This window comes from Pseudophryne corroboree, chromosome 4, assembly GCF_028390025.1.
Source record: "Pseudophryne corroboree isolate aPseCor3 chromosome 4, aPseCor3.hap2, whole genome shotgun sequence".
Lineage (NCBI taxonomy): Eukaryota > Metazoa > Chordata > Amphibia > Anura > Myobatrachidae > Pseudophryne > Pseudophryne corroboree.
In genome coordinates, this window is record NC_086447.1 from 717,490,392 (window position 1) to 717,634,570 (window position 144,179).

At 45.8% G+C, this 144,179-nt stretch overlaps 1 long non-coding RNA gene across 1 annotated transcript; it reads right to left on the reverse strand.

Moving 5' to 3' along the window:
• Nucleotides 1–10,434: 10,434 nt before the first annotated feature.
• LOC134910226 (uncharacterized) lies at nucleotides 10,435–114,697 on the reverse strand. The gene is made up of 5 exons (XR_010176149.1): nucleotides 114,462–114,697; nucleotides 104,261–104,328; nucleotides 96,847–96,986; nucleotides 78,549–78,659; nucleotides 10,435–10,737 (listed from the first exon to the last, which is right to left on the reverse strand). It is a non-coding gene; the product is annotated as an uncharacterized LOC134910226 (long non-coding RNA).
• Nucleotides 114,698–144,179: the final 29,482 nt, after the last annotated feature.

The following is a 144,179-nucleotide window of genomic DNA, read 5'->3' on the forward strand; positions in this document are numbered from 1 at the left end:
TCCCTCTAGTAGGTGAGAACTGTGTAGCCACCACAGGAGCGAAATCCTGGCTTCGGAGGACAGGATTATCTTCCGGTGCATGTGTAGGTGGGCTCCACTTGTCCAACAGGTCCCACTGGAATACTCTGGCATGGAATCTGACAAACTGTATGGCCTCGTAGGCCGCCATCATCTTCCCCAACAACCAAATGCATTGATGAATCGACACTCTTGTTGGTTTCAAAATCTGTTTGACCATTCTCTGGATTTCCAGAGCCTTTTTTACTGGAAGAAATACTTTCTGTACTTCTGTGTCCAGTATCATCCCCAGAAAGGACAACCTTGACGTCATTTCCAGTTGTGACTTCGGAAAATTCGTTATCCAACCGTATATCCAACCAGTTGGAGTACTGACAGGGAGAGTGCAATGTTCTGCACCAACCGTTCCCTGGATCTAGCTTTTATCAGGAGATCGTCTAGGTAAGGAATTATATTGACTCCTTGTTGTCGAAGTAGGACCATCATCTCCGCCATCACCTTGGTAAATACCCTCAGTGCCGTGGAGAGCCCGAACGTCTGGAACTGGTAATGGCAATCTTGTATTGCGAATCTCAGATAAGCTTGGTGAGGAGGATAAATGGGAACATGCAAGTAAGCATCTTTTATGTCTACTGACACCATAAAGTCCCCTTCCACCAAAATGGAAATCACTGCCCTCAGAGACTCCATCTTGAATGTGAACCGTTTGAGGTAGAGATTCAGATTTTTCAGGTTTAAAATTGGTCTGACCGAGCCTTCCAGCTTCGGAACTACGAAAAAGGCTTGAATAAAAACCTTCTCCTTGCTGTGACAAGGGTACCAGGACAATGACTCGATCTTGACATCATTTTTGAATTGCAGCTGTTACAACTTCTCTGTCTGGAAGAGAAGCTGGCAAGGTTGATTTGAAAAATCGGCATGGGGGACGTCTTGAAACTACAGTTTGTATTCATGGGACACCATTTGTAAGACCCATGGATCCAGGCCAGATTGAAACTAGATCTGACTGAAAAGTTTCAGACGTGCTCCCACCCGAGCAGACTCCCGCAAGGGAGCCCCAGCGTCATGCTGCAGATTTGACAGAAGCAGGGGTTGATTTCTGCTACTGCGATCCTGGAGACGCTGCAGATTTCTTTCCTCTTCCCCTTCCTTTACCTGCAAAGAAGGGGGAACCTTTGGCCTTTTTGTATTTGTTGGGCTAAAAGGACTGCATGTGAGAGTGATGCGTCTTTTTCGCAGGTGCAGGAGCATAAGGCAAGAATGTCGACTTACCTGCGGTAGCCGCAGAGACTAACGCATCCAGCCCATCTCCAAACAAGGCCTCACCTTTATACGGGAGAGCCTCCATATTTCTTTTGGAGTCTGCATCAGCATTCCACTGGCGAATCCACAACGCCCTCCGAGCTGATACTGCCATGGTAGCGGCTTTTGGACCCAAGAGTCCAATATCTTTCATGGCTTCTAGCATGTATGCAGCAGCGTCTTTTTTATGACCTAACGTTTGGAGTATCTCGTCTCTATCATGTCAATTTCCGATGACAAGTTATCTGACCATTTTTCGATAGCCCTACTCACTCACGCGCAAGAAATGGTGGGCCTGAGCAACGTACCATTGGCCACATAAATAGATTTTAACGTAGTCTCCAACTTGCGGTCTGCCGGCTCCTTTAGTGAAGCCATCCCAGGTGCAGGGAGAATCACCTTTTTAGTTAACCTTGACAGGGCACTGTCTAATACAGGGGGTTACTCCCATCTTTTCCTGTCCTCTGCCGGGAAAGGATAAGCGACCTGAATCCTTTTGGGAATCTGGAATTTCTTTTCAGAGTTTACCCAAACTCCCTCAAATAGAGTATTTAATTCATTAGAAGGAGGGAAAGTTACATTAATTTTCCTTTCTTTATAAAAATAAGCCTTCTCCTGAGGTACAGGAGGGCTTTCCGTAACTTCCAAAACTTCCTTTATAGCAACAATCATGTACTGAATGCTTTTTGACAATTTAGGATCTATCCCCCTGGAATCACTATCGTCGACACAGGGATCAGAGTCCGTGTCGGTATCAGTATGTACTATTTGTGCAAATGGTCTCTTATGTGACCCAGCGGGGTCGCCTGTGGATGAAGAGGCAGAACTATGAAAAATCACATCTTCTACTGATTTTCTCCAGCTCTCTGCATGAGACTCAGACTTATCTAATCTCTTACTGATATGATTCACACTATCACATAATTCTTTCACCCATTCAGGCTCGTGGTGTGCCGCCAGCGCCACCATATTACAACTCTGTGTCCCTAAAATGGCTCCCTCAGGGGAAGAGCTCCCTGCCTCAGACATGTCACACACGTGCACAACCACACCACAGACACTCCGGGACTTATAGGGGACAGACCCATAGTAAAATCTGTCAGAAGGACACAGATAGGATTTGCCAGTTCACAACCCAGCACCAGTAATAAAATGTCTGTGTAACACACAATGCCCACAGACCTATAACGCTTTTATAGTGATATTCACAATAATATATAGCACCAAATTCACTGTGGTCCCCCTGTTTTGCACCCTGATACTTGGTTCAGCAGTGGAGGAAGACCAGCGTTCTTCTCTGCAGCCTGGAGGGAGAGAAAATGGTGCTGAGCAGTGTGCTGAGGAGGAAGCCCCGCCCCCGCAATGCCGCATTTCTCCTCAGAGTTTTTGATACCAATATTTATACTGACGGGGTTAGGGCTGTGCCTCGGCATCTTATGCCCTCTATTTTTGCCAGTTTCTAGGTTTCATGCTGCCCAGGGCGCCCCCTCCCCCCCGCGCCCTGCACCCTGCAGTGCCTGAGTATGTGTGGGTAGCATGGCGCGCAGTGTTCCCACCCGCTGCGCGGTACCTTTTAGCTGTCACGATGTCTGAAGATTTCTTCTTACACTCGCCTGTCTTCTGACTTCTGGCTCTGTAAGGGGGGTGACGGCGGGCTGTGGGAGTGAGCACATTGCCACAGCTAGCGTTCAGTTCCCTTCAGGAGCTAATGGTGTCCTGTCAGCCAGAAGCAGAGCCATGAAACTATTCAGGAAGTTGGTTCCTACTTCTGCCCCCTAAGTCCCACGAAGCAGGGAGACTGTTGCCAGCAGTTCTCCCTGAAAATAAAAAACCTAACATAAGTCTTTTCAGAGAAACTCAGTAGATCTCCCCTGGAGTGCATCCAGTCTGCCTGGGCACATTTTCTAAACTGAGGTATAGAAAGAGGAGCCAGTTCACACCCTTGAAAAGTCTTAAAGTGCCCATGGTACTGAACTGGACCCCAGCATCATCTAGGACGTATGCGAAAGATAAATTTGGGCTGTCGGGGGGGGTTCTGGGTACTCAGACCCCCCCCCCCCCCCGCGTGCGCTACTGGATTGATACACACATGGAAAAGCAAGGGCATATCTACCATAGGTGCAGGGAGTGCAGCTGCTATGGGGCCCAGAGCTAAGTGGGGCCCGCCTCCCCAGTCAAAGTTACATGTGTTATGTAACTTTTTCACCATTGGGTGACTTTTCACACCCTTGAAAAGTCTTAAAGTGCCCATGGTACTGAACTGGACCCCAGCATCATCTAGGACGTATGCGAAAGATAAATTTGGGCTGTCAGGGGGGGGGGGGGGGGGGGGTTCTGGGTACTCAGACCCCCCCCCCCCCCCGCGTGCGCTACTGGATTGATACACACATGGAAAAGCAAGGGCATATCTACCATAGGTGCAGGGAGTGCAGCTGCTATGGGGCCCAGAGCTAAGTGGGGCCCGCCTCCCCAGTCAAAGTTACATGTGTTATGTAACTTTTTCACCATTGGGTGGCACATAGGGTCCTTACAAACTTTTGCCTTGAAGCCTACAATATATCTAGTTATGGCCCTGCCTGGAGCTGCTCATTGCAATGTGGTATACAATGAACTGGAGGGCATTGTAATATTACATAATATGAACTGGGGGCACAGTAATGTGGCATAATATGAACTGGGGCCACTGTTTGCCATAATGTGAATTGCGGGTACTGTGTTGCATAATGTATAATGGCAGCCTTACAATGTGACGTGACGTGAACTAGGGCATTACTATGGTTCATAAAATAAACTAGGGCACTGCTAAGGCACATAACATTAACCAAGGCACTACTATGGTTCAGAAAATGAACTAGAGCACTATTATGGGACATAAGATTAATAACCCCTGTGGAGATGTGTCTCTCTAGAAGCATTGGGATAGGGGCCCCTTCAAAATATTTCTATAGGGCCCACAAGGTTCTGACTATGCCCCTGAGTATAAGTGCTACATATTGCAAATGGTCCAGCCAAATTGTGATGGTAAAAGGTTCTTGGTGGGCTATATGATCCAGTCCCGCAGCAATGTTGGCCTGGACTCTGAGGGTTGTTTGAACGTAGAAAGAGAACATATGTAAGTTGTGTGAACCGTTTAGAGGAGGTAATTGGGCAAAATCACATTGCACAGTTCGCATTCTTACCATGTAAAATAATTTGTGATGTGTAATGTGGCAATTTTAAAAACAGCGCTTTGTCCTTAAGTAAATGTGTCAGTATGAAAACTGCCTATAAAATTAAAAAAAAAACAAATAAAAATTGTACGTTAGTCTATTTCTCCCATGCTATCAACTAGGCCTCTCTATGAAACAAGGTTCAATCATCCAACTTGTACCCTTTAAAGTGAACCTGTAACAAACTCAATTAACAGAAATAGGAAAGTCAATTATGTAATGAAATCATTTATTTTAATGTATTGCTTGTTGCAAAACTATAATTTTTCATGCTCGCTTCTTTACAGAACCCTCGGGAGATGGAGTGTCAAGTGCTTTACTTGACCGGGTAGAAAGTATTAAATAGGCTGATCCAACTGCTGTCAAAGTCTGTGCTAATGAAGTTTCAATGCATACAAAGAAGTGTTAAAAAACATTCTAGCACCAATATTTTTTCAGGCTGCTGAAAAATTTCCTGCCAGCTTCATGTGTGTAATGTAATTGAAGGAACTAAAGAGAGTTGCTCAAATATTTTATCATGTTGAAAATAAAGTCTTTCATTCATAAATATGCATTTAAATTTTTTTTTTTTTTTTAGAAATAAAACATTTTATATTTCATACATCCCCAGGGTTTTTCGTCTCTCTGGGAACATTTCTTTCCATTTAATATGCACCTTACCTATATCATACCTCCCAACTTTCTAAATACTGAAAGCGGGACACACGCGCGGCAAAGCTCCCGAAAAGGGGTGTGGCTTGCTGAAAAGGGACATGGCTTTGCGGGAGGACGCGCGATCGCGAGTCACTCCCCCATTTTCGTCACTGAGGGGGCATGCCCAGCGCTCTGCTAAGCAGGGCAGCGATGACAGGAGCCTCCTGACTGCTCCCTCCCCCCCCACTGCTCCCCCCCCCCCACCTCGGGACACTGCGGCCCGCGGGTGGGACAGCGGGCCAGTCCCAAAAACCGGGACTGTCCCACGAAAATCGGGACAGTTGGGAGGTATGCCTATATGATGGTTTTTCACAATAGAGAACCTTTGAAGAAATGTACTGTATGCATTGCTACCTGGGAGGACAGTTTCTTCAATTGGTATTCACTATTAATGTAGAATATCACATGGGCTTGAAGATGCCTGTTTGTGTTGGAATATTACCAAGGTCATCATATAACAGCGGTTCAATCAAACTTGTGCCCCTTGTGTCACTTCCTGGCCCCTTCATTTCTCAGCCACACCATCTCCCCCTTGTGTCTCTCAGCCACACCATCTCCCCCTTGTGTCTCTCAGCCACACCATCTCCCCTTTGCATCTCTCAGCCACACCATCTCTCCCTTGCGTCTCTCAGCCACACCATCAGCTACCCCTGCATCTCTTAGCCATACCATCATCTGCCCCTGCATCTCTTAGCCACACCATCATCTATCCCATGTCTCTTAGCCACACCATCACCACCTTGCATCTCTCAGCCATACCATCTCCCCCCTGCATATCTTAGTCACACCATTTTCCCCTGCGTCTCTCAGCCTTACCATCATCTGTCCCCTGCGTCTCTTAGCCATATCATCTCCCCCTGCATCTCTCAGCCACACCATCTCCCCCCTCTGCATCTCTCAGACACACCATCTCCCCCTGCACCTTTCAGCCACACCATCATCTGCCCCCTGCATCTCTTAGCCCCATCATCTCCCCTGCGTCATCTCAGCCACACCATCATCTACCTCCTTGCGTCATCTCTCAACCACACCATCATCTCCCCCCTGTGTCATCTCAGCACACCGTCATTTCCTCCTGCATCATCTCTCAGCACACCATCATCTCCCTGCGTCACCTCTCAGCCACACCATCATCTCCCCCTGCATTGTCTCTCAGTCACACCATCTCCCCCCTGCATCTCTCTCAACCACATCATCATCTCCCTTTGTTCCTGTAGCCTCTAACCACATATAGCAGCAGAACACTATGTAATTACCCCTTGGGGCTTCCAGAGGCAGGCAGGCAGACACACACACACACACTGAGACACACACACGTTCAGTCCCCCAACTCACATGCTGTACTGCTCCAGTGGTGGCCATCTTTAGAGGGTGCAATGCATCATGGGATTTGTAATTTTTTTTTTTTTTTTTACTGCTCAGATTCCCCTCCTTCTTCCTTCTCTGGATAGCCAGGTGCATGGACTGACAGCTGTCTGTCTCACTCAGCTGCATGACCATCTCACTCAGCTGAACGTGGCCAGCACAGTCAGGTCCTAGCCGCTGCCTGGAGCTAACCTGGGACAGCAAGTGGGCAGGGCTGGGGCTGTGTTACAGGGGTCAATCGGTGGCAGACGGTGGTGATCGGTGGTGTTTGGACAGTGTGGGTATGAAACCCCGGGTGGTGGCGTCCCTATACTGGGCCTGCCACAGTGCCCAGAGCATGTGCCCTGCTCGCCCTTCCCTAGTTACTCCACTGCTCACACCTAAGAATGCTCAGTGTAATATACGGGCTTTCAGTTGTCTCTGGGAAATTACATGATATTCCCAACACTAGTCATACCTTTTGTGCAATACAGGCAATGCTGTCAGCAGAGCCGGCGGAACCCGCTTAGCGAAGGGATGCAGTGCAGGTAGGCGCCAGGTAGGAGAGGCGCTCTTCCTGCTCTGCATCCCTTCACTGTGCACTGTTGTTGCCGGCTGCCGCTGCGCCTATCACTGTACAAGCAGCGGCAGCCAGCAGCCTGGATCGCGGATATTCTAGTCCCCCCACTCCAGCCCCGCCGCTGATGTCACCTCCTCCTGTCCTGTGTCAGCGCAGTGACGCTAGCAGGAGGAGGTGTGGGGACGGGACCAACAAAGGACAGCTTCGGGAGTAGAGAGCTGCAGTTACTGCTGACTGCAGTACTGCCAGGAGCCACTAGATGCCCCCATCTCCATGGACGGAGCCATCTCATCACCTGACAGGACTCAGGAACAAAAGTGAGACTGCCTGGGACCAGTACAGAGGAACTAAAGTGAGTTTTCTTTTTATGTGTGATTGTCTATCTATCTATGTGTCTGTCTATTATCTATCTATCTATCTCATATCTATCTCATCTAGCTATCTATGCGTCGGTCTATTATCTATCTATCTATTTATGGGTCTGTCTAGGATCCATCTATCTATCTGTGTATGTATCTATCTATCTATCTATCTATCTATCTGTTCGTCTATCATCTATCTATCTATCTATCTATCTATCATCCATCTATCTGTATCTGTTTGTTTGTTTGTTTGTGTGTATATATATATATATATATATATATATATACACACACACATACATACACATGGCTCAAAAAAATAAAGGGAACACTTAAACAACACAATGTAACTCCAAGTCAATCACACTTCTGTGAAATCAAACTGTCCACTTAGGAAGCAACACTGATTGGCAATCAATTTCACATGCTGTTGTGCAAATGGAAAAGAAAACAGGTGGGAATTATAGGCAATTAGCAAAATACCCCAAATAAAGGAGTTGTTCTGCAGGTGGTGACCACAGACCACTTCTCAGCTCCTATGCTTTCTGGCTAATGTTTTGGTCACTTTTGAAAGCTGGCGGTGCTTTCACTCTAGTGGTAGCATGAGACGGAGTCTACAACCCACACAAGTGGCTCAGGTAGTGCAGCTCATCCAGGATGGCACATCAATGCGAGCTGTGGCAAGAAGGTTTGCTGTGTCTGTCAGCGTAGTGTCCAGAGCATGGAGGCGCTACCAGGAGACAGGCCAGTACATCAGGAGACGTGGAGGAGGCCGTAGGAGGGCAACAACCCAGCAGCAGGACCGCTACCTCCACCTTTGTGCAAGGAGGAGCACTGCCAGAGCCCTGCAAAATGACCTCCAGCAAGCCACAAATGTGCATTTGTCTACTCAAACGATCAGAAACAGACTCCATGAGGGGGGTATGAGGGCCCAACGTCCACAGGTGGGGGTTGTGCTTACAGCCCAACACCGTGCAGGACGTTTGGCATTTGCCAGAGAACACCAAGATTGGCAAATTCGCCACTGGCGCCCTGTGCTCTTCACAGATGAAAGCAGGTTCTCACTGAGCACATGTGACAGACGTGACAGAGTCTGGAGACGCCAAGGAGAACGTTATGCTGCCTGTAACATCCTCCAGCATGACCGGTTTGTCAGTGGGTCAGTAATCGTGTGGGGTGGCATTTCTTTGGGGGGCCACACAGCCCTCCATGTGCTCGCCAGAGGTAGCCTGACTGCCATTAGGTACCGAGATGAGATCCTCAGACCCCTTGTGAGACCATATGCTGGTGCGGTTGGCCCTGGGTTCCTCCTAATGCAAGGCAATGCTAGACCTCATGTGGCTGGAGTGTGCCAGCAGTTCCTGCAAGACGAAGGCATTGATGCTATGGACTGGCCCGCCCGTTCCCCAGACCTGAATCCAATTGAGCACATCTGGGACATCATGTCTCGCTCCATCCACCAACGCCACGTTGCACCACAGACTGTCCAGAAGTTGGCGGATGCTTTAGTCCAGGTCTGGGAGGAGATCCCTCAGGAGACCATCCGCCACCTCATCAGGATCATGCCCAGGCATTGTAGGGAGGTCATACAGGCACGTGGAGGCCACACACACTACTGAGCCTCATTTTGACTTGTTTTAAGGACGTTACATCAAAGTTGGATCAGCCTGTAGTGTTTTTCCACTTTAATTTTGAGTGTGACTCCAAATCCAGACCTCCATGGGTTAATAAATTTGATTTCCATTGACAATTTTTGTGTGATTGTGTTGTCAGCACATTCAACTATGTAAAGAACAAAGTATTTAATAAGAATATTTCATTCATTCAGATCTAGGATGTGTTATTTTAGTGTTCCCTTTATTTTTTTGAGCGGTATATATATATATATATATATATATATAGGGGTGGATTTTCTATCTATCTATCTATCTATCTATATATACTGTAGCTGGATAGGTGTACAATGCTCAAAGTGGGGCGGTATACAGTGGTATGGCATACCACCACTTCGAGCACTGGCAGGTCACCTATAGTGGGAAGATTCTCTGTGGGGACACTTGTCACCTGTGGCCCCATCCCCCTAAGTGCGTTACCATCACAGCCTTCTTGCATTAGAGAAAGCCCGCTGGCACAGCTGTTAGAGCGAGAAGAGGCTCCAAGCCCCCACCCAGCAGAAAGGGCACTCAACCACACACACCAGTGATGCCGTGCACGTCGGAGGATAGCAGGTCTATGTCCGGCAGTACAGTAAGTTAAGCACTGCACTCTCAGCTGACAGCCTGCCACATTTGTTGACAAGACATATTTGGTATGATTTACCGATGTTCTGGATTCCAGCAGTCAGAAGGCCAATGCGGGAATCCTGACAGTCGGAATACCGACAGAAGCGCATCGAGTCCCCTCTGTGCACTATGGGGGTCATTCCAGGCAATGACGCACGTGTGCAATGCGTCCGGCGAGCATGCGCAGTTCCGCTGCGTGTGAATGGGTCGGAATGACCCTCAATGTGCGGTGTAATGTGAACAAGATTGTGCTACTTCGTGGAGTAATTTGAATTGGTACTATTGTGTGGCCACACCCCACCCGTTTCTTGCGGCATGCGACTTTGGTGTGCACTGTCCCTTTATTAAGTATGGGAGGGAGGGCGCAAATTTATAGTTTGCAGGGAGGCGCCGAACACCCTTGCACCGGCCCTGGCTGTCAGGATGGCGTTCCATGCAGCTTAAAATCATGAGATAAGCAGAGGGGATAGAGGCACTTCACGGAAAGTGTCAAACTGTCTGTTGGTGATTGTGTTCCCGGAGGGGGCACTTGTAGGTCAGTATTGGCTGAAGGATGGAGGAAATGAAGAGGCTGTAGTAAGTTCCTGCGCATGTGTGCACTGGTCTTTATTAATAGTACACACATAGGAATGGTAACAACAGGAACAGATATAATAAGTACTGGATGATCGGTGTGGGAACCAATATAGTCTCAGATATAGCTGAAAGTCACTGGATTTAGAATTAATCTACGTGGAACCCGAAGGAAACTTGAACTGCAGATATCGGCCTGGAAACCGGTTGCGGACTGGAACTTGTGGATATTAGCCTGGGAACCGATGATGAACAGGAACTGTGGATATCGGCCTGGGAACCGATGATGAATTGCAACTGTGGATATCGGCCTGGGAACCGATGATGAACTGGAACTTGTGGATATTAGCCTGTGAACTGATGATGAACAGGAACTGTGGATATCGACATGGAAAACGATGGTTAACTTGTTTGCGTGTGGAACTACACAGCAGATGTTACAGCAAGGGTCTGACACAGAGTAATAGCACTTAGTACAGCATGGCAGGAGAAAGCAGAAGAGCAAGGATTTCCCAGTCAGGGCGATTAGCCGCTGACACTGCAGTTAGCAGCTAACGAGCAGGTGAGGAGAAGTAATGCAGCAACTGGTGCACGTCTCTGACTGCCAGATAATGCTGAAGCACAGGAAGGTGAAGCTGCAAACCATACTTGCCTACCTGACCCTCTCCATGAGGGTGAAAATACTCTGTTCCTGGACTTTCCTGGTAATGTATGATTGCCATCACCTGTGGTGAAACACCTTTCTTATCAATTAACTAGCTCACCACAGGTGATGGCAATCATACATTACCAGGAAAGTCCCGGAACAGAGCATTTTCTCCCTCATGGAGAGGGTCAGGTAGGCAAGTATGCTGCAAACACTCAGGATGGCTGGTGCCTGTAGTTCCACGGAAGAGCTGGCACAGGGAAGTCTCAGGAGACTGGAGATTGGAGCCAGGAGACGTTGTGCATAGGATGCGACGTGTTGTTCAAGGTACTGGAAAGTAGTTTGAGCTTCCCTTATATTCCCCTTAGTCAGCAGGGTTTAGAGAATCAAGTCATGCGAGTGCTCCAGTGAGTGGATAGCACCAAGTCAGCTGACTGCAGGTGTCATGGCGGCGCTCCGGGGTACATGCTGTATGGCAAGCGGGATACACACTGAAGTGAGTCTCTGCACATTGCAGGCAATCATGAAACATGCTGCCAGCCTGAGGATGTGACCACCGGAGGCCAGCGCATCAGAGCACCAGTCAGGGCCGGCGCTACCACTAGGCAGCTTTAGGCAGTCAGGGCGGCACCGCACACTGAATGAACCAGAGAACGCTTTCTTAATCACCTTGCCTCACCTCGCCTCAGCTTAGCCAAGCTCCTGCTCTTCTTCAAGAGACGAGGAGCAGCCAGGGATGTCGTGGGCGCCCAAATGTCAGCACCAGAACCCTCCCCCCCCCCCCCCCTCCCCGGCGATTGTGCTCCTGAATGTTACCGCCCCCCGCACGATTATGCTCTCGAATGTCACTTGCTCCCCTCTGCATCGTTACCAGCCCCCCCCCCCCCCCCCCACCCTGCGATTGTGCTCCCAAACCCCCCCTCCCGCAATTGTGCTCCTAAATATTACCCGCTGCCTCCCCACCTCTTGCATCTTGTTACCATCCAGGGCCAGGCTGAGGAGGGTCAAGACCAGAGCCGGCGCAACACGCTCAGCCAGGTCAGCAATGCAGGGAGGCGCCGAACTACAGAGGCGCGGCACTCTCCCTGCTCTGCTGCTACAGTGTCCACTGCTGCTGCGCATGTCAAAACTGACAGGCAGCAGCAGAGCAGCAGCGTCAAGGCGCCTTAGCGCCGTTCCCCTCGAGTTGCTGCTGCTGTAGCTAGGACGTTTTAAACTTTCTACAGTACTGCAGCCGTCTAGTAAGCTCCGCCCCTTCTGCAGGCCCCGCCCCCTACTCGGCCCGTGGTTCTCCATGATTTTGGTAAGGAAAGCTTCTTCTCTTATCTCCCCCTTCTCTGATCTCTGCACTTACTGTCCTTTTCATCACCCATTCATGATCTCCTGTTCCATCTCACTGCCTCCCTCTATGCACCGTTTCTTCCACTCCTTTCTCCACTGTCAGCTTCATGCTACAACTTTCTGTGCCTGTCTTTTTAATTCTTCTATTGAGGGCATTATGTGTGTAAGCGGCACTAATATTGTCTATGGTCGTTATGTGTGTAAGCGGCGGTACTATTGTCTGTGGGCATTATGTGTGTAAGCGGCACTACTATTGTCTGTGGGCATTATGTGTGTAAGCGGCACTACTATTGTCTGCGAGCATTATGTGTGTAAGCAGCGGTACTATTGTCTGCAGGCATTATGTGTGTAAGCGGCACTACTATTGTCTGCAAGCATTATGTGTGTAAGCGGCACTACTATTGTCTGCGAGCATTATGTGTGTAAGCGGCACTACTATTGTCTGCAGGCATTATGTGTGTAAGTGGCGGTACTATTGTCTGTGGGCATTATGTGTGTAAGCGGCACTACTATTGTCTGTGGGCATTATGTGTGTAAGCGGCACTACTATTGTCTGCGGGCATTGTGTGTAAGCAGCACTACTATTGTCTGCGAGCATTATGTGTGTAAGCGGCACTACTATTGTCTGCGAGCATTATGTGTGTAAGCGGCGGTACTATTGTCTGCAGGCATTATGTGTGTAAGCGGCGGTACTATTGTCTGCAGGCATTATATGTGTAAGCGGCACTACTATTTTCTGCGACCATTATGTGTGTAAGCGGCGGTACTATTGCATGCGTACATTATGTGTGTAAGCAGCGGTACTATTGTCTGCGGCATTTTATGTGTATGGGTGTGGTACTATTGTCTGCGGACATTATGTGTGTAAGCGGTGCTACTGTTGTCTGCAGTCATTATGTGTGTAAGTGGCGTTACTATTGTTGCGGGCATTATGTGTATAAGCGGTGCAACTGTTGTCTGCAGGCATTATGTGTGCAAATGGCGGTACTATTGTCTGCGGGCATTATGTGTGTAAGCGGTGCTACTGTTGTCTGCAGGCATTATGTGTGTAAGTGGCGGTACTATTGTCTGCAGGCATTATGTGTGTAAGCGGCACTACTATTGTCTGCAGCCATTATGTGTGTAAGGGCGGTACTATTGTCTGAGAGCATTATGTGTGTAAGTGGCGCTACTATTGTCTGTGGGCATTGTGTGTGTAAGCAGTGCTACTATTGTCTGCAGGAATTAGGTCTGTAAGCAGCGGTACTATTGCCTGCAGGCATTATGTGTGTAAGCGGCGGTACTATTATCGGCAAGCATTATGTGTGTAAGCGGAACTACTATTGTCTGCGGGCATTATGTGTGTAAGCGGTGCTACTATTGTCTGCAGGCATTATGTGTGTAAGCTGCAGTACTATTGTCTGCAGGCATTATGTGCGTAAGCGGCACTACTATTGTCTGTGGGCGTTATGTGTGTAAGGGGGCGGTACTATTGTCTGCAGGCATTATGTGTGTGAGCGGCGCTGCTATTGTCTGCAGGCATTATGTGTGTAAGTGGCGGTACTATTGTCTGTGGGCATTATGTGTGTAAGCGGCACTACTATTGTCTGTGGGCATTATGTGTGTAAGCGGCACTACTATTGTCTGCGGGCATTGTGTGTAAGCAGCACTACTATTGTCTGCGAGCATTATGTGTGTAAGCGGCACTACTATTGTCTGCGAGCATTATGTGTGTAAGCGGCGGTACTATTGTCTGCAGGCATTATGTGTGTAAGCGGCGGTACTATTGTCTGCAGGCATTATATGTGTAAGCGGCACTACTATTTTCTGCGACCATTATGTGTGTAAGCGGCGGTACTATTGTCTGCAGGCATTTTGTGTGTAAGCGGCACTACTACTGTGTGCGAGCATTATGTGTGTAAGCGGCGGTACTATTGTCTGCAGGCATTATGTGTGTAAGCGGCACTAATATTGTCTATGGTCGTTATGTGGGTAAGCGGCGGTACTATTGTCTGCAGGCATTATGTGTGTAAGCGGCGGTACTATTGTTTGCGGGCATTATGTGTGTAAGCAACGGTACTATTGTCTGCAGACATTATGGGTGTAAGCGGCGCTACTATTGTTTGCAGGCATTATATGTGTAAGCGGCGGTACTATTGTATTCCGCATACAATAGTACCGCCGCTTACACATATAATGCCTGCAAACAATAGTAGCATTATGTGTGTAAGCAGCGGTACTATTGTCTGCAGACATTATGTGTGTAAGCGGCGCTACTATTGTTTGCAGGCATTATATGTGTAAGCGGCGGTACTATTGTATGCGGACATTATGTGTGTAAGCGGCGGTACTATTGCATGCGTACATTATGTGTGTAAGCGGCGGTACTATTGTCTGCGGCATTTTATGTGTATGGGTGTGGTGCTATTGTCTGCGGACATTATGTGTGTAAGCGGTGCTACTGTTGTCTGCAGTCATTATGTGTGTAAGTGGCGTTACTATTGTTGCGGGCATTATGTGTATAAGCGGTGCAACTGTTGTCTGCAGGCATTATGTGTGCAAATGGCGGTACTATTGTCTGCGGGCATTATGTGTGTAAGCGGTGCTACTGTTGTCTGCAGGCATTATGTGTGTAAGTGGCGGTACTATTGTCTGCAGGCATTATGTGTGTAAGCGGCACTACTATTGTCTGCAGCCATTATGTGTGTAAGGGCGGTACTATTGTCTGAGAGCATTATGTGTGTAAGTGGCGCTACTATTGTCTGTGGGCATTGTGTGTGTAAGCAGTGCTACTATTGTCTGCAGGAATTAGGTCTGTAAGCAGCGGTACTATTGCCTGCAGGCATTATGTGTGTAAGCGGCAGTACTATTATCGGCAAGCATTATGTGTGTAAGCGGAACTACTATTGTCTGCGGGCATTATGTGTGTAAGCGGTGCTACTATTGTCTGCAGGCATTATGTGTGTAAGCTGCAGTACTATTGTCTGCAGGCATTATGTGCGTAAGCGGCGCTACTATTGTCTGTGGGCGTTATGTGTGTAAGGGGGCGGTACTATTGTCTGCAGGCATTATGTGTGTGAGCGGCGCTGCTATTGTCTGCAGGTGTTATGTGTGTAAGCGGCACTACTATTGTCTGCGGGAATTATGTGTGTAAGTGGCGCTACTATTGTCTGCGGGCATTTTGTGTGTAAGCAGCGCTACTATTGTCTGCGGGCATTATGTGCATAAGGGGCGCTACTATTGTCTGTGGGCATTATGTGTGTAAGGGGCACTACTGTTGTGGGTAGTATGTGTGTAAGGGGTGCTACTACTGTGGGCATAGTGTGTAAGCAACGCTACTACTGTAGGCATTGTGTAAGGGGCACTATTAACGTGGGTATTATGTGTGACTACTGTGTGCCGTAACGTGAAAATGGGGCACTACTATGTGGTGTAATGTGAATCAGGAGCACAATGTGCCATGTAACGTGTGGTTTAATTTGAAGTGGGGTACTATTGTGTGGCCACGCCCCTTCCTTGTGATGCCACACCCCTTTTGTGCAGCAGGGGGAGGGCGCAAATATATAGTTTGCACCGGCCCTGGGTGAATGCTGTGTATGGGTGCCAGTGAATGACTGCTGTGTGTGGGTGACATTGGGTGAATGACTGCTGTGTTTGGGTGACATTGGGTGAATGCTGTGTGTGGGTGTCAGTGAATGACTGCTGTGTGTGGGTGACATTGGGTGAATGACTGCTGTGTTTGGGTGACATTGGGTGAATGCTGTGTGTGGGTGCCAGTGAGTGACTGCTGTATGTGGGTGACATTGGGTGAATGCTGTGTGTGGGTGACTGCTGTGTGTGAATGTGTGCGACAGGGGGTGACTCCTGTGTGAGTGACTGTGCTAAGTTTAAATTGCCACCATATCTGCCGTGGTGCTCCTGATTTGAGATGTCTATGTCCCTGCTTGGGGAAGGAGCTGCATTGGATGAGAAATCGCATTGGGGAGAGTGGCTAGGGGTTAAAGAAAAGAAAGCTAGTGAGAGGTGTGGGGATGAGAGAAGGAATCAGGTAGGCAGTGGGGCAAGGAAGCAGGAAGGGAGTGAAACAAGCAATGAGAGGTGCGGGGAATGAGGGGGGGCAGGGGTAGAGAAGGAAGAAGGAGCCGAATGGGTAGCAGGTAAAATGCGAGGAGTAAGTAAAGGTGAGAGACACAGGCATTCAGACACCAAGGAGAGCAAGTTTTTTTTTGTTTTTGTTTTTTTTGGGGGGGGGGGGGATGGAGGGGGGGTTGTTAGGCTGAAGTTTTGCCTAGGGTGCCGAAATACCTTGCACCGGCCCTGGTACCAGTAAGTGACGTGATGCAAAATGCAGATTCCTTACAGAAAGGAAGCTATTACAATAGACTATACCAGTCCAGATATTCATGTTTGAGTACAAATGCTTATATCAAAATGACTGAGGTACTAGTTAATTCATCTGTGCTCATTCATGGATATCCTTAAAATGTGGGGTGCCTTGAGCACTGTGGGGCAGATGTATTAAGCCTGGAGAAGTGATAAAGCAGTGATAAGTGGAAAGTGATAACTCACCAGCTAATCAGCTCCAACATGTAAATGACATGACAATTAGGATCTGATTGGCTGCTGCGTTATCACCTTCCACTTATCACTGCTTTATCACTTTTCCAGGCTTAATACATCTGCCCCTGTGTTTGGGAACCACTGCACTATACTATAAATCTACATTTTGAGCCATTGGTTTATATTTCATTTAACCATATTTCGCTTTCAACACATTGAGTGGTTTGTCTATAATTGCCTAACATCCTTCCTCCTTCACCCCTTCCAATCCTCACTACTACTGTACCACTACTCTGTTCTCATCTACCTTGACCTCATGGCTGACTTTGACACTGTCAAATCCCCCTGCCCCCGCCCCCGGACATCCTGCACTCCATTGACTTTAGTGACACCACAGCGTCCCCAATACTACCTGCATGTAGATGTCACCCAATTATATTAATAGATTGCCCCCCCTGAATTCTTACCTTTCATTCTCTCCTATATCTCCAGGTGTCAGCCATATCCTGACGCAAGGCCAATTAATCTTTTACTTTGTACACACTGTGAGATCATCTGTACAGTGTCAGACTGGAGCATGTAGAGCCTATTGTGGGAATGTAGTGGTGGGGGCCATGTTTAAGGGGTTGGGTCAGCCAACAGATGGGGTGCAGCCAGCCACCACACACACTTAGCTAACCATTAGGTGAATTTTGCTGTAGTTTCTATGGAAGTCAAACAAACACCCTTGTTTAACACTGGTCTTGCTCCACCAGGTAACTGACCCTTTAATAGAGTAACCATATATAATATGAGTGCACAGTCTGAAACATGACCTAGAAGAAAGGGTGGGCTCTTAGGCAGTGGGACCCACTGGTGATTTCCCCTGTACCCCTGTGAGCCATTCTAGCCCTGGCTGCACACAAACCATTATATCTATCTGCTAGAAATCAGTGGTTCTCAAACTCGGTCCTCAGGACCTCACATTGTTCACATTTTACATGTCACCCAGCAGCTGCACTGTGTATCACCAACTGTCTCATTTTAAAAATCTACAGGTGACCTGCAAAACATGGACCGTGTGGGGTCCTGAGGACCGAATTTGAGAACCTGTGTGCTAGATATATCGATCTGCTAGATATATGTGCAGCAGGGCCGACCTAATATATCTGTAAACAACATCATTCACAGACATTTGGGGAGGTTGGTTTTCTTCTAGCGCAAAACCAGTGATACATACAAAGGTATACACATTTTACTTCTAATTGTGTATTTATTTTTCATAAAAAGAGAATACAATTCAATAAACACTGGTAAAATTCAAACATAATTCATAGGATTTTTTCACAATTAATCAATTGTCCTAATACCGGTATACATACATTTAGACAACACACAACATTAAAAAGAGAATAAAAAAATATGAAAAAGAGGTCCAATAGAATTTGTGTTAATTAATACACAAAGGCACAATAGTAGTTACCATATGGGTCAGAATATGCTTTAAAAGCATTTTACTTCGTTCCACTTATATTGGTATATTTCCTTTAATTTTCGGGGTGATTAATCCATAACCATCCTTTTGAATAAGGGAAATCTTCCCAAATATATCTATTTCCGCTCTTGGGAGTTGGGTATATAGAGTTACCTATAGTCCTTGCTTGGTACTTTAAACAATTCAGATTGGTGGTACCTTCGCTTCCGGATTGCACGATTCTTTCATCCAAAGTTGAGGTGTCTGCCAGCAGACAGGATGTCTACTCATCAACGCATATCACCCCTGGTGTGGGGCTTCTTCAGTATCAGTGGAGTATTCCTTCCTCATGTCTGCATGGCTTTAAATACGTGATCACCAGATCGCCTCCCCTGGACCTCACTTCCAGTTCTGAAAAATTGGGGGGGGGAAGAAATGGCAAAGGGCCCATGGAGTACCAAAGAAGTTATCAAAATGAAGGTAGGGTATCGTCAAGGAGACCATACCAAGAATGGAGACCCACTAGAGAAGAAAGGAGCTACAGCAATGGACCGGACTAGAAGCAGAAAAAACAATGATAGCTATGGGAAAGATGTATCAAGGATTCCACCTAAAAAATATACTCACAAAGATCAGCAGAAGTAATGGAACACACGAAATAGAGGTAGACATGAGACAGGTACTAAACAGCAATATCCAAATGAAGAAGAACTAGTCAATAGCTTCAACTGTGGAAGGAATGACTATCAAGCTACGCTAGATACATCAGCACACACTTTGATGAATCGTCTTAACAACAAAATGACATTAAATAATCAAGAAGAAGATTCTTTATCAGAAGATAATGCAGAGAAATGTATGGATGCTTTTTTAGATATAGTGAACCAAGATCAACTAGAAAGAAATTTAGGAGCTACAGTATACAGAAAAGAACACAGACGACACAGAACAGAACCAGAAGAAAAAAAGGAGTTCAAGTACAAGCATGGGAAGCGAGGAGGAACCAAAACAAAACTATCAACAACAAAAGAAGAAAAAGAAAGGTCAAAGAAGACAACAGAAGAAGGCATCTTCAACCTAAGCAAATATTGCTTAACTGACCAAAAAAGAAGTATCCTAAGTAAAGGGTTAAAATTTGCCCCAACGAATAAATTGAATAGTTTCGACACATATATCAATCTAGGAAATTGACCCTAAAAAATACTTTAAAAGGGGAGAGAATACTACTATAAGTAATAGGAAAAAGGAAGAAGAGGAGGACTCGATGGTTAATTTTATACACACAGTTGAAAGAAAAAATTTACTTTTTATCCCCAACACCTAAAAGGGCATATGATCAAGAGTTTCCAAAAGCTGGTAGAGGAAGACTTAAAAAATATTCCCAATCAGGTGAAAAGCTGGAATATCACCAAAAAAATAAAAAGAGGCCCTTTTAACACTGAAGAAAAAGAAGAGGATGGTAACCAAACCAGCAGATAAAGGAGGAGGTATTGTGGTGATGGATCGGGAAACATATGAAGAGGAATCTCTGAATCTCCTAAAGGATGAAGTGACCTACAGAAAATCCGACACAATAATAAACAAAAGAACTAAAAACCATACTGGATAAAGGATGAAATTTAGGCATCCTTACAAAAAAGTAATATGAATACTTCATAATAGATAATCCACTAATACCGGTCTTCCATTACCTGCCTAAACTCCACAAAAATCCACCAGGAAGACCAATAGTGACCGGAGTTGGATCTATAACAGCTAACCTATCGGGATATGTGGACACATTTCTCCAACCTCAAGTGACAAAGCAAAAATGACATCTAAAGGACACAACACAAGTGTTAAATATCTTGGATAAGATTGAATGGCAAGAACAGTATCTATTGGCCACATGTGATATTAATTCACTTTATACGTGTATTGATCATGAAATAGGATACAGGAATGTGAGAAAAATCATGGAAGACGATTCGTAACTGAATGAAGCACAAGTGGATTTCATTCTAGAAAGTATAATGTTAATTCTAGGACATAATTACTTTTGGTATGGGGACAACTTTTATCTACAAATGAAAGGTACGGTGATGGGAACTGCATTTGTGCCGTCTTACGCCAATCTATTCCTGTCACAATGGGAGAAGGAGAATATATGGACCAATAACCCATACAAAGGATCTAGCCCTTTGGGCAAGATATATTGATGATGTCGTTATAATACGGAAAGGGGGAAAGGAGTCCTTAGAACATTTCATCGAACACATAAATAAGAACGAGATCAACCTGGAGTTCAGTAAAGATATAAGCGACAAGGAAATAAATTTTCTAGATCTGACGATCTATATAGAAGAATGAACATTAGAAACTAAAACATTTATGAAACTGGTGGACTGTAACAGCTACTTGAATGCAACAAGTAACCACCACAAAAAATTGATCGCGAATATACCCGGAGGTCAATTCAGAAGAATGAGGAGGAATTGCTCCAAGAAAGAGGTGTTTGAGAAACAATCCACTAAACTTCGAACAAAATTCCTTGAGAAAGACTATGAGGAAAAATTCTTAGAAAAGGAATGGAAAAAGTCAGCTCATTTAGAGCAAAAGAACCTACTGAAATATAAGAATAAGAAGAAAGATGTGGAAACAAGAAACGAGAAACTTCTTTTCATCACAGACTACTCAAGCCAAAGTAAAGATCTGGAGAAAAAAAAAAATATATATATATATATATATATATATATATATATATATATAAAACACTGGCATGTGCTTACAGCAGATGAGGATCTGAAAGGAATAATCCAAGAAAGACCACAGATATATAGAAGAGTTCCCACAATTAAAACTGCCTTAGTGAAAAGTCATCTGAAAGAAGAAATTAAGGAGAAAGATAAAGCTACATGGATGAACTCCAATTCTGCAGTAAGGAATACTCCACTGATCCTGAAGAAGCCCCACACCAGGGGTGAAACACGTTGTCGAGGAGACATCCAGTCTGCTGGCAGACACCTCATCTTTGGATGAAAGAATTGTGCAATCCGGAAGCAAAGGTACCCCCAATCTAAATTGTTTAAAGTACCGAGCAAGGGCTATAGGTTACTCTATATACCCAACTCCCAAGAGCGGAAATAGATATATTTGGGAAGATTCCCCTTATTCAAAAGGACGGTTATTGATTAAGCAACCTGAAAATTATTAAAGCACATGTACCAATATAAGGGGAAAGAAGTAAAATGTTATTAAAGCATATTCTGACCCATATAGTAACTACTATTGTACCTTTGTGTATTAATTAACAAAAATTCTATTGGACCTCTTTTTCTTATTTTTTCATATTTTGTTTAATTCTCTTTTTAATGTTGTGTGTTGTCTAAATGTATGTATACCGGTATTAGGACAATTGATTAATTGTAAAAAAAATCTTATGAATTATGGGCCTAATTCAGCAAGGATCGCAAAGCAGCAAAAATCGCAGAAAATGTGGAAAATCGCAAAATCTGCACCATATACCACAAAAACTGAGAAAAAAAATGCAACTTCTGAGACGAAGCAAAAACTGCGTATGCACTACGAAAAGTAGGCGTGTAGGGGGCGTACTAAAGGGCTGGGGTTGCAAAAACTACGATCAGGGGTGTATTGTGGGCGTATGCTGATGTTTGGTGGGCGGTGCATAAGCAATTTTTACAACTGATCACACATTTATGGTTTGCAGTTTCTGAGTGACTACAGGTCTACCTTAAAAACTGCACAAGCTGACCTCAGTTGTAGAATGTTCGATGTATACTGCAATCATTGCTTCATTACACACAGCTGAAGAAGCTCACGCTGCTGACCACAAATCACTTCATTCAGGTGTATTGAAACCTCTAAACATGTAAGGGTGCTTTAATCTCTGTAACACATGTTTCTTTATAAAATATAGGTTAGGAACCTAATTGTTTTTACACTTACTAACAATCGAGGATTGACAACCACACTATTTTTTAAAAGCAAACGTTAATTAACAACATTTCCAAGCATTTTGTTTTGTAGGATCTGCTTAATGTCTTTTAGCTTCCTAACCATTTTTTTATGCTTTTTTTTTATTTTTTAAATACTTTATTGGACAACTGCATAATACACATAAATCAACATACATTGAAGGATCACAATGACAAGGTGGCCGTCAACAGGCCTAAACAATCGACATGGCATAGAAAGAAGTAAACAACTCTGGTTAGGCAAGGATTAGTAAGCATCTCTCAACAGCTTTTAAAAGGGTGGTCGTCCTAGAGTAAGTACTTCAAGATTATACCACGTAGTATGAGATATAGCTTGTCGAAGGGGGGCTCTGATGGGGTTGGCTAGCATCTGGGGTTGGCTAGCATATTTCGAAGAACCTCTCTATTTTACTCTCCTTGTCAATTAGCATTTCAAGCCACTCCATATGAAATAGATGTGATAGTCTTGGTAGTAGTAAAGCTAGAGACAAAGAATCAGTAGCTATCCATTGTGACAGAATAGTTTTCTTACCAGCAGCCGCTATTTTAGTTAACAGCTTGCGCTGGCCAGTTGATAGCTTGGCGGGAATGAGATGTGCAGCGTATCTCCCAGATAGCCCATTCTGGGGAGACTGCCATGGTAATGTGTAATTTTTCATCGATAAAGGTTTGTATTAAGCCCCAGAATTTACTGACTTCTGGACAGCTCCATAAGCAGTGGTAAATATCTGCATCAATCGCGCAGCACTTAAAACATTTGGAATCGGCAGATGCACCCATTTGGAACCGCAATTTCGGTGTAATGTAGGAACGATGTAGGATTTGATAATTCATCTCAGTGTATAATGCCGATATAAGAGTTTTATTAATTCTATTAAATGCAGTAAGCATGGTGGAAGTAGTGATAGATGGGAAGTCCGATAACCATTTTCCCAATCCTGTTTGAGTGGTCTCCCAATCAATGGTGTTTTTAATAAATGTGTAAAGTAATGCTGTGGAGTGGTGCACTCTAGGCATTAGTTGTAAAATGTTATCTAGGCCATAAGACCTGTCTTCTGCAGTCATTGTGGTCAGTGATTTATTGAGGCAGCTGCGGATTTGAAAATATACAAATAGTGGGATTCTAAATTGTGGTAATCCCTCACAAAGGCTTGTATACATGCGAACCTGGCAGGTGTCTCGACATATCAACTGATACAACAATCTGATACCCTGGACCAATAGGGTAGTCAACGTGGATCGCACAGCAGTCTCCCGAAAGTATGGGTTGTGGGCTAGGGGGAGGAAAGTTGTATTATAGCTAGAGATACCCATCCTAGAACGTGCCTGTCTCCATGCCATGCAAGTGGAAGTCAGTAATATGTTGCTTTTAACCTGGTGAGGAAAGGAAGACGGACGCATATGTAGTAAACTAACCAGTGGAGTCTCCGGACAGAAGGCCTGCTCCAAGCCGGTATTAGCGAAGGTCTCCGTCTCATGTATCCAATCAACAGCGTAACGATAGTTCGCAGCCAACATGTAGCTTCTAAGGCAAGGTAAATTAACACCACCTGTTTGCAATTGGCACAATTTAAATAATGAGATTCTGGTTTTTTTGTGTGCCCAAATGAATTCACTAAAGGCCCTGTTTAGAGTCTTCAAGTCTGCGTCAGATAGCAGTAAAGGTAGCATTTGAATAGGATATAATAATCTCGGGAAGGTGATCATTTTGATTAATTGGCAACTTCCCAGGTAAGAGAGGGGCAGGTGTTTCCATGCCTGGAAGTCAGCTGACTCGTGGAAAGTTACATCTGTATAAATTGGATGGATTAATGGGTATTTGGAGTCCTAAGTATGTGATTGTCTCATTTGCCCAACGAAAGGGGAATTGAATACTCCAATTGTAAGTCGCATGTGGGTGTAGGGCCAAAGCCTCAGTTTTTGATTTATTGACCTTGAACCCAGAGATTGATTGAAAGTTTGTTAGTAGTGATAACAAGCTGGGGAACGCGTACTGAGGGTTCGAAAAGTACAATAATAAATCATTAGCGTAAGCCGTGACCTTGAGCTCATGGTTACCAATTTTAATCCCACGCCAGTTGGAATTTAAGTAACAATGTCTGATGAGCGGGTCTAAGGCGAGATCAAAGAGAAGTGGGGAGAGGGGGCACCCCTGTCTCGTGCCTCTATATAGCGTGAAGGAGTCTGTGTTCATTCCATTCACTGTGAGGAATGCAACAGGTGAGGCATATATAGTGCGGAAGAATCTGACAAAACCGGCTCCAAATCTTTGCCAATGAAGCACTCTCAGCAGGTGAGACCACGACACACGGTCAAATGCTTTAACAGCGTCGCAGCTCACCAGCAAAGACGTCCCACCCGGCATTTGGGCCGATATGGTCAGAGCAGCTATCAATTGTCTAATGTTATGTACCGATGTTCTTCTCTTTACGAAGCCAGTTTGGGATGGGTGTAGCCAGGGCCGTCTTAACAGCAGTGTAGGCCCCTGGGCACAGCAATGCGCTGGGCCCCCTAACCATCCTCCAGCGGTAGGGGTGGGGGGTGCTATCAGCAGCAGCTTTGATGTCCAGCAGGTGGTAGGGGGTGTTCTATCTTCCGCTCAGTATGTAGGACCTGGAGCAGTAATTTCTGCTAATTACTCCTTTACTGCACATATGGTGGGAGATGGGGCAGGAGGGAGAACACTAAACTGTACATAACTTCCAGGGTGGTAGGGGGTGTGTAATACGCAGGGGAGGGGTGGATAGGTTCCGGTATGAATGGTCGACCATGTTATGGTCGACAGTCATTAGGTCGACCACTATTGGTCGACATTGATATGGTCGACATGGACACATGGTCAACACATGAAAATGGTCGACACATGAAAGGGTCGACATGAGTCTTTTAACTTTTTTGGGTGTCGTTTTTTGCGTAAAGTGACTGGGAACCCCAATTAGTGCACCGCGTCCCCTCGCATGGCTCGCTTCGCTCGCCATGCTTCGGGCATGGTGCCTTCGCTCCGCTACCGCTTCGCTCGGCACAGATTACCGTTCCAATCGTAGTCCACGTGGATCGTAAAGTATGGAAAAGTTCCCCAAAAGAAAAAAAAAGGTTTAAAAAATCATGTCGACCTTTTCATGTGTCGACCATTTTCATGTGTCGACCATGTGTCCATGTCGACCATGTCAATGTCGACCAATAGTGGTCGACCTAATGACTGTCGACCATAACATGGTCGACCATGTGAACGGATACCGGGTGGATAGTGGAGTCGACTTAATATTCATCATTTTCTGGTGGGAGGGCAGCTTGCTTGACTGCAGATATCTCCAGCTCCTGGAAATAGATTTCTTAGCTTTGAAAGCGATAAAAAAACTAGAGAGTCCCACCTTTAAGAAGGTTCTGCGGACTTGGGGATCAGAGTTCAGGAGCCAGAGCAATCCACCAGCAAAAATATAAAACTGCAAACCAGATGTGTGGAGCTGGAGCAGGGACCAGCTGCTTGAATGCTTATATCTCCGGTTCTGTGAATAGTAGAAACAAGTTGCCAGTGTCCACTGAAAGGGGGGAGTCCCATCTTTTGGAGAATACCCTCAGAAAAACTCTACGTCAGACAGAACCCGAGATATCTGGCTCGGAAGAGCAATTAACAGTCTTGGATGGGGACCACTGCTTCGATGTCCGATATCTCTGGTTCCCCAGGGCCGATTTTGAAAAATCTGGTACCCCATGAAAGAGGGGACCCTCAGCTATCAGCCTAGGGCCCTTAGACTCTGGGGGCCCTTGGGCAAGAGCCCATTGAGCCATACGAAAAGACGGCCCTGGGTGTAGCAGTGTAGGTAACACTGCCTGTAGCCTATCTGCCATAAGAGCAGTTAAGATTTTGAAATCTTGATTTAAGAGGGAGATCGGGCGGTACGATTGGACTAGGGTGGGGTCCTTCCCTGGTTTCGGCAGTACTATCACACGGGTCTGATTAAAAATTAGGAGGTGCGGCATTCCCAGATAAACCAGAATTAAGTAGGGTCAGGAGGTGGGGCACGACATGGGGCAACAGCAATTTAAGCCATCACTTAAGCCATCCGGGCCTGGAGATTTCTCTATCGTCCTAAGTGGATGCTGGGGTTCCTGAAAGGACCATGGGGAATAGCGGCTCCGCAGGAGACAGGGCACAAAAGTAAAGCTTTTACAGGTCAGGTGGTGTGTACTGGCCCCTCCCCCTATGACCCTCCTCCAGACTCCAGTTAGATTTTTGTGCCCGGCCGAGAAGGGTGCAATTCTAGGTGGCTCTCATAAAGAGCTGCTTAGAGAGTTTAGCTTAGGTTTTTTTATTTTACAGTGATTCCTGCTGGCAACAGGATCACTGCAACGAGGGACAGAGGGGAGAAGAAGTGAACTCACCTGCGTGCAGGATGGATTGGCTTCTTGGCTACTGGACATGAAGCTCCAGAGGGACGATCACAGGTACAGCCTGGATGGTCACCGGAGCCACGCCGCCGGCCCCCTCACAGATGCTGAAGCAAGAAGAGGTCCAGAATCGGCGGCTGAAGACTCCTGCAGTCTTCTTAAGGTAGCGCACAGCACTGCAGCTGTGCGCCATTTTCCTCTCAGCACACTTCACACGGCAGTCACTGAGGGTGCAGGGCGCTGGGAGGGGGGCGCCCTGGGAGGCAAATGAAAACCTTTAAAAAGGCTAAAAATACCTCACATATAGCCCCAGAGGCTATATGGAGATATTTACCCCTGCCTAAATGTACTAAATAGCGGGAGACGAGCCCGCCGGAAAAGGGGCGGGGCCTATCTCCTCAGCACACGGCGCCATTTTCTGTCACAGCTCCGCTGGTCAGGAAGGCTCCCAGGTCTCTCCCCTGCACTGCACTACAGAAACAGGGTATAACAGAGAGGGGGGGCAAAATAAATGGCAATATATCAATATAAAAGCAGCTATAAGGGAGCACTTAATCATAAGGCTATCCCTGTCATATATAGCGCTTTTTGGTGTGTGCTGGCAGACTCTCCCTCTGTCTCCCCAAAGGGCTAGTGGGTCCTGTCTTCGTATAGAGCATTCCCTGTGTGTCTGCTGTGTGTCGGTACGTGTGTGTCGACATGTATGAGGACGTTATTGGTGTGGAGGCGGAGCAATTGCCAAATATGAGGATGTCACCTCCTAGGGGGTCGACACCAGAATGGATGCCTTTATTTGTGGAATTACGGGATAGCGTCAACTCGCTTAAGCAGTCGTTTGCCGACATGAGGCGGCCGGACACTCAATTAGTGCCTGTCCAGGCGCCTCAAACACCGTCAGGGGCTGTAAAACGCCCCTTGCCTCAGTCGGTCGACACAGACCCAGACACAGGCACTGATTCCGGTGGTGAAGGTGACGAATCAACCGTATTTTCCAGTAGGGCCACACGTTATATGATTTTGGCAATAAAGGAGATGTTACATTTAGCTGATACTACAGGTACCACTAAACAGGGTATTATGTGGGGTGTGAAAAAACTACCAGTAGTTTTTACCGAATCAGAAGAATTAAATGACGTGTGTGATGAAGCGTGGGGTGCCCCGATAAAAAACTGCTAATTTCAAAGAAGTTATTGGCTTTATACCCTTTCCCGCCAGAGGTTAGGGAGCGCTGGGAAACACCTCCTAGGGTGGACAAAGCGCTAACACGCTTATCAAAACAAGTGGCGTTACCCTCTCCTGAGACGGCCGCACTTAAAGATCCATCAGATAGGAGGATGGAAAATATCCAAAAAGGTATATACACACATGCAGGTGTTATACTACGACCAGCTATTGCGATTGCCTGGATGTGCAGTGCTGGGGTAGTTTGGTCAGAGTCCCTGATCGAAAATATTGATACCCTGGACGGGGACAATATTTTACTGTCGTTAGAACAAATAAAGGATGCATTTCTTTATATGCGTGATGCACAGAGAGATATCTGCACACTGGCATCACGGGTAAGTGCTATGTCCATTTCGGCCAGAAGAGCTTTATGGACACGACAGTGGACAGGCGATGCGTAGAGGAGTTATTTGGGGTCGGTCTATCGGATTTGGTGGCCACGGCTACGGCCGGGAAATCCACCTTTCTACCTCAAGTCACTCCCCAACAGAAAAAGGCACCGACTTTTCAACCGCAGCCTTTTCGTTCCTTTAAAAATAAGAGAGCAAAGGGCTATTCATATCTGCCACGAGGCAGAGGACGAGGGAAGAGACAGCAACAGGCAGCTCCTTCCCAGGAACAGAAGCCCTCCCCGGCTTCTACAAAAGCCTCAGCATGACGCTGGGGCTTCGCAAGCGGACTTGGGGGCGGTAGGCGGTCGTCTCAAAAATTACAGCGCGCAGTGGGCTCACTCGCAGGTAAATCCCTGGATCCTGCAGATAATCTCTCAGGGGTACAGGTTGAAATTAGAGACAGAGCCACCTCGCCGTTTCCTGAAGTCGGCTTTACCAACGTCCCCCTCAGAAAGGGAGACGGTTTTGGAAGCCATTCACAAGCTGTATTCTCAGCAGGTGATAGTCAAGGTACCTCTTCTACAACAAGGGAAGGGGTATTATTCCACTCTTTTTGTGGTACCGAAGCCGGATGGCTCGGTAAGGCCTATTCTAAATCTGAAGTCCTTGAACCTGTACATAAAGAAGTTCAAGTTCAAGATGGAGTCACTCAGAGCAGTGATAGCGAACCTGGAAGAAGGGGACTTTATGGTATCCTTGGACATCAAGGATGCGTATCTCCACGTTCCAATTACCCCTCACACCAGGGGTACCTCAGGTTCGTTGTACAAAACTGTCACTATCAGTTTCAGACGCTGCCGTTTGGTTTGTCCACGGCACCTCGGGTCTTTACAAAGGTAATGGCCGAGATAATATTTCTTCTTCGAAGAAAAGGCGTATTAATTATCCCATACTTGGACGATCTCCTAATAAGGGCAAGGTCCAGAGAACAGCTAGAGATGGGTTTAGCACTATCTCAAGAGGTGCTAAAGCAGCACGGATGGATTCTGAATATTCCAAAATCCCAATTAATGCCGACAACTCGTCTGCTGTTCCTGGGGATGATTCTGGACACAGTTCAGAAAAAGGTTTTTCTTCCCGAAGAAAAAGCCAAGGAGTTATCTGACCTGGTCAGGAACCTCCTAAAACCAGGAAAGGTGTCTGTACATCAATGCACAAGAGTCCTGGGAAAAAATGGTAGCTTCTTACGAAGCAATCCCTTTCGGCAGATTCCATGCAAAGGGATCTGTTGGACAAATGGTCAGGGTCGCATCTTCGGATGCACCTGCGGATAACCCTGTCGCCGAGGACAAGGGTATCCCTTCTGTGGTGGTTGCAGGAGGCTCATCTATTGGAGGGCCGCAGATTCGGCATGCAGGATTGGATCCTGGTGACCACGGATGCCAGCCTGAGAGGCTGGGGAGCAGTCACACAGGGAAGAAATTTCCAGGGAGTGTGGTCGAGCCTGAAAAAGTCTCTTCACATAAGCATTCTGGAACTAAGAGCAATCTACAATGCTCTAAGCCAGGCGGAACCTCTGCTTCAAGGAAGACCGGTGTTGATCCAGTCGGACAACATCACGGCAGTCGCCCATGTAAACAGACAGGGCGGCACAAGAAACAGAATGGCAGAAGCTGCCAGGATCCTTCGCTGGGCGGAGAATCACGTGATAGCACTGTCAGCAGTATTCATCCCGGGCGTGGACAACTGGGAAGCAGACTTCCTCAGCAGACACGACCTTCACCCGGGAGAGTGGGTACTTCATCCAGAAGTTTTCCACATGCTATTAAACCGTTGGGTAAAACCAATGGTGGACATGATGGCGTCTCGCCTCAACAAGACACTGGACAGTTATTGCGCCAGGTCAAGAGATCCGCAGGCAATAGCTGTGGACGCGTTGGTAACACCTTGGGTGTACCAGTCCGTATATGTGTTTCCTCCTCTGCCTCTCATACCAAAGGTATTGAGGATTATACGGCAAAGAGGAGTAAGACTAGTGGCTCCGGATTGGCCAAGAAGGACTTGGTACCCGGAACTTCAAGAGATGGTCACGGACGATCCGTGGCCTCTACTTCTGAGAAGGGACCTGCTTCAGCAGGGTCCTTGTCTTTTTCAAGACTTACCGCGGCTGCGTTTGACGGCATGGCGTTTGAATGCCAGATCCTAAAAGGAAAAGGCATTCCAGAAGAAGTCATTCCTACCTTGATAAAGGCAAGGAAGGAAGTCACCGCGAAGCATTATCGCCGTATTTGGCGAAAATATGTTGCGTGGTGCGAGCAGCGGAGTGCTCCGATGGAGGAATTTCAACTGGGTCGTTTTCCTACATTTCCTGCAATCAGGATTGTCTATGGGTCTCAAATTGGGATCTATTAAGGTTCAAATTTCGGCCCTATCAATATTCTTCCAAAAAGAATTGGCCTCAGTCCCTGAGGTCCAGATTTTTATCAAAGGAGTACTGCATATACAGCCTCCTGTGGTGCCTAAGGTGGCACCGTGGGATCTAAATGTAGTTTTAGATTTCCTCAAATCCAATTGGTTTGAACCACTAAAGAATGTGGATTTGAAATATCTCACATGGAAAGTGACTATGTTACTGGCCCTGGCTTCGGCCGGGAGAGTATCTGAACTGGCGGCTTTGTTTTATAAAAGCCCTTATTTAATTTTCCATTCGACATAGGGCAGAGCTGCGGACGCGTCCGCATTTTCTCCCTAAGGTGGTATCAGCGTTTCACCTGAACCAGCCTATTGTAGTGCCTGCGGCTACAGACGACTTGAAGGACTCCAAGTTGTTGGACGTTGTCAGAGCCTTAAAAATATACATTTAAAGGACGGCTGGAGTCAGAAAATCTGACTCGCTGTTTATACTGTATGCACCCAACAAGTTGGGTGCACCTGCTTCTAAGCAGTCGATTGCTCGTTGGATTTGTAACAAAATTCAACTTGTACATTCTGGGGCAGGCCTGCCACAGCCTAAATCTGTTAAGGCCCATTCCGCAAGGAAGGTGGGCTCATCTTGGGCGGCTGCCCGAGGGGTCTCGGCATTACAACTCTGCCGAGCAGCTACGTGGTCAGGGGAGAACACGTTTGTAAATTTTTACAAATTTGATACCCTGGCAAAGGAGGACCTGGAGTTCTCTCATTCGGTGCTGCAGAGTCATCCGCACTCTCCCGCCCGTTTGGGAGCTTTGGTATAATCCCCATGGTCCTTTCAGGAACCCCAGCATCCACTTAGGACGATAGAGAAAATAAGAATTTACTTACCGATAATTCTATTTCTCGGAGTCCGTAGTGGATGCTGGGCGCCCATCCCAAGTGCGGATTATCTGCAATACTTGTACATAGTTATTGTTAACTAATTCGGGTTATTGTTTAGGAAGCCATCTTTCAGAGGCTCCTCTGTTATCATACTGTTAACTGGGTTTAGATCACAAGTTGTACGGTGTGATTGGTGTGGCTGGTATGAGTCTTACCCGGGATTCAAAATCCTCCCTTATTGTGTACGCTCGTCCGGGCACAGTACCTAACTGGAGTCTGGAGGAGGGTCATAGGGGGAGGGGCCAGTACACACCACCTGACCTGTAAAAGCTTTACTTTTGTGCCCTGTCTCCTGCGGAGCCGCTATTCCCCATGGTCCTTTCAGGAACCCCAGCATCCACTACGGACTCCGAGAAATAGAATTATCGGTAAGTAAATTCTTATTTTACCATTAGCTAATTGTTTTATTACTGTCAACAGTTCTAGTTCAGTGATTGGTTCCATCAGGGAATCCCGATCATCCTTCGTTAACGTAGTGGACCCTGCCGATCGAAGGAAATCCATGCCTCCAACGGGGTCGTCTGGAGCTGTATACAACTCCTTATAGTAAGTTAAAAAGGAATCAGCGATAACCATCAGGTCTGAGGATAGGTGAGAACCAGCATGAAGTGACAAAATGTGTGGGGTAGGACGTTGGCTGCGAACTATATTTGCCAGAAGTTTACCTGCTTTATTACCCCATTTGAAATATTTGTGTTTTTGAAAGTCCAAGGCATATTGGGCTCTCTCTGTGCAAAGAGTGTCATAAAGTTCTTTCGATTCGGTATAAATTCTGCGATTATCGTCTGTCGGGGAGGACAGCAATGTCGCATATGAATTAGTAAGTGCTAGGCCCAGGTCACGAAACCATTGGTTGAGGTTTTTACGCTTATTTGCAACATATGCAATGATGTAACCCAGGCATGTCCAAACTGCGGCCCTCCAGCTGTTGAGAAACTACACATCCCTGCATGCCCTGACACAGCTTTAGCATTATTTGACAGCAAAACTGTGTCAGTGCATGCTGGTATATGTAGTTTCACAACAGCTGGAGGGCCACAGTTAGGACATGCCTGATGTAACCCCTCACCACCGGTTTAGAGGCAGACCAGAAAAGATTAATATCATCCGCGTGTTGTGCGTTGTCAGTGGCATAATTTATGAAGTTAGTCTCTAAGTATGATTTAAACTCAGGGGATTTATATAAATAAGAGGGAAACCTCCAGTTAAAGGAGGTTGTCTTAGGAGAGCTCAGCTTGAGGGTGAACCTTGTGGGCGCGTGATCAGAGATGGCTATATTTTCTACCTTAGAGTCGCCTATCCTAGAGAGCAGTTCAGCAGGGAGCAGCCAATAGTCTATTCTAGTGGACGTGGCGTGTGGGTGTGAATAGAAAGTGTATTCACGACCAACGACACCCTTGGTGTCGCCAAGGGTCTACCAAATTAAGTGAGGACGATAAGAATTGTAGTGATGCTGGTACGGAATAATTCCTTCCACTAGATGCATCCGATCTGTCCAGGGCCGGGTGTAATGTGGAATTAAAATCACCCCCAATTATCAATCTACCCTCCGCCCAATCCTGAAGTCGGACGTAAACGTCAGAGAAGAAAGCATTGTGTTCCGAATTTGGTGCTTAGAGGGTCACTAAAGTGTAAAGCTAGCTGCAGTTTTATGAATAGGAACCGACTCTCATCGTCGGGGGTGTGGTTCATCAAATCGACAGTATCTAGGTCAACAATGTTTAGGTCGACCACTATAGGTTGACAGTCACTAGGTCGACATGGATGGAAGGTCGACAGGGTTTCTAGGTCGACATGTGCTAGGTCGACAGGTCTAAAGGTCGACATGAGGTTTAATTTTTTTTTTGTCGTTTTCTTCGTAGAGTGACCGGGAACCCCAATTAGTGCACCGCGTCCCCTTGCATGGCTCGCTTTGCTCGCCATGCTTCGGGCATGGTGCCTTCGCTCCGCTACCGCTTCGCTCGGCACAGATTACCGTTCCAATCGTAGTCCACGTTGATCGTTAAGTATGAAAAAAAAAAAAAAAAATTTGAAAAACTCATGTCGACCTTTAGACCTGTCGACCTAGCACATGTCGACCTAGAAACCTTGTCGACCTTCCATCCATGTCGACCGAGTGACTGTCGACCTATAGTGGTCGACCTAAACATTGTCGACCTAGACAGTGTCGACCTTCAGACCGGATCCCCATCGTCGGCATGAGTATCTAATATGGAATATCTTAGAGACTTGTGAAATATAATTACCACCCCCCTTTTCTTAGAGGTAAAGGAGGCCGATTTATAATCATGAAACCAACTGTCCCGTAATACATTAGGGTCCCCCTGATTTCCAGTGAGTCTCCTGTAACATTGCTATGTCTGGCCGTAAGCGTTTGAGATGTTGCAATATCTTTCTACGTTTAATTGGAGTATTTAAGCCCTCAACGTTCCAAGTGAGGAACTTTAAGCACGTCTTAATCTCTGAAGAGGCGGCCATGGCAAACGTGAAGTTAACCGATGCCCATCCTATTGGACACGTAAAACATTAACAAGATAAACTGTGAGGTTCCCCATATCCCAGCGAGTAGGGAAACCCAACTTTTAATAGAAACAGTAAACCTATACCATGTGATCAGCAGTAAAAACCTTCGTAAACATTTTGTTGCAGTATGTCCATTTTCCAAAATTTGGTGAACCCAAAACAGTGATCTAAATGACTCACTATAAACTAGTAACGTAACTCCGATCAGACAAAGGAGGAGGAGGGGAGGGGGAAAGAGGGGTGGGAGCGAGAGGAAAAAAGAGGGGGAAAAGAAGAAGGGCTGGAAAACCCAGTAAGTCAAGGTCAAGAATATTCAGTACTGCAATAATCATAGGCTTAAAGTAATTTGCATTCAGCCATACATTACCAAGCATGGTATCAATGAGAGAGATGACATATACGCTGAGTTCATGATAAATCGCAATATTAGTCTCTGTCTCTGGAGGCAGGCGAGGACGGACATCGCAGTGATTCTGCAAAAGTCTTGGCCGCTGAAGACGTGTCAAACAGGTACGTTTTCCCATTATGTTGAGCGCGGAGCTTTGCCGGATAGAGCAGGGCAAAACGTATTCCTTCGTCAAACAGGATCTTGCAGGCAGGAGAGAATTCCCTTCTCCTCATGGCCACATTGTACGAGAAGTCTTGGAACAAAAGCAGCTTGTCTCCATGATAGGAGAGCCCCTGCGCTTTGCGGTACGCCTCCATCACCATGACTTTATCCATGTAATTAAAGAATTTAAATATGACAAGTCTGGGCCTGCGGCGATCTGCTTGAAAGTCAGGACCAATACGATGCGCTCGCTCAATCATCATGGGTTCACCATCCACCAAGCAGCCCAGCTCAGTCGGCAACCAGGTGGAGACCAAGGTTAGCAGCTCTTTAGGTATGACGGACTCCGGTAAACCAATCATCCAGAGATTATTACGAAAGTTACGATTTTCCAAGTCCTCGAGCTTCTCCTGCATTGCAGAAATGGAGGATGCTTGTGAATCGACGACGGAACGGGCAGTGGTTAGATCATCCTCCAGGTTTGAAACCCGTTGTTCGACCTCATCCAGCCGTGTGCTATGTTCTTTCAGCTGTGTCATGGTTGGGTCAATGGCGTCTTTCAAACCTGCAAGTTTCTTGTCTAGCAGCGGTGAGAGTATATCAGAGATTTCCTGCGCTCTGGCCACCGCATCCACAGTGTATCTAGAAGGATCCATTACGCCGTCCAGGACATTAGCGTTAGGCGAGGAGGGCGGAGGACTAGCTGGAGCCGAGGCTGAAGCCCTGGTGTCTTTGGGTTTTGCCGGTGCAGAACTGTGACCCCCTCTCTGGGACTTTGCCACGTATCTATCCATGGAAGCGAAAGAGTGGTGCATCACAGTAAAGAATTAGGTAATGTCAGTTATCCTGCTCTGCAGGGAGTAGTGATTCAGGTGAGTTACAAGTACGCAGCCACGGTAAATGATATAGTAGATCACCACGAAGTGCTTTCCGGCAGAGGACAGTCCGCAACAAGGGGCCCAGCGGCTTCTATGCAAAGATCGTAATAATGGGCCAAGTCAGTATTTTGATAAGGAAGTTATCAGAACAGGCCGGTATCACTCGGTCCGTCCCTCCGTGCCGAGAATTTGCTGTTATAAGTGAGAAGTAGCCCACCTCCCCTGCCGCTGCGGAGTGCAGGGGTCAGAGGCGCCAGGGGCCAGTAAGACCGACCAACCGAGTCCATGTGGGGTAGACCGGTCCCTGCCCGATGTGAGGGGCCAGATTGGAGGAGTCGCAGCCACTTTTATATAGGGGCCCGTGACATGTCGTTACCACCGTGGCAGTGAGTAGGGCAGACCTCAGAGAGTATAACAGAGGAGGGCTTTAATCTCATGGCCAGCAGTATGTGGTAGTAGATGTTAGGTGGCCCCAGTCAGCGGGAGCACAGTGGAGCATGAGGACCAAGCCAGTAGTTAACAGTGGCAGCGGGGGGCCAGCACGGCACACTCACCCGGCTCCAGGCAGCGTCTCTCCCACAGGCAGGCACCGTGCCGTCTCCCGGCAACGCTTGTCACCGCTGGCTGAAGCACGGGGAATCAAGGAGCCGAACGAAGTCTCCAGCGTTGTCCGTCCTGGGTGAGAAACGAGGCGGGGAAGGTGGGGATCAGGGCACCCGGCCACTTCCAATATGGCGGCCGCGGGCAGCAGACGCTACAGCTGGCGCTCGAATTCCGTGGAAGGAGGTGGCGGGAAGCTGGGGAGATGGTCCCCTCTTTCCCACCACTATCTCCGCTGGTCCCCGGTGCAGATTCAGGGCCCGGGTCACAGTGCACACCCCGCTAAATGGCTCAGGGATAGCGGGGGACGGAGAGCTCTTGAAAAATGTGGCCAGTACCAGGTCCGCCCACCGGAAGTCCTTTTTAATGCTTTTTAAGAAACCAACACGTTTTTTGTTAACAAAACATACCCACATACATTTGGTTATATTTTTTTTTTTTATATATATATATATATATATATCGCTACACACACAAACATATGTTCAAGAACAGCAACACCATTTTTTTTTTTTTTTTGCCCCGGAAAGTAGATGCAATATTTGAGGTTAAAACACAGTTGTTTGCAAAAATTGCAACATCGGAAACATGTAAGCAAAAAATGCGTAAATTTGTAAATTTATACGCAAATAATGCGTATTTTTTTAGGTCTTCGCAATATTTGCACATTTCACTACCCCACCTTCTTTTTGTAACATTAGTGTTGCAGTGTTTCCGTTTGGGCGTGCTTTGGCAATTTTACGATTGCTCGCAATTTTTGCAAATTTGTAATTTTTACAATCCTTACTGAATTGGCCCCTATGTTTGAATTTTAAACAGTGTTTTTATTAAATTGTATTCTCTTTGTATGAAAAATAAATACACCATTAGAAATAAAACATGTATACCATTGTATGTATCACCGGTTTTGCGCTAGAAGAAAACCAACCTCCCCAATTGTATATAGTTTTCTTAAGTGAAAACGGGTAGAGGTAATTTCTGGAGTATATTGTACCTCTCTCTTCACAGCAGCAACGGTCATACAGTGTGAGCACTTACGTCCGAGCACAGAGATCTTACCACCTTTTGTTTGTCATTCACAGACATATCTTCTGTACACAAGGACAGATGCACTATGTGATGTCGTTCGTCGGCTGGTTTTAGATTTATCTATCTATCTATTTATATAGTGTGTATGCTTCAGGGACAGCAGGATTTCACCTGTTTAAATATGTAACAGCAGTTGAACATGGATCCGATACCAGCCAATCAGCTCCTAACTGTCATTTTTCAAACCCACCCTGAGGCATGGCAGTTAGGAGCTGATTGGCTGGTACTTTATTTCTGCTACTCTCCTCTGTAACATCCAATTGTAGATTCACAGCGGGAACAAAGGACAGTCACACAGACACCCTATGCAATATATATATATATATATATATATATATATATATATATATATATATATATATATACACACACACAGGTTGAGTATCCTATATCCAAATATTCCAAAATACGGAATATTCCGAAATACGGAATTATTTGAGTGAGAGTGAGATAGTGAAACCTTTGTTTTTTGATGGCTCAGTGTACACAAACTTTGTTTAATACACAAAGTTATTAAAAATATTGTATTAAATGACCTTTAGGCTGTGTGAATAAGGTGTATATGAAACATAAATGAATTGTGTGAATGTAGACACACTTTGTTTAATGCACAAAGTTATTAAAAATATTGGCTAAAATTACCTTCAGGCTGTGTGTATAAGGTGTATATGAATCATAAATGCATTCTGTGTTTAGACTTGGTTCCCATAGCAATGATATCTCATTATGGTATACAAATATTCCAAAATACGGAAAAATCCGTTATCCAAAATACGTCTTGTCCCAAGCATTTTGGATAAGGGATACTCAACGTGTGTGTGTGTGTGTGTGTGTGTGTGTGTGTGTGTGTGTGTGTGTGTGTGTGTGTGTGTGATGTGACATGGATCATGTACACTGGGTACATTTCATATACACCGGGTACATAGATCACTCTGTAACATTAGTTCACATCAGGTTACAGGTCACAGCATAACATTTCAAGTTCTGATGAGCAAAGTTGGTATAGATTCCAGTGGCTCCTAGCATAACCCCACACCCCCGGTCTATCGCCAGGCCCAATTGTCCAGCATCAGGTGCAAATGGTTTTGCCCATTAGCTAACAACTTTGCTGCTGCGATCAGGTCTGAATTAGGCCCGACGGTTTGGCCACAGGTGTGCTTTTTTTGGTTTGCTAACAAACCTGAATAAGGCCCTTAGTTGTAGCTCATTCGTAATAAAACAGTCACTTTAGTAACCAGCATGATCAAACAGAACATTTCAAATAACTGAGGTTGTCCAGTGTAATATATAATAGCTTTTCCCCAATATACAATTTATTAATATGGCTAACTGTATGTTCAGTTTCCTCCTAAATTTACAGCAAGGAGTTTTGTGAGAATTCTGTACAAAATGTAAGCACACTAGTAGGTAGGTACTGTTACACTAATCCAAATAATTAGGTTCCCATGGGTGCCTCTCATTTAAGCTTTGAGTACAAACTGTTTGTTGCATGAGTTGGATGAAGACTGGGAAGAGGCTAACACAGGACTTAATTCACACTGGATCGCTGCAGCGGCAGCAATCGCAGTCTGAAGCCCTTGCTGGAGTGTGCACGCGCAGCGACTGCACTGCGCGTGCGCACCCCGGCAGCCCAGTGAGATGCTATTAGCATCTCAGGGCTGCGATTGCTCCTGTCTGATTGACAGGCGGAGTCGTTCTCAGGGTGTAAGGGGGTGTGCCATCGCCCTTAGTACACTGTTGGTGCGGTCCGGACAATGGAGGCATGTCTGGACCATTGCGGGGGCGGGCTGCGTCGGCTGCGTGATGCCACACACAACTGCTACAACCTGGGACGCAGCGAGTAGAGGCCTGCCAGTGTGCAGGAGATGCGCTGGCAGGGAGCTACTCAGCGGGTGCAAAAGCATTGCCGCTGTGCTATGCTTTTGCACCCTTGCGGGGGGTAGGGCTAGACATGCGGGGCGGACTAGACCTGTGCTGGGCGTTCCCGCGCATGTCTGAGAAACTGATCGTAGATGTGCTAAATTTAGCACATATACGATCAGATCTGAATTACCCCCACAGACCACAGTTACACCTTTGCCTGCTGCAAATAATGCCGATAATAAGTTAGAGGACAACAATAATTCCGTAAATTGGAAGATAATATACAATATAAAATCACTGCAAAATGAAAATGTGTTGCTATATTTTTCTCATGCTGTTTTTGTAACCATGATACAACATGTTTCAACAAACTGGAATGCATGCCATGTTAACTGAATAGCAATTTTGCCTGCAGATCATACTTGCCTATCTGACCCTCTCCATGGGGTAAATTTACTAAGATTCGTAATTTCCGAAAAAAGGTCAAAGTTCAATCACGAATGACATCGACAGTGTAAAACTGCAACTTTTTGAATTGATTAGGATGGATTTACTAAGCTGTCGTATTCGGGTTTTTCTTTTCTTCCAATGTCGATGTCATTCGTTTTTTTTTACCTATTTTTACGGCAGTGATTAGCAAAACACTGCCGTTTTTTTTTACAATCAATCTCGGCCGGATCTGTGTGATCCGTGCTGGGGTTCTTATTTTTTTTTAATTTAATTAAACAATGTAAAATAAAAATAAAAAATGCGTGGGGTCCCCCCTCCTAAGCATAACCAGCCTCGGGCTCTTTGAGCCGATCCTGGTTGCAAAAATATGGGGGGGAAAATGACAGGGGTTCCCCCATATTTAAGCAACCAGCATCGGGCTCTGCGCCTGGTCCTGGTCCCAAAAATACGGGGGACAAAAAGAGTAGGGGTCCCCCGTATTTTTAAAACCAGCACCGGGCTCCACTAGCTGGACAGATAATGCCACAGCCGGGGGTCACTTTTATATAGTGCCCTGCGGCCGTGGCATCAAAAATCCAACTAGTCACCCCTGGCCGGGGTACCCTGGGGGAGTGGGGACCCCTTCAATCAAGGGGTCCCCCCCCCCAGCCACCCAAGGGCCAGGGGTGAAGCCCGAGGCTGTCCCCCCCCATCCAATGGGCTGCGGATGGGAGGGCTGATAGCCTTTGTTGTAAAATAAAAGATATTGTTTTTAGTAGCAGTACTACAAGTCCCAGCAAGCCTCCCCCGCATGCTGGTACTTGGAGAACCACAAGTACCAGCATGCGGCGGAAAAACGGGCCCGCTGGTACCTGTAGTACTACTACTAAAAAAATACCCAAAAAAAGACAAGACACACACACCGTGAAAGTATAATTTTATTACATACATACACACATACATACATACTTACCTATGGCCCCACGCAGGTCGGTCCTCTTGTCCAGTAGAATCCAAGGGTACCTGTTGAATAAATTATACTCACGAGATCCAGGGGTCCAGGCTCCTCGGCAAATCCAGGGTTAATCCACGTACTTGTTAAAAATAAAAAAACGGTATCCCGACCACGAACTGAAAGGGGACCCATGTTTGCACATGGGTCACCTTCCCACGAATGCCAGAAAGCCACTTTGACTTCTGTCTAAGTGGGTTTCTTCAGCCAATCAGGGAGTTCCACGTTGTAGCACTCTCCTGATCAGCTGTGTGGTCCTGTCCTCACTGACAGGCAGCACACGGCAGTGTTACAATGTAGCGCCTATGCGCTACATTGTAACCAATGATGGGAACTTTCTGCCCTGCGGTTGACCTAAAGTGACGTCACCGCTGAGCTGAAAGTTCCCATCATTGGTTACAATGTAGCGCATAGGCGCTACATTGTAACACTGCCGTGTGCTGCCTGTCAGTGAAGACAGGAGCACACAGCTGATCAGGAGAGTGCTACAACGTGGCGCACCCTGATTGGCTGAAGAAACCCACTTAGCCAGAAGGCAAAGTGGGTTTCTTGCATTCGGGGAAAGGTGACCCATGTGCAAACATGGGTCCCCTTTCAGTTCGTGGTCGGGACACCGTTTTTTTATTTTTGGCAAGTACGTGGATTAACCCTGGATTTGCCGAGGAGCCTGGACCCCTGGATCTCGTGAGTATAATTTATTCAACAGGTACCCTTGGATTCTACTGGACAAGAGGACCGACCTGCGTGGGGCCATAGGTAAGTATGTATGTATGTGTGTATGTAAGTAATAAAATTATACTTTCACGGTGTGTGTGTCTTGTCTTTTTTTGGGTATTTTTTTAGTGGTAGTACTACAGGTACCAGCGGGCCCGTTTTTCCGCCGCATGCTGGTACTTGTGGTTCTCCAAGTACCAGCATGCGGGGGAGGCTTGCTGGGACTTGTAGTACTGCTACTAAAAACAATATCTTTTATTTTACAACAAAGGCTATCAGCCCTCCCATCCGCAGCCCATTGGATGGGGGGGGACAGCCTCGGGCTTCACCCCTGGCCCTTGGGTGGCTGGGGGGGGGGGAGCCCTTGATTGAAGGGGTCCCCACTCCCCCAGGGTACCCCGGCCAGGGGTGACTAGTTGGATTTTTGATGCCACGGCCGCAGGGCGCTGTATAAAAGTGACCCCCGGCTGTGGCATTATCTGTCCAGCTAGTGGAGCCCGGTGCTGGTTTTAAAAATACGGGGGACCCCTACTCTTTTTGTCCCCCGTATTTTTGGGACCAGGACCAGGCGCAGAGCCCGATGCTGGTTGCTTAAATATGGGGGAACCCCTGTCATTTTTTTTCCCATATTTCTGCAACCAGGATCGGCTCAAAGAGCCCGAGGCTGGTTATGCTTAGGAGGGGGGACCCCACGCATTTTTTTTAGCAAAAATAAGCACTTTCACACCCCTTCCCACTGATATACATGCACGGATCTCATGGATCCCTGCATGCATCTCAAATCACGGATAAAAAAAGCAGGTCTGTTTTTTTTTAGGACTTTTTTACGAGTTGTAATTTTTCACGGCAGTGTTTTTTTTTTTTTGGGTTTGCACTTCTTAGTAAATGACCGAGATTCATACTTAAACAGCCGCGTTTTGACCGATGGTGTATTCATTCGTAATTTTTTACCTGAACTAGCAAAAAATTACGAATGCCCTCATCACTGCCGTGATTAGTGTTTAGTAAATGACCGAGATTTACCGAGATGACACTTTGATGAAAAAACGGCATCTCGGTCAAAATCGGGAGCTTAGTAAATATACCCCCATGAGGGGGAAAATGCTCTGTTCCTGGACTTTCCTGGTAATGTATGATTGCCATCACCTGTGGTGAAACACCTTTCTTATCAATTAACTAGCTCACCACAGGTGATGGCAATCATACATTACCAGGAAAGTCCAGGAACAGAGCATTTTCTCCCTCATGGAGAGGGTCAGGTAGGCAAGTATGCTGCAGATCCATAATACATTTATAATTATATCTCATAATAGCATTTCAACTCTTGTTGGAGAGGAAAGTAAACAATATTGAGGCTTGATCCATTGTATTTTCAGAAATCATTAGTGACCCTTCATGCTTCTTGTTAGAGCAGTATAATTTCGTCAGGTAGTAAACTGTACAAGGGTTTGTTAGGAAGACTTTCGCTAATGCATGCATATAATCAGAAATATGTGATAGGATAGAATATTGGTGCACTTCTATTGATAAACATGTATCTGGGATGCTAATCAAGCATTAGCTACAAATCAGTGACAGATGTCAATAGATTAGTGTACATTTCTTCCTTGCTAATGAAGTAACAAGTCTCTTGAGGCCTTAATTAAGAGCAGTTTCCATTAGAATGGCTCCAGCACATAGCTGCTTATGTCATACATTTGGCAGATTTTATGGATCTGAACTAATTTTTTTCCCTCTTCTCTTGAAGTAAAAAGTTTCAGGTATCTCCTGTCACAGCACATTGTGTCAGTGACTACACACACAGCAAACGTCACTGGTTTCTTTCCCCATCAAGCAGAATATAATAAGTTACTGTATGTGAGAGCTGTCACCGCTGAGTCACAGTATCAAGTAGTGGGAGCTCTAGGAATGGTGAAACAGCATCAAACGTGTAATAACTAATAACAGACCTATGGAACATCCTTTCTATTTCGGCTAGGACCTATGCAGACCTCACAAGTCATCTTTAGAAGATGGTACCAGTAATAATGATTATTTTATTTTTTTATTTTATGTCTCTTTATTGTGTTGTCTTATTTGATCCTTTGCAACAAACCATGCATAGTCCATTCTTCCTCAATCAGCAGACTTATTTAGAGTTGCATATAAGTGCACTTGCATCAGGTACTAAGAATGGACCTGAGTAGAATTGTCAGAAAACCGCAGCCTGTGAGATAAGCGTAGCTCCTATTTGCGATTACCTGAGCATGGAGAAGCAGAATGGGGTCATTGCCATATAAGCTTAGTGCAATTACGGTTTGTAAACATAATTCAAGCATTCCTTTAAGTGACATCCTATTTTGACTAACAAATATCTCTAAAATATGCTTGTTTGGAGGCATATCTTTGCACGACCAATAGTTTTTTTTTGCAAATGCCTGAGTTGATAATGAGGATGGACACATATTTGTGATGGATGGGTGTAGTACGGTATACTGGCGGCCGGGCTCCCGGCGGCCAGCATACCTGCATCGGGATCCCGCCCGCCGGCATACCGACAGCGGGGCGAGCGCAAATGAGCCCCTTGCAGGCTCGCTGTGCTCGCCACGCTGCGGGTACAGTGGCGCACTACGCCACATTATTCTCACTCCAGGGGGGGGGGGGGGGTGGACCCCCAAGAGGGAGAAAAGTTGTCGGGGTGTAGGGATTCCAGCGCCGGTATACTGTGCCGGTGAACCCAACAGCCCGGAAACTGAATACCACCCGTGATGGATGTATTTCTAAATTAGATTTCAAGTTACAAAAGTTGTGCAACTCAAATTACAATCTCAGAATAAAAGTGTACAGATGTAGTCAAAAGGTCGAAAATCACAATGTTGACATTTAGGGGCCATTTATCATATATCACATATTCAATACATTCTGGGCGGGATCTTATCGCCCAGGATTGTATTCCAATATACTTTCACTTTGGCCTGAACAAGGGTTCCGAAAGGAGCCCGTCCCTGCGATGTGCTGTGATGGCTACCGTGGGTGATGTGCATGCACAGTCAGGCAGACCGCACAAGCACAAAGACCACTTCCAGGGAGGCTTCCGTGGTAACCCACTGCCGGCCATCTATGTAATGTGTAGCCCATTGGCTACAATGGCCTCCTGCCATTTTCAGATGGTAGTAGCTTTGGGGGCTAATATTGGGAATGCTTCGCATTCTGGATATTGGTAAATCTGGCAGCATCACATCCTCCATAGCATATCAGAGATACCTGCTGCATTCCCTCCTTCATGCATTCAGGTGATACCTAATATTGGGGGTAATTCCAAGTTGATCGCAGCAGGATTTTTTTTAGAAATTGGGCAAAACCATGTGCACTGCAGGGGAGGCAGATATAACATGTGCAGAAAGAGTTAGATTTGGGTGGGTTATTTTGTTTCTGTGCAGGGTAAATACTGGCTGCTTTATTTTTACACTGCACATTAGATTGCAGATTGAACACACCCCACCCAAATCTAACTCTCTCTGCACATGTTATATCTGCCTCCCCTGCAGTGCACATGGTTTTGCCCAATTGCTAACAAAAATCCTGCTGCGATCAACTTGGAATTACCCCCTTTTGCCGCTCACCCCTGAAAATGGGTGTTTTTGGAAAAATAGCTGCAAATATGTAATGACAAATGGGCCCCTAAGAATGCCAACATTATAATTTCGACAGTTATGACGTCAGCATTAACTAAAATGAAGGGGAGGGGTGTAAAGGTGAGTGTTCCATTATTCTGTGATCCCAAGGGGGATATTCAATCAGTGAGGCTAACTGCTGTGCTGGAGCAATTCAATTAGCAGGGACTGAGCTGTGAGGTAAAGTCTGCGAGAAAACGTCAAAAACGCGCGCAGGAAAAACCCATTGATTCCACATTTATTCAGAATCGGTGGATTTCCATGCCTGAAACCCCAATTTTAGGTGCAGGAAAAAGGTTATTTATTTGCATAGCCTTTACTCGTGCTACAGGGATTTTAGCTGGCAAGGGCCAGTATTCCATTATTCTGGCATCCCAAGTGCCAGTGTTCCTTTATTCTGGCATCCCAAGGGTCAGCATTCTGGGATCCGAAGATTCAATGTTCCATTATTCTGGAATCCCAAATGTCAGTGTACTATTATTCTGGGATCCCAAGTGTCCGTGTTTCATTATTGCAGCATACCAAGACTTGGTGTTCCATTAATCTGCTATCACAAGTGTGTGTCCAATTAAACTGGGATCCCAAGGTTCAATGTTCTATTATTCTAGGATCCCAATGAACCATTATTCTGGAAAATCAAGAGTCATTGTTCTATTATTTTGGGATCTCGAATGTCAGTGTTTCATTATTCCAGCATACCAAGTGTCAGTTTCCATTATTCTTTGATCCCAAGTGCCAATGTTCCACTATCCTGTGAACCCAAGTGCCAAGGTTCCATTCTTCTGGGATTGTCAGAATTATCTTATTCTGAGATTCATATGGATTTTTTGTTACCTGAAAATCTTCCAGTTGTGTACTCACCTGGTACTGCAGGCATTCTGGTTGTAGCTCAACCATTTTATCCATCTGTCATTGGATGAGGAATACTTGTGCCTGTAAAGTTTCAACAAATTGCTGACTTCCCTGTCAAGCATTTTGTGTATTTGCTACAACAATTATTTTTCTTCTATGTATTTTGTGAATTTTATTAATTATGTTTCTCTTTTTACCTCACACATAACACCATGTAAATTTCGGAGGGCTTTGTTGCCAAACCCTGCATATAAGCTGCATGCAGGGAGACAAATTTACGTACCGTATATACTAGAGTATAAGCCGACTTTTTCAGCCCTTTTTTTTGTGCTGAAAAAGCCCCCTCGGCTTGTACTCGAGTCAGTGCTCGCAGTGCAGTGGGAAGGAGGAACACGGGGGGCACAGCGCGCGCCTCTCCTGTGTCTCTCCGGCGGCAGCGGCCCGTCTATTAAAGGAAGTACCCGTTCGTGAGCTCTAATTGGCTCACAAATTGGCACTTCATTTAACACCCGCCGCGGTCGCAGGAGGGACATAGGAGAGGCGCGCGCTGTGCCCTCCGTGTCCCTCCTTCACAAGACATCGCGGGAGCTGCGGAGGGTAAGTTATAGCAGGCACTGGGGGAGCATATTTGGCACTTGGGGGGGCATATGTGGCACTGAGGGGGCATGCATATCTGGCAGTATGAGGGCATATCTGGCACTGTGGGGGCATATCTGGCAGTATGAGGGCATATCTGGCACTGAGGGGGCATGCATATCTGGCAGTATGAGGGCATATCTAGCACTGTGGGGGCATATCTGGCACTGAGGGGGCATGCATATCTGTCAGTATGAGGGCATATCTGGCAGTGTGGGGGCATATCTGGCAGTGTGAGGGCATATCTGGCACTGTGGGGGCATATCTGGCACTGTGGGGGCATATCTGGCACTGTGGGGGCATGTCTGGCACTATGAGGGCATGTCTGGCACTATGAGGGCATATCTGGCAGTATGAGGGCTGTGAACGGCTAGAGCTGCATTTCCCACCCTAGGCTTATACTCGAGTCAATACGTTTTCCCAGGTTTTTGTGGTAAAATTAGGTGCCTCGGCTTATATTCGGGTCGACTTATACTCGAGTATATATGGGTAGTTACATGCTGAATCATTGTAATGTGAAACCACAAATACTAATTACATGCAGGTTAATAAACTAAAAAAATATGTGAGGAAAAATACATTTATTATATGACAACTTTAAATTATTTTATCATGTAATAATAATATAAATAGGAAGAAGAAATGACAGTTGTCATTGGGACACTACTAAACAAAATCACAGTGCTTATTAGGACTTTATACATTCAACTCTACCCCCCCCTACACACACACACACACACACACACACTATTAGATTTGTCTCTCGAACCAGGTTCCAAGTGGCTCGTCCACTGCGGGTTGCACTGAGACCCTGGGAACTAGCTGACTGAGAATGGCTGACAAGTTCATACCACGCTTCTTAATACAGCTGCTCACATTGGACTTCATTGCTGCAGTCTGCTGGAAAGTGCGCTTGATACATTTTGTTTTAAAGTCACTTCAAAATATCCCTAAAGCCTCTTTTTCCTCCTTTTTTTTTTTCGTATGAAAGTAAACGAAAAACGTTTGCTTTTTATAATTATTATTATTTTTTTTTTTTTAAAGCACAAACCAGCCATTTAACACCACTTAAAAATCTCCAGTACTTTCCTTATGACCACTAACAGCCTTCTGGATGATTCTGCAAACAAAATTTTCATTTTTGGGGGTCCAGGAAGGTCACCCCACTTTTTCATGCAATTCTCTCACATCGCATATGGCTGACAATTCGCAAACCTCCACTGCGAGTACCGCAAATAGTCATTTTTAATTGGATTGGAGAATTCTCAGGAACGCACATTCGTGGTTACACTTGTTATCTATATGAAATTAATATTTTTGGTACAGAAACGTAATATTTTAGACACTCTCCTTCAGCCTTTACTATAGACAAGTGATTCCCAAACTTGGTCTTCAGGGACCCCCTACAGTTCATGTTTTACATCTCCTCATTATCACAAGTGTAATAATCAACACTACCTGTGTGTTGTTGTTTTTTTAAATGCGACCTTAAGTAATGAATACACCTCTGCGCCAACTAGTAGATCTGGAAAACATGCATTGTTAGATAACCCTGGGGACTGAGTTTGAAAATCACTGCTATAGGGGGTAATTCCAAGTTGATCGCAGCAGGAACTTTTTTAGCAATTGGGCAAAACCATGTTCACTGCAGGGGAGGCAGATATAACATGTGCAGAGAGAGTTAGATTTGGGTGTGGTGTGTTCAATCTGCAATCTAAATTGCAGTGTAAAAATAAAGCAGACAGTATTTACCCTGCACAGAAATAAAATAACCCACCCAAATCTAACTATCTCTGCACATGTTACGGTATATCTGTCGCTCCCCTGCAGTGCACATGGTTTTGCACAATTGCTAAAAAATTTCCTGCTGCGATCAACTTGGAATTACCCCCATAGTTCTTATTATTAATATTGTATTACATGCACAATCCATTCTATAAGGAGACCAATCTGTACATTTATGTTCAGGATGAGTTGAGTATGAAATGCCAGCTGTGAGGTTATTTGCTGTCAAAGTCTATGTTTCTATGTGAGGATCCCGACAGTCAGAATCAGGACGGTCACAATGCCAATGGATCCGAGTGAGTATACTACCCCTAACCATATCCCTAACCAGGGGAGTAGCCAGAACTTTGTGGGCCCCATAGCAACATTTTAAAGTGGCCCCCATCCCAATGCTTCTAGAGAGACACTTCTCTGCAGCAGTTGTTCATTTTATGCCCTATAATAGTGCCCTAGTTCATTTTCTGAACCATAGCAGAGCCTTATTTAATATTTTGCCACATAGAAGTGCCCTAGTTTCTTTTATGACTTGCAGTAGTGCTTAAGTTCACCCTATGTCACATTTCAGAGCTCCCAGTACACATTATGCCGCACAGTATCCCCAAATCACATTATGATATATTGTGCCACATTACAGTGCCCTGGTTTATATTATAGAACATTAAAATGCCCTCCAGTTAATTTTATACCACACAACAATAAGCAGGTCCAGGGGCATACCTAGATATATAGAAGGCCCCAAGGAAAAAGTTTGAAAGGACCGCTACGTACCCCTCAATGGCGAAAAATGTATATAACCCATGTTCCTTTGACAGGGAAGGTGGGCCCCTCCCAGCTCTGGGCCCCATAGCAGCTGCACTGCCTGCACCTATTGTAGCTACGCCCTAATCCCTAACCCTAACATCCCCCCCACCGCAACTTAACGCTAAATTTCCCCTTCGGCAACTTGACCCTAAAAGTGAACTCCTGCAGCCTAACCCTCCACCTAGTGCCTAACCCTTAAACTAACCCTAACACTCACCATCAGGATCCCTCGGCACTGTCAGGATCCTGACCACCGGGATTCTGACTACATCCCATTCAGGACCAGTGTTTGGTTTTTCTGCCACTCCCCTAGACACCAAGACAGGCTCCATTGCTCCGCAAAAGTAAAGAAAAAACACCCTAAGGTGGATTTTCTCCAGGCGCTGATGAGGGAGATGCACCACAGCAGCTAAAACAAATGGGGTTGGTCAGACCCCCAAAACACAAATGAGTATAGAAAAAATTAAAGCGCTAAAATGGTCATATATGAGAGCAGAAGGTCACATGAAAAATAAGAATTTACTTACCGATAATTCTATTTCTCGGAGTCCGTAGTGGATGCTGGGGTTCCTGAAAGGACCATGGGGAATAGCGGCTCCGCAGGAGACAGGGCACAAAAGTAAAGCTTTTACAGGTCAGGTGGTGTGTACTGGCTCCTCCCCCTATGACCCTCCTCCAGACTCCAGTTAGGTACTGTGCCCGGACGAGCGTACACAATAAGGGAGGATTTTGAATCCCGGGTAAGACTCATACCAGCCACACCAATCACACCGTACAACTTGTGATCTAAACCCAGTTAACAGTATGATAACAGAGGAGCCTCTGAAAGATGGCTTCCTAAACAATAACCCGAATTAGTTAACAATAACTATGTACAAGTATTGCAGATAATCCGCACTTGGGATGGGCGCCCAGCATCCACTACGGACTCCGAGAAATAGAATTATCGGTAAGTAAATTCTTATTTTCTCTATCGTCCTAAGTGGATGCTGGGGTTCCTGAAAGGACCATGGGGATTATACCAAAGCTCCCAAACGGGCGGGAGAGTGCGGATGACTCTGCAGCACCGAATGAGAGAACTCCAGGTCCTCCTTTGCCAGGGTATCAAATTTGTAAAAATTTACAAACGTGTTCTCCCCTGACCACGTAGCTGCTCGGCAGAGTTGTAATGCCGAGACCCCTCGGGCAGCCGCCCAAGATGAGCCCACCTTCCTTGCGGAATGGGCCTTAACAGATTTAGGCTGTGGCAGGCCTGCCACAGAATGTACAAGTTGAATTTTGTTACAAAACCAACGAGCAATCGACTGCTTAGAAGCAGGTGCACCCAACTTGTTGGGTGCATACAGTATAAACAGCGAGTCAGATTTTCTGACTCCAGCCGTCCTTTAAATGTATATTTTTAAGGCTCTGACAACGTCCAACAACTTGGAGTCCTTCAAGTCGTCTGTAGCCGCAGGCACTACAATAGGCTGGTTCAGGTGAAACGCTGATACCACCTTAGGGAGAAAATGCGGACGCGTCCGCAGCTCTGCCCTATGTCGAATGGAAAATTAAATAAGGGCTTTTATAAGACAAAGCCGCCAGTTCAGATACTCTCCCGGCCGAAGCCAGGGCCAGTAACATAGTCACTTTCCATGTGAGATATTTCAAATCCACATTCTTTAGTGGTTCAAACCAATTGGATTTGAGGAAATCTAAAACTACATTTAGATCCCACGGTGCCACCTTAGGCACCACAGGAGGCTGTATATGCAGTACTCCTTTGATAAAAATCTGGACCCCAGGGACTGAGGCCAATTCTTTGTGGAAGAATATTGATAGGGCCGAAATTTGAACCTTAATAGATCCCAATTTGAGACCCATAGACAATCCTGATTGCAGGAAATGTAGGAAAACGACCCAGTTGAAATTCCTCCATCGGAGCACTCCGCTGCTCGCACCACGCAACATATTTTCGCCAAATACGGCGATAATGCTTCGCGGTGACTTCCTTCCTTGCCTTTATCAAGGTAGGAATGACTTCTTCTGGAATGCCTTTTCCTTTTAGGATCTGGCATTCAACGCCATGCCGTCAAACGCAGCCGCGGTAAGTCTTGAAAAAGACAAGGACCCTGCTGAAGCAGGTCCCTTCTCAGAAGTAGAGGCCACGGATCGTCCGTGACCATCTCTTGAAGTTCCGGGTACCAAGTCCTTCTTGGCCAATCCGGAGCCACTAGTCTTACTCCTCTTTGCCGTATAATCCTCAATACCTTTGGTATGAGAGGCAGAGGAGGAAACACATATACCGACTGGTACACCCAAGGTGTTACCAGCGCGTCCACAGCTATTGCCTGCGGATCTCTTGACCTGGCGCAATACCTGTCCAGTGTTTTGTTGAGGCGAGACGCCATCATGTCCACCATTGGTTTTACCCAACGGTTTAATAGCATGTGGAAAACTTCTGGATGAAGTCCCCACTCTCCCGGGTGAAGGTCGTGTCTGCTGAGGAAGTCTGCTTCCCAGTTGTCCACGCCCGGGATGAATACTGCTGACAGTGCTATCACGTGATTCTCCGCCCAGCGAAGGATCCTGGCAGCTTCTGCCATTGCCCTCCTGCTTCTTGTGCCGCCCTGTCTGTTTACATGGGCGACTGCCGTGATGTTGTCCGACTGGATCAACACCGGTCTTCCTTGAAGCAGAGGTTCCGCCTGGCTTAGAGCATTGTAGATTGCTCTTAGTTCCAGAATGCTTATGTGAAGAGACTTTTTCAGGCTCGACCACACTCCCTGGAAATTTCTTCCCTGTGTGACTGCTCCCCAGCCTCTCAGGCTGGCATCCGTGGTCACCAGGATCCAATCCTGTATGCCGAATCTGCGGCCCTCCAATAGATGAGCCTCCTGCAACCACCACAGAAGGGATACCCTTGTCCTCGGCGACAGGGTTATCCGCAGGTGCATCTGAAGATGCGACCCTGACCATTTGTCCAACAGATCCCTTTGCATGGAATCTGCCGAAAGGGATTGCTTCGTAAGAAGCTACCATTTTTTCCCAGGACTCTTGTGCATTGATGTACAGACACCTTTCCTGGTTTTAGGAGGTTCCTGACCAGGTCAGATAACTCCTTGGCTTTTTCTTCGGGAAGAAAAACCTTTTTCTGAACTGTGTCCAGAATCATCCCCAGGAACAGCAGACGAGTTGTCGGCATTAATTGGGATTTTGGAATATTCAGAATCCATCCGTGCTGCTTTAGCACCTCTTGAGATAGTGCTAAACCCATCTCTAGCTGTTCTCTGGACCTTGCCCTTATTAGGAGATCGTCCAAGTATGGGATAATTAATACGCCTTTTCTTCGAAGAAGAAATATTATCTCGGCCATTACCTTTGTAAAGACCCGAGGTGCCGTGGACAAACCAAACGGCAGCGTCTGAAACTGATAGTGACAGTTTTGTACAACGAACCTGAGGTACCCCTGGTGTGAGGGGTAATTGGAACGTGGAGATACGCATCCTTGATGTCCAAGGATACCATAAAGTCCCCTTCTTCCAGGTTCGCTATCACTGCTCTGAGTGACTCCATCTTGAACTTGAACTTCTTTATGTATAGGTTCAAGGACTTCAGATTTAGAATAGGCCTTACCGAGCCATCCGGCTTCGGTACCACAAATAGAGTGGAATAATACCCCTTCCCTTGTTGTAGAAGAGGTACCTTGACTATCACCTGCTGAGAATACAGCTTGTGAATGGCTTCCAAAACCGTCTCCCTTTCTGAGGGGGACGTTGGTAAAGCAGACTTCAGGAAACGGCGAGGTGGCTCTGTCTCTAATTTCAACCTGTACCCCTGAGATATTATCTGCAGGATCCAGGGATTTACCTGCGAGTGAGCCCACTGCGCGCTGTAATTTTTGAGACGACCGCCTACCGCCCCCGAGTCCGCTTGCGAAGCCCCAGCGTCATGTTGAGGCTTTTGTAGAAGCCGGGGAGGGCTTCTGTTCCTGGGAAGGAGCTGCCTGTTGCTGTCTCTTCCCTCGTCCTCTGCCTCGTGGCAGATATGAATAGCCCTTTGCTCTCTTATTTTTAAAGGAACGAAAGGGCTGCGGTTGAAAGGTCGGTGCCTTTTTCTGTTGGGGAGTGACTTGAGGTAGAAAGGTGGATTTCCCGGCCGTAGCCGTGGCCACCAAATCCGATAGACCGACCTCAAATAACTCCTCTACGCATCGCCTGTCCACTGTCGTGTCCATAAAGCTCTTCTGGCCGAAATGGACATAGCACTTACCCGTGATGCCAGTGTGCAGATATCTCTCTGTGCATCACGCATATAAAGAAATGCATCCTTTATTTGTTCTAACGACAGTAAAATATTGTCCCTGTCCAGGGTATCAATATTTTTGATCAGGGACTCTGACCAAACTACCCCAGCACTGCACATCCAGGCAGTCGCAATAGCTGGTCGTAGTATAACACCTGCATGTGTGTATATACCTTTTTGGATATTTTCCATCCTCCTATCTGATGGATCTTTAAGTGCGTCCGTCTCAGGAGAGGGTAACGCCACTTGTTTTGATAAGCGTGTTAGCGCTTTGTCCACCCTAGGAGGTGTTTCCCAGCGCTCCCTAACCTCTGGCGGGAAAGGGTATAAAGCCAATAACTTCTTTGAAATTAGCAGTTTTTTATCGGGGCACCCCACGCTTCATCACACACGTCATTTAATTCTTCTGATTCGGTAAAAACTACTGGTAGTTTTTTCACACCCCACATAATACCCTGTTTAGTGGTACCTGTAGTATCAGCTAAATGTAACATCTCCTTTATTGCCAAAATCATATAACGTGTGGCCCTACTGGAAAATACGGTTGATTCGTCACCTTCACCACCGGAATCAGTGCCTGTGTCTGGGTCTGTGTCGACCGACTGAGGCAAGGGACGTTTTACAGCCCCTGACGGTGTTTGAGGCGCCTGGACAGACACTAATTGAGTGTCCGGCCGCCTCATGTCGGCAAACGACTGCTTAAGCGAGTTGACGCTATCCCGTAATTCCACAAATAAAGGCATCCATTCTGGTGTCGACCCCCTAGGAGGTGACATCCTCATATTTGGCAATTGCTCCGCCTCCACACCAATAACGTCCTCATACATGTCGACACACACGTACCGACACACAGCAGACACACAGGGAATGCTCTATACGAAGACAGGACCCACTAGCCCTTTGGGGAGACAGAGGGAGAGTCTGCCAGCACACACCAAAAAGCGCTATATATGACAGGGATAGCCTTATGATTAAGTGCTCCCTTATAGCTGCTTTTATATTAATATATTGCCATTTATTCTGCCCCCCCTCTCTGTTATACCCTGTTTCTGTAGTGCAGTGCAGGGGAGAGACCTGGGAGCCTTCCTGACCAGCGGAGCTGTGACAGAAAATGGCGCCGTGTGCTGAGGAGATAGGCCCCGCCCCTTTTTCGGCGGGCTCGTCTCCCGCTATTTAGTACATTTAGGCAGGGGTAAATATCTCCATATAGCCTCTGGGGCTATATGTGAGGTATTTTTAGCCTTTTTAAAGGTTTTCATTTGCCTCCCAGGGCGCCCCCCCCCAGCGCCCTGCACCCTCAGTGACTGCCGTGTGAAGTGTGCTGAGAGGAAAATGGCGCACAGCTGCAGTGCTGTGCGCTACCTTAAGAAGACTGCAGGAGTCTTCAGCCGCCGATTCTGGACCTCTTCTTGCTTCAGCATCTGTGAGGGGGCCGGCGGCGTGGCTCCGGTGACCATCCAGGCTGCACCTGTGATCGTCCCTCTGGAGCTTCATGTCCAGTAGCCAAGAAGCCAATCCATCCTGCACGCAGGTGAGTTCACTTCTTCTCCCCTCTGTCCCTCGTTGCAGTGATCCTGTTGCCAGCAGGAATCACTGTAAAATAAAAAACCTAAGCTAAACTCTCTAAGCAGCTCTTTATGAGAGCCACCTAGAATTGCACCCTTCTCGGCCGGGCACAAAAATCTAACTGGAGTCTGGAGGAGGGTCATAGGGGGAGGAGCCAGTACACACCACCTGACCTGTAAAAGCTTTACTTTTGTGCCCTGTCTCCTGCGGAGCCGCTATTCCCCATGGTCCTTTCAGGAACCCCAGCATCCACTTAGGACGATAGAGAAATACACATTTATTGAAATAAATGAACTTAAAAATGGTTAAAACTTGTAACAATGTATGAAATATATAATAGAGGACACAATAAAGTGTCAAGTCGCTGTGTCTCTCTCAGTCCTGATAAGAATGCATGGGCAGTTCACACCTGTTCCAATAAAACAGTCCCTTAATTGATATGCTCAAGGTATCCCGTCAATGTTCCATCATGTATAATAGTTACCACCAGCAGTTGTCCAAGGTGTTTAAGCGGATGGGCATCCGCAACGGCTTGTCCCTTGTTTAGCTGTGGGTGATGGATGTTCTTCAAACGGGTCCACAAATTGAGCCAGTGGTGGGGACCTGGTCCAGGTGGAGAGTCTTCAGGAATGGATTGTAGATGGTGGGCACACACAGCACCAATCGCTCGAAAATAAAGCTTTTGGAAATACTCCTCTAAACTGATGCCTTTGTCCCTGGGGTCAGTGTATTACGGTTTTCCTGTATTCAGTTTCCAGTTTCCTCATCTGTGACATTATCATCTCCTGTTTGACTTCTCATCTATTTCTAACCGATATCACTTCACAGGACACTGACCCAGACTGGATGAAAGCAAGTATACATGTATCAGAGCCAAGTAACTGTACTTCAGCATTACAGTAGTGCACAACTCCTTTTACAGGCCTCTCAATATTGCACGCAGGCTTAAACCTGGTGTGCCTAGAACAAATAAAGCACCATTCCGCAAACCTTTACTGTACTTGTAGTACACATATATGTATGCATTAACTTAACTATTTAGGATGTAATATTATATATCTCTCTTCATATTTACAATATAATCTACAGACCTACTACAATAATTGTTTGTGTAGGTACAGGTCATTGTTATACATCAGCCACTGAGCCTGTACATGTAGTGTTGCCGACAGGTCAAAGCACTGAAGTGACTGTTGAGGGCAAAGGTGTGGTGCAGTGCAGCAGCAATGAGGGAGGAGGTAGGGAACATCCTCATCTGTAGAAATCTCCTGCTTAGCATCTCAACCAGCCTTAGCTTACAGGAATTACCACACTACTTAATTAAGTGTGTGTGTGTGTGTGTGTGTGTGTGTGTGTGTGTGTGTGTGTGTGTGTGTGTGTGTGTGTGTGTGTGTGTCACAATGTATATGTAAGGCATTGCCTGGCATAAAGTGTTAATGCATTGCCATTAACTTTCCCAGGACTCCTTACTTTGGGGAGTGTAAGAAAGAGCAGTCTCTCAGTGCCTGTGTTCTGCTGCCTCCTGAAGTGAGCACATTGGTTTGATTGCTGAGTCTGAAGGTTATGTAACAAGAAGAGGAGTGCATTATTTCCTCTCGCCTCTAAAACCAATGACTAGCTAGTGACAGTTCTAGCCCAGGAGCATTGAGCTGAAGGAGGGCTGCAGTCCTGCCATTCTCCTTACATGCACCTCCAACTGAGACAGAGCTGTCCTCACAGACGCTCTTTAAACCGCACAGAAGAGACCTATGGTGAGTTCAGCTTTTATCAACATTTTAATTCAATTCATAACATAGTCTGGCCCATTATCATTATGTAGTATTTTTATTTTAGATTGCTGTATTTTGTGCCATTTGCTTACTAAGCAAACTATTTTCATATGCACATATGCTACAAATAATCAGAATATATATTAAAAAATGTTGAGTGTATCTATGTATATAATCCCATTTATAATGTAATATTGATAAATGTTTCAAAGCATCATCAGGTCTAATATCATATAGAAAAATGGTTATGTTATAGAATGTTTCCTGGACACAGCTGAGTTCGTTCTTGAACTCATGCCAAACTACAGAGACTCTTCCCTGTTCTGTATGTGTTGTCTACTTGCCTGCCTGCTATAGTGCTTTCTCGCTTTAGAGAAGGGGTTAAGAATTGTTTCCTATATTGTGAAAAGTAGATGTCAAATTAGCACCTAGTACTGTTTGGTAAGTGCATATTTATCAGAAGGAATGCTGTCTTGTTTATCATTTTCCTTGAATACGCTTATTTGAACTTTGGTCGTTTATTCATTTCCAGTGGAAATCAAGTCACTGTCACTATAAAATGAAGCATTCACACTTTGCTCCATGAGATTATGTGATTGGTTTATGGATACACTGTGGACAACGAATAACCGAAATACCCAGTTACTTGCTTTGTGATTGCAGAATGGTGAAAGTCAAGACAGAAGTTTAAATAAGTTTTAGAACCTGACCTCTATACTATAATCAGTTAAAACTCCTGATATGTGATGTAATATTATAGTGGTCAGTACTTTCTGTCCATATATTAAGTGTGAGTTTAATAAATGACATTCTACCTTGTTAATTTTATCAGGGGTAAGACATCGTATGGAGAGACAGTTCATGATGTAGATACACACTATAAGATTATCTGTCCAATCTGTCTGGATGTAGCAAAAATCTGGTAATGTATGGGAGCAAATGACAATCAACCGTTTGGTCCCAAAAGCCGGAAAATGGGTGAAAATGGTCGTTCGGATAAATTGATTAAATAAAATTAATTTATCCAATTTATCTGAGCATCTGTTGGTTCCAGTGTTTGGGAGTAAATGGTCATTTGCTCCCATACGTTACCAGATTTTCACTCTAGCCAGACAGATTGGACAGATAATCTTATAAGAGATTCTGAGCTGAAATTTGACATAGCAACTAGTGCTACCTGAAAGAGCTGCATTCCTGCTTTGCTTTTTGACACCTTTGTTTTAGTATTTATAAGAAAGTATAAATGTATCTACAGAACATTTATTTTGTTTGGGTTACAGTGAATTTATGTGTAGGTTGTGCCTTCTAGTGGTGTTTTTTTTTTGTTTTGTTTTTATTCTATGAAAAAATGCTTGATTTTAGAAGATTGTAAAAGTCACAATGTTGTACATACTTTATCTTCTAGCTTTGACGAGTAGTTGGCTTGAAAAGTAAGGGACAATGTCTTTCTTTAATCTATTTATTTTTTCTCCAGCCTTGAGTTTAGGTGAATAAATCATATTTAGGGGCTAAGGAGGAATTTGCTCAACTCATGCGACACTAATGACTGCTAACCTGTCTACACAACTGTATTTGCAAAAGTATCCTATATGATGACAAAATACCTGTGCAAGGCATAATGTGGGGAGGATACCCAGTACACAAGTAACTTTGTAGGAAATGTCAAAAGTGCTTTGTACTCTAGTACCTGAACCCATCATGCAGAGCAATGCTGAGTGCCTGAATTGGAGGAAATAGGGCATCAGTATATATAAAGTAACTTTTTGCTCATTTATCCAGTAGTGATAAGCTAAAATGGCAGTAACATCTTTGGTAGCAGTACTTTTCAATGGAATATGGCTTACTCTCCGCTATTTGCCATTTAAATGCTAGCAAATCTAATGCATCTTACTGCTGTCCCAATTGATGTCTATGGGAACATGGATCCGTGCTTATTAATCAAGTGGTGATAAGATTAACTTTTCCAGCTTTTAAAAGATAATCCCATCTCATTGTCATCATAATTTACCATCTTCTGTTCCTTGGCCAGGCAGACTGCAGCTGACTCTCTTCTCCCTGCTGCTGTGTGGTCGGCCAATGACAGAGGGACACTTAGGGGCCGTTTAACCATTAGCATTTGTGGAATAACCCTCAAAAGCACCTATTTTTGGGGGGTACCCACAAATACTAAGTATTAACCAATTTTGATCACAAAACAGCCCTTATAGAAACCTAATAGAAGCTACTAATTTGCAGAATGTATCAAGCCTCAGAATGTAAAGCATTTTGGAGCTGGGCTCTGGTAGCTAATGCCATCTACAGATGGCGTTAGCCATTGTAGCCTATGGGCTACGGATCACAAAAGGTACCGGGAGGAATCCCTAGAACAAACAGCTTTAAGAAATTATAATTATCAGACCTAGAACTGGATATGCAATAAATGCCCCATACTAAGGTTATGCAGCCTTGATGGCTTGTGCATGCCAAGAACTCAAAGACAGGATGATGAAAATTTTGCATTAGCATAAAGTTGATGAAAAAAAGTGGAATACATTGCTGGAGATATGGGTTGGTACAGGATCTCTCTGGCCAGTTAGAATTTAATAAATTGCGGCAGAACCACATTCTGTGTCTCTGCAATACAGTATGGGGGAAATGTAACGGGGTCCGAGGTTTGTGTGCGGGACAAACTCGCACATTCTTGCACATTTGAAGGTGCAAGTTTGTCCCGCAACTTACACATTTTGGGTTTGCTAACAACTTTGAATAACCCCCAAAGTTAGCATTCGGGCAAAACCATGTTGCACTGCATGTGGGGCACATGTAACATGTGCAGAGAGATTTAGAGTTGGGTGTGTTATATTGTTTCTGTGCAAGGTAAATACGGTCTGCTTTATTTTTACACTGCAATTTAGATTTCAGTTTGAACACACCCCATCCAAATCTAACTCTCTCTGGACATGTTACATCTACCCCACCTGCAGTGCAACATGGTTTTGCCCATTAGTGTGTTGTTGTTTTTTTGTTTGCTAACAACTATGAATATTACCCAATGTAATGGCTTATGAGTTTTTAAGTTTGAGGCTACTACAATGTGTGAGTCCATGCAAGTTTTTCCCTATGTAACCTTACACCTTGTAATGCAAGTTTTATTACAAGGTGCGAGTTTAGCAGAAGCATGCACAAACCAGTGAGTTCTGTGTATGCTGCTGTCTGTAAAACTTAACAAATAGTTAAGAAAAAAATAATAATAATGTTGTCTACCCCCCACCTCGAAAGTATAATCAACCATGGGCTCTTTGAGCCTATCCTGGTTGATAAAATACAGGGGGGAAGTGTGTGAGGTTCCCCTGTATTTTAACAACCAGCAATGGGCTCCTGGACTGGTCCTGGTTCCAAATATGGGGGTAAAAAAAGATGTAGGGGTCCCCCATATTTTTAAAACCAGCACTGGGCTCCACTATTCAGGGAGGTAATGCCCAGGCCGAGGACACACTTATTTGGATCTCCACGGCCAGACCATTACCCCCCAACTAGTCACCCCTGACCGTGGTTCTCTGGGGGAGTGGAGACCCCCAATAAAGGGACCCCCTCCAGGCACCCAAGGCCAGGGCTGAAGCCTGGGGCTATCCCCAGTATCCCTGGGCTGTGGGTGCCAAGTCAATAGCAATTCAGTTGTAAAAGAAGAATTAACCACAATGTTGACCTCTATTAACTTGGGGGCGGTTATGCTGTAGGGGAGGGACCGCACATAATTTTTATTTTATTTTTTACTTTGTATTAACTTTTACAGACAGAAGAATCCACTTATCTCACTGATATGTGCATGGTTCTGTCAAACTCGCCAGCCACAAGCTGGTCTATTTTTTTGCAATTTTTCAATAATGTTATATTCCCCAAGTTGTTGACTGCAGTGGCAAAACATCTGAATGTGAGTTGCAGGATTGTGGGGAAACATGCGAGTTTGCTTGTTCCCTCATCCTTATTACATTGTCCGAGTTGTAAAAATGTGTATATTGGGCCTCATTCAAGGTTGATTGCAAAACAACATTTTTCTCTAATGGGCAAAACCATGTGAACTGCAGGTGGGGCAGATATAACATGTGCAGAGAGAGTTAGATTTGGGTTGGTTATATTGTTTCTGTTCAGGGTAAATACTGGCTGCTGTATTTTCACACTGCAATTTAGATTTCAGTTTGAACACACCCCACCCAAATCTAACACTCTCTGCACATGTTATATCTGCCCCACCTGCACTGCACATGGTTTTGCCCATTAGAGGAAAATGTTTTGCAATCAACCTTGAATTAGGCCTATTTAACGCTAAACTTGCACATTTTATAAACTTTGACTCTATTACATTTCCCCCAATATGTGTTAACACACAGAGAAGTTAAATGTTCATAAATATTCTCCTATGAGTGTGAACAAAGTTTGGCTCCCAGAATAGTGGACAAGGATCCTTCACTCACCATGCCTATTATACCAAAGGGTGTGGTATGATATGTCGACATTCACCATGTATAGAGTGAGTAAATACATGTTAGAATGTCGACATATCATTCCTGGTGGCCCAGCTGTGATTTACTTGCTCATGACAGCTGCAGTGGCTCCAGCACACCTCCTGGTCTGAGTGGTCAGGGGACTATGACTTCCAGGTCAGAGCTGTGATCCCTGGTATTTGGGGGAGTTATTCTCCTCTAACTTTAACCTTAACCCAGCCCGCATCCTAACCCTGCTGTCGACATTTCTCACACCTGTGGGGCAGACGTACTAAGCCTGGGAGAGTGATAAAGTTGACAGAGATAAGTACTAACCAATCAGATCCTAACTGTCATTTTTCAAACATAGCCTGTGACATGACAGTTATGAGCTGATTGGCTGGTACTTTATCTTTCTCCGCTTTATACATTTTCAAAGCTTAGTACATCTCCCTCGCAATGCGTGAGTGAGAAAAAAAAAAGATGGAATTGTCTGGTGGCCATTGGGTAGAGAGTTCAGTCTTTTACTGAAGAGCTTGTCTATACATAATTTCTGATGAAGAATTAAAAGTCAGTTTTGTGGATGGATCATGTGATTGTTCGCACTTTACATGCGTTCGAGCTGAATAAATGCAGATGATTCCCGAGTCATAGGCAACTCATTTGCATCTCCACTTGCAGCTTACTGAGTAAAACTGGGCAGCTATGAGGAGTTTGCACATAGGGTAAGTGTATTGAAGGTGTGTCAGTGACGTGTGGATGGAAAGTTTGGTCTGTGATAAGAAATGTGTATGCAGAGTTCTCATAGACCAAGGATACGCCTGGCTCAAAGATGACAGCTACTTGAACCAGGGCGGTACGACTGCATTGAGGAGTACAACTCTGCATATGAGGGAATATTGCATTTAGATTTGAGATTGCAAGGGCCTAATTAGCAAGAGAAACTAAAATACAAGAAAGTGTCAATGCGCTTTAGTGACTGAAGACACAGTGAATAATAAATGGATGTCTGTCTGTTTTCACTCATAAAACCAGGAGACTTGCTAATAATATAAACTTTTACTGATACAATATCATCACATTTAATAATGTTACAATTATCTAAAATATGAAAAAGTAACAGTACTAGTTACATATATATATTTAGTTATAAATATATATTGCAATATAAAACCTGTTCGGTTGATATTAAATTCAGCCTAAAATATATGTAAAAATAGCCTATTATCATATAAGGTCAGAGATGTCTTCTATTTGCCACTACTGCCACATAGTATATTCAGATTGTTAAAGCACAGATGAAAAAGAAACAATGTCTCCGATTAACTCTAACACTGGCATCCCAGTGCAGAGTCCGTCCTCCTTCAGTGTTTTTACCCGATCAAGCGGGATTATATTTACCCCCTTCTGGAAGTGTCCTCTGTTATAGCACTATGGCACAAGTGCAGAGATGTACTCCTTCAAAGGATCCAGCTGGTGGGCAGCGTTTGTAAGCGCACAGTGGGAGGTAACGGAGATCGTGACAAGCGGCCGGCACTGCAGCGAGCGCAGTCCAGAAACCACCGTGCACGGACGTGCTGTGGATGTAACAGATGTCCTTAGTGTTTAACACACATCACCTCACGGGCGGCAGTGGTCCAGCGTAAGTAGAAGCAGCAGATGCTGCAGAAGCAGCAGAGACCTTGGAGCAGACAGCGGCTGAGTAATTCAAACGGACAGTGAACCGGCAAATGATGACATCAACGCGTTTCGTCCCGTTAATTCTCGGGACTTCCTCAAGACTGACACATCAGTAAGGAGTAGCCTTTTTATCTACCCCCAGATGAGTAACTAGAATCACCGGTGTTATGTAATTAAATCATTGAGCAGAGTGCACACTTTGAAAACTAGTTTAGCATTTTTACATATGCTGCACTTGTTAATGTTTTTACAATTCCTTAGCTTATTAAATACAATAAAAATATATAATAAATATATAATAAATAATAAAAAACAAGTCTCCTGGTCCTAATTCTATAGCCAAATGAATTCAATTAATTTAGAAATATCCCTAACTATTTATAATACAAATAGATTCCACACAAAATCATATACATTTATGATTTTTATATATATGATCTTTAAATGTCCACATGAATATGACTGTATCCCTAATGTCCCCAATAAATAATCAATGCTTCTTCTACTAATCCATTTGATTTATTAACATTTTAATTTCTGTTGTTAACCACATACCTTTAGCTCACATACCTCCCCTGGCCCATATGCTGAATATGCAACCCTTCTTACATAACTACATTGATTCACATTCACCCTCAGATTTGAATTCAAAAGCTACTCTGTCATGTATTAATAAATATTAAATGACACTTCTTAGTTTTTCCCCCTTTCTCTCTTCTCCCCACACTTAATCTAATATTGTATAATCTAGAGCCTCATTTAAGACATTTGGACTTAGTGTGTCTAATTTAAAGATCCAAGATGACTCCCCTAAACAAACATGACGAAATCTACCCCCCCCCCCCCCCCCCCCCCCCCCCTCTTAGTGCTCAGGAATTGTTCAACTACTGTAATAGATAGTCCCTTTGGATCGCTATTGTGTACTTTCACAAAATGTCGAGACACACTTGGGGCAGATGTATTAACCTGGAGAAGGCATAAGGAAGTGATAAACCAGTGATATGTGCAAGGTGATAAAGGTACCAGCCAATCAGCTCCATTATGTAAATTAACAGTTAGGATCTGATTGGCTTGTGGGTTTATCACCTTGCACATATCACTGGTTTATCACTTCCTTATGCCTTCTCCAGGTTAATACATCTGCCCCACTGTGCTTTAAAGAACCATTAATTATATTCCTTCCGTGTTCTCTAAATCTAGTTTTTATGGATCTTGTAGTTCTGCCCACATACTGCAGTGAACATGGGCACTGCAGTACGTAGACACTATAGGTTGACTCACAGCTTAAATATTGTTTTATAGGAAAGCTCTTCCCATTCACACTAGATGTAATGGAAAGAGCTTTATTGTTAACTAGGTGATTCATCGCGCCCTACGGGCGCTCTTCACACCGTCGTTAGGGGCTACGCCCCGTTAACCTCTGCACGCCTTTGAACATACGCAGGGCGGTAGATAACAGAATCAGAAACGCAGGGCAGTATAGAGGGCATACAGAAATGGGTTCCGGTTGAGATAAGATAGAGAGGCGTAGGGGGAGAGAAAGGGAATGTACAGAAACGCTGTGCGATCGGTAAAGGATAGGGAGAGGCAGGGTGGTAGGGAGAGGATAAAGAGAGGGAAGGTGTTAGACAGAAAATACCGTTGCAAGGGGCTACGATCCATTATCCCCTGCACGGGCTTCAGCTGTGCTATAATTGTTATTATATGGAGTATTACCTGTTTTTTTTTTATGGCAGTGGGTAAATATTGTAAGGGGGGAGGGCGTGCGATTGTCAAGGGGGCGTAGGCCTTTGTGAGGGCGTGCAGAGTGGCCGCAGGGCACAATGAATAACATAGTGTAGAGTGTAGTATATATTGCTAGTGTCTGCATTATGAAGTACCAGATGATTAACAGCAATGCACTGTAGATAAGATACGAAGGTGCTGTGGCCACATGTAGCAGAGCCGCTTATACACACAATGGCCACAGGTAGCAGAGCCGCTTATACACTCAATACCCACAGGTAGCAGAACCGCTTATACACACAATGGCCACAGGTAGCAGAGCCGCTTATACACACAGTGGCCACAGGTAGCAGAGCCGCTTATACACACAATACCCACAGGGGGCAGAGGCGCTTATACACACAGTGCCCACAGATAGCAGAGCCGCTTATACACACACAATACTCACAGGTAGCAGAACCGCTTATACACAGAATACCCACAGGTAGCAGAACCGCTTATACACACAATACCCACAGGGGGCAGAGGCGCTTATACACACAGTGCCCACAGATAGCAGAGCCGCTTATACACACAATACCCACAGGTAGCAGAACCGCTTATACACACAATACCCACAGGTAGCAGAACCGCTTATACACACAATACCCACAGGGGGCAGAGGCGCTTATACACACAGTGCGAAACAGGTAGCAGAGCCGCTTATACACACAATACCCACAGGGGGCAGAGGCGCTTATACACACAGTGCCCACAGGTAGCAGAGGGGCTTATACACACAGTGCCCACAGGTAGCAGAGGCGCTTATACACACAATACCCAAAGGTAGCAGAGCCGCTTATACACACAATGGCCACAGGTAGCAGAGCCGCTTATACACACAATACCCACAGGTAGCAGAGGCGCTTATACACACAGTGGCCACAGGTAGCAGAGCCGCTTATACACACAATGCCCACAGGTAGCAGAACCGCTTATACACACAATACCCACAGGTAGCAGAGCCACTTATACACACATTACCCACAGGTAGCAGAACCGCTTATACACACAATACCCACAGGGGCAGAGGCGCTTATACACACAGTGACCACAGGTAGCAGAGGGGCTTATACACACAATGGGCACAGGTAGCAGAGCCACATGTACACACATTACCCACAGGTAGCAGAACCGCTTATACACACAATACCCACAGGGGGCAGAGACGCTTATACACACAGTGCCCACAGCTAGCTGAGCCGCTTATACACACAATACCCCCAGGTAGCAGAGGCGCTTATACACAGTGCCCACAGGTAGCAGAGGTGCTTATACACACAATGGGCACAGGTAGCAGAGCCACGTGTACACACAATACCCACAGGTAGCAGAGCGGCTTATACACACAATACCCACAGGTAGCAAAGCCGCTTATACACACAGTGACCACAGGTAGCAGAGCCGCTTATACACACAGTGTGCACAGGTAGCAGCGCCACTTATACACAATGGGCACAGGTAGCAGTGTTGCTTATACACATAATGGCCACAGTATTAGTGTTTCTAATTAATCCAATGTCCATTGCTAGCAACTATACTCACAAAAGTTTGGGGGGTTTGGAAAGGGGGTGGGTTCAGTGAGGTTCCTATCCGTGGGAATCACTTGTAGCGGCTGTGGATGGTGATTCGAGGTGCTACGTGTGGTGGAGGGTTGGGTGTGGGAGGGGGTCCAGAGGTGTTGTGGGTGGCGGAGGGGTGGGTGCAGGGGCATGGATGGCGTAAAGGGTGCAGAGGTCCTGTGGGTGGGGGAGGGGGAGGTGTAGAGGGGGCGCGGATGGGGAGTGTAGTTGCTGTTGGTGGGGGAGGGGTGGGGAGGGGGACTGTGGATGAAGGAGGGGGTATGGAGGTGATGTGTGTGTGGGAGGGGCGATGTAGGGGTGTGCGTTTGGAGGTGCAGGGGGGGTGAGGTTAGGTGATGGGTTCCAGAAGTGCTGTGCTTGGGGGAGGTGTGGGATGGCACGGATGGGGGATGTAGATGTTGTGGATGGGGGAGGGGTGGATGCGGGGGAGCTGTGGATGGGGGAGGGAGTCCGGAGGTGGTTCGGGTGGTGGTCCAGAGGTGTTGCGGGTGGGGGAGGGGCAGGTGTGGGAGGTCCGCAGATGTGGAGGGTGCCTGTAGATAATGCGGGCGGGTAGGTGCTGTGGTTGTGGGAGTGGCGGGGGTATTGCGGGTGGGGTACGTGATCTGGATGGGGTAGGTGATGTGGATGTGCGGTAGCTAGGGGAGGGGCGGGTGCGGGGATGGCACGGATGGGGGAGGGGGTCCGTGGGCGCTGTGGATGAGTGGTGGGTGTGGGGTTACGGCGGTTGCGGTGGGCCAGGTGTGCTGCTGCGGTGGTTGGGGGAGGGTGCTGGTGCAGGGATACCGCAGTTGGGGTAGGGCGGTTGGTGCAGCTGCGGCGGGTAGGGGAGGGGCAGGGGAGGGGGTGCGGCGGTGGGGAAGGGGCGGGTGTGAGGATGCTGCGGGTGGGTTGGGGGGCGGCGGGAGGGGGTGTGGATGGGGTCTGTAGATGCTGGTGGTGGAGGGGCAGGTGCAGGAGGCTGTGGATGAAGGAGGGGGTCTGGAGGTGCTGTGTGTGGGGGAGGGTCGATGTAGGGGGAGTTGGGGTTGCAGAGGGGGAGGTTGGGTGATGGTTTGTAGAAGTGCTGGGGGTGGGGGAGGTGCCTGTAGATGATGGGGGTGGGGGAGGTGCTGTGGGTGGGGGACAGGTGCGGAGGGGGGGCAGGGGCTGGAGCAGTGGTGGTGCAGTTGGGTGGTGGGAGGCAGCTGCTGGGGTTCCGAGGGATGGGGAGGTGGTGCGGGTGGGGGAGGGGTGGGTGCAGGATGGGGCAGTTGCGGTGGTGGTGCGGGTTGGGTGAAGGGTGCAGCAGGGGGGAGAGGTGGGTATGGGGGAGGGGCAGGGTTGCAGCGGGTGGGGGAGGGGCGGGAGGTGCTGCAGGTGTGGGAGCTACGGGTGGGGGCGTGAGTGCCGCGGGTGGGAGAGGATGTAGGGGATGCGTTGGGTGCCGCAGGGGGGCCAGCTGGTGTTGGTGCTGTGGGTGGGGGAGGGGGCAGAGTGCCACGGGTGGTGCGGGTGTTGGTGCTGCGGGTGGGGGAGGGGGTGGAGTGCCACGGGTGGTGGGTGGATGCGGTGGGTGTCGCGGGTGTTGGTGCTGCGGGTGGGAGTGCCGCGGGTGGGGGGCGAATGCGGTTGGTTTGCCTCGGGTGTTGGTGCTACCGGTGGGGGAGGGGGCGGGAGTTCCGCGGGTGGGTGGCGCGGGTGTTTGTGCTCTGGGTGGGGGAGGGGACGGGAGTGCCGCGGGTGGTGGGTGGATGCGACGGGTGTTTGTGCTACGGGTGGGGGCGGGAGCAGTGGCACCACAACGTGGGTGCGGGCCGCACCCGGGTGTTACCCTCTGAGGGGCAGTGCCAGATTAAGGTCCTCATTGGCCTGGAGCTGAAATTTCTGAAGGGCCTATTGTGTGCCACTACGGGGGGGGGGGGTGGCCAGCATAGTTGGGGTGTAGCTACTGATATTGTGGCGTGACCAGTGCTATGTGTGTGTAATTGTATGTATGTGTGTGTGTGTATATATATATATATATATATATATATATATTTATATCTCCATAGCAAAAACAAGAGCACACATTGGAGTTATTTCAGCAGTAGTCGCAGCTACTGTACGTCTTTTGGCAGTCATGAATCTTTGGCTTTATGCAAATGTTGGTACAAGCACTTCCTGTGTGTAAAAGTGCAAGGACTGAGATGCCAACTGTTACCATCTATATACACAGTCCTTACAGCCACCATCAGTCACACCATAGGAACTTGCACCTGCCCAATGGCCATTTGAGTATGGCTTCCAATTAGAGATGAGCGTGTTCGGTTCCTCGAGATCCGAACCCCCCCGAACTTCACCCATTTTACACGGGTCCGAGGCAGCCTCGGATCTTCCCGCCTTGCTCGGTTAACCCGAACGCGCCCGAACGTCATCATCCCGCTGTCGTTTTCTCGCGAGATTCGTATTCTATATAAGGAGCCGCGCGTCGCTGCCATTTTTCACTCGTGCATTGGAGATGATAGCGAGAGGACGTGGCTGGCGTTCTCTCAGTTTTTGTGTTCAGTGTGCTGCAAATATCTGTGTTCAGTGTGCTGCAAATATCTGTGCTCAGTGTGCTGAAAATATATGTGCTCAGTGTGCTGAAAATATCTACGTTCTCTGCCTGAAAAAAACGCTCCATATCTGTGCTGCATTGTAGTTGTGCACAGTATATAGTAGGAGGACAGTGCAGAATTTTGCTGACCACCAGTATATATATAGCAGTACGGTACAGTAGTCCATTGCTCTACCTCTGTGTCGTCAAGTATACTATCCATATCTGTGCTGCATTGTAGTTGTGCGCAGTATATAGTAGGAGGACAGTGCAGAATTTTGCTGACCACCAGTACATATATAGCAGTACGGTACAGTAGTCCATTGCTCTACCTCTGTGTCGTCAAGTATACTATCCATATCTGTGCTGCATTGTAGTTGTGCGCAGTATATAGTAGGAGGACAGTGCAGAATTTTGCTGACCACCAGTATATATAATATATATATAGCAGTACGGTACAGTAGTCCATTGCTCTACCTCTGTGTCGTCAAGTATACTATCCATATCTGTGCTGCATTGTAGTTGTGTGCAGTATATATAGTAGGAGGACAGTGCAGAATTTTGCTGACCACCAGTATATATATAGCAGTACGGTACAGTAGTCCATTGCTCTACCTCTGTGTCGTCAAGCATACTATCCATATCTGTGCTGCATTGTAGTTGTGCGCAGTATATATAGTAGGAGGACAGTGCAGAATTTTGGTGCACCTCTTTTTTTTCTTTGCATCATGTGCTGTTTGGGGACAATTTTTTTAAGTGCCATCCTGTCTGACACTGCAGTGCCACTCCTAGATGGGCCAGGTGTTTGTGTCGGCCACTTGGGTCGCTTAGCTTAGCCATCCAGCGACCTTGGTGCACCTCTTTTTTTTCTTTGCATCATGTGCTGTTTGGGACCTATTTTTTAAATCTGCCATCCTGTCTGCCACTGCAGTGCCACTCCTAGATGGGCCAGGTGTTTGTGCCGGCCACTTGGGTCGCTTAGCTTAGCCATCCAGCGACCTTGGTGCACCTCTTTTTTTTCTTTGCATCATGTGCTGTTTGGGACCTATTTTTTAAATCTGCCATCCTGCCTGACACTGCAGTGCCACTCCTAGATGGGCCAGGTGTTTGTGCCGGCCACTTGGGTCGCTTAGCTTAGTCATCCAGCGACCTCGGTGCAAATTTTAGGACTAAAAATAATATTGTGAGGTGTGAGGTGTTCAGAATAGACTGGAAATGAGTGGAAATTATGGTTATTGAGGTTAATAATACTATGGGATCAAAATGACCCCCAAATTCTATGATTTAAGCTGTTTTTGAGGTTTTTTTTAAAAAAAACACCCGAATCCAAAACACACCCGAATCCGACAAAAAAAATTCAGGGAGGTTTTGCCAAAACGCGTCCGAATCCAAAACACGGCCGCGGAACCGAATCCAAAACCAAAACACAAAACCCGAAAAATCTCCGGTGCACATTACTACTTCCAATGTGAGTGATGAAGTGTCTGTGTAGAAAAACACTTTAGCAACAGCCCGTGGCACTTCCAGAACATGCCAGTGAGACAGACCATTGTTGTGCGTATTAATAGCCACCTCCAAATCACTACCCAGGAATGCCCATCACTTTTCCAAGACATCTCTGATACCGTGCATCTCAACCACAACAGTGCCTCTGTGCGTACACAGGGCCTTATTCAGAGATGGATGCAGATCGCCCCAAAAATAGTCCCAGCCTGTCCCCTCCCGACAACGCATCGTCACCGCCCCGCGGTGCAGCTGCAGGTGTCAGAACGGTCAGTGCCACTGACCGTTCACACATTGCCCTGTATATTGGCACTCTGATATAGACAGCGGCACATGCAGCACACACCACCACTTTAATACATGGGGGGAAAGGGTATCAGCGCGCATAAATGCCCTGATACCACTTCCCCCATACTGCCGCATAATACATCTACCCCAACATGTGGGATGCGGGTCATGCAAGAGTGTTTCATAACTGATGCTGGTCAGATGAGCACTCACTGTCTTCCCTCCTCATGTCTGTCTGTCTCTCTCTCTCTTCCCATGTTTGTCTCTCTCTCTCTCTCTACCGGTGTTTGAATCTCCCTCCCTCCCCGTGTATGTTTCTCTGCTCATGTCTGTCTGTCTGTCTGTCTCTCTCTCTCTCTCTCTCTCTCTCACTGTGTCTGTCTCTCTCTCTCCTTGTCTGCATCTCTATCGCTCCCTGTCTGTCTCTCCATCACTTCCTTTGTCCGGGATGTACTAAAGAAAAAATGCGGTAAAACCCCTGTTTTGGGGGGTTTTACCACATTTTCATATGTACTAAACCCCGGCCGCCGCGTTATCGCCCCTGAGGGTATCGCCATGAGTGCTGCCTATCTGCTTCACAACGTGTGTGTAAATAAATAAATATATATATATATATATATATATATATATATATATATTTATTCGTGTATAATTATATATATATATATATATATATATATATATTTATATGCAAATCTGGACCCCCACCCCTCCCTAAAAATCCTGCATTTGCCCCCGAAAAATATATTTCTATACACACACACATATATTCACTGCAAACACATATATATAGTTACTACATATGAGTATTATATATATATATATATATATATATATATATATATATATATATATATATATATAATGTATCCCATATACCAAGGCAATGTCTCAATTATACTTTTTAAATTAGCAGCACCAGGCTGGCAGCCAGCAGGACTGATACCTCACCTCAGGAGGATCAGTCACGATGCCGTGCTCAGGCAGCCTCAACGGAGCTGCTTGCTGTGCTGTCACCGCGCTGCTGCTTCCTCCAGTGATCACCCGGCTCGGTGGTAGCGGAGCGGTGCCTCTGTGATGTCCCAGTTCCTGACATCACAGCATATGCGGCACAAAGGCACCAGTCCAGGGTAAGCCGTTTCTTTATTCCATCGGCGGCAGTGTTTGATCCGCCGAAGCGGAGTGAGAGGAGAAAGGGGGGATCGCAACTGGGGGGCGGGGCTTCCGACGGACTGGGTCAGGCTGCTGTAGCAGGAAAAAATAAGATTTTACTCACCGGTAAATCTATTTCTCGTAGTCCGTAGTGGATGCTGGGAACTCCGTAAGGACCATGGGGAATAGACGGGCTCCGCAGGAGACTGGGCACTCTAAAAGAAAGATTAGGTACTATCTGGTGTGCACTGGCTCCTCCCACTATGACCCTCCTCCAGACCTCAGTTAGGATACTGTGCCCGGAAGAGCTGACACAATAAGGAAGGATTTTGAATCCCGGGTAAGACTCATACCAGCCACACCAATCACACCGTATAACTCGTGATACTACACCCAGTTAACAGTATGAAATATAACAGCCTCTCAACAGATGGCTCAACAATAACCCTTAGTTAGGCAATAACTACATACAAGTATTGCAGACAATCCGCACTTGGGATGGGCGCCCAGCATCCACTACGGACTACGAGAAATAGATTTACCGGTGAGTAAAATCTTATTTTCTCTGACGTCCTAGTGGATGCTGGGAACTCCGTAAGGACCATGGGGATTATACCAAAGCTCCCAAACGGGCGGGAGAGTGCGGATGACTCTGCAGCACCGAATGAGAGAACTCAAGGTCCTCCTCAGCCAGGGTATCAATTTTGTAGAATTTAGCAAACGTGTTTGCCCCTGACCAAGTTGCAGCTCGGCAAAATTGTAAAGCCGAGACCCCTCGGGCAGCCGCCCAAGATGAGCCCACTTTCCTCGTGGAAAGGGCTTTTACTGATTTAGGATGCGGCAATCCAGCCGCAGAATGCTCCAGCTGAATTGTGCTACAAATTCAGCGAGCAATAGTCTGCTTAGAAGCAGGAGCACCTATTTTGTTGGGTGCCTACAGGATAAAAAGCGAGTCAGTTTTCCTGACTCCAGCCGTCCTGGAAATATAAATTTTTAAGGCCCTGACTACGTCCAGTGACTTGGAATCTTCCAAGCCCCTAGTAGCCGCAGGCACTACAATAGGTTGGTTCAAGTGAAAAGCTGATACCACCTTAGGGAGAAACTGGGGACGAGTCCTCAATTCTGCCCTATCCATATGGAAAATCAGATAAGGGCTTTTACATGACAAAGCCGCCAATTCTGACACACGCCTGGCCGAAGCCAAGGCCAATAACATGACCACTTTCCACGTGAGATATTTCAAATCCACAGTTTTAAGTGGCTCAAACCAATGTGATTTTAAGAAACTCAACACCACGTTGAGATCCCAAGGTGCCACAGGAGGCACAAAAGGGGCTGAATATGTAGCACTCCCTTTACAAATGTCTGAACTCCAGGCAGTGAAGCCAGTTCTTTCTGGAAGAAAATCGACAGAGCCGAAATCTGGACCTTAATGGAACCCAATTTTAGGCCCATAGTCACCCCTGACTGTAGGAAGTGCAGAAAACGACCCAGCTGAAATTCCTCTGTTGGGGCCTTCCTGGCCTCACACCACGCAACATATTTTCGCCAAATACGGTGATAATGGTTTGCGGTTACTTCTTTCCTGGCTTTTATCAGCGTAGGAATGACTTCTTCCGGAATGCCCTTTTCCTTTAGGATCCGGAATTCAACCGCCATGCCGTCAAACGCAGCCACGGTAAGTCTTGGAACAGACAGGGCCCCTGCTGTAGCAGATCCTGTCTGAGCGGTAGAGGCCATGGGTCCTCTGATATCATTTCTTGAAGTTCTGGGTACCAAGCTCTTCTTGGCCCATCCGGAACCACGAGTATCGTTCTTACTCCTCGTTTTCTTATTATTCTCACTACCTTTGGTATGAGAGGCAGAGGAGGGAATACATAAACCGACTGGTACACCCACGGTGTCACTAGAGCGTCCACAGCTATTGCCTGAGGGTCCCTTGACCTGGCGCAATATCTAGTTTTTTGTTTAGGCGGGACGCCATCATGTCCACCTGTGGCCTTTCCCAACGGTTTACCAACAGTTGGAAGACTTCTGGATGAAGTCCCCACTCTCCCGGGTGTAGGTCGTGTCTGCTGAGGAAGTCTGCTTCCCAGTTGTCCACTCCCGGAATGAACACTGCTGACAGTGCTAAGACGTGATTTTCCGCCCATCGGAAAATCCTTGTGGCTTCTGCCATCGCCATCTTGCTTCTTGTGCCGCCCTGTCGGTTTACATGGGCGACTGCCGTGATGTTGTCTGATTGGATCAGTACCGGCTGGTTTTGAAGCAGAGGCCTTGCCAGACTTAGGGCATTGTAAATGGCGCTCAGTTCCAGAATATTTATGTGTAGGGACGACTCCTGACTTGACCAAAGTCCTTGGAAATTTCTTCCCTGTGTGACTGCCCCCCAGCCTCGAAGGCTGGCATCCGTGGTTACCAGGACCCAGTCCTGTATGCCGAATCTGCGGCCCTCTTGAAGATGAGCACTCTGCAGCCACCACAGTAGAGATACCCTGGTCCTTGGAGACAGGGTTATCAGCCGATGCATCTGAAGATGCGATTCCGACCACTTGTCCAAGAGGTCCCACTGAAAGGTTCTTGCATGGAACCTGCCGAATGGAATTTTGCTTCGTAAGAAGCTACCATTTTTCCCAGGACTCGTGTGCAGTGATGCACCGATACCTGTTTTGGTTTCAGGAGGTCTCTGACTAGAGATGACAGCTCCTTGGCTTTCTCCTGCGGGAGAAACACTTTTTTCTGTTCTGTGTCCAGAACCATCCCCAGGAACAGTAGGCGTGTGGTAGGAACCAGCTGTGACTTTGGAATGTATAGAATCCATCCGTGCTGTTGTAGCACTTCCCGAGATAGTGCTACTCCGACCAACAACTGCTCCTTGGACCTTCGCCTTTATAAGGAGATCGTCCAAGTACGGGATAATTAAAACATCATTTCTGCCATTACCTTGGTAAAGACTCTCGGTGCCGTGGACAGTCCAAACGGCAGTGTTTGGAATTGGTAATGGCAATCCTGTACCACAAATCTGAGGTACTCCTGGTGAGGATGGTAAATGGGGACATGTAGGTAAGCATCCTTGATGTCCAGGGATACCATGTAATCCCCCTCCTCCAGGCTTGCAATAACCGCCCTGAGCGATTCCATCTTGAACTTGAAATTTTTTATGTATGTGTTCAAGGATTTCAAATTTAAAATGGGTCTCACCGAACCGTCTGGTTTCGGTACCACAAACAGTGTGGAATAGTAACCCCGTCCTTGTTGAAGTAGGGGCACCTTGACTATCACCTGCTGGGAATACAGCTTGTGAATTGCCTCTAGCACAGCCTCCCTGCCTGAGGGAGTTGTCGGCAAGGCAGATTTGAGGAAACGGCGGGGGGGAGACGCTTCGAATTCCAGCTTGTACCCCTGAGATACTACTTGAAGGATCCAGGGATCCACCTGTGAGCGAGCCCACTGATCGCTGAAATTTTTGAGGCGGCCCCCCACCGTACCTGGCTACGCCTGTGGAGCCCCCGCGTCATGCGGTGGACTCAGAGGAAGCGGGGGAAGAATTTTGATTCTGGGAACTGGCTGACTGATGCAGCTTTTTCCCTCTTCCCTCGTCTCTGTGCAGAAAGGAAGCCCCTTTGACCCGCTTGCTTTTCTGAAGCCGAAAGGACTGTACCTGATAATACAGTGCTTTCTTAGGCTGTGAGGAAACCTGAGGTAAAAAAAATTCTTCCCAGCTGTTGCTGTGGATACGAGGTCCCAGAGACCACCCCCAAACAATTCCTCACCCTTATAAGGCTCTATGTGCCTTTTAAAGTCAGCATCACCTGTCCAGTGTCGGGTCTCTAATACCCTCCTGACAGAATGGACATTGCATTAATTCTGGATGCCAGCCGGCAAAATATCCCTCTGTGCATCCCTCATATATAAGAGTCGACGTCTTATGTTCGCAAAATAGTATCCCTGTTTGACAGGGTTACAGACCACGCTGCAGCAGCACTATCTGCAGGTCTCCGTCTAGTACCCGAGTGTGTAAATACAGACTTCAGGATAGCCTCCTGCTTTTTATCAGCAGGTACCTTCAAAGTGGCCGTATCCTAAGACGGCAGTGCCACCTTTTTTTGACAAACGTGTGAGCGCCTTATCCACCCTAGGGGATATCTCCCAGCGTAACTTATCCTCTGGCGGGAAAGGGTACGCCATCAGTAACTTTTTAGAAATTACCAGTTTCTTATCGGGGGAACCCACGCTTTTTCACACTTCATTCACTCATTTGATGGGGGAACAAAACACTGCCTGCTTTTTCTCCCCAAACATAAAACCCTTTTTTAGTGGTACTTGGGTTAATGTCAGAAATGTGTAACACATTTTTTATTGCCGGGATCATGTAACGGATGTTCCTAGTGGATTGTGTATATGTCTCAACCTCGTCGACACTGGAGTCAGACTCCGTGTCGACATCTGTGTCTGCCATCTGAGGTAGCGGGCGTTTTTGAGCCCCTGATGGCCTTTGAGACGCCTGGGCAGGCGCGGGCTGAGAAGCCGGCTGTCCCATAGCTGTTACGTCATCCAGCCTTTTATGTAAGGAGTTGACACTGTCGGTTTATACCTTCCACCTATCCATCCACTCTGGTGTCGGCCCCACAGGGGGCGACATCACATTTATCGGCATCTGCTCTGCCATCACATAAGCCTCCTCATCAAACGTGTCGACACAGCCGTACAGACACACCGCACACACACACAGGGAATGCTCTGACTGAGGACAGGACCCCACACAGCCCTTTGGGGAGACAGAGAGAGAGTATGCCAGCACACACCAGAGCGCTATATAATTTTGGGATTAACACTATATTGAGTGAATTTTTCCCAATAGCTGCTTGTATATACAATATTGCGCCTAAATTTTGTGCCCCCCCTCTCTTTTTAACCCTTTGAGCCTGAAAACTACAGGGGAGAGCCTGGGGAGCTGTCTTCCAGCTGCACTGTGAAGAGAAAATGGCGCCAGTGTGCTGAGGGAGAAGCCCCACCCCTTTTTCAACTGACTTTCTCCCGCTTTTTCTGGAATACTGGCAGGGGTAATTTTACATCTATATAGCCTCTAGGACTATATATGATGTAGATTTGCCAGCCAAGGTGTCATATATTGCCCTCAGGGCGCCCCCCCCAGCGCCCTGCACCCTCAGTGACCGGAGTGTGAAGTGTGCATGAGGAGCAATGGCGCACAGCTGCAGTGCTGTGCGCTACCTTGGTGAAGACCGAAGTCTTCTGCCGCCGATTTTCCGGACCTCTTCTTGCTTCTGGCTCTGTAAGGGGGACGGCGGCGCGGCTCCGGGAACGAACACCAAGGCCAGTTCCATGCGGTCGATCCCTCTGGAGCTAATGGTGTCCAGTAGCCTAAGAAGCCCAAGCTAGCTGCAAGCAGGTAGGTTCGCTTCTTCTCCCCTTAGTCCCTCGATGCAGTGAGCCTGTTGCCAGCAGGTCTCACTGTAAAATAAAAAACCTAAAATAAACTTTCTTTCTAGGAGCTCAGGAGAGCCCCTAGTGTGCATCCAGCTCGGCCGGGCACAGAAATCTAACTGAGGTCTGGAGGAGGGTCATAGTGGGAGGAGCCAGTGCACACCAGATAGTACCTAATCTTTCTTTTAGAGTGCCCAGTCTCCTGCGGAGCCCGTCTATTCCCCATGGTCCTTACGGAGTTCCCAGCATCCACTAGGACGTCAGAGAAAATGTTTTCCTGTCTGCAGCCGCAGCAAAGGAGACGCTTTGGGCCTATTTTGATGGGGCGGCCTGGAGCTGCAGCTCCATCCGCCCCATTGTTAATCCGGCCATGCTGAGGGGTGACACCAAAGTGCCGGCTCCTGTCACATTGCAGAAGCCAGCACTGCCCCGACCCACAATGTGCCGAAAACGGGGGTCGGGACGCGAAGCTAGGCCCCCTTCCGCGAAGCCACGCCCCCTTTTCACCCGCGACCGCGGGTAAGTGACGGGTGGATGCCGCGGGTGGGAGGCAGATGCGGGTGGTTTCCGCGGGTGGGAGGGGGGGCGAGTTGTGCCGAAAACGGGGGTCGGGACGCGAAGTCACGCCCCCTTCCGCGAAGCCACGCCCCATTTTCACCCGCGACCGTGGGTAAGTGACAGGTGGATGCCGCGGGTGGGGGGCAGATGCGGGTGGTTGCCGCGGGTGGGAGGGGGGGCGAGTTGTGCCGAAAACGGGGGTCGGGACGCGAAGCCACGCCCCCTTCCGCGAAGCCACGCCCCCTTTTCACCCGCGACCGCGGGTAAGTGACGGATGGGAGGCAGATGCGGGTGGTTGCCGCGGGTGGGAGAGGGGGCGAGTTGTGCCGAAAATGGGGGTCGGGACGCGAAGCCACGCCCCCTTACGCAAAGCCACGCCCCATTTTCACCCGCGACCGCGGGTAAGTGACGGATGGATGCCGCGGGTGGGGGGCAGATGCGGGTGGTTGCCGCGGGTGGGAGGGGGGGCGAGTTGTGCCGAAAACGGGGGTCAAGACGCGAAGCCACGCCCCTTCCGAGAAGCCACGCCCCCTTTTCAACCGCGACCGCGGGTAAGTGATGGGTGGATGCCGCGGGTGGGAGAGGGAGCGAGAGCAGCTGCCAGTGCTCAGCATGTCCCCCTGAACTCTGCAGCAGCCGCTAGTCTGTGAGGCGGGTAGTGTGAGTTCCGCTCACAGTCAGCGGCTGCGGTGTCACCAGAGAGAGTGTACGGGGAGAAGGGAGACAGGGGACTGGGCGGAGATGGGGAGGGGACTGGGCGGAGAGAGGGAGGGGACTGTTCCTGGCCAGATCTGTGCCTGTGACTCCGCCCAGCGTTACGGGCACAGAGTCACAGACTTGGGCAAATATATAGGAGATGTAGTTACAAGTGAGACAGACAGATTTATTACACTTATGATTACCAATAGGTATCACAGGTAACCAAGTGTCATTTCTTACCGTTTCTTTCTGTATTCTTAGTTCGCTAGGTGCCAAAATATTTTTTATATTGATATTCTTTTTAAAGGTGATTCTTGGTTTATTTCCCACAGCATCTCCCAAGATTGGATCCTGTTTCAAAATTCCAAAATTAGTACAGGTATTAATAATCTTTCTAATTTCATTTGATTTGGAATTATATTTAGATAAAAAGGTCACTGTTTCACATGGTTTTTGGTTATGAGCACCTTGTTGTTCCATCATTAAACTACTACCATCTGTTAATTCTTTTTGATCACTACCTATCTCTTCATTGTTAATTTCCTTCTCTTTATCTTTTTTTAAAAGGTCAGATCTAACAATAGATTTTGCATATAATTTGGATTCTTCTAGTAGTTTTTCCGGGTAACCTCTACGTCGGAAATTTTCTATCATAGTCTCTACCTGATCATCAAAATCTTCATCTCTAGTACAATTACGTCTTAATCTGGTTATTTGATTTTTTGGTATATTCGTAGTCCATGGTTTATAATGCGCACTGTTATAGTGCAAATAGTTGCTAGCTCCCACCGGTTTAACATAATTTGAAGATATAATCGTATCATTTTGTATTGAGAACGCCACATCTAGGAAATTAATAGTGTCAAAATTAAAAGTGTGAGTGAATGTGAGATTAAACGTGTTCAAATTAAGATAATCAACAAATTCTTGTGCACGTGCAGAACCTCCATCCCAAATAATAAATAAATCATCAATAAAACGGCCATAGAGGACCAGGTTATCTCTAAATGGTATCCGTTCAGATGGTCGACCATGTTATGGTAGACAGTCATTAGGTCAACCACTATTGGTCGACATGGACATGGTCCACATGGACACATGGTCGACACATGAAAATGGTCGACACATGAAAAGGTCGACATGAGTTTTTTTGTCTTTTTTTTCTTTTGGGGGATTTTCCATACTTTACGATCCACGTGGACTACGATTGGAACGGTAATCTGTGCCGAGCGGTAGCGGAGCGAAGGCACCATGCCCGAAGCATGGCGAGCGAAGCGAGCCATGCGAGGGGACGCGGTGCACTAATTGGGGTTCCTAGTCACATTACGCAAAAAACGACACCAAAAAAAGTGTCAATGTCGACCAATAGTGGTCGACCTAATGACTGTCGACCATAACATGGTCGACCATTCATACCGGAACCCTCTAAATGGGCCGCCCCATATATATTCTTCCTCGAAGCGGCCCATGTAGAGATTCGCGAAACTTGGCGCAAACCTGGTCCCCATGGCCGTCCCGCGGTGCACTAATTGGGGTTCCCAGTCACATTACGCAAAAAACAACACAAAAAAAACTCATGTCGACCATTTTCATGTGTCGACCATTTTCATGTGTCGACCATGTGTCCATGTCGACCATGTCAATGTCGACCAATAGTGGTCGACCTAATGACTGTCGACCATAACATGGTCGACCATTCATACCGGAACCCTCTAAATGGGCCGCCCCATATATATTCTTCCTCGAAGCGGCCCATGTAGAGATTCGCGAAACTTGGCGCAAACCTGGTCCCCATGGCCGTCCCCAGTGATTGTAAATAATAAACATCGTGAAATAAAAAATTATTGTGAGTTAAAATAAACCAAATCGACTGCAGAATAAATTCACATCGGTTATCTGACAAGTTTTCATCTTTCATAAGATAATATTTAACAGCATCAATTCCACTTTGATGTGGTATATTTGTATAGAGTGCCTGGAAATTGAGGGTGAGAAAACCCCACCCTCTTGTCCAGTGCATCCCCAACGTTTTTTGTAAAATATGCGTAGTATCTCGAATATGTGATTTTAAATTAACGACGTGATTCTGCAAATGTGCCTGATTTTAGAATACAGGCCCAGATTTATCAAGCCTTGGAGAATGATAAATTGCACGGTGATAAAGTACCAACCAACCAGCTCCTAACTGCCATGTTACAGGCTTTGTGTTTGATTGGTTGGTACTTTATCATCGTGCAAATTATCACTCTCCAAGGCTTGATAAATGTGGACCTAACATGAAATTGTGACTTACGTTTCTGCAGTTGTATTTCGAGTTTCACAAACTAAACTAACCTTAACCCTACCCCTAACCCTCCGTTCCCGCAGACTACCCTCCCCCACCCCCCTCGCAGCCTAACCCTAAACCTCCATGGCATACTTACATTCAAGATTCCGGGTGCTGGCTTCCTGACAGGTGTCAACTACATCCCCATAAGACTCAGGGCTTGATGTACTGTATCAAGCAGTGAAGAAACTGGAGAAGCGGACCTGTGGAGAAGTTGCCCATAGTAACCAATCGGCTTTGAGATACAATTTATTAAGTTTATCCTATAAAATGACAGCAAGAATCTGATTGGCTGCTATGGGCAGTTTCTCCACTGGTCCACTTCTCCACTATTTTCTCTGTATGAGCACCTAATGTTGGTGACAGCTACTTATAAACTTATTGTCCCTCTATTACCTTTAACCCAAGAGTTTATAACCTATAAATATAAATTATAAGACACAGGGGTATATTCAATACCTGTCAGATCCTTTCCGACAGAAAGAATCTGACAGGTCAGTATTCAGTGCCGCGGCCAAACCCGACAGGTTGGCCCGTTCCCAACACTGCCAATTTTTTAAAGTCAGATTGACATTGTCGAAAACGGGGCAAAAACCTGTCGGGTTTGTCCGCGCTTCCAAAAAGACACGCAGCTCTGCAGCTGAAGCTAAATATCAATATGTGTAGAGAAAAAAAAAGTGTAATGATTTAATCTAATAATACTAATAAACGGTCATAAAATCTGGTACAAAATGTTTTTAAAAAATAAATCTTTAAGTTAAACGATGTACCCACCATTTATTAAACAATAAGTTAGGAGAATGTAAATAATTTAATGCTTACATTTTCTGTAATGATGTCATAATATTATACTTCTATTATTAAGTCTAATTAGCTTATACTTTACATTAATGAACATTTTTTAATTTGGTCTATGAAAGTCACAAATTATATTTAAAGCTACATATTACACAACAGTATGGCTCATACGTTTATTAAGGAAATGACATAGGGGTATATGCAATTGCGGTCGAATTGTCGAGAAAGTCGAAAAATGGGACATATTCGACCAAAAAACCTAGTCGAATTGGATTCGACTATGCAATACAGTACTTTTCGACTAAATACCTGCCGTTTCAGATTCGACTTTTATCAAATCGACTTTTTCAAAATTCGACATGTCTGCAATGGTCAAAATGCGGCTTTTCGACCAAAGTATATTCAATTGAAAAATGACGATTAGACAACAGTGCTATTCGACCGCAAATTCGCCATTTTCAGTCCGCCTCACTTTGCTGGCGGGATCTAATAGAAAAAAATTAATAAATGATTTTTTTTTGCTTTTTGTATTGCTAATAGCATATCTATTTATATTTGAAGGGATTATCTACTTGGTTTGTCTTTTTTTGACTCACAAGTATTATTTAATTGATTTTTTTTTAAAGAATATTTTTTTCTTCACTCTGCTGAGGGAAAAGTACCCATGATTCCACAGTTTTACCCAGGATACACTTCTGCAAAGCCCCTCCTATCTCCTCACTCCCGGTTTTTTGAGACTAGGGAGAAGGAGCTATTTCAGTCAGCTCTATTGTGGAATCGTTTTTTTAGGACAATTCCTGCGTTTTAAAACTCATTCCTATTTTTGTACTGACTACAATAATGGAGCCTTTTTCTGACCAGATTGTGATGTTCATGCTGGTTGCAAGCATGGAGGAAGAAAGGACTGCTGAACATTAGGATCAAAGTCAGCAAATGTCTGCATTGGGTGAGCCAGTATTGCGGGTTTCATTTCCATGTCCACGCCAGTATCGCACTAGGCGTGAACTGGAGGATCTCAGCGAGTTCGAGGTGATTCAAAATTATCGCTTATCGACTCGCGACATATATTCGCTGTACGCTCTGTTGGAGGCCGACCTGGAACCTCGGGCACGTACGAATCGTGCAGTCAGCGGTTTCCAGAAACTGCTGGGTACGTTACATTTTTTGGCGTCAGGCACATTCCAGCCTACACTGTCTCAAACATGCGGTTTTTCACAGTCGACACTGTCGCGCTGTATAACCCAGGTCATTAGGGCTTTCCGCAAATTGACGATCCAGTACATCACATTTCCAGAGACGGAAAGCGAATGTCGAGAGATCAAATTAGGCTTTTTCACCAAATACAAATTTCCCAATGTGCTGGGCGCGATTGACTGTACCCATGTGCAGATCAGACCGCCACGTAATTCGGAAGAATGTTTTCGGAACCGAAAACATTTCCATTCCTTGAATGTACAGGCGGTCTGTGATGTCAACATGAGATTTTTAAATATTTTTGTGGGATTTCCTGGATCGTCTCACGACTCCTTCATCCTAAGCCAGTCATCGCTGTTTGACAAGTTCGAAACAGGAAACATGCCTGGTGGCTGGCTGTTAGGTATGTATTTTAATAATTGTTTTTATTATTATAATTTTTTTTTTTTTTTTTTTAGATTACCTACCATTTTTTTTCTTTTCTATAGGCGATCGGGTTATCCCAACAAATCGTGGCTCTTGACCCCATTGTCTAATCCTGTTGGTAGAGCACAAAAACGTTACCAAGAGACACACATTGCATCGAGGCAAATAATTGAACGTGCCTTCGGTGTACTTAAAAGCCGGTTTCGATGTTTAGACACTTCCGGCGGTGCTCTTTTGTACTCACCGGGAAAGGTTTGCGGCATGGTAAATGCATGTTGTATTTTACACAACATATGTGTCGCAAACCTTTTGCCGGTGACTCTTCGTCGCAGTGCTTTCCGACGCGGTAACCGTTCTTCTGCTCTACCGGTGGGTATGGACGAAGGAGAGGATTCCCGACAGGCAGTGATACAAAATTATTTTTCGGTTGCCTGTGAGTATATTTATAACATTTGTATTATCATGTAAACTGAGATTGTAATATTCTAATAAAAAACATCTTTATTTATGTATTTCAGAGTTTGACGTCCTGTTGATGTGCATTCCCAGGCCTGTTTTGTCCTGTTGACAAATCGTTAGCCCCTGTTTTATCCTGTTGTTGGGTTGCTGCAAATATTGGACCATTTTATCCAACTCTACCATGGGCGACCTACTTGTGATGTGGACCTGACCCTCCGCCATGTAGCAGACAACCCCGCTCAGGTGAGATGAATTGCCCAAAAATCCCTCTTGTCCAAAGTCACCCCAGCATGTCCAAAGTGCAGCCCTCCGGCATTTGCCAAACTGCACATCCAATCATGCCCTGATGCTTACACATGTGTGTCAGGGAATGTTTGGATGTGTAGTTACGCAAGTGCTGGAGGGTTGCATTTGGGCCGCTGTAACCTGATTGTGTCAAAGTGTCGCTTGTACCTTGTCTTTTCCTAGAAGGGTGACGCTATTTCCAATACCTGGAACCTCATACTAATCTCTTCCACAGGTCTTGCGGAGTATCCTTCCCAAGTGGCGTGGATGTGAAGAGACACAACATTTCCCCTGATGTTCCATGTGTGACCTACTTGTGATGTGGACCTGAACCTCCGCCATGTAGCAGACAACCCCGCTCAGGTGAGATGTATTGCCCAAAAATCCCTCTTGTCCAAAATCACCCCAGCATGTCCAAAGTGCAGCCTCCGGCATTTGCCAAACTGCACATCCAATCATGCCCTGATGCTTACACATGTGTGTCAGGGAATGTTTGGATGTGTAGTTACGCAAGTGCTGGAGGGATGCATTTGGGGCCGCTGTAACCTGATTGTGTCAAAGTGTCGCTTGTACCTTGTCTTTTCCTAGAAGGGTGACGCTATTTCCAATACCTGGAACCTCATACTAATCTCTTCCACAGGTCTTGCGGAGTATCCTTCCCAAGTGGCGTGGATGTGAAGAGACACGACATTTCCCCTGATGTTCCATGTGTGACCTACTTGTGATGTGGACCTGAACCTCCGCCATGTAGCAGACAACCCCGCTCAGGTGAGATGTATTGCCCAAAAATCCCTCTTGTCCAAAATCACCCCAGCATGTCCAAAGTGCAGCCCTCCGGCATTTGCCAAACTGCACATCCAATCATGCCCTGATGCTTACACATGTGTGTCAGGGAATGTTTGGATGTGTAGTTACGCAAGTGCCGGAGGGTTGCATTTGGGCCCGCTGTAACCTGCTTGTGTCGTGTTGCTTGTACCTCTTCTTTTCCGTACCAGGGTGAAACTACCAATACCTGGAATCTCATACTATTCTCTTCCACAGGTCTTGCGGAGTATCCTTCCCAAGTGGCTTGAATCCTCATGGATGAAGAGGGACACAACTGTTCTTCTGCTGTACCATGGACGCCCTAACACAATTCCACTGCATGTCATATTTAACATTGTATTTATTAATAATTGAAATAAAAACCACAGAAAACTTCTCATTTTAAAATTTTATTGAAGAAAAATTGTATTTGAATTTTGAAATAAAAAATTGAAAGGTAATTAAACAAAAAAAGTAGTTTGTTCTTCTTTACAGTCTTTTCTTGTGTAGAAAGATATCTGTGGGGAAAAAAAAATATTAAGTAAAGACACTAATGTCATGTTCGTTCCTTTCTCCAAGAACATTTGTGGAACCACACAGCCCAGCATGACCCATTGCTGGGCTGTGTGGTTCCACAAAGGCAGGCGTGGCAGAGTGGTGTCAGTGGTCATCACTTTGACACGCTTGCATTTGTGGAACCACACAGCCCAGCATGACCCATTGCTGGGCTATGTGGTTCCACAAAGGCAGGCGTGGCAGAGTGGTGTCAGTGGTCATCACTTTGAAACGCTTGCAATTGTGGAACCACACAGCCCAGCATGACCCATTGCTGGGCTATGTGGTTCCACAAAGGCAGGCGTGGCAGAGTGGTGTCAGTGGTCATCACTTTGACACACTTGCATTTGTGGAACCACACAGCCCAGCATGACCCATTGCTGGGCTATGTGGTTCCACAAAGGCAGGCGGTCAACAGTTTCTTGAATATATACATTGAAACATGGCTCTACTCACCTTGGTACGCACAACACGAACTATGCCGTCCACTTAAATTTTCCACCCAATCCTATGAATAAGCCAAAAACAAACACTAGTGAATAGTAAATTCACACAACAGTGAAAGAATATTGTACACCATTACAAAAAGTATTTTTTGGGTAGAAGAGTGGTATCAGAATAGCTCTTTGGCCCATCATACATTTAGCCACAAGGAGCTTTCATCCGTTACCACACGCACCCGCATACATGCCCGCGCATGTATGCCTACACATAAAGCTCCTTGGTAGTACCCGGTCACGGGTGGGGGAGCCCAACACATATAAAACAATAGTAAGAAGAAAAAAAAAAACTAATGGGAGGGGGAAGAAAGGGATACATGAAAAACATAACAGTAAATAAAACAATACAACCGGGCTCATGGTGGAAGTCTGTCCGGATCCTGGTCTTCCTCCTGATAGGGCGTCGATGTCCTGGGAGGCTGGGTAGTGGGTTGACTAGGCCTCGGGGCCCGTGTGGCTGTAGATGTTGCGGCCGGTGGTGGAGGCATCTGGTGGGTGGGGTACATCCCTGTATGTCCTTGGTACATCTGTGACCGTCTATACCAGGATGGTAGCGTAGGAAGGGAAGGAAGCGTCCTTGTGGCTCTTGATGGCGGAATTGGTGGATCACCAGAGTGTTGATGAGCTGGTTCTGGGAGTTTCTCATAGATCTGCAGTGTGGTTGCGATGATCTGTTGGCTGGATGAGGATTGTCGATGGCTCTCCGACATGTTGTCATTGCTGTGTGCCAGGCATGATGTGTTCTCCACCAGCCGGTTGATGGATGTGGCCAGAATGTGAAGGATGTCCATAGTCTCCCTATGATCTTCTCTTCTGGTCTTTAGTATTTCGGCCGCGCTGTCGGCATGAGTCTTCTGCATTTCAAGCAGACCATTTGCCATCTTATCCATTGTCTATTTGAGGGATCCTGCCCTTCCTGGACGTCTGCCACCAATTGCATTTGTGCAGCTGTAAAGAAAATTAGAAATTATTATACACATTCAACATACATTTGTTTGAAGGCTCACAATTCGATATTTACTCACACAGGGATGTAGAAACTGCAGGCTGCTGCACTTCCACCTCGTCATCCTCTGACGAATCCTGTATGAGATCCGGCCTGTAGTAGGAACCAATTCCCGAAGCAAATCCGCTGCTGGTCCGTGGCATCACTGTTTGCAAAAGAAAAAAAATTAAAGTTAATAAACTATACAAAACTGGTGCACCCCCCACACCACACCCCCAACAATTAAATACAAACCTTCTCCATCCTGTGATGCCGCTGCTCCCGGAGCTTCACTTGTCCTCATTTCTGGAGACTTTTCATGGGTCTGGCTGGATACTTCTGCACGGCTGTCTTCAAACCCAATAAAAGTCTCGTCCGTTAACCCTGTAGACTCAAACAATTCGGGTGATGGGTCCACAAGGGTAATGTCTTGAGGCTCTTCGGTCACAGTCCCAGAGCTCCAGGAGATATGACGATCTGGTGATGAACTGCGCGCAGGAGCTGTAGTTTGGCGCCCATCTTGTGGTATGGTCGCCGACGGTGTCTGGCGCACAGGTGACGTTCTGTGCGCTGATGTCTGGCGCGCAGGTGATGGTCTGCGAGCTGACGTCGTCTGGCGCACAGGTGACTTACTGCGCGATGACGATGTGTGGCGCACAGGTGATGATCTGTGAGCTCCTGATGCTTGCTGCGCAGGTGGTGGTCCGCGCGCTGCTGTCTATGCCTGCTGCACAGGTATTGGTCCGCGCGCTGGCGATGTCCTGCGCACAGTTGATGTCCTCTGGGCAGGCGTGTCTGAAAAAAATAAAAAAACATTAGCAAATAAAAAAATAAATTATTTTCATACAGCTCATCTGAATGTATTCTTACCATCAGCCCTCCTTTTGGACTGCTTGTCTCCCGCCTTCTTCCGTCTTCTGGGCGGTTCTTCCTCCTCTGAAAAGCCAGCAGGACGGCTGGAGTCCACACCTCCATGAACTCCTTGGACCATGGCAGGGTTCATGCGCCTTTTAATAACTTCCTCCCAGGGTAGCCACTTCAGATTGAGAGCCGGGCCACCTCCCGTAGCGTTCTCATGTCGGCGCTGAATCCCCATCTTCTTTTTGGTCTGTCTGCGGCAATCACTGTACCGCTTCAAGCAGTTTCTGGTGCTCCGGCGGTTTCCAGATACTGCAGTGACTTGGTTCGCGATGGCTTCCCAGATGTTTCTTTTAGTCTTTGCTGCTGTGGTCTGTGCCCTTTGTCTATACAGAACTTCGTAGGACCTGTCGACGCCATCCACTAGGGCACAGTTTTCCGCCTCAGTATATCTGGGTCCACGCGCCTTCTTCTGTCCTGCGTCTTCACCAGAGGCTTCCTCCTCCGACTGCTCCTCTGGCTGGCTTCTTGCCTTTAGGGATTAAAAAAAAAACATGCATTTAATAAGATTGGTATGTACCTGTGAGTGTCAGTATCCCTGGCATTGCGCAAATATACCTGTAGGTGTGCATGGCATTGCGCAAACTAGGGTGTGTCGAGTTGGATGCTATTGTGTCTGCAGGTGTTGTCAGTACCTTTCTAGGCTTTTTCTTTTTAGATTTCTCTATTTGGACCCTTGACGACCGCGGCTGGTCACTGCATGCCTGGTCAGTCGTATCCTCCTCCTGGGTCGGCTCCCACTCCTCGTTGCTATGCAGGGACATTTCTTCCGAGGGGTGGGGGGAAGGGGTGGATCGGGCCCGCTTGTCCCTGGACATCTCTGTTGTAAAATGAAAAAAATAAATATATTTTTACAAATTTAAAACACATTACAAAATTATATGCAACCACATGTCATGCTGCTGGGACCCCAGTTCTCAAGCAGGACCAAACTCCAAAAAAAAAAAAATGAAAAATAGAAAGAAAAAAAAAAAAACAACCAAATCCCACGTTAAAGCATCCCTGCACATACTGGAAGTCAACCTGTGCTAACACAAAATGGCTGACACACCCAAAATGGCTGACACACCCAAAACTAGTCAAAAAGCATCCCTGCACATTCTGCAGGTACACCAGTGCTAAAATAGGAGGGAAAAAACATGTTTGACAAACAACCGACACCTCATGTCGACCTCATGTCTGACACAAACTTGCTCCAAATCACCCCAAACTAGTCAAAAAGCATCCCTGCACATTCTGCAGGTACACCAGTGCTAAAATAGGAGGGAAAAAACATGTTTGACAAACAACCGACACCTCATGTCGACCTCATGTCTGACACAAACTTGCTCCAAATCACCCCAAACTAGTCAAAAAGCATCCCTGCACATTCTGCAGGTACACCAGTGCTAAAATAGGAGGGAAAAAACATGTTTGACAAACAACCGACACCTCATGTCGACCTCATGTCTGACACAAACTTGCTCCAAATCACCCCAAACTAGTCAAAAAGCATCCCTACACATTCTGCAGGTACACCAGTGCTAAAATAGGAGGGAAAAAACATGTTTGACAAACAACCGACACCTCATGTCGACCTCATGTCTGACACAAACTTGCTCCAAATCACCCCAAACTAGTCAAAAAGCATCCCTGCACATTATGCAGGTACACCAGTGCTACAATAGGAGGGAAAAAACATGTTTGACAAACAACCGACACCTCATGTCGACCTCATGTCTGACACAAACTTGCTCCAAATCACCCCAAACTAGTCAAAAAGCATCCCTTCACATTATGCAGGTACACCAGTGCTAAAACAGAATGGAAAAAAACGGAAACAAACGATACGACATGTCGACCGCATTGATACCGACACACACTAAAATCAGCCCAAACTAGCCAAAAATCATTCCTGCACATGCTGGAGGTACACCAATGCAAAAGCAAGACCCAAAAAGTCATTTCAAGAAAAAGAAAAAAAACGTGAAAAAATACCCAAAACAAAACTCCACAAAAAAATGCAGCAGAACAAGCAGGAGCTATGCACATACCTGCACACATACCCAAACACCACATGTACACCTCATGGCAACCCCCACTACACATACACATACATGCAACACCAGACCCACATGTGGTACTTACCTACAAATGTAGAAATCGCTCCAAAAACGACTCTCCTCCGGGGTAACAGGTATCCTCCTGTCTGTCCTGGAATAAAGCCTGCTGGGTGTCCAAACGATACCACAGCAAACAACCAATTTGCTAGCTCTGCACCTCCTCACACCTCTCTGCAGGTTCACAAAATGGCTGCTGAGCACGCAGCAAACAAGCCCTAATAAAGGGCTGCAAACGGCAGGAAGTCGAATTCAGGACGCCCACTACTCGCCTATTGGTCCGTGATCCGCCAGGGGGAGTGTCGAATCCATTTTGCATTGCATATGGTGAATTCATGGTCCCGGCGGCAGGGCTGCGCCTGTCGAGTACAGGCGAATTTTTAAACGTTCGAAAAAACGGCGCGATTCGACCGCAATTGCATATACCCCATAGTGTTCTCATTATTTTTTTCCTCAAGCTTTGCTGCAATGATTGTTTAGAATTTAGAGTTCAGCCCCTGAGAGATAAGGGTGACATGTAATTGTTAGTGTGTATTTGATAGTATTCTGCACAGTGATGTTTGAACGTGGTTGTACACAAAGCGCAGCTACATTGAGCTTGCTGGTGATTGCTCCTACTGAATAACAGCTCTATACTGTAGCTCATTATACGCATACTAGACTCCCAGTGACACAAAAGAGTATAAATAAAACACCATGTGCATGCCCTTATTCGCTCTACAAGAGCCATAACAGACATCTTTGCACATTCACATCAGCAGATCGAGCTTTTTTCTGCAGCTCCTAAATTTTGATTCAGTCTGTATTTAAACCAAAACACTGAATCCTGTTTCAGTCCTATAATAATCACAGATATCTGAGGTGTATGTAATTCTATTCACCGTGTAAGTACAGACAATTTCATATTCATTCATTGGATATAAGCAAAAAATGTTCAGGAAGAGATTGTGACTTCAGGTGACTAGTGAAATGAAGGAGAAACTAGGGTGAAAATTGTGAGAATATAGAAAATAGTTAAGAAGAGAGTGAGTGAAAACAAAATATATAAATACATAGAAATATACAGTAGACTCTCTCTTCTGACAGGGACGGGTGAAATTCCACCGAGTCTGTCCACATTTTTAAAATGGCAATCATATAGAAGGTGCAACCAATGTGGTTTTGCTTTTTCAATTAGCACTTTAAAAATATGGCCAGAATCACCAGAATCTTGCCCCCTGCCTGCAGCTATTTCATAACCCCTTTCCTCTCTCTCTTTCTCTCTATATAGTGTTCACTCTAGGCTGTTTTAGCAGGGTGCCGCGCCCTGCCCGTTTTTTAACAGGCAAAACCCGCCCTGCCCCTTTTGCGGCGCCCTGCTAGAACAGCCGCCTGCTCCCTGCCCTCCCGGCATCCATTCACGCATTGGGAGAGGGCTGGGGGAAGCCCAGCACCGACGGAGGTGCTGGGCACGCCCCCAACAGTGACGTCGCCGGCCACAGACGCTCTCTATAGTAGCGTCTGTGGGCCGCACCGCCCCCTAAAATGACGGAGGCGTGGCCACGCCCCCTAATTTGTGTGGCCGCGCCCCCATTTCGAGCGCGCACACATGTGCCCCCGGACTCCGGCGCCCTGCCCCTTTTCACTCCTAGAGTGAACACTGTGTGTGTGTGTGTGTGTGTGTGTGTGTGTGTGTGTGTGTGTGTGTGTGTGTGTGTGTTTATATATATATATATATATATATATATGAAGAGGGGATCTCAAGGGAGTTATAATCAATTCAGAATCTCATTATCTCAACCCACCTTATCAGTCGGGAGCTTATCACCACCATGCATAAAAAGGATTTTTTTATTATAAAATAAACAATGAGTCAGTCAACATTGTTTAGACGTCTATGACATGCATACATAAAAGGTATTGGCCATACATAAAAGAATTACATCAATTTAATTTAGTGGTGATGTTTACAATATTTGACAGAATTCATGTCCAAGGTTATCAGTAGTATAAGTAGAACCCACACTGTATATCAGTATTATTCAATTATTGCAATTTCTGACAAAATTCTTCTCAGAAGGCTAGCGATATAGCCGTTTGAAAACCAAACGTGTTTTGTCCCTAGGACTTCATCAGGGGTTATGTAATCAATACTTCGCATAAAGGATATTCACCGCTGAATCCGCTGAAAATTCACAAATAATGGCGGGTTGAACAGCATAAAGATGTCAGATTACTGTCCACCGAATGGGATATCTAAAAAACCATCATTACATATATCAGATATATATATGTATAATAATCAAAGGAAGAAAAACAGGAATGTTAAACGGGAAAGCACTGACAATATATTGGTTATATATCAAAGTGGGAAGAGCTATTTCATCTCTTAGGTGACAGATATACAGATAACCCAGGTTCCAAAATACATTCGGATATAAAAGCACAAAAAGAGTACATAAATAAACAATTCACAGTGGGATGTTGTACATAGCATATTTAGCATCAACACATGATCAGCAATTTATATAATAAAAATCACATATATGAGCATTAGATGTACATACCAATATTGTTTCATCAGCATATCATAATAATTTATAACAATGCAGATAGCTGTGGAAATGCCTAAAGGAGGAATATAATAGGAAATCAGAAATGAGGAGTACATACTCAAAGCTCAGAACTGAGGGGTACAGAATCAAATGAAGCAACATCAGAAAATGATTCATTGGGGGAATTCAAATGTTTGAAAAGTCGGTTGTTTGTTTTTTCCTGTCTATTAGATTGTTTTTTCCTGTCTATTAGATAGGAAAAAAACAAACAACCGACTTTTCAAACATTTGAATTCCCCCATTATGTCCATTATTAATGGATGTAATGAATAATTTTCTGATGTTGATACTATAATGGTTTAATGCTAGTATTCCAGCTATTATAGACGTTTTATATGGACTTTGTTAATATTATCCATTTGTGTCGTGTTCTATTCTATCTTAAAATAATATTCTCCTTACTACACGAATAAACCTTAATAATGTTAATAGATACAAGTAATGTTATGTCCTACGAATAGTTGGTGTATTTACACTCATTTGAGTCTGTATCAATCACTTCTGAGCTTTGAGTATGTACTCCTTATTTCTGATGTCTCCATTATATTCCTCCTTTAGGCATTTCCACAGCTATCTGCATTGTTATAATGTATTACTATATGCTGATGAAGCAATATTGGTATGTACATCTAATGCTCATATATGTGATTTTTTATTCTATAAATTGCTGATCATGTGTTTATGCTAAATATGCTATGTACAACATCCCACTGTGAATTGTTTATTTATGTACTCTTTTTTTTCTTTTCTTTGTGCTTTATATCTGAATGTATTTTGTAACCTGGGTTATCTGTAACCTAAGAGATGAAATAGCTCTTCCCACTTTGATATATGACCAATATATGGTCAGTCCTTTCCCGTTTATCATTCCTGTTCTTCTTCCTTTGATTATTATATATATATATATATATATATATATATATATATATATATATATATATATATATATATATATATATATATATATATATATATATATAATGGTTTTTTTTTTTAGATTTCCCATTCGGTGGACCAGTAATCCCACATATTTACTCTGTTCAACCCGCCACTATTTGTGAATTTTCAAATATGAATATCCTTTATGCGAAGTATTGATTACGGAATCCCTGACGAAGTCCTAGGGACGAAACGTGATGGCTTTTCAAATGGCTATATCGCTAGCCTTCTGAGAAGAATTTTGCCAGAAATTGCAATAATTGAATAATATCGATATACATTGTGGGTTCTATTTATACTACTGATAACCTTGGACATGGATTCTGTCAAATATTGTAAACATTACTACTAAATGCAATTGATGTAATTGTTTTATGTATGGTCAATACCCTTTATGTATGTACGTCATAGACATCTAAACAATGTTGACTGACTCATTGTTTATTTTATAATAAAAAATCCATTTTATGTATGATGGTGATAAGCTCCTGACTGATAAGGTGGTTTGAGATATTGAGATTCTGAATTGATTATAGCTCCCTTGAGATCCCCTTTTCTCCTTTGTCTACTAATGTACCTCTTCTAACAGAAGGTATTTCTTTAAGGTGAAGCCCCCTAACTAATCAGCGCATAACAAGGTCTTAAAACATTTTTTTCCCACATATATTTTATATATATATATATATAATGGGGTATATGCAATTGCGGTCGAATTCGCGGCAATTTTCGCCGTTTTTTAATTCGACTCAATTCGACAGGTGAATCCCGGAAGGTGGCTTCCGGAATTCACCATATTCAATGAAAAACGGATTCGCCAGAGTCGCGGGCGAAAATCGGCCGATTTGGCGGATTTTGCCGCGATTTTACAAAACGGTAAAAAAACGTGAAAAACCCGAAAAAAAAATGGCGTGGGGTCCCCCCTCCAAAGCATAACCAGCCTCGGGCTCATCGAGCTGGTCCCGGTTCTAAAAATGCAGGGGAAAAATTGGCCAGGGATCCCCCGTATTTTTAAAACCAGCACCGGGCTCTGCGCCTGGTGCTGGTGCCAAAAATACGGGGGACAAAAAGAGTAGAGGTCCCCCGTATTTTTAACACCAGCATCGGGCTCCACTAGCTGGACAGATAATGCCACAGCCGGGGGTCACTTTTATGCCGTGCCCTGCGGCCGTGGCATTAAATATCCAACTAGTCACCCCTGGCCGGGGTACCCTGGGGGAGTGGGGACCCCTTCAATCAAGGGGTCCCCCCCCCCCAGCCACCCAAGGGCCAGGGGTGAAGCCCGAGGCTGTCCCCCCCCATCCAATGGGCTGCGGATGGGGGGGCTGATAGCCTTTTGTGATAATAAAAAGATATTGTTTTTTCCAGCAGTACTACAAGTCCCAGCAAGCCTCCCCCGCAAGCTGGTACTTGGAGAACCACAAGTACCAGCATGCGGGAGAAAAACGGGTCCGCTGGTACCTGTAGTACTACTGGGAAAAAAATACCCAAATAAAAACAGGACACACCTTGATAGTAAAACTTTATTACACACTACCGACACACACATACTTACCTATGTTGACACGCCGACTGCCACGGTCTCCGACGATCCGAGGGTACCTGTTAAAAAATTATACTCACCTTCCAGCGTCCAGAGATAAATCCACGTCCAGAGAGTAAAATCCACGTACTTGTTTAAAAAAAAAAACACGCAAAAACCCGCTCCATACCGGACTAGAAAGGGGTCCAATACTTTCACATCAGACCCCTTTCTCCCGAATGCCGGGACATCACGTGACTCCTGTCACTGACGTCCCTTCAGCCAATCAGGAAGCGCTACTTCCGTGGCGCTCACCTGATTGGCTGTGCGCTGTCTGTACTGTGACAGCACATTGCAAAGCCGCTCCATTACTTTCAATGGTGGGAACTTTGCGGGTAGCGGTGGGGTCACCCGCCGGTCAGCCTCTGACCGGCGGGTGACCTTACCGCTAGCCGCTAAGTTCCCACCATTGAAAGTAATGGAGCGGCTTTGCGATGTGCTGTCACAGTACAGACAGCGCACAGCCAATCAGGTGAGCGCAACGAAGTTGCGCTTCCTGATTGGCTTAGAGACCTTTCTGTGACAGCTGTCACTGACAGGTCTCATTCGTGGAAAGGTGTCCCATGTGTCAGCATGGGACCCCTTTCAGTCCGGCATGGAGCGGGTGTTCGGTTTGTTTTTTTGCCAAGTACGTGGATTTATCTCTGGACCATGGCTGAGGTGAGTATATTGATCTTTTCTTTTCAGGTATCCGTGGATTCTACATGGAGAAGAGGACCGATGTCGGCGTGTGAACATAGGTAAGTATGTGTGTGTCGACGTATGAAATAAAGTTTTACTGTCGACGGTGTGTGTGTCCTGTTTTTATTTGGGTATTTTTTTTCCAGTAGTACTACAGGTACCAGCGGGCCCGTTTTTCTCCCGCATGCTGGTACTTGTGGTTCTCCAAGTACCAGCTTGCGGGGGAGGCTTGCTGGGACTTGTAGTACTACTGGAAAAAACAATATCTTTTTATTATCACAAAAGGCTATCAGCCCCCCCATCCGCAGCCCATTGGATGGGGGGGACAGCCTCGGGCTTCACCCCTGGCCCTTGGGTGGCTGGGGGGGGGGGACCCCTTGATTGAAGGGGTCCCCACTCCCCCAGGGTACCCCGGCCAGGGGTGACTAGTTGGATATTTAATGCCACGGCCGCAGGGCACGGCATAAAAGTGACCCCCGGCTGTGGCATTATCTGTCCAGCTAGTGGAGCCCGATGCTGGTGTTAAAAATACGGGGGACCCCTACTCTTTTTGTCCCCCGTATTTTTGGCACCAGCACCAGGCGCAGAGCCCGGTGCTGGTTTTAAAAATACGGGGGATCCCCTGTCAATTTTTTCCCCGCATTTTTAGAACCAGGACCAGCTCGAAGAGCCCGAGGCTGGTTATGCTTTGGAGGGGGGACCCCACGCCATTTTTTTTTATGATTTCACCGTTCCAGCATAAAAAAAAAAAAAAAAAATATTTTAAAAAATATATAAATAATATTTGTGCCTCCAAAAAAAAAAAAAAAAAAAAGTACCTAATCCCTTCTAATATAAATAGATCTGCTATTCCCCCCCCAAAAAAAAAAAAACACAAAAAAAAACATGTTTAAAATTTTTTTATTTGTTTTCACCCTCCAAAGTGTGGCGGATTGAAAATGACGAATTTGCTGTCTAAAAGCACTGCTGTCGAATTTCCAAACTTGAATTGAATATGCTTTGGTCGAATTGCAGCACTTGTATCATTGCAGAAAAGTCGAATTTGCAAAAAGTCGAATTTCAAAAGTCCGTTTTTTGGTCGGAAAGCACTGAATTGCATAGGCGATTTTTTTTTTTGGTCGAAAATGACCCGAAATTCGACAATTTCGGGAATTCGACCGCAATTGCATATACCCCAATATCTCTCGCTGGTAATACTACTTGGGTCCTGTGATGACCTCTATTGGAGAAAAATAGGCGGCACTCCACGGGCTTAAGTGAAAATGTATTCAAAAGATTTTCATTGTGCAAAAAAACAACGTTTCAAGGCTCTACGACCTTTTCATCAGGTTGTGCAACATGGGTGAGGTGAAAAACAATAAACAAAAGAGACTGAGAGTGTGTTGCTTGTGCTTACCTGTATAAGTAGAAAGTATGTGATGTGCGGCGTTCCGGACCGCCGGCTTCCGGGTGCGTCAGCTGATCCCTGCCCTCGTGACGTCATGGTTGCTGGGCAACCAGTTTAAGCCTTGGGTCCCATTGCGCCGGGGGGAGCTGCTGTGTACACAAACAGAAGATCAAGCGCTTGAATAATAAAGTACTTGAATAAAAGTGTATACAATGTGTTTAAATTGTAGTTAAAAACAAAGATATGTATCGAACTATATTATGATGTTCAATTAACAAAGTGGCATTTTTACTTGGTTTAAGCCCCTGGAGTGCCGCCTATTTTTCTTCAATAGAGGTCCTATCACAGGTAGAGATGAGCGGGTTCGGTTCCTCGGAATCCGAACCCCCCTGAACTTCAGCCTTTTTTGCACGGGTCCGAGCAGACTCGGATCCTCCCGCCTTGCTCGGTTAACCCGAGCGCGCCCGAACGTCATCATCCCGCTGTCGGATTCTCGCGAGACTCGGATTCTATATAAGGAGCCGCGCGTCGCCGCCATTTTCACACGTGCATTGAGATTGATAGGGAGAGGACGTGGCTGGCGTCCTCTCCGTTTAGAGAGACGAGTGACATTTGATTTACTACTAATTTTGGGGAGCAGTTGTTAGGAGTACTCAGTACAGTGCAGAGTTTTGCTGATAGTGACACTGACCACCAGTTTTATTATAATCCGTTCTCTGCCTGAAAAAAACAATACATACCATATCTGTGCTCAGCCTCAGTGTGCTGCATGATATATCATCTATGTATATCTGACTGTGCTGAGTGCTCACTGCTCACACAGCTTAATTGTGGGGGAGACTGGGGAGCAGTTATAGCAGGAGTACAGTGCACACTTTTGCTGCCAGTGACCACCAGTATATTGTCTGCCTGAAAAAGTTAAACACTCCTGTGGTGTTTTTTTTTTTTATTCTATAAACGCATTCTGCTGACAGTGTCCAGCAGGTCCGTCATTCATTATATTATATAAATATTTACCTACAGTAGTGTTATATATTTTTTTTCATCTCTATCATCTTTATCATCTCTATATTAGCAGACGCAGTACGGTAGTCCACGGCTGTGGCTATCTCTGTGTCGTCAGTGCTCGTCCATAATTGTATACCTACCTACCTGTGGTGGGGTTTTTTTTTCTATCTTCTTCATACTAGTAGTTTAGGAGTCTGCTGACAGTGTCCACCAGGTCCGTCATTATATTATATACCTACAGTAGTAATATATTTAGTATATTATCTATACTAGCAGACGCAGTACGGTAGTCCATGGCTGTGGCTATCTCTGTGTCGTCAGTGCTCGTCCATAATTGTATACCTACCTGTGGTGGTTTTTTTTTTTCTATCTTCTTCATACTAGTAGTTTAGGAGTCTGCTGACAGTGTCCACCAGGTCCGTCATTATATTATATACCTACAGTAGTAATATATTTATTATATTATCTATACTAGCAGACGCAGTACGGTAGGCCACGGCTGTGGCTATCTCTGTGTCGTCAGTGCACGTCCATAATTGTATACCTACCTACCTGTGGTGGGGTTTTTTTTTCTATCTTCTTCATACTAGTAGTTTAGGAGTCTGCTGACAGTGTCCACCAGGTCCGTCATTATATTATATACCTACAGTAGTAATATATTTATTATATTATCTATACTAGCAGACGCAGTACGGTAGGCCACGGCTGTGGCTATCTCTGTGTCGTCAGTGCACGTCCATAATTGTATACCTACCTACCTGTGGTGGGGTTTTTTTTTCTATCTTCTTCATACTAGTAGTTTAGGAGTCTGCTGACAGTGTCCACCAGGTCCGTCATTATATTATATACCTACAGTAGTAATATATTTATTATATTATCTATACTAGCAGACGCAGTACGGTAGGCCACGGCTGTGGCTATCTCTGTGTCGTCAGTGCACGTCCATAATTGTATACCTACCTACCTGTGGTGGGGTTTTTTTTTCTATCTTCTTCATACTAGTAGTTTAGGAGTCTGCTGACAGTGTCCACCAGGTCCGTCATTATATTATATACCTACAGTAGTAATATATTTATTATATTATCTATACTAGCAGACGCAGTACGGTAGGCCACGGCTGTGGCTATCTCTGTGTCGTCAGTGCACGTCCATAATTGTATACCTACCTACCTGTGGTGGGGTTTTTTTTTCTATCTTCTTCATACTAGTAGTTTAGGAGTCTGCTGACAGTGTCCACCAGGTCCGACATTATATTATATACCTACAGTAGTAATATATTTATTATATTATCTATACTAGCAGACGCAGTACGGTAGGCCACGGCTGTGGCTATCTCTGTGTCGTCAGTGCACGTCCATAATTGTATACCTACCTACCTGTGGTGGGTTTTTTTTTTCTATCTTCTTCATACTAGTAGTTTAGGAGTCTGCTGACAGTGTCCACCAGGTCCGTCATTATATTATATACCTACAGTAGTAATATATTTAGTATATTATCTATACTAGCAGACGCAGTACGGTAGGCCACGGCTGTGGCTATCTGTGTCGTCAGTGCACGTCCATAATTGTATACCTACCTACCTGTGGTGGGGTTTTTTTTTTCTATCTTCTTCATACTAGTAGTTTAGGAGTCTGCTGACAGTGTCCACCAGGTCCGTCATTATATTATATACCTACAGTAGTAATATATTTATTATATTATATATACTAGCAGACGCAGTATGGTAGTCCACGGCTGTGGCTATCTCTGTGTCGTCAGTGCTCGTCCATAATTGTATACCTACCTACCTGTGGTGGGTTTTTTTTTTCTATCTTCTTCATACTAGTAGTTTAGGAGTCTGCTGACAGTGTCCACCAGGTCCGTCATTATATTATACCTACAGTAGTAATATATTTATTATATTATCTATACTAGCAGACGCAGTACGGTAGGCCACGGCTGTAGCTACCTCTGTGTTGTCAGTCACTCGTCATCCATAAGTATACTAGTATCCATCCATCTCCATTGTTTACCTGAGGTGCCTTTTAGTTGTGCCTATTAAAATATGGAGAACAAAAATGTTGAGGTTCCAAAAATAGGGAAAGATCAAGATCCACTTCCACCTCGTGCTGAAGCTGCTGCCACTAGTCATGGCCGAGATGATGAAATTCCATCAACGTCGTCTGCCAAGGCCGATGCCCAATGTCATAGTACAGAGCATGTAAAATCCAAAACACAAAAGATCAGTAAATAAAGGACTCAAAAATCTAAATTAAAATCGTCGGAGGAGAAGCGTAAACTTGCCAATATGCCATTTACCACACGGAGTGGCAAGGAACGGCTGAGGCCCTGGCCTATGTTCATGGCTAGTGGTTCAGCTTCACATGAGGATGGAAGCACTCAGCCTCTCGCTAGAAAAATGAAAAGACTCAAGCTGGCAAAAGCACAGCAAAGAACTGTGCGTTCTTCGAAATCACAAATCCACAAGGAGAGTCCAATTGTGTCGGTTGCGATGCCTGACCTTCCCAACACTGGACGTGAAGAGCATGCGCCTTCCACCATTTGCATGCCCCCTGCAAGTGCTGGAAGGAGCACCCGCAGTCCAGTTCCTGATAGTCAGATTGAAGATGTCAGTGTTGAAGTACACCAGGATGAGGAGGATATGGGTGTTGCTGGCGCTGGGGAGGAAATTGACAAGGAGGATTCTGATGGTGAGGTGGTTTGTTTAAGTCAGGCACCCGGGGAGACACCTGTTGTCCGTGGGAGGAATATGGCCATTGACATGCCTGGTGAAAATACCAAAAAAAATCAGCTCTTCGGTGTGGAAGTATTTCAACAGAAATGCGGACAACAGGTGTCAAGCCGTGTGTTCCCTTTGTCAAGCTGTAATAAGTAGGGGTAAGGACGTTAACCACCTCGGAACATCCTCCCTTATACGTCACCTGCAGCGCATTCATCATAAGTCAGTGACAAGTTCAAAAACTTTGGGCGACAGCAGAAGCAGTCCACTGACCAGTAAATCCCTTCCTCTTGTAACCAAGCTCACACAAACCACCCCACCAACTCCCTCAGTGTCAATTTCCTCCTTCCCCAGGAATGCCAATAGTCCTGCAGGCCATGTCACTGGCAATTCTGACGAGTCCTCTCCTGCCTGGGATTCCTCCGATGCATCCTTGAGTGTAACGCCTACTGCTGCTGGCGCTGCTGTTGTTGCTGCTGGGAGTCGATGGTCATCCCAGAGGGGAAGTCGTAAGACGACTTTTACTACTTCCACCAAGCAATTGACTGTCCAACAGTCCTTTGCGAGGAAGATGAAATATCACAGCAGTCATCCTGCTGCAAAGCGGATAACTGAGGCCTTGGCATCCTGGGCGGTGAGAAACGTGGTTCCGGTATCCATCGTTACTTCAGAGCCAACTATAGACTTGATTGAGGTACTGTGTCCCCGGTACCAAATACCATCTAGGTTCCATTTCTCTAGGCAGGCGATACCGAAAATGTACACAGACCTCAGAAAAAGACTCACCAGTGTCCTAAAAAATGCAGTTGTACCCAATGTCCACTTAACCACGGACATGTGGACAAGTGGAGCAGGGCAGACTCAGGACTATATGACTGTGACAGCCCACTGGGTAGATGTATGGACTCCCGCCGCAAGAACAGCAGTGGCGGCACCAGTAGCAGCATCTCGCAAACGCCAACTCTTTCCTAGGCAGGCTACGCTTTGTATCACCGCTTTCCAGAATACGCACACAGCTGAAAACCTCTTACGGCAACTGAGGAAGATCATCGCAGAATGGCTTACCCCAATTGGACTCTCCTGTGGATTTGTGGCATCGGACAACGCCAGCAATATTGTGCGTGCATTATATCTGGGCAAATTCCAGCACGTCCCATGTTTTGCACATACCTTGAATTTGGTGGTGCAGATTTATTTAAAAAACGACAGGGGCGTGCAAGAGATGCTGTCGGTGGCCAGAAGAATTGCGGGACACTTTCGGCGTACAGGCACCACGTACAGAAGACTGGAGCAACACCAAAAACGCCTGAACCTGCCCTGCCATCATCTGAAGCAAGAAGTGGTAACGAGGTGGAATTCAACCCTCTATATGCTTCAGAGGATGGAGGAGCAGCAAAAGGCCATTCAAGCCTATACATCTGACCACGATATAGGAGGTGGAATGCACCTGTCTCAAGCGCAGTGGAGAATGATTTCAACGTTGTGCAAGGTTCTGCAACTTTTTGAACTTGCCACACGTGAAGTCAGTTCAGACACTGCCAGCCTGAGTCAGGTCATTCCCCTCATCAGGCTTTTGCAGAAGAAGCTGGAGGCATTGAAGGAGGAGCTAAAACAGAGCGATTCCGCTAGGCATGTGGGACTTGTGGATGGAGCCCTTCATTCGCTTAACCAGGATTCACGGGTGGTCAATCTGTTGAAATCAGAGCACTACATTTTGGCCACCGTGCTCGATCCTAGATTTAAAACCTACGTTGGATCTCTCTTTCCGGCAGACACAAGTCTGCAGGGGTTCAAAGAACTGCTGGTGAGAAAATTGTCAAGTCAAGCGGAACGCGACCTGTCAACATCTCCTCCTTCACATTCTTCCGCAACTGGGGGTGCGAGGAAAAGGCTACGAATTCCGAGCCCACCCGCTGGCGGTGATGCAGGGCAGTCTGGAGCGACTGCTGATGCTGACATCTGGTCCGGACTGAAGGACCTGCCAACGATTACCGACATGTCGTCTACTGTCACTGCATATGATTCTCTCACCATTGAAAGAATGGTGGAGGATTATATGAGTGACCGCATCCAAGTAGGCACGTCAGACAGTCCGTACGTATACTGGCAGGAAAAAGAGGCAATTTGGAGGCCCTTGCACAAACTGGCTTTATTCTACCTAAGTTGCCCTCCCACAAGTGTGTACTCCGAAAGAGTGTTTAGTGCCGCCGCTCACCTTGTCAGCAATCGGCGTACGAGGTTACTTCCAGAAAATGTGGAGAAGATGATGTTCATTAAAATGAATTATAATCAATTCCTCCGTGGAGACATTCACCAGCAGCAATTGCCTCCAGAAAGTACACAGGGAGCTGTGATGGTGGATTCCAGTGGGGACGAATTGATAATCTGTGAGGAGGGGGATGTACACGGTGATGAATCGGAGGATGATGATGAGGTGGACATCTTGCCTCTGTAGAGCCAGTTTGTGCAAGGAGAGATTAATTGCTTCTTTTTTGGTGGGGGTCCAAACCAACCCGTCATTTCAGTCACAGTCGTGTGGCAGACCCTGTCACTGAAATGATGGGTTGGTTAAAGTGTGCATGTCCTGTTTATACAACATAAGGGTGGGTGGGAGGGCCCAAGGACAATTCCATCTTGCACCTCTTTTTTTCTTTCATTTTTCTTTGCATCATGTGCTGTTTGGGGACTATTTTTTGAAGTGCCATCCTGTCTGACACTGCAGTGCCACTCCTAGATGGGCCAGGTGTTTGTGTCGGCCACTTGGGTCGCTGAGCTTAGTCACACAGTAACCTAATTGCGCCTCTTTTTTTCTTTGCGTCATGTGCTGTTTGGGGAGTGTTTTTTGGAAGGGCCATCCTGCGTGACACTGCAGTGCCACTCCTAGATGGGCCAGGTGTTTGTGTCGGCCACTTGGGTCGCTGAGCTTAGTCACACAGTAACCTAATTGCGCCTCTTTTTTTCTTTGCGTCATGTGCTGTTTGGGGAGTGTTTTTTGAAAGGGCCATTCTGAGTGACACTGCAGTGCCACTCCTAGATGGGCCAGGTGTTTGTGTCGGCCACTTGGGTCGCTGAGCTTAGTCACACAGCTACCTCATTGCGCCTCTTTTTTTCTTTGCGTCATGTGCTGTTTGGGGAGTGTTTTTTGGAAGGGCCATCCTGCGTGACACTGCAGTGCCACTCCTAGATGGGCCAGGTGTTTGTGTCGGCCACTTGGGTCGCTGAGCTTAGTCATCCAGCGACCTCGGTGCAAATTTTAGGACTAAAAATAATATTGTGAGGTGTGAGGTGTTCAGAATAGACTGAAAATGAGTGTAAATTATGGTTATTGAGGTTAATAATACTATGGGATCAAAATGACCCCCAAATTCAATGATTTAAGCTGTTTTTTAGGGTTTTTTGAAAAAAACACCCGAATCCAAAACACACCCGAATCCGACAAAAAAAAAATTCGGTGAGGTTTTGCCAAAACGCGTTCGAACCCAAAACACGGCCGCGGAACCGAACCCAAAACCAAAACCCGAAAAATTTCCGGTGCACATCTCTAATTCACAGGACCCAAGGAGGATTACCAGAAATATTAACTTCAGGAGGGCACCCCGGCACCTTTGCCTCTTATCATCCAGAGTGCCAGACGACCACACAAATATATATTATATATCATTATAACTGATGACACTAATAATGATAATAGCATACCTTCCATTTCAGTCATCCCAATATTGGCCAAACAGTCCCGCTTATCAGACACTGTCTCACCATTCCACCTGTGGAGCAGAGTGGACAACAGATGGAAAAGGTTGGGAGGGCAGTCTCTCACTATTGGGGGAAAATTTACTAACAATTGTTTTGGGTCAATTTTCCATATTTTTACGATAATTCAGCGTTTTTCCTCATCACAAATTTACTATGAACCAAAAGTGACTTCGCACACCAAATTCTGTAAAACATCATCAGAACAAATATTGTCAAGATAACATTGATACCATAGCAAATTGCAAATTTACTAAGAATTGTTTTTGTGAAATTGCTCAAACACACACCACAATCGCATCTCAATGCACCAGGGGGGGTCATTCCGAGTTAAACGTAGCTGTGCTAAATTTAGCACAGCTACGATCAGGCAATCAGACATGCGGGGGGATGCCCAGCACAGGGCTAGTCCGCCCTGCATGTCAGTGCCGGCCTAACCCCCCCATCCCTGCAGAAATGCAAAAGCATCGCACAGCGGCGGTGCTTTTGCATTTCAGGAGTATCTCCTGGCCAGTGCAGCTCCTGCGGCTGGCCGGGAGAACCTCCTCGCAGCCCGGGCCGCCCCCCCCAATGGTCCGGCCACACCTGCATTGGCCAGACTGCACCCCCTAAATGGCGGCTTAACGCCGACGTCCAGCCCCCTCCCGCCCAACGACCGCCACTGCCTGTCAATCAGGCAGAGGCGATCGCTACAATACAATGGCCTTCGATAAACTGCAGAGAGCGATCGGGTTGGAATGACCCCCAAATCAATGCGCAAGTGTGTTTGCATGTATAAATGAGATAAATGCAGGCCTTTGTGTTGCAAGTGAATATAAGAGTTAATTAAAAAAGAAAAAACAACGTGTATTTTCCCCCTTCCCCCCAAAGAGAAACCATCACCGGGGTCTGTGAGCCACTCCAGGTTCATGAAATCTAAGGAGAAAACTGTGTGGGGAGTCCCCATATTGCACTGAACCAGCACCAAGCTCTCGAGCTGGTCCTGGTACTAGAAATACAGGGGGGGAAATGCATAGGGGTCCATGTTAGTCCCTAGACCAGCACCGGGCTCTTACTGGGGGAGGAGGGTGTAATGCCTCAACCATTTGATGAGGTGCCTCGACCAAAGCATTCGGCCACCCCAACTAGCCACCCCAGCCTGGTATTCCTTGGAAAATGGGAACCCCTCAATAAAGGCGTTTCCCTTCTCAAGGATCCCCCAGGGCTAGAGTGAAGCCCGGAGCTATCCCCAGCACACCTGGGCAGTGGGTGCTGATAGCATTTCAGGTCCTGACAAGCCTCCTCCGCATGCCTATACATGGAGAACCACAATTACCAGCATGCATGGCATTAAGGGCCCGCTGATATCTATAGTCCCCCTGTAAAATAAATATTAATATAAAGACAGCACACACACACCATAGAAAGTATAACTTTAATACACAGACTCACATATACTCACCTTGTCCCTGGTGTTGCTCAGTTCACTGTTTGGTTCTCTTGTCCGTTACCATCCCATGGCATTAAAAATAAAAAAATAAATCTGAACAAGGCCAGACCTAGGGGAGCTATATATACATATACACATAGCTATTTTCCGCAAATGGTTGAACCCACATGGTTTCGGTCATTTGCAGAGACGTCAGCCAATCAGTGGCTGTTACCATGGGAACAGGCCGCTAATTGGATGTGACTGCTCTGTCAGTCAATGGCCAGGCTGGTATTGATTGACAGCGCTTTTACAGCCAATCATCGACCTGTTCCCATGGTTAGTAAATGTGCAATTTGTGGTGCAAAACATTCCGTCGATAAGGGGCAATTAAAGACCGCAGCCCAAAATTATTCTTAGTAAGTTTTCCCCCTGCTCTACATGGTATGCACACAGCATCGAAACACTGATGTAAGAGGCTGGGAGTCGGTTCAGGCAGTGCTGGGCATGCCCAAAAGGCATGCACAAAGATCCAAGACTCCCCTACCAATGTTGGGAGGTATGTAATAGGAGTATTAGGACCTGAACACACAGAACAGATTGCTGCTGCTTCTTTGGATTGAGCAGCGATGTGTTAAAATGCTAATGCAACGTGAAGCATCTATAGGAAAAAGCTGCATGCTGCCAGCATCTGCGATGTGAGTGATGCGTTTGAAGACGCAGCATCAGATCACCATTGTGACCATAAGTTGTGATGTTGGCACTGAAGATAATGCTCAGCAAGAGCAAGAAAGTCTGCATTGTAAAATGCAGACCCTTGTCTCTGTACTCCTAGAATTATTTATTATTTGTTTAGTAACAGTTTCCTATATAGCGCAGCAAACTCTGTTGCACTTTACAATTTGAAACAGCAATGATAAAACATAACTGGGTGTCATGACCACCGGCCGATTTTCCAGATACGCCAATCCGAGAATTGCCGTCCGTGACTTCTGGATTACACTAACCACGTCACTGCCACCAGCAAGAAGGTTTTAGCAAGGCTGTCTTCGTTTCGGCCTACACACGCACTTAATACGTCACAAAATAATAGCATGGACCATGAAGGCCTTGGGCATAAGAATCACAGAACCAAAACTAGAAATTAAGTATTTAATTTCAAGAATATCTTCAGAGCTTTAGTACAAAAAAGAGTTACAAAGATGATGAGAAATATTTAAAAGAACACACAGAGCAGGATACAATTTCAAATAAAACAAAAGGGAGGATAATTTCAGAAACCTACTCAACAGCGAGTAAGCCTTCTGTGTGGAGGGATTTCACAATGTAAGAGATATATGGTGCATTCCCAGCTCTTAGCTGTTTCCCTCAGAAATGAACAACACCGTATGTGTGAGAGGGGCAAATATAGCCGCCTCACAGCTGCAGCCCCCACTGTTTCCTTAACTCTCTCAATGCTGTGTACCTGGGCAGTGAGATACCAGATTTACTTTTTCAACAGCTGTCTTAAGTTTCAAGAGGTCAGGTTTCTTGACCTGGCCTGGCTTTTCTGTAATGTTTCTTCTAACTATAGTTAATAGCTTCTTAGATAAGGTAAGGGCCATAAACTAACCTCTGACTTCCCACTATACATCAAGTGTCCTCTACTCCCATATCTATGTAGCTATGAGTTCACTTAGAGGACAGGCTGGAATCCATGTTGTGTCACAGACTCCATTACATTATACATTAGACATTACAAACAAGTCTTATATCGCTGGATGCAAGTAAACGTCCCATTTTGCCACACTGGGTAATAACAAACAGTCATAGAGGTAGGAAGGCCCTGCTCACAAGCTTACAATCTATACCCCCAGAAAATGGGGGTGACATGCTCCTATTTGTAGGAATGTTATATTTGCCTGCCTCCTCCCCACCACCAAACCCCGGCAGTCTGTCATTCAGGTTGTGGCTTAGTAGGCACTATGCAGGACAGTTCTACTTACCATCAGGGATGTACACAAATCTCTGAATCAGGCCCTTAGTTTATTTAACAGGTTACAAATACAGTACACTACCACTCATTGGCTCACCAAGTACACGCTGGTACCAATGCGCCCTGATGATAATTATGACATATGGATAGTGAGTCTGCACAATGCAGTATGCACATTTATTTCTGTGCATGCAATGTCAGAGCATTTATATTTGTATGGATTGAACGCAAAACTTTGCTTCTCCGCACTCATCATAGTCTGCAGGAATATAGGTATACTAGGGGTGTGGCAAAAGGAGCCATGTGCTACACAGGAACTAAGGGTATTTAGCTGATAAACCCAGGGAATTCATATATTTGGAGGATAGAAAATGCGTGTCTTACCTGCAGTGCACCTCTCCCCTGCATCTGCTGCAACTGAAACCATGTAACTGATCAACCAGAACACCTGGGAGGAACTCCCTTAAGAAAACAGGGTGGCTCAACTTAAATGGGAAGTGGACCTTCACTGCTCATTTACCCAGCAACAATGGGAGTTGATTTACCTCTCGTCACATACTATGTCCAAATGTACCAATCATATCGAAATGTACTTTAAACTGTTGCACAGACTTTACTTTACCCCTGCCAAGCAGCATAAGATCTTGCCTATGGGGTCCAAACTATGCCGTAGGAACTGCACAGAAGTAGGAAATATCTTCTATGTTTTCTGGGGGTGTCCTATACTCTGCCAGCTCTGGAAGAATGTTTTTACACTTGCCTCCGCAGTTCTTCATATCTCCCTCCTGCGATAACACAGGATTGGAAGAGCCCTTCTCCTCCAACACTTCTTAAAATTGTCAGGAAGATCCATCACACCTTTCAAATGGAGACCTCTGGTATACCCTATTCCTTTACGGCTAAATCTCCACTAGTAAAATGGTTCCGGTGGCAAGAGTATTCGACATCGCGAGACAGAGCTAATTTAACTTTAGAACCAGATTGATTACATGGCCTGGTTCTGCAGAGATTAGAAACTGCACACACAAACAAGAGGAAAGCCATGCTAACCGAACTTGACGAGGTACAGCAACAGCTGAACCAACAATAATACTTAACCAAGTAACAGTGCAGGAACACACAAAGCACTGGGCAGGCGCCCAGTATCCTCTAAGGACTACGAAAAAAGGATTTACCGGTAGGTAATTAAAATCCTATTTTCTCTTACGTCCTAGAGGATACTGGGGTCCATTTAGTACCATGGGACGTACCAAAGCTCCCAAACCGGGTGGGAGAGTGCTGAGGTTCCTGCAGAACTGATTGACCAAACTGAAGGTCCTCAGAGGCCAAAGTATCAAACTTGTAGAACTTAGCCAACATGTTTGAACCTGACCAAGTAGCCGCTCGGCAGAGCTGTAAAGTCAAGACACCCCGGTCAGCCACCCAGGAAGAACCCACCGACCTAGTAGAGTGGGCCTGTACAGATTTAGGAACCGGCAAACCTGCCATAGAGTAAGCATGCTGGATAGTAAGCCTGATCCAGCGAGGAATAGACTGCTTTAAAGCAGGACACCCAATTTTATTGAGATCATAGAGCATAAACAGCAAGTCTGATTTTTTGTGACGCGCTGTCCACTTCACATACATCAATCACAACATCCAGAGACTTTGAAGTAGTAGAGGTGTCGGTAAACACCGGGACGACAATAGTTTGATTGATATGAAACGCAGACACCACCTTTGGAAGAAATTGCTGACGAGTTCTGAGTTTAGCACTATCTTCATGAAAAATCAAATAGGGGCTCTTATGAGACAACGCCCCCAATTCCGACACACGTCTTGCAGAAGCCAAGGCCAACAGTGTTACGGTCTTCCACGTAAGAAACTTTACGTCAACCTCCTGTAAAGGCTCAAACCATTCAGACTGTAGAAACTGCAACACCACGTTGAGATCCCAAGGTGCCATGGGAGGCGGTTGGATGTGCAGAACACCTTTCAAGAACATCTGAACCTCAGGGAGGGAAGCCAACTGTTTCTGGAAGAAAATGGATAAGGCCGAAATCTGGACTTTTATGGAGCCCAGGCGTAGGCCCACATCCACACCTGACTGCAGAAAAAGCAGAAAACATCCCAGTTGAAACTCCACAACAGGAAATTTCCTGAGACGTATTTTCTCCAAATGCGGTGGTAATGTTTAGACGTTACCGTTTTTCTGGCTTGGATGAAGGTAGGAATTACCCTGTCCGGAATGCCTTTCCGGGCTAGAATTTGATACTCAACCTCCATGCTCTCAAACGTAGCTGCGGTAAGTCTTGATAGATGAATAGCCCCTGTTGCAGAAGATCCTCTGGAAGAGGTAGAGTTCACGGATCCTCCAGGAGCATTTCCAGTAGACTGGCGTACCAAGCCCTTCTCGGCCAATCCGGAGCAATGAGAATTGCTTGAATCTTTTCCCTTTTTATTCTTTTGAGAATTCTTGGGATCATTGGAAGTGGTGGAAACACATACACCATCTGATAGACCCATGGAGTCACCAGAGCATCCACCGCTACTGCCTGTGGGTCTCGACCTGGAACAAAACCGCCTGAGCTTCTTGTTGAGACGAGAGGCCATCATGTCGATCTGTGAAATTCCCCACTGATGTGTCAAGCACCTGAACACTTCCGGGTGAAGGCCCCACTCTCCTGGGTGGAGGTCGTGTCTGCTGAGGAAGTCTGCTTCCCAGTTGTCTGCTCCCGGAATGAAGACTGCAGACAACGCGTGTCTTTCTGTCCAGAGGAGAATCTTTGTTACCTCTGACATTGCAGCTCTGCTCTTCGTTCCGCCCTGTCGGTTTATGTACATTACCGCCGTCACATTGTCCGACTGAACCTGGGTGTCCTGATCTTGAAGAAGATGTGATGCCTGTAGAAGGGCGTTGTATATGGCCCTTAGTTCCAGAATGTTGATTGGAAGAATGGTTTCCTGACTTGACCATGGGGATCATTCCGAGTTGATAGCTCGCTAGCTACTTTTTGCAGCCGTGCGAACGCATAGTCGCCGCCCACTGGGAGGTGTATATTTGCTGCGCAAGGGTCCGATCAGACTTGCGATCGCAAGGGTGCGATCGCATGTGTATCCGAGCGGTACATAAATAGTTTGTGCGGTTTCTGAGTAGCTCAGAACTTACGCAGACATCCGCCCTGCAAACGCTTGGACACGCCTGCATTTTTCCAAACACTCCCAGAAAACGGTCAGTTGACACCCACAAATGCCTTCTTCCAGTCAATCTCCTTGCGATCGGCTGCGTGAATGGATTCTTCATTAAATCCATCGCACAGCAACGATCCGCTTTGTAACTGTATGACGCGCCTGCGCATTGTGGTGCATACGCATGTGCAGTAGTGACCTGATCGCTGCGCTGTGAAAAATGGCAGCGTGCGGTCAGGTCAGAATGACCCCCCATTTTCCTTGGAAGTGTTCCCCCTGAGTGACTGCTCCCCAACCTCTGAGGCTTGCACCTGTGGTTAGCAGATTCCAATTTTGAATCCCGAACCTTCGGCCCCCTTCAGAGAAGTCTGAAACCACCACAGAAGAGAAATCCTGGCTCTTGGCGACAGATGTATCCTCTGATGCATGTGGAGATGTGATCTGGACCATTTGTCCAACAGATCCAGCTAGTAGGACCTTGCGTGAAACCTCCCGTGCTGCATCACCTCGTAAGCGGCTACCATCTTTCCCAGAAGGCGAATGCATACATCCACTGATATCCGGGTTGGTTTTAGAACATCCCGCACCATCGACTGGATTACCAATGCCTTTTCCAATGGAAGGAATACCTTCTGTGCCTCCGTATCCAGTATCATCCCCAGGAACGGAAGCCTCCGTGTTGGTTCCAGGTGAGATTTTGGTAGGTTCAGAATCCAACCATGATCCCGGAGTAGTCGAGTTGAGAGGGCAATGTTGTCCAACAACCGCTCCCTGGATGGTGCTTTTATCAGCAGATCGTCCAGGTACGGGATTATGGGGGTAATTCTGAGTTGATCGCAGCAGCAAGTTTGTTAGCAATTGGGCAAAACCATGTGCACTGCAGGGGGGGGGGGCAGAATTAACATTTGCAGAGAGTTAAATTTGGGTGGGTCTTTTCGTTTCTGTGCAGGGTAAATACTGGCTGCTTTATTTTTACACTGCAATTTAGATTTCAGTTTGAATACACCCCACCCAAATCTAACTCTCTCTGCACATGTTATATCTGTCCTCCCTGCAGTGCACATGGTTTTTCCCAACTGCTAACAAATTTGCTGCTGCGATCAACTCAGAATTAGGCCCTATGTTCACTCCTTGTTTGCGGATGAGACACATCATCTCTGCCATTACCTTGGTGAACACCCTCTGTGCCGTGAAAAGGCCAAATGGCAGGGCCTGGAACTGGCAGTTACAGTCCTGTAAGGCAAACCTTAGATAAGCCTGATGAGGCGGCCAGATTGGGATATGAAGGTACGCATCCATGATATCCAGAGACACCAAGAATTCCCCTTCGACCAGACCTGAGATCACCGCTCTGAGACTCCATCTTGAATTTGAACACCCGCAAATACGGGTTCAGTGACTTGAGGTTTAAAATGGATCTTACCGAACTGTCTGGTTTCGATATCACAAACAGGTTGGAATAATAAACTTTTGTTCTGTAGCTGAGGTGGAACTGGAACAATGACCTGAGTCTGTACCAGTTTTTGAATTGCATCCTGTAAATTTATACTTGCCTACTGAGAAGCTGGTAAGCCTGATTTGAAGAATCTGTGAGGTGGGAGTTCCTGAAACTCCAGTCTGTACCCCTGGGTGATGAGCTCATTGACCCAGGGATCCTGGCATGATGTCGCCCATATGTGACTGAAATCTCTTAATCTGGCTCCCACCTGCCTGTCTTCCAGGTAGTGCGGTCCACCATCATGCTGAAGGCTTTTAGGAAACAGAACCTGAGTTCTGTTCCTGTGAGCCTGCAATTGCTTGTTTTCTGGGTTTACCTCTATTGCCTTTGAAGGCTGTAGAAGATTAAACAATGTGTTTGTTGCAAAGAGGCAACAAGAAGAATAGATTGCTTTTTGGAGCACTCTTTTATAACAATATTTAATTTGCAATTCGTGTGAAATGATTATAATAATTTAAAACGTAACCTTTAATTCATACTCCTAAAATAAACAGGGATTTTCTGAATAGCAATAACTATTTTATAAATCTTATTCTATGAAAACATGAATTCAATTGTATCCCTTCTAAAGAACAATTATATGTCTTATATTATATCTAAGTGAAAGAATATTTACATGTTTGTTATTAGATTAATATCGCATTTGTGGTAAAATATTGATGAATCTCAATGCATATGTAAATCGCAGCTGGTAGTAACCATTTGATATCGCCATCACCCGCAAATAAATTCTTTTACTCTAAATCTGTGTCCGTGGCAGTCAGAATTACATTCAAATCTGTTATAACTATGTATACCAATGTCATAAACACCTGTTTCTAACCTATGTCAATATGTTAATCAATATTAATTCCTGCCAAATTCCTAGATACAAGTGTTACATATCCAGCATGTTTTATTTGACCAAGATTATTCCAAACCAGTAAATCAGGTTTATTTCAATCTGCTTAAAATTGCATTGTTAGAATAAACACTATTAATAAAGTATGACATCAGACATTAGACTATAGTATTATCCAATACTGGATACCATACCAATTAGTATAGAAAAAACATGCACAGTAACATATTGGGTGTCAGTTCCTTCAAAAATTCTTACATGCTCTCATATTGGGTAAAATGGTATTGACACAGACAACAGTACATCGCATCAATTATTTCTGTGTAGCAAACTGTTGTTATAAAATCTCACATAAATAGGTTAAGTCATACGCAGAATATTTCCTATGATGACATGATATGTGACATGGTTATGCCCATGAATGATAGAAGTTGTGGGGAGAAGTACAACCCAAGATGCCGTCCCCCTCATCTGCTGCCCAGTATCATCGTAGAGCGGATACTGAGTGAGAGTAAGGGTTATTGCCGGATTGATAGAAGAAATAGATTCGGCGTCACTTTGTCATCCTGTGCCTGGTGTTAGATGGATCCTGTTACCATAGGCATTGCAGGGTCCAAATTCGCCAGCAGGAAACAGGTAAACGCTAGGAAAATCAGATAACAGATATATGATATATCACAACCCTTAGATTAATCTGTTTCATATAATATTCAAGCACTAGTGGTTAGGCTGATAAAATTATCTACCAAGAACATATACCAAGATTTTTGTTGCCTGCAGTTCCTGTGATACCGGAGTTACGCTCAAGCAAATTTATCATAACTGGCGTAATTATATGCTAAAAGCACGTACCACAATGATAGTTGCCTAAAAACTAAAATGAGATATCTCACACACGTGTGTATACTATTAACAGGATGAAATCCTTACCTACAGTTATTGCCACTAGATATATGATTTTAGAGTGCCAAAGAAAGGGTAAACTCCTCCCATTCATCAATTCAGAGGTATAATACCAATACAACTTAAATAAACCATTAGTAACGAAACTTTAACAAGCACATAATGCAATTAAAAAATTAAAGCTACACAGATAGATATGGTACCGAAATGTCAAATATGTTATCAATTTGCGGATAATCGGCTGTATTTGCCGTGGCTGCGGTCAGAAGTGGTGATACTTTTACATGCAAATAATGCAATTAAAAAATTAAAGCTACATGGACAGGTATGGTACCGCTATACCAAATGTGTTACCAGTTTGCAGATAATCGGCTGTAATTGCCGTGGATACGGTCAGGGGTGGTGATTCCTTCCCTATTGCATTTGGACGGCTTCCTCCCGCTGTGAGGTGCCGTGACTGTGCGGCAGCGTGCAGCTACGATCCTTGGATTCAGACCGCACTGACGGCTTCCTCCCGCTGTGAGGTGCCGTGACCGTGTGGCTGCGATCGGTAGACTCGGACTGTACGTACGTTTCACCACGTCGGCTTGATCACCAGTCAGCCTGACGAGGTGCAAACAGTCACCGCATTTAAAATTCTGCTGACCAATCACTATCCTACCTCATTATGTCCCTGTCCGGAGGTCACCTGTGATTACTCAACTATTGCACAGGTCTAATCGCTCGTGTATCCAGCCTCTGTTAATTAGTCTGTATATACACGTAGTCAGTTCTGTTTCAGCCCGTGTTATCAGAAAAACCATTTATTAATTCTATCATGATTGGTACTTTATTAACACAGACTGAAATATTAAGTCAGTATATACTGATTAGTTCTACTCCCTACAATAACTGCAATATTGTGGTGGACAGATTTCCCAGGGTACTCGCAAGATTATTACTGAAATGGGAGAATTATTCGTGGTTGTGGATAATTAGTATAAGTTGTTTAAAAGGGAGATTTTACCTCAGCATCTCTGATGTATCAGTATAGAATGAGACAGAGGGGGTTCTGACAGGGGTTCAATTAGATTTATATTAACATTTGATTATCCAGGATATGGAGGAAGATAAAAAAAGGGGGAAAGTGGAGAAAAGTTTGTGTGCAGAGGGGGAAAAAAAGGGGAAAAAAGGGGGGGGGGGGGGGTGAGGGAAAGGAAAAAGGCACTGGGGGACAAGGAAGTGTGTATGTGGGGAGTGATGGCGTAATTTGTATGAAAAAGTGGGAGAAAGGATAAAGAAAGGGAAAGGGGTGAACCTGAACTTCCTAAATGTGTGTTGAATTAAAACCATGGAATGTGTACGTAATCATGTGACTGTTATGCATATCTGTATAAATGCTGATGAAGATGAGTGCACTATATTAACAGAATGAAAAAGACAAAAAGCATATAAGGACACGGGGGAAAAAATTGGGGACCAACATGGGTCTCCCAACAAAGAAAGAACCTGTGTTATGCACATGATAGGTGAATAATAGTACTAGAAATAAAGAGATGTTAAGTGTGCTATCTAAATAGTTACTTAAAAAAGGGGAAAGAATGTGTCAGTAATCATGCAGCTGGTACTGCACTGACTATAAATAATAAAACTGTGAAATAGTGAACATAAGCCTCCTTAAGTGAGAAGTAACAAAGGTGAGAAATAGTTTGAAAAAAAATGGTTTTACTTGATTGATCAAATATCTGTCTATCCCTACCTGGAAACCTACATGTTAATTAAATTCTGTATTAATTTTGGGGACCACAGGTGAAGGGTTACCTCTTCTGTCTTGGTACATATTACTTTTTATATGATCAGTTTCCTTGTGGTGGTTACAGTGTAAAAGTGAATATTTCTATTTCCCTAGTGAAGGGTTAAAACATGCTATATGAACTCTTATGTGTTTGCATGGATGCGTGCTGCCCTGTGCTAGGTGCCTTTGTCTCTCATACAGATACCAGGCCTGTGTGGGTCTGGCATCCAAGGTCAGTTCCATACCAGATGAAACTTGTTCTTTCTACCCAAATATACTGTGTTACAAAAACTTTGTTAAATGTTTGAGAAACTTGTAGAAAACCCATATATGGACATCCGCCTTTTCTGTTCTGCCTGGTAACTATTAACGAGCCAATGGGAGTGTAACGACATGTCAGTTACACCCATATGCATTGTCTTATATACTTTTGTTAACTTCATAATAAACAGTGTGAATTTTTACTGCTTGTGTTGTGCATGTACCTTGTGGCTAAAAGTTCATACTCCAGACGTCTAAGAGGCCATCACATCGAGGGTTAAAGAATATAAGGTCAAATCCTTTCAGCTGGGGGCTATGTCCGGAATTCAGTGATCGTCCCTGAATGGTAAGATAGAGAATTTATTGTCTGTCTTTGCCATACAGGATTGCGGTCATACACTGAAGCTGAATCCGTGTCAGTGTTCCGGGAACACGTGACAAGGTAATATTTAAGTCCGGGACTTAATATTACGAAGTTTTATGTAAAAGCATAAAACAGGTATCAGGGATACCATAGAATCTTTAATGTCTGGGACTTAAAGATACGTCTGAGAAAGGACCCGGGGTCCAAGCGCAATTCTCCAAAGACGTCAGTATCTGGGATACTTAAAAAAAATAGACCTGGGGTCTATACGTAACGTAGATCATACCTCGATTTGATCGTCTATATATATTCTTGTATGTTTGTAGTGAGATAAGTTCTTATATTTGGTCCAGACGGCTGGTAAGTTTTCGTCTGCCAGATATCTTTACTCAAACACTTTTCTTGCTTCCTGTTTAAAACGCTGTATTTTTCTGACATCTTGTACGAATGTAAGTATCGTACGCGTCAAAAGATTTCATGTTCTCACTATACAGATAATATTGTGATATTGTCAATGACTAATTAACTGGTTAGCTGATGCATGTATAGTAGAGTTGTAAATTTTAGATATTTTCCTTTAAAGTTGTACTGTTGATTTATATTACTGTCTGACAATGGGCTCTAGTCAGAGTAAAAAAAAACTGCATATCCCCCGCCCCTCCCTGGTGAGACATGCAAGATGTATGTTGCCCGTAACTCCACCACAGATTATTATTTAGTTAACCCATGGGTGGATAATTTAGCGGGATGGACAGAGAAAGCAGGACAGGACCCATTCCTACGGGAAGGCAGTAATTACCCTTTCTATATGGAGATTTAAGAAAAAATGTCAGTTCCCAATAGCACAGAAGCGAAGCTGCAGAGAACTGTAAATCTTTGAAAATCCCTCTCGCCTCCCCCCTTTGCATTCCAATGTATCCTGCGCTCAGAGACACAAATCTCTTGGCAGCAGTAACCCTTTCACACTAGATGGGATCGCCTCCAACTTCACTGCTGGAGGGTGCGTCCACTAGCTCTGTCCCTAACGCACCAATAACCCAGAGTTTAGATAATAGTAAAACACTGTCCCAAGCCCACTATTACCCTCGATGGCTGTATATCTTATTTGCGCAAAGCTTGCAAAGGACGCAGCTATACACATATGAAGGAAGTCTTTAAAGCCTGTGCTTTTTTGCCTGTGCTTTTTTTTTTTTTTTTTTTTGCCTGTCGCTGTGGCTTGTAAACAGAAACCTTCATAGTCTGTTACTGCGTTTTGGAAAAGGTTTAAGGACTGCTGGACAGATGACGCTGGCTTACCTTTGCTTAACTCAGAAAGCTTACTCATTTCCCCACCCACTCATGCCTATCAGAGCTCCGGACGCTTTGACAGACAGAGCCGGCCCCGCAGTCAGGGAAGATTCCAAAGACCCCGCGCACTGACGGGGCCCGGAGGAGGGCATCCCAGCCTTTATTCAACTCTCCCGTCATAGTAAAGATTCACCTCTGCTGCCACTTATTATAAATGGAAGTAAAATTCCCTTTTTAGTGGACAGCGGTGCAACAACCAGTGTTTTGTGTTCTGACCTATGCAGTATCCCCTCTCACCAGAAAAGATAGAAGGTCTCCGCCCCATGATACAGCAATTCTTACAACAGGGTATTCTCAGACATATTGTATCACCATACTGTACTCCTGTGAACCCTGTTGCCAAAGCTGATGGCAGTATAAGATTTGTACAGAATCTCAGAGCGATCAATCAGTTAATTGTCCCAATTGCACCAATTGTTCCAGATGTAAACTCACTCATTTCTGCAATCCCTGCAGATGCTGCGTTCTTCTCTGTAATTGATTTGAAGAATGCCTTTTTTCAGCATACCTGTAGATTCACAGACACAATTACTTTTTGCCTTTTCTTTTGAGGGTAAACAACTTACCTGGTGCAGATTATTGACGCACCTGTTGTCTCCAGGCCACATTGAGGCCCTGGCAACCTCACCATGGTTCAGTCCTGCTACAGTATGCAGATGATCTGCTGCTCTGTAGTAAAACTGAGGAGGCCTGCCGAGAGGATGGTGTTTCATTACTAAACTGGCTTTGTGAATGTGGACACAAGGTGTCCAAAATAAAAATGCAATGGTGTAAAAAGCATGTTGATTACTTGGGTTTTGTGCTCACTCAGGGAGAGAGGAAAATCAGTCCACAACGCATACAGTCTGTATTGGGCCTGGTCACCCCAACTACCCAGAAGGAACTACTGTCCTTCCTGGGTATGGTAAATTACTGCAGACAGTGGATATCTGATTGCTCCTATTACGATAACATTTTGAGACAAGCCACACTGAAGGACAAACCTAAAACTGTACAATGGTCACAAGAAATGTTAACTGCATATGAAAGTTTAAAATGTATGTTGATAAAAAGTCCGGCACTTGGCCTCCCCAATTATGTACTACCTTTCCATCTATATGCAAGGGACAATTGTAAAACCATGGCGGGGGTGCTCACACAGTTTCATGGAGGGAAGTTGCGCCCCGTGGCATTTTTTTCCCAAAGTCATGCCAGTGTCTGTGCAAGGTATGCCTGCCTGCCTCGGGGCTTTGGCAGCCTGTGCAATGGTTGCAGAAATGGCCACTACCCTCACTTTAGGCCACATCACAGTACTCCACACCACACATGATGTCCTGGCAATACTTAAAGGCTTACACACACAGTACATGTCAGCACAACGCCTTAGTGGATATGAAGTACTCCTTTTGAGTAACCCTACCCTTACCATTAAGTACACTGCTAGTTCTTCTGGCCCTGCACCCATTCTCAATGCCCTTTTAGGCTTGAAAGGTCCTGAGGATGAACCACCCGACCTACATGACTGTGCTGCTTCCATTGAAGCTGAAACTTCTCCCAGACTTGACATGTCTCCCGTTCCCATACCAGGCGCAGACATAGTTTTTGTTGACGGCTCCTGTAGTAGGCCCAATGACAATACATACCAGGCTGGCTATGCCATTGTCACCCTCCCTGACACTGTGTTGGAAACCCTACCAATACCTTATCAGTCCGCGCAAGCTGCAGAACTCATTGCACTCACTAGAGCATGTCCCTCCCTTGACAACGTCCATCTGCTCACTCAACTTCAAGCTGCTGCGACTAATACTGATCTCTCCGACTGGACTTACCCAATTCTGCAGAAAAATCCTAAATCAGGATTAATCTGCAAAGAGGGGAAACCCTGTATACCCCAGTCCAGTGCCCCTTTGCTCGTTGCCCAGTGCCGTGGTGTTGGTCACCGTGGTGAAGCCACAACGCTCCTCCTACTAACCAATGATTTTTATGTTGCTGGTGCCAAATCACTTGTGGACCAGTATGTTAGCAGATGCATCACTTGCCTCAGGAACAACCCTAATAAAGCTAAACACCAGCATCTTGAATACCCCACAGAAAACTCTAGGATACTCACCCTTTGAAATACTAATGGGTAGACCCTTTTCCTACACCCTGGGCTAAGAAACCACTAGTAGTACAGGAAGGAGATCTAGAACTCATCAGAGAAGAGTATGTCAGGTCCCTGATAACAAAACTGAATGAAATTGAACATGAGGTTGTTTGTAAAAACCCTTTGAATCCACAGGAACCTACACACCCCTTTAAAGTCAGAGACAGAGTCGTGGTGAAGGTGCTCCCCAGGAACAAGAGCCCAGGAGACTTCACCTATGGTCCAGAGACAGAGGTCGTAGCAGTTACCCGAACAGCAGTCCTGACAGAGGAAAGTCCTACCTGGATCCATGCATCCCGAGTAAAAAAGGTTCCTAGACCAGACCTAGAGAGGGAAGCAAGTGATTCCAGTGAGGTACGAACCGGGGCAGACAGCCCTGACCTCCCACCTAGCGAAGAAAGAAGAACAGAAGAAGATGAGGAACCTGTCCCCTATCTTTATCCTGGGGACTATCTCGATAGCCCTACTGGCCCTCATTCACCTCACAATATGTGAAGTCGACATCACACAAACAGATGGGGTCCCCACCTTGTGGTACAATTCCTCCAATACACACGTAGCCACATACATCCTTGATTATTTCATGTTCCCTAAACTTGCTGACAACAAACATTTCATACAGCAGAAAAGGAAATCAGGAATGTCTGAGACAGTATATATTTGTGTTACTGACGAATGGTACTATGACATTAGATATTATGGATCTAATTGTAATTCCTGGGAAGCTGTGGGGTGGAATACAGGAGCAGATTGGAAATATGGCCCATCATTTGCAAAAAATAGATATAGCAAATATCCCCAAAACAAACCTTTAAAGCCCCATATTGCCACTTCTAAAGATATGGTGGCTATTACTAACCCTACCTTTGAAGACACCCTAGCTATTGAAACTGGTTTCTCTGACATTAATTTTTGGTTGGAATGGATGAAGTATAGTGCTAACAAACACAATAAAAGCAACTGTTATGTCTGTGGCAAATCTAGGCCCCACCTAGGTACAGTGCCCCTTAATATACCCCTAGAACAGGAAAATTGTTTTTTTTTCAGCCTTTTTAATGACACCAAAACAAATGACAGTCAGTGCGAAATGTGGAAAAGGGAATATCCCATATTGTCAAAAAATCCCAACCCAGGAAGCACCATAACCATATATCCTGGAAACTATACCTGTTATACATCTAACACCACCACAGGGAGAAATCTAAAAACCTTCCCACCAGGGTATTGTGCAAATAAGCATATTCATACTTGTAACTTTAATTCTTGTAGGCATTATAGTTTATTGTGTAATCCCCTGTGGAAAGAAACTTACCTCCAAAGGCATTGATAAGGCCCTGATGTATTATGATATAACCACCAGTCCTGTCACCTCCTCTGATAGTGAGGGACCCGACGATTATGTCCAATATCTCAAGAACTGGAGGAACAAGAAAGGAGCCTCACTCAAGAATCATGTCATATAATAATCATGATTCTAAGAGGGGATTGAAGGGTTACCTCTTCTGTCTTGGTACATATTACTTTTTATATGATCAGTTTCCTTGTGGTGGTTACAGTGTAAAAGTGAATATTTCTATTTCCCTAGTGAAGGGTTAAAACATGCTATATGAACTCTTATGTGTTTGCATGGATGCGTGCTGCCCTGTGCTAGGTGCCTTTGTCTCTCATACAGATACCAGGCCTGTGTGGGTCTGGCATCCAAGGTCAGTTCCATACCAGATGAAACTTGTTCTTTCTACCCAAATATACTGTGTTACAAAAACTTTGTTAAATGTTTGAGAAACTTGTAGAAAACCCATATATGGACATCCGCCTTTTCTGTTCTGCCTGGTAACTATTAACGAGCCAATGGGAGTGTAACGACATGTCAGTTACACCCATATGCATTGTCTTATATACTTTTGTTAACTTCATAATAAACAGTGTGAATTTTTACTGCTTGTGTTGTGCATGTACCTTGTGGCTAAAAGTTCATACTCCAGACGTCTAAGAGGCCATCACATCGAGGGTTAAAGAATATAAGGTCAAATCCTTTCAACAGGCTCCACATATTATTCTTTCTCAAGGGTAATATCTCATAAAACATGTGGTATGTCTTATACCCAATGTTGTATTCATAGAAAGACAGTAAAATTTATATTTTCATTCAGGCCAGCTGGTGCTAGACAGCCTAGCCTGAAAGTCCACTCACTCTCCTTCTTCAGTAATTCCTTCATGGTATCCCCTCCACGGATACCCATTTTGATTCTCTCCAGACCAAACGTCTGGATTTGATGGGAGTCATTGTTTTGGTGTTGATAAAAGTGTCTGGCTACAGACGTGATCTGCTTGAAGTTCTTTAAATCCTTGACCGCATTCCGGATATTCCCAACATGTTCCAGGACTCTCGTTTTGAACATTCTTGTGGTAATTCCTACATACCTCATGCCACAAGTGCATAGTAGGCAATATACCACATTTGTGGTTCTGCAATTAAAGTATTCTTGGATCTTACACAGATTCCCATCCCTATCCTTGATTTCTTGTATGGATAACATGTACCTGCATGCTTTGCAGGAACCACAAGGAAAAGTTCCTTTGACTATGGGAATCCTACGTGGGTTCTGATTGAAATGACTGCGGACCAGGGAGTCTTTTAAATTTGGGCATCTTCTCCAGCTCATTGAGACTTTGTCTTTTAGGCTGGAGGCAAGATCTGGGTCTGACAAAAGAATATGCCAGTGTTTCTGAATCCCATTCTGGAGTTGCCTCCATTCCCTACAAAAATCACCCACAAATCTAGTCTCTTCTTGATCATGTTGTTGCTTCTTTTCTTGAAAGATCAAAGAGTTCCTCTCTAACTGGTTGATGGAGGTTTTAGCTCTCTTAATGAGCCTGTGGCTATATCCCCGTTCGCGTAAACGTTCCACGAGTTCACTGCTTTTTTGCTTATATATTGAAGCATCTTAACAATTCCGCTTAAGTCTAAGGAACTCACCCTTTGGGATGTTTGAGATTGTGGGTGGGAAGTGTGAACTGGAATTATGGAGTATGCTGTTTGTGGCTGTATCTTTTCGATACAGTTTTGTTGCCACAGTGTTAGTCTCATCACGATGTTGGTCCCCAATTTTTTTCCCCGTGTCCTTATATGCTTTTTGTCTTTTTCATTCTGTTAATATAGTGCACTCACCTTCATCAGCATTTATACAGATATGCATAACAGTCACATGATTACGTACACATTCCATGGTTTTAATTCAACACACATTTAGGAAGTTCAGGTTCACCCCTTTCCCTTTCTTTATCCTTTCTCCCACTTTTTCATACAAATTACGCCATCACTCCCCACATACACACTTCCTTGTCCCCCAGTGCCTTTTTCCTTTCCCTCACCCCCCCCCCCCTTTTTTCCCCTTTTTTTCCCCCTCTGCACACAAACTTTTCTCCACTTTCCCCCTTTTTTTATCTTCCTCCATATCCTGGATAATCAAATGTTAATATAAATCTAATTGAACCCCTGTCAGAACCCCCTCTGTCTCATTCTATACTGATACATCAGAGATGCTGAGGTAAAATCTCCCTTTTAAACAACTTATACTAATTATCCACAACCACGAATAATTCTCCCATTTCAGTAATAATCTTGCGAGTACCCTGGGAAATCTGTCCACCACAATATTGCAGTTATTGTAGGGAGTAGAACTAATCAGTATATACTGACTTAATATTTCAGTCTGTGTTAATAAAGTACCAATCATGATAGAATTAATAAATGGTTTTTCTGATAACACGGGCTGAAACAGAACTGACTACGTGTATATACAGACTAATTAACAGAGGCTGGATACACGAGCGATTAGACCTGTGCAATAGTTGAGTAATCACAGGTGACCTCCGGACAGGGACATAATGAGGTAGGATAGTGATTGGTCAGCAGAATTTTAAATGCGGTGACTGTTTGCACCTCGTCAGGCTGACTGGTGATCAAGCCGACGTGGTGAAACGTACGTACAGTCCGAGTCTACCGATCGCAGCCACACGGTCACGGCACCTCACAGCGGGAGGAAGCCGTCAGTGCGGTCTGAATCCAAGGATCGTAGCTGCACGCTGCCGCACAGTCACGGCACCTCACAGCGGGAGGAAGCCGTCCAAATGCAATAGGGAAGGAATCACCACCCCTGACCGTATCCACGGCAATTACAGCCGATTATCTGCAAACTGGTAACACATTTGGTATAGCGGTACCATACCTGTCCATGTAGCTTTAATTTTTTAATTGCATTATTTGCATGTAAAAGTATCACCACTTCTGACCGCAGCCACGGCAAATACAGCCGATTATCCGCAAATTGATAACATATTTGACATTTCGGTACCATATCTATCTGTGTAGCTTTAATTTTTTAATTGCATTATGTGCTTGTTAAAGTTTCGTTACTAATGGTTTATTTAAGTTGTATTGGTATTATACCTCTGAATTGATGAATGGGAGGAGTTTACCCTTTCTTTGGCACTCTAAAATCATATATCTAGTGGCAATAACTGTAGGTAAGGATTTCATCCTGTTAATAGTATACACACGTGTGTGAGATATCTCATTTTAGTTTTTAGGCAACTATCATTGTGGTACGTGCTTTTAGCATATAATTACGCCAGTTATGATAAATTTGCTTGAGCGTAACTCCGGTATCACAGGAACTGCAGGCAACAAAAATCTTGGTATATGTTCTTGGTAGATAATTTTATCAGCCTAACCACTAGTGCTTGAATATTATATGAAACAGATTAATCTAAGGGTTGTGATATATCATATATCTGTTATCTGATTTTCCTAGCGTTTACCTGTTTCCTGCTGGCGAATTTGGACCCTGCAATGCCTATGGTAACAGGATCCATCTAACACCAGGCACAGGATGACAAAGTGACGCCGAATCTATTTCTTCTATCAATCCGGCAATAACCCTTACTCTCACTCAGTATCCGCTCTACGATGATACTGGGCAGCAGATGAGGGGGACGGCATCTTGGGTTGTACTTCTCCCCACAACTTCTATCATTCATGGGCATAACCATGTCACATATCATGTCATCATAGGAAATATTCTGCGTATGACTTAACCTATTTATGTGAGATTTTATAACAACAGTTTGCTACACAGAAATAATTGATGCGATGTACTGTTGTCTGTGTCAATACCATCTTACCCAATATGAGAGCATGTAAGAATTTTTGAAGGAACTGACACCCAATATGTTACTGTGCATGTTTTTTCTATACTAATTGGTATAGTATCCAGTATTGGATAATACTATAGTCTAATGTCTGATGTCATACTTTATTAATAGTGTTTATTCTAACAATGCAATTTTAAGCAGATTGAAATAAACCTGATTTACTGGTTTGGAATAATCTTGGTCAAATAAAACATGCTGGATATGTAACACTTGTATCTAGGAATTTGGCAGGAATTAATATTGATTAACATATTGACATAGGTTAGAAACAGGTGTTTATGACATTGGTATACATAGTTATAACAGATTTGAATGTAATTCTGACTGCCACGGACACAGATTTAGAGTAAAAGAATTTATTTGCGGGTGATGGCGATATCAAATGGTTACTACCAGCTGCGATTTACATATGCATTGAGATTCATCAATATTTTACCACAAATGCGATATTAATCTAATAACAAACGTGTAAATATTCTTTCACTTAGATATAATATAAGACATAATTGTTCTTTAGAAGGGATACAATTGAATTCATGTTTTCATAGAATAAGATTTATAAAATAGTTATTGCTATTCAGAAAATCCCTGTTTATTTTAGGAGTATGAATTAAAGGTTACGTTTTAAATTATTATAATCATTTCACACGAATTGCAAATTAAATATTGTTATAAAAGAGTGCTCCAAAAAGCAATCTATTCTTCTTGTTGCCTCTTTGCAACAAACACATTGTTTAATGTTTGGCCTTTTTGATTGTAGGAGCACCTCCAGCATTCTAAAGCTTAGAACTCCAGAGGAGGAATATATTTACTAGCTGGTTTTTGTCCTTCAATGTACTTCCATTAATGTAATCAACTAATTTTAGTCTGGTGCGGGATACTTAGTATAATATCAAAGGCTGTAGAAGAACCTTTGGTTTTATTTTAAAATTTTGCTGTCCTAACGGAGTGGGAGCAGAGTAGGTCTTCCTAGCTTGGGGGTGGGGGGGGGAGGGGGGGGGGCTGCGGAAAGAAGGTATGTAGACTTACCCGCCATTGCCTTGGATATCCACTTATCCAGTTCATCTCCAAAGAGGGCCTCACCTGTGAATGGTAGGCTATCCACACCTTTTCTGGAATCTGCATCCGCAGTCCACTGACGTAGCCATAGGCCCCTGCGTGCTGACACTGCCATGGCCGTGGTGCGTGCATGGAGCAAGCCTATCTCTTTTATGGCCTCTACCATAAATTTGCAGAGTCCTGTGTGTGTGCTGTAGGAGTAAACCTATCTCCCCTCTGGTTAAGGAATCTAACCCCTCAATTAGGTTACCTGACTATTTTGCAATGGCCCTAGTGATCCATGCATTAGTTATAGTGGGTCTTTGGGCCACCCCCGCAGCTGTGTAAAGAGATTTGAGAGTGGTCTCAATTTTGCAGTCAGCCGTGTCCTTTAAGGAGGTTGCCCCCAGGACAGGTAAGATTATCTTACGTGACAACCGAGGTACCGATGGGTTTTCCCATTTTTTTTTTCTATCATCCTGAGGAAAAGGAAAGGATGCTATTAACCTTTTAGGGATCTTAAACTTCTTGTCAGGATTAATCCAAGTTGCTTCAAATAATGAATTTAATTCCTTAGATGCAGAGAAAGTAGTTGAGGATTTCTTTTTTACATTAAAATAAGATTCCTCATCTTCTTCTGTCACTTTGTCAGGAATGTGCAGGACTTCTCTAATAGTTTCTATTAGGGCCTGTATTCCTTGTGAGAGAACTGCATCCCCCCTCCCGAGTCCACCTCACCCTCCTTGGCGTCTGATACGTCATCATCAGTGTCATCCTGCAGGATTTAGGCCAGTGTACGCTTTTGTGGACAAATGGTAGGGGTCTGAGACGCTGGTCACAGACTGTCTTAAGTATTGCGTCTCTTTCTCATTTTGGGACAATTTATGTTAAATATTTGAGATTATCCCTTTTAATGAATCCAACCATACTGGTTCGGATCCACTAGCCTGAGAATGTGTACTATCCTGAGTACACTGTAGTGATCCCCCTGGGGAAGAAAAACACTCTGCCGTGCATGAGACACACTCCTTTGACATTGTAAAATGTGAAAGAACACACCCACACAGGAGAAAGGTTAAAAGCACAGTTAACCCACACAGAGCCCTCTAGGGAGACACAGAGTATGATGGAGCCAGCCACACCGCGCCCTTATAGCTAATGCCAAGCTTAGCTGGGTCGCAAATTAAGTACCCTTAATAGGGCTTAGTATTCTAATATTGCTCCCCCCCTTGCTATGACCCCCTGGTACCACTGAGGTAATCTGGAGTCCTTGTGGAGGAGCTGCGCTTCCCTGCCAGTCTGTCTGTGTAAACTGCAGAAGGAAAATGGCGCTGGTGAGCTGCTGGATCCGCTCATAGTGAAGCCCCGCCCCCTCAATGGCACGCGGTCTTCCCATTTTTTTTTATAGTGGCTGAGGTGATTTTGGTGCTTAACAGTGGGTCAGAGCCCCTGTAAGCACTGTGCCAGTGTGGGTAGTTGTTTAAAAACGGCTCAGCTCGACCCTCATAGGGGTGCAGCAATGCTGATCTGAGCCTGGAGACGCAGCGCACTCAGAGCTGTGCTCCTACCCTTGTGCCGCCATAATAGCCGGCGACCCGTTAACGGGGACTAGTACTCACCACTCTTCTAACTTCTGGCTCTGTTAGGGGTGGCGTCGTGCTGCGGAAATGTACGCTCGCCGTGGAGGGGCTTGCGAATGGTTCCCTCAGGAGCTCAGTGTCCTGTCAGCGGGAAACAGGACCATTAACCCTATAGGAGGTTGGGCCGTTCCCCCTCCTAAGTCCCACGAAGCAGACAGGCTGGTGCCAACCAGCCCTGTCTGAAAATAACAAACAGAAAATAAATGCAGAAAACTCTTCAGGAGCTTCCCTAAGCGTGACTGACCGGCTCCTCCGGGCACATTTTCTAAACTGAGTCTGGTAGGAGTGGCATAGAGGCAGCACACACAATTGATTTCTTAAAGTGCCCAAGGCTCCTAGTGGACCCGTCTATAACCCATGGTACTAAATGGACCCCAGTATCCTATAGGATGTAAGAGAAAACCTATTGATGAAAAAAAAAGAGTTTAGACCTAATTCAGAGTAGTACGCTATGCCAATGTTTTCGCAATTGAGCATTTATCAGACTGCATTTGCTCTGCGATGGCACTGCGCATGTGTCACGGTTCCTTTGTGCTCGCAGTGAGGATATAATCACAGAGTGATTGTCAGAAAGTGACTGTTTGTGGGAGGTAACGAAGAGTGGCGGCAAAAATGTAGGTGTGTCATGGCCGTTTCAGGGGGCTGTTAGACATGGCTGCAGCTACCTTTTTTTTTTTCTCAAAAAGCATTAGAAGAGAGATAACAAACAAGTACAATATACAAGAACAATGGAAATTGCAAACACTATTACTATTAAAAATCTTGTTAAAAAATAATATTCTTTTCTGTTTGTTTTTCAAACCTGGTGAGCAGCAAATTTAATTTGCAAAGAGAATTTTATATTTTATTTTAAGTTGATTAACTAAGTCTGTATTATATCCTCCCAACCAGTGGTTGAAGTGGGAATTTAGAAGTGGGGATATGGAAAATGTAAAGGTATTTAGTGTTCACTCTGTGTACTGTTGCGCGCACATCAGAAAGTGAGACCTGGCCACTCACAAGGGAAGGTGTCCTTAAGACACTCCCACTTTACCTTGGTGTAGGGGGCATGCCCAGGACTCATGGAGATACTGGTCAGTCCAAAAGCTCTCCCAGCAGCGTGAACAGATGCCGTGTGCTTGGAAGTTATGTTGTGGTCTGTACCTTTCAATTTTCACATGGGCCCCCACAGAAAAATAATAAAATGCATAGGCTTTGCATAAAAGAAACAAACACATGAGCCCCCACAGGAAAATAATAAAATGCATAGGCTTCTCATGAAGGAAACAAACACATTGTCCCTCTTAGGAAGATAATAAAACACATAGGGCCAAATGTAATAGAGTGACAGTTTCAGAAAGTGAGAGATTTTGGTAATGTTTTTCATTATTTTTTAAAGTGGCAATCATTTACACTGAAAAACCAGGTTGATCTTGCTGTCTAAATGATTGCCAGTTTAAAAAAAAAACTGCAAAACCTTACCAAATCTCTCACTTTCTGAAACTCTCACTCTATTACATTTGGCCCATAGGCTTCACCTGAAAGAAACAAACACAAAGGCCCCCACAGGATAATAATACAACTCATAAGCTTTGCATTAAAGAAATAACACAGACATAGGGGGTAATTCTGAGTTGATCGCAGCAGCAAGTTTGTTAGCAATTGGGTAAAACCATGTGCACTGCAGGGGAGGCAGATATAACATGTGCAGAGAGAGTTAGATTTGGGTGGGTTATATTGTTTCTGTGCAGGGTAAATACTGTCTGCTTTATTTTTACACTGCAATTTAGATTTCAGATTGAATACACCCCACCCAAATCTAACTCTCTCTGCACGTTTCATCTGCCACCTCTGCAGTGCACATGGGCCCTCATTCCGAGTTGTTCGCTCGCAAGCTGCTTTTAGCAGCTTTGCAAACGCTAAGCCGCCGCCTACTGGGAGTGAATCTTAGCATAGTAAAATTGCGAACGAAAGATTCTCAAAATTGCGATTACACACCTCTTAGCAGTTTCTGAGTAGCTTCAACCTTACTCGGCATCTGCGATCAGTTCAGTGCTTGTCGTTCCTGGTTTGACATCACAAACACACCCAGTGTTCGCCCAGACACTCCTCCGTTTCTTCAGCCACTCCCGCGTTTTGCCCAGAAACGGTAGCGTTTTTTCGCACACACCCATAAAACGGCCTGTTTCCGCCCAGAAACACCCACTTCCTGTCAATCACATTACGATCACCAGAACGAAGAAAAAAACGTGAGTAAAATTCCTAACTGCATAGCAAATTTACTAGGCGCAGTCGCACTGCGGACATTGCGCATGCGCATTCGCGACTAATCGCTCCGTTGCGAAAAAAAATAACGAGCGAACAACTCGGAATGACCCCCCTGGTTTTGCCCAATTGCTAACAAATTTGCTGCTGCGATCAACTCAGAATTAGGCCCATAGTCAACAATAGGAGAAAACATACACACAGAAAAAGACACACACACACACACACACACACACACACACACACACACACACACGCACACGCCCCCATAAAAAAAAACTCCTAAGTTTGAAGCCTCTTAAATTACTGACCTGAGGCTATACAGTAGGTCCACGCAGGGTGGTAGGGTCTGCGAGAGGGTTTGCATCCTGCGTCCCTGCGGGTTGTGGGCATTTCACCCCAGTGAAGTTGGGGGTTTCATTTTGGGTGGAAGCCGGCGCTGTCTTCTGCTGTGGAGAATCATTCTGCCTACGCCTCCTTCTACCATGCTAACCTGTGGGACAGTGCTCTGCGCTGAGCACCCGGCCACCCAATCATTGTACCTGTGCCTTCTACTACCCTGGAGCACCTGTTGAGCACCCGGCTGCCCGACTCCTGTGCCGGGACATTACCTGTGGCGCCTCTTCCCTAACCCCATGATTGGACAGCCACCCCATTCTCCCAGACCTCCCTGCTCTCAGCCACTTTTGTCCCTGCCATCCGGTGGGCTCCTGGGGCACTGGGCTGTCAGTTGGACCACAACTTCCGGGTCAGTGCAATCGAAGTGCTGGTATGCACACTTTGACCACTGCTCCCAACTGATTACTTTTATTTTTCTAGGAAAGGCCATTCTCCATTGAAAACATGGGAGAGAGGATTTTTTTTTCGAATGTCTGACCCCTATATACACTGTTGGTTTATACCATTTCCAGATGGCGTAAACCATAACCTCCAAACATTCGAGTGTATGCACTCTGGACTTACCGCGCCAGAGGGGTCTGGGACTCCAGGTCGACAACAAAAAGGTCGACACACCTTAGGTCGCCACCAATTGGTCGACACACCTTAGGTCGACATGGACAAGAGGTCGACATGGACAAAAGGTCGACAGGAACAAGGTCGACATGGAAAAAGGTCGACATGAGTTTTTTATGTTTTTTTGGTGTCGTTTTCTTCGTAGAGTGACCGGGAACCCCAATTAGTGCACCGCGTCCCCTCGCATGGCTCGCTTCGCTCGCCATGCTTCGGGCATGGTGCCTTCGCCCCGCTTCGCTCGGCACAGATTACTGTTCCAATCGTAGTCCACATGGATCGTTAAGTATGAAAAAGTTCCAAAAAAGAAAAAAATTGTGAAAAACTCATGTCGACCTTTTTCCATGTCGACCTTGTTCCTGTTGACCTTTTGTCCATGTCGACCTTTTGTCCATGTCGACCTAAGGTGTGTCGACCAATTGGCGTCGACCTAAGGTGTGTCGACCTTTTTGTTGTCGACCTGGAGTAACATGGACCCATTCAAAAACATACACATAAATAAACATATCACATACAAAACATAAAAAACATGTACGAAACAACACAAAACTGGTCACTTCCTATTATATGGTCTGGAAAAAATCAATCAAGAAGCCATAAAAAAGCAAGTTGCCAGATCCTCGCAATCCACTATATCAAAATATATTATAAGGATTATCCTCATTTAGTCCGCTAGGAAATATAGTGTCCATTTTAAAAATCCATCTCGCTTCTTTTTTTTTTTTTTTTCAATTCGCTCAATCGGTCACCACCATGAATGTTTCTTGGTATATGATCAATCAGCATACACCTTAGACTAGCCATAGGAATGGGTTTCAGTATGATTTGCCGACGGACACAATACAGACGGTCATAATCCCAATCGCCATTGACCAACAGTCAAAATACCGACACGGTCAAAATTATGCCGACATGTTCAAAATACTGACATAGACAGAATGCCGACATTTGAAATGCCGACATTTCAAAATACAGACATAATTTTTTCTGTGGGGTTTTTTTTTTTTACAATGTCGACATAGGTCGACATGGACACATTGTAAGTGTATCGGGTCCCCTCGCATGGCTCGCTGCACTCGCCATTCTTTTTTTTTTTTTTGAAAGAATATTTTATTGGGTGAATTAGAATTGAGTTACAACTCGTGAGAGAAAAAACAGTAGGCTTATTATAATATCTTAGCTAAATATCGTTATACTGTAACAAGCGTCTGCGGTCCAATATATATCATCGAAGATCAATAGGAGTGTAACTCATAACATTGAAATAAAATTTAACATTTTATATATATGAAGATGAATATACTGGTCATAAATCTGGTAGAAAAGATATATGTAGTAGATTGTAGGAAAGATGAAGAAGGAAAGTAGTATAGAACGTTAGGGATTATTTATGGGGGGGAGACAGGGAGGTAGTAAGGGTGCCGATAAAGAGAATAATAGAGAGAAAGGGGGAAAGAGAAAGGGTGATAAAGTGTGGGGGGGGGGGAGGTAGGGTCGGGGATAGGATTCATAAAATCGAAGATGCAATCATATAATACAAGTAGTGTATAATACAAGTAGCCAGTCGGGGTGTAGCATCGTGCTAGGTGAATTCAGATGGTTTTTAGATGGTTGACAGGGGAGGTTCGGCGTTGTAGTAATCGGTCCAAGGTGACCAAACGCGGATAAATTGAGTCGGGGTGTCATGAAGGACTGAGGAGATTCGTTCTAGTCTGTAAGTTGACCATATGGCGTTAATTGTAGCTGGGACGGGAGGGGGGGTTGTGGATTTCCAGTGCGATGTGCACTCGCCATTCTTCGGGCACGGTGCCTTGCTGCACTCTGCACACTATTATGGTCCCTCTCCAGGTCCACTGGGATGGTAAAGTATGAACAACTCTGTTTTGGACCAAAAATTCCTTAAAAACGCATGTCAGCATTTTGAACATGTCTGCATTTCAAATGTCGATATTCTAGCTATGACGGCATTTTGAACATGTTGGTATAATGAATGTTGGTATTTTGACTGTCGGTCAATGGCTGTCAGGATTATGACCGTTGGTATTGTGTCCGTCGGTAAATCAACTGCTACCCACAGAATGACCAGCCTCCAAAAAATGTTTAGTGACCGGCTTATCAGTCCGACCAGTATCCAATGCTGCTCTGTATATATAAAAGAGAGACAGAAGTGCCTCCTAGTGCAAATAAAGAATTAACACCACCGCAGTTCGTGAATTCAAAATATTTTAGAAAGGCTTATCTCAGGTTCTTGTAATGATCCACACAAGATTACCAACCATATGAAGTTTGAAGAATTTTTTAGTTTTTGTAATACAGATCCAGTATACATCAAAGATAAAAAAAAACCCACAAACATAGTGTAATCCAATTTACATTAGGAACACAGGAACATTAAGCAAAGCCTGTACATGAAATTAGAGGTATACCAGCGTATCTGAATAACAGCATACAATAGATATCACACGATGTGTTTCATCTTGGAGGGACTGTGCGCCTAATTCAGACCTGATCACTAGGCTGCGTTTTCATACAGAAGGCGATCAGGTCTAAACTGCGCATGCGTATGCCCTGCAATGCGCAGACACGTTGCACGGGTACAAAGCGGATCGCTGCTCAGTGATGGGTTTGCGTGAAGAATCCATTTGCACGGGTGTTCGCAAGGAGAGTGACAGGAAGAAGCCGTTTGTGGGTGTCATCTGACCGTTTTCTGGAAGTGGTTGGAAAAACGCAGGCGTGTCCATGCGTTTGCAGGGAAGGTTCCTGACGTCAGTTCCGGATAGGCTGAAGTGTTCACAGCAGCTGAGTAAGTCCTGGGCTACTCAGAGACTGCACAAGATCTGTTTGTCCAGCTCTGCTACACATGTGTTCGCACACTTACAAAGCGAAAATACACTCCCCTATGGGCGGCAAATATGTAAACGCAGGACTGCAAAAAAAAAAAGCAAGCGACCAGGTCTGAATTTGGCCCTGTGTTTCATCCTTCAGACTTCCTCAGGGGAAATCTGAGGCAGGAGAGAAAGGGAAGGGGTAGTGTGAGAGAAGCCTGGTGGGAGGCAATGTGCCTGGATGGATGGATGGATGGATGGTTGGATGGATTCCGCACATGAAGTGTGTGGCAAAGTTGTGGGAGGAGTCAGATGAAAGGAGTGGAGGGTTGGGCGTAGGAGGAGGTCAAAGATAGCAAAAATATTCTGGTTGTGGGAGGACTGGGAGGAATATTTTATAGTATTTTAAAATAAGATTGCTTGGCAAGGGAAGGGCAGTGCTAAAGGAAAAGAGCATGAATTATTAAGTAGAGGGAGTCTGCATGGGAGCACTATTTTCTCCAGTGTCGATCAGCAGTACAGAACACTTTTGCATGTAACTGGTGCATTTGGAATGCCATGGTTAATAGTGGGAGCAACAGAATCCAAGACAGATGAAAGGGAGCTATAGCAGAAGGAAACTGCATGGCCAGTAGAGGGTGGCAATAGGGTCTATAAGTGATTTGCGTAAGGAATCATAGGCTTGGCCATCGACTCAAATTATGACCACAATAGCAATAGTCAATGGCGGAACTAGCGAGCGGTGGGCCCAGGTGCGACAAAATGCTTCGGGCCCCCATCCCATCCAAGTCCACCCCCTCACCCCTGGAAAGGATCTGGTGACGGGGACCTGCTCGCGGCCAGAGAAATGGATACCTAGCAACAGTGCCGTAGCTAGACATTTTAGCACTGTGTGCAAGAAACGGCATCGGAGCCCCACCCCTGCATGCAAAACAGGGTCAGTGCGCGCCGTAGGCGTGCGCAAAAATACATAGTGGCGTGGCTTCGTGGGGAAGGGGTGTGCCCACAAAATAATACCAATTCATAAAACGGTGCACAGTAGTCTCCATTATTCAAATTACGCCGCACAGTAGCACCACTACACCACGTAGAGACCCTTTTACACCTTACAGCGGACAGATTCCTCTTTTTACACATTACAGCAGACAGCGTCCCCTTTTTACACATTACGACAGACAGCGTCCCCCTTTTTACGCATTACGGCAGACAGCGCGCACTTTTTACACATAACGGCAGACAGCGTGCACTTTTTACACATAACGGCAGACAGCGTCCCCTTTTTACACATAACGGCAGACAGCGTCCCCTTTTTACACATTACGGCAGACAGCGTGCCCTTGTTACACATAGTGGCAGACAGCGTACACTTTTTACACATAACAGCAGACAGCGTGCCCTTGTTAAACATAGCGGCAGACAGCGTACACTTTTTACACATAACGGCAGACAGCGTGCCCTTTTTACACATTACGGCAGACAGCGTCCCCTTTTTACACATTACGGCAGACAGCGTACACTTTTTACACATTACGGCAGACAGCGTACACTTTTTACACATAACGGCAGACAACGTCCCCTTTTTACACATTACGGCAGACAGCGTGCCCTTGTTACACATTGCGGCAGACAGCGTCCCCCTTTTTACACATTACGGCAGGCAGAGTCCCCCTTTTTACACATAGCGGCAGACAGATTCCCCATTTTTACACATTGCGGCAGGCAGATTCCCCCTTTTTACACATTGCGGCAGGCAGATTCCCCATTTTTACACATTGCGGCAGGCAGATTCCCCCTTTTTACACAAGAAAGAAAGAAAGAAAGAAAGAAAGAAAGAAAGAAAGAAAGAAAGAAAGAAGAATTATACTTACTCTCTCCGCTGGCTCAGGCTCCTCGGTGCAGCTTGACGATTCCCGGGCAGTAGAGAAGGAGGAGGAGGGAGGTGGAGGAGGGAGCCGCAGCAGCGCTGTGTTATTGGTGGAGGCGCTGCTGCTGCTGCCCCTCTGCTTCACTATGGGCTGTTCTCGGAAGACAGCCTATAGTGAAGCAGAGGGGCAGCAGCAGCAGCGCCTCCACCAGTAACAAAGCGCTGCTGCGGCTCCCCCCTCCACCTCCCTCCTCCTCCTTCCCTCTTTCCCCCGTACCGCTGCTCCTCTCCGGGCGGCTGTGCGCTGCGGGCAGCGGTTGCCCGCAGCACACAGCGGCATGTAATGAGTCAGTTTGACTCATTACATGCTTTGGGCCCCTGGACAGAGGCGGGCCCCAGTGCAACGCACTGGTTGTACTTGCGGTAGTTCCGCCTCTGGCAATAGTATATAATGCAGTTACTAGAGCTGCTGCCACAACATACAGTTTAAGGGACAGAGTGGAGCTGCTTGCACATGCCCAGTGGTAGCAGCTTCTTCTACCAAGTTTGCTGTGTGTGTGGTTCTGAGCGCTCAATCAGTGCACTCGACCAGGGAGTAGCTGCTAGGAAGAAGAGACAGGTGCCTTACTATGTGGCGGGGGAATGTATGCTTTCCTGTTTTCTACTGGTTCTGTTATGTTTGTGTATTTATTTATTTATTAATTAATTAATTATGGGACTAGTTACAAGCCCATCAAAATGACGGAACAACATAACAGTAATTTCAGCGCTGGCAGCCGAATGGAGCAACATTTGAATTGTTCCGTCGGGCACCATCTAGTGGCCGCTGGCAAGCAAAATACTTGAATTCCCCCCATAGAGGTGAGGAGCAGCATTAGACTTTTATTATGTAGGATGTTTAACCTTTTCCTGACAACTTATTCTATTTATATTAGTTAAATGTTTTATACAGCCTATATTATAGACCATCTATATCCAGTGTATAAAAAGACTTATGTGGGCCTGTTTTACATTAGATGCCCTTTCTTTTCTCTGTATTGTTCACCATTTTACTTGTTATTGTTGTTCTTTTACCGCTCCACCAGACTCATGCACTAGTTACGCAGAGCAGGTGATTTGTAGATTTCATTTGGAAACTCCCCTATAGAAATCCTGCGTTTGCCCCTATAAGCAGTGTCGGACTGGGGCATGAAGGGCCCACCGGGGAATTTATTTTTAAGGGCCCATGTTTAGGGGTTTGGCTAACTATTAGAGAGTGCCTGTTCAGGGCCGGTGCTAGCGTGTTCAGCGCCCCCCTGCAAACTATAAATTTGCGCCCTCCCATACTTTACAAAGGGACAACGCATTCCTTTGGTGCACACCGAAAAAAGGGTGTGCTCTTACACGGAAGGGGCATGGCCACACAATAGTACTCCCATTTCAAATTACGCCACAGTAGCACAATCTTTTTCACATAACACCACACATAGTAGTGCTTCTTATACACAAAATCCTCCCTGTAGTAGTGCCGCTTACACAAAATCCCCCCTGTAGTAATGCCGCATACACAAAATCCCCCCTGTAGTAGTGCCACTTACACAAAATCTCCCTGTAGTAGTGCAGCTTACACAAAATTCCCACTGTAGTAGTGCCGCTTACACAAAATCCCCCCTGTAGTAATGCTGCATACACAAAATCCCCCCTGTAGTAGTGCCACTTACACAAAATCTCCCTGTAGTAGTGCCGCTTACACAAAATCCCCCCCTGTAGTAGTGCCGCTTACACAAAATTCCCACTGTAGTAGTGCCGCTTACACAAAATCCCCCCTGTAGTAGTGCCGCTTACACAAAATCCCCCCTCTAGTAGTTCCGCTTACATAAAATGCCTCCTTAGTATTTCTGCTTACACAAAATCCCCCCTGTAGTAGTGCAGCTTACACAAAATCCCCCCTGTAGTAGTGCCGCTTACACAAGATCCCCCCCTGTAGTAGTTCCGCTTACATAAAATGCCTCCTTAGTATTTCTGCTTACACAAAATCCCCCCTGTAGTAGTGCGCTTACACAAAATTCCCCCTGTAGTAGTACCGCTTACACAAAATCCCCCCTGTAGAGCCGCTTACACAAAATCCCCCCTGTAGTGCTGCTGCTTACACAAAATGCCCTCTCAGTAGAGCTGCTTACACAAAATCCCACCTGTAGTAGTGCCTCTTACACAAAATGCCCCCTGTAGTAGTGCCGCTTACACAAAATCCCCCCTGTAGTAGTGCCGCTTACACAAAATCCCCCCTATAGTAGTGCCGCTTACACAAAATTCCACCTGTGGTAGTGCCGCTTACACACATTTTGCCCACCCAGTCACACACACACACACACACACACACACACACACACACACACACACACACACACATACACACACAAACAGATACACACAGATAGATACATACATACACACAGATACACACGCATACAGATATACACATACACACACACACACACACACACACACACACACACACACGCAGATACAGACACTTTCTCAAGCTGACTCACTTAGAGCATACCTCCCAACTGTCCCGATTTTCGCGGGACAGTCCCGTTTTTTGGGGACTGTCCCGCTGTCCCACCCGCGGGCCGCAGTGTCCCGCGGTGGGGGGGACAGTTGGGAGGCTCTGTCTGTCGCTGCCCTGCTTAGCAGAGCAGCGGTGAATAGACACTGTGCGCATGCGCACAGCGTCTATTCAGTGCAGACAGGGGGAGAGGGGGCATGCCAGCGGCTCACAGAGCGCTGGGCATGACTCCTCAGTGCCGAAAACGGGGCGTGGCTCACGATCGCGGGTCCTCCCGCGAAGCCACGCCCCCTTTTCATAGGCCACACCCCTTTTCGGGAGCGTGTGTCCCTCTTTGGAAGGGGGCAAAGTTGGGAGGTATGCTTAGAGATGTGTAACTCACTCTTTAGCCGCTCTTTTGAGCCGGCTCTACGAAGTGAGCCGGGTGAGCCGTGAGCCGTTTCAAGTGAGCGGCGGTTCACTTCACCTGTCAGCTCCCTCTGTCTGTGACTGTGTGTAACTGTTACTGTAATGAGATCAATGCATTCACGATGACTCATGAGAAGAACCGACTCGCTCCCGGCTCCAGGCAGGAAGTGGAACAGAGCCGGCGCAGTGAGCTGCGGTTCTTCACTGAGTCAGTGACGTGTATCATTATACAGTACACTGACTCAGTGAAGAACCGCAGCTCACTGCGCCGGCTCTGTTCCACTTCCTGCCTGGAGCCGGGAGCGATTACGTTCTTCTCATGAGTCATCATGAATGCATTGATCTCATTACAGTAACACACAGATAGAGCAGACACAGGTGAACCGCCGCTCACGTGGAGTCTGTTATTTATTGGTTGGGTCAGGTGACAGGTGTGTAATTATTAATATATGTACAGTATGTGTGCTTTCCTTTTTTTTTAAAGACTTAAAGGCTCTTTATTTTCCTCCCCTGGAGAAGAGGCACAGGGGGTGATAAAGTGGGTGCTGCTGCATTTCACCTTCCTTCCCTGACAGTGACAGCTAAACACCAAGGGGGGGGGATGTGACTAAACAAAACCACCAGGGAAAACAAAGGCACAAATGGGCAGAGGAGGTGGTGCTGTCACCTGTAATTAGTGAGCCGTGAGCAGTTCAAAAGAACCGGCTCTTTTCCATGAGCTGGACCGTTCAGAGCCGCTCACGGAAAAGAGCCGAGTTACCCATCTCTAGACTCACTCTCTTTACATCTTCTTACCAAAAGGAAGTCTGGCTGGCCGGAGCTGTCCATCCTCCAGGCTGTTTCTCCTCATGATCAGCATGGTCCCTTGTAGCTCCACCCCTCTGTTCTGTGTAGCCCCGCCCCCTTTACTGCGCTTCCTGCAGAGTGAACTTGAACACTCCGCGCTGTCTGTCACACACAGGGAGGGGGATAGGATGCTTAAAGCTGCCGGCGTCGCTGCCTGTCACAGTGTGACAGGCACAGCAACCGGCAGCAGCAAGGGGACAGGCGGCGCAGCAGCAGTGGGGATGCAGGGTAGGCAGAGCTCCTCTCCATCCTGGTGCCTACCTGCACTGCATCCCTTTGCTGAGCGGGTAGCACTGGGCCTGTGCCTGTTACTATTGCATGCATGATAATATACCAGATTACTAATAGCAATGCACTGTAGAGAATACACAATAGTCATGCATACCTCCCAACTTTGTCATCCTATGAAGATGGCCGTGCGTGCTCCCGAAAATGGGGCGTGGTCTATTGAAAGGGGCGTGGCTGTGCAGATGACCCGCGGTTGTGAGCCACGCCCCAATTTTCGTCACTGAGGGGGCATGCACAGCGCTTGTGAGCTGCTGGCATGCCCTCTCTCCCACTGTCTGCACTGAATAGACGCTGTACGCATGCTCACAGCGTCTATTCATCACTGCTCGCGGGTGGGACAGTAGGACAGTCCCAGAAAAACGGGACAGTTGGGAGGTATGGTCATGTGCAGTATACGGTAACACACGAATAATGTATAATTCAAGTACACACTGTGGAGCCTGATCCCTAGATGAGGAGATGAGCGCACCCCCCCCTTACACACACACACACACACACACACACACACACACACACACACACACACACACACACACACACACACACACACACACACACACACACACACACACACACACACACACACACACACCCGGGCAGTGAGGCCCATCAGGAGGTTTCCCCTGGACCCCTGTGGGCCAGTCCAACACTGACTGTAAGGAATAGTTTCTCTTTGTTTTGTTTTTAATAATGTGATTCAGGGGATGAACCTCAAGCTTACTTGCCTACTCTCCTGGAATGTCCGGAGGCTCCTGAAAATCATGTGGCGCTCCCAGCCCCCAGGGAAAGCGGACAAGTCTCCCAGACCCTGCCTTCATTACCCGCACTTGCTGTCTTCCCATGACCTCGGACTGAATTGCCTTAACAAACAGGTTCAGCTGTAGAAGTGATATGTCATTTGATTTAGTAGCCTTTCTAAATAACTGTTTCCTTGATGTGACAACTCCTCAACCCTACTATATAATTTCCTGCTACCACCAGAAGTTTCAAGCTGTTTTAAATTTGAGGAGACAGTACAAAGGAACAGTAAGGTGTCTATTTACTAAGCCTTGGAGAGAGCGAAAGTGGAGAGAGATAAAGTACCAGCCAAACATGACAGTTAGGAGCTGGCTGGTTGGTACTTTCACTCTCTCCACTTTATCTGTCTCCATTTCTTAGCAATAGACTCCTTTACAATAATATTATTAATGAAAATATGGTTGTATATTTGTAATAAGCATGTGTGGCTAATAAAATTAGCATATACATATTTGTGTAACATCTTCTACAAAACACAGACTTCAACACTTGCTTTCATTCTTATTTTAGCCTTGTGGGGGGGAGGGGGGGGGGGGATTCAATTAGCTTTGATAAGCCCCTATTCCATTGTATGCACTAAATTACCGGTGATAATTCTCCACAGGATTTACCGCAGATTTCACTTTGCCGCCTCAGAGTAGGTGATAAGCTTGGGGATTTGGTTCAGAACCCCTGAGACCCCCCTTTCCCGAATGACTTAGGCTAGCAGTGCCAGCTACACATGATATGTCCCCCAGCAGTGCCAGCTATACACAATATGCTCCCCAGCAGTGCCAGCTACACATGATACTGTTCACTTTTTAGGGCAGGGTGCTGATCACAGGGAGGACACATTTTTAAGTTAAGAGGGCAAAATGATGTACATACTGTAATGCTTGGTGCTCCATTACCTACATGCCAAAGCATGGACAGTGCGCAAAAATTTAGGGACGTTACTTCGTGGGGAAGGTGCGTGGCCACATAATAGTGGCAATTCGCATTACACCACACAGTAGTGCAGATAATACACATTGCACCAGGCAGAGCACGTTAGACACTTTGCGCCAGGCAGAGCACTGAGACACACTGCACCAGGTAGAGCACTGAGACACATTGCCTAGCCACAGACGACTAGCGGGAACATACATGATATGCTCCCCAGCCGTGCCAGCTACACATGACATGCCCCCCCAGCAGTGCCAGATACATAAATGGCCACAGTGCCAGATACATAAATGGCCACACAGTGCCAGATATGTCCCCACAGTTCCAGATACATAAATGCCCCTACAGTGCCAGATACATAAATGCCCCCACACTGCAGATATGCCCCCACAGTGCCAGATACATAAATGCCCCCCGTGCCAGATACATAAATGCTCCCACAGTGCCAGATACATAAATGCTCCCACAGCGCAGATATGCCCCCACAGTGCCAGATACATAAATGCCCCCACAGTGCAGATATTCCCCCACAGTGCCAGATATGACCCCACAGTGCCAGATATGCCCCTATAGTGCCCTGCCCAATACATAAATGCCCCCACACAGTGCCTGATCCATAAATGCCCCCACAGTACCTGCGGTGCTGGGAGGGGGAGTGCTGCTGAGGGCGCGGGCGGACTCTTCCAAACCTATACAGTGCGCGCTATGCACGCTGCGCGGCGCCGGCGTCTGACGCTGGCGCCGCACAGCGCACATAGCGAGCACACAAGAGTTTAGGCCGGGCAGCAGGCTGGCTCCAGGCATGAATATGGTGGCGACAGCGTGCGGCACCCATTAAGGGTGGCGCCCCGCGCAGCCACTCTATTCGAACATGCCTGGAGCCGGCCCTGATATGCTATGTGCTAAACTCGCCATTTGTGTCTATGCTAAGAGATACATGCGACTCAGAATCAGGCCCATATGACCTGAATTACACATGAACACATATAGTTACACACAGCTGAATGGGCTTACAGAGCAAAAGTGCACTGTTTATGGAGGAGCAGAAGTTTGCACATCCTGAGTTTGACTAGTGGGGACATTCCTAGCAAAATTTGGAAGAGGGGCATTAGTGCCCCCAGTTTTGGGGCACAGTGCAGGTATAATATTTCTTTATTTGCAAAAAAAATAATCATTAAAACCAGATAAAGGGATGGAGGGGATGCATTATTAGGTTGTGTTTCCTGCTGTGTAGAGGGGAACACAACCATTTCCACTCCGTACAAATCACAAAAGTAGTGACTCAGGGCCTAATTCAGACCTGATCGCAACAGCAACATTTTTCTGTAATGGGCAATACCCAACATTTATGATAGGGAACTTGGGACTTTTCCATGGCCAAGCCGCACCCCATTCTGGAAAGGGAGCGTGGCCTATGGGAAAGGCATTGTGGCTTTGCGGGAGTGCCACAATCGCGAGCCACGCCCCAGTTCTCATCACTCAGGGGGCATGCCCAGCTCTCTGTGAGCTGCTGACATGCCCCCACTGCATACATGCCGACATTCTGGCTGCTCTCTGCGGGAGAGAGCAGCCAGGTCGGCTCAGCAGGGGGGCAGGGGAGGGCTGTGACGTGGGGAGGAGGTGGACCGGAGGCGGGACGGGGGTGGAGCAGGGGCGGGACGGGGCGGAGTTACCGTGCCACATCCTTTAAGCCACGCCCCCCGCTCTGTAATGCCGCGATCCCCGGCATTACACTGCAGGGGGCGTGGCTATGATGACGCGATTCAGCAAGAATCGCGTCATCAACTGCCCGGACCGCCCACTTTACACACTAAGTGGGCGGACGGGCAGGGGGACCCCTGATTCCGGGAGACTTGCCTGCTCTTCCGGGGGGCCGGGAGGGTCACCCGATTTTCGGGAGCCTCCCGGCCATTCCGGGAGAGTAGGCAAGTATGCCCCACTGCCTCTGCATCCTGTGAATATACGCACAGTGTCTATTCATCACTGCTCTGCTATTTTGTTTCTGTGCAGGGTAAATACTGGCTGCTTTATTTTTACACTGCAATTTAGATTGCAGATTGAACACACCCCACCCAAATCTAACTCTCTCTGCACATGTTACATCTGCCCCACCTGCAGTGCACATGGTTTTGCCCAACTGCTAACAAAGTTCCTGCTGCGATCAACTCAGAATTACCCCCTAGGTCCTCAGTCGTACTTTTATTAGTACCCATTTTGTGCCCTTATGTTGCACTTTGGTGTAGAATTGTATTGCTAGGAGCAACTGGCGTAAAGGTAAATGCCACATTTAATAAATGAAGTTCCAGGGGGCGTGGCCTAGCGGGACATGGAGTAGCAGCTCGGCGTGAGTGCTCTCTGCTCTCATTCATCCGATTATAATATCCTGTGGGGTCCCCCCGAGCCCAATCTACCTTGTCTGGTGGGGGAAGGAGCCGAGCAGCTGTGGAGCTATAGCGGGCCGCCGGACGGGTGCTCCCCTGGCCTCCTAAGATGGCGCTGTGACTACCGGTCCCGGCTCTCCAGCGCGCCCTTACAGTGTACGCCGCACGGGAC